The sequence below is a fragment of the Gadus macrocephalus genome, chromosome 11 (assembly GCF_031168955.1).
Source record: "Gadus macrocephalus chromosome 11, ASM3116895v1".
NCBI classification, from domain to species: Eukaryota; Metazoa; Chordata; class Actinopteri; order Gadiformes; family Gadidae; genus Gadus; species Gadus macrocephalus.
The window spans coordinates 20,817,697-20,942,779 of record NC_082392.1 but is presented as its reverse complement, the minus strand read 5'-3'; the positions used below and the strand labels follow the sequence as shown (position 1 = coordinate 20,942,779).

At 43.8% G+C, this 125,083-nt stretch overlaps 10 protein-coding genes, 1 long non-coding RNA gene and 3 other non-coding genes across 25 annotated transcripts in view; 8 read left to right on the top strand and 6 right to left on the bottom strand.

The window, feature by feature from the left end:
- Positions 1 to 451, bottom strand: part of LOC132467985 (L-rhamnose-binding lectin ELEL-1-like) — a 5,482-nt gene extending 5,031 nt beyond the window's left edge. The window contains exon 1 of the mRNA XM_060065598.1: positions 305 to 451. Coding sequence (XP_059921581.1) covers positions 305 to 338 — 34 coding nt within the window. The 5' untranslated portion in view covers positions 339 to 451. The remainder of the gene's footprint in view (positions 1 to 304) is intronic.
- A 3,577-nt stretch (positions 452 to 4,028) lies between these two features.
- LOC132467988 (uncharacterized) lies at positions 4,029 to 5,701 on the top strand. The gene is made up of 2 exons (XR_009528141.1): positions 4,029 to 4,137; positions 4,293 to 5,701. It is a non-coding gene; the product is annotated as an uncharacterized LOC132467988 (long non-coding RNA).
- Positions 5,702 to 6,149: 448 nt separating this feature from the next.
- Positions 6,150 to 28,018, bottom strand: LOC132467979 (phosphatidylinositol 3-kinase regulatory subunit alpha-like). 3 transcript variants are annotated; one of them, XM_060065589.1, is made up of 17 exons: positions 27,762 to 28,018; positions 26,913 to 27,395; positions 25,923 to 26,052; positions 25,403 to 25,498; positions 24,710 to 24,781; positions 23,813 to 23,929; positions 23,478 to 23,685; positions 17,850 to 17,929; positions 16,535 to 16,637; positions 13,810 to 13,908; positions 13,473 to 13,653; positions 9,306 to 9,431; positions 8,853 to 8,995; positions 8,166 to 8,342; positions 7,945 to 8,019; positions 7,423 to 7,593; positions 6,150 to 6,907 (listed from the first exon to the last, which is right to left on the bottom strand). In XM_060065589.1, the coding sequence occupies exons 2-17, from the start codon at positions 27,102 to 27,104 to the stop codon at positions 6,718 to 6,720; spliced, it is 2,160 nt and encodes a 719-aa protein (XP_059921572.1). In that variant the 5' UTR covers positions 27,105 to 27,395; positions 27,762 to 28,018; the 3' UTR covers positions 6,150 to 6,717. The 3 variants fall into 3 exon arrangements, with proteins under 3 accessions (XP_059921572.1, XP_059921573.1, XP_059921574.1); XM_060065590.1 differs by lacking the exons at positions 17,850 to 17,929; positions 23,478 to 23,685; positions 23,813 to 23,929; ... (3 more) ...; positions 26,913 to 27,395; positions 27,762 to 28,018 and adding an exon at positions 16,975 to 17,600; XM_060065591.1 differs by lacking the exons at positions 16,535 to 16,637; positions 17,850 to 17,929; positions 23,478 to 23,685; ... (4 more) ...; positions 26,913 to 27,395; positions 27,762 to 28,018 and adding an exon at positions 15,608 to 15,639.
- A 478-nt stretch (positions 28,019 to 28,496) lies between these two features.
- Positions 28,497 to 31,481, bottom strand: zgc:101664 (uncharacterized protein LOC450064 homolog). 2 transcript variants are annotated; one of them, XM_060065593.1, is made up of 4 exons: positions 31,322 to 31,481; positions 30,676 to 30,918; positions 29,890 to 30,557; positions 28,497 to 29,442 (listed from the first exon to the last, which is right to left on the bottom strand). In XM_060065593.1, the coding sequence occupies exons 2-4, from the start codon at positions 30,860 to 30,862 to the stop codon at positions 29,239 to 29,241; spliced, it is 1,059 nt and encodes a 352-aa protein (XP_059921576.1). In that variant the 5' UTR covers positions 30,863 to 30,918; positions 31,322 to 31,481; the 3' UTR covers positions 28,497 to 29,238. The 2 variants fall into 2 exon arrangements, with proteins under 2 accessions (XP_059921576.1, XP_059921577.1); XM_060065594.1 differs by having other exon boundaries at positions 31,231 to 31,386.
- A 3,571-nt stretch (positions 31,482 to 35,052) lies between these two features.
- Positions 35,053 to 41,509, bottom strand: LOC132467983 (serine/threonine-protein phosphatase 2A catalytic subunit beta isoform). The gene is made up of 8 exons (XM_060065595.1): positions 41,100 to 41,509; positions 39,791 to 39,829; positions 38,906 to 39,076; positions 37,900 to 38,073; positions 37,624 to 37,713; positions 36,708 to 36,869; positions 36,112 to 36,230; positions 35,053 to 35,698 (listed from the first exon to the last, which is right to left on the bottom strand). Exons 1-8 carry the CDS (start codon positions 41,199 to 41,201, stop codon positions 35,626 to 35,628), a joined length of 930 nt encoding a protein of 309 aa, XP_059921578.1. The 5' UTR covers positions 41,202 to 41,509; the 3' UTR covers positions 35,053 to 35,625.
- A 1,228-nt stretch (positions 41,510 to 42,737) lies between these two features.
- srp19 (signal recognition particle 19) lies at positions 42,738 to 45,885 on the top strand. 2 transcript variants are annotated; one of them, XM_060065596.1, is made up of 5 exons: positions 42,738 to 42,893; positions 43,547 to 43,622; positions 43,745 to 43,816; positions 44,224 to 44,332; positions 45,481 to 45,885. In XM_060065596.1, exons 1-5 carry the CDS (start codon positions 42,856 to 42,858, stop codon positions 45,609 to 45,611), a joined length of 426 nt encoding a protein of 141 aa, XP_059921579.1. In that variant the 5' UTR covers positions 42,738 to 42,855; the 3' UTR covers positions 45,612 to 45,885. The 2 variants fall into 2 exon arrangements, with proteins under 2 accessions (XP_059921579.1, XP_059921580.1); XM_060065597.1 differs by having other exon boundaries at positions 44,224 to 44,365; positions 45,412 to 45,545.
- Positions 45,886 to 47,356: 1,471 nt separating this feature from the next.
- On the bottom strand, positions 47,357 to 53,083 carry LOC132467987 (protein FAM240C). Its single transcript, XM_060065599.1, has 3 exons — positions 52,938 to 53,083; positions 51,815 to 51,936; positions 47,357 to 47,850 (listed from the first exon to the last, which is right to left on the bottom strand). Exons 2-3 carry the CDS (start codon positions 51,934 to 51,936, stop codon positions 47,727 to 47,729), a joined length of 246 nt encoding a protein of 81 aa, XP_059921582.1. The 5' UTR covers positions 52,938 to 53,083; the 3' UTR covers positions 47,357 to 47,726.
- Positions 53,084 to 57,912: 4,829 nt separating this feature from the next.
- lrrc2 (leucine rich repeat containing 2) lies at positions 57,913 to 67,173 on the top strand. Its single transcript, XM_060065570.1, has 10 exons — positions 57,913 to 58,069; positions 60,063 to 60,201; positions 62,180 to 62,304; positions 62,588 to 62,643; positions 63,049 to 63,205; positions 63,677 to 63,810; positions 64,270 to 64,415; positions 64,914 to 65,066; positions 66,079 to 66,239; positions 66,740 to 67,173. Exons 2-10 carry the CDS (start codon positions 60,068 to 60,070, stop codon positions 66,787 to 66,789), a joined length of 1,116 nt encoding a protein of 371 aa, XP_059921553.1. The 5' UTR covers positions 57,913 to 58,069; positions 60,063 to 60,067; the 3' UTR covers positions 66,790 to 67,173.
- Positions 67,174 to 67,416: 243 nt separating this feature from the next.
- mfsd14bb (major facilitator superfamily domain containing 14Bb) lies at positions 67,417 to 86,202 on the bottom strand. Its single transcript, XM_060065569.1, has 11 exons — positions 85,919 to 86,202; positions 84,970 to 85,062; positions 84,247 to 84,309; positions 83,304 to 83,431; positions 82,148 to 82,262; positions 81,630 to 81,848; positions 81,058 to 81,171; positions 79,137 to 79,208; positions 78,835 to 78,947; positions 78,328 to 78,425; positions 67,417 to 70,469 (listed from the first exon to the last, which is right to left on the bottom strand). The coding sequence occupies exons 1-11, from the start codon at positions 86,186 to 86,188 to the stop codon at positions 70,198 to 70,200; spliced, it is 1,557 nt and encodes a 518-aa protein (XP_059921552.1). The 5' UTR covers positions 86,189 to 86,202; the 3' UTR covers positions 67,417 to 70,197.
- A 128-nt stretch (positions 86,203 to 86,330) lies between these two features.
- On the top strand, positions 86,331 to 100,184 carry spinb (spindlin b). 7 transcript variants are annotated; one of them, XM_060065576.1, is made up of 7 exons: positions 86,331 to 86,482; positions 88,844 to 89,048; positions 89,736 to 89,784; positions 90,085 to 90,182; positions 90,769 to 90,924; positions 91,413 to 91,646; positions 97,395 to 100,184. In XM_060065576.1, exons 2-7 carry the CDS (start codon positions 88,997 to 88,999, stop codon positions 97,592 to 97,594), a joined length of 789 nt encoding a protein of 262 aa, XP_059921559.1. In that variant the 5' UTR covers positions 86,331 to 86,482; positions 88,844 to 88,996; the 3' UTR covers positions 97,595 to 100,184. The 7 variants fall into 7 exon arrangements, with proteins under 7 accessions (XP_059921559.1, XP_059921557.1, XP_059921555.1 ...); XM_060065574.1 differs by having other exon boundaries at positions 86,477 to 86,613; XM_060065571.1 differs by lacking the exon at positions 86,331 to 86,482 and adding an exon at positions 86,567 to 86,690 and having other exon boundaries at positions 90,089 to 90,182.
- Positions 100,185 to 100,845: 661 nt separating this feature from the next.
- LOC132468433 (small nucleolar RNA U13) lies at positions 100,846 to 100,944 on the top strand. The gene has a single exon (XR_009528227.1). It is a non-coding gene; the product is annotated as a small nucleolar RNA U13 (small nucleolar RNA).
- Positions 100,945 to 109,079: 8,135 nt separating this feature from the next.
- Positions 109,080 to 109,178, top strand: LOC132468435 (small nucleolar RNA U13). Its single transcript, XR_009528228.1, has one exon. It is a non-coding gene; the product is annotated as a small nucleolar RNA U13 (small nucleolar RNA).
- A 5,225-nt stretch (positions 109,179 to 114,403) lies between these two features.
- Positions 114,404 to 114,502, top strand: LOC132468436 (small nucleolar RNA U13). The gene has a single exon (XR_009528229.1). It is a non-coding gene; the product is annotated as a small nucleolar RNA U13 (small nucleolar RNA).
- A 9,277-nt stretch (positions 114,503 to 123,779) lies between these two features.
- Positions 123,780 to 125,083, top strand: part of mak16 (MAK16 homolog (S. cerevisiae)) — a 9,128-nt gene continuing 7,824 nt past the window's right edge. Inside the window, exons 1-2 of one of the 2 annotated variants that reach the window (XM_060065567.1) lie at positions 123,780 to 123,999; positions 124,481 to 124,530. In XM_060065567.1, coding sequence (XP_059921550.1) covers positions 123,985 to 123,999; positions 124,481 to 124,530 — 65 coding nt within the window. In that variant the 5' untranslated portion in view covers positions 123,780 to 123,984. The remainder of the gene's footprint in view (positions 124,000 to 124,480; positions 124,531 to 125,083) is intronic. The other variant, XM_060065566.1, reaches the window with a different exon arrangement.

Sequence of the window (125,083 nt, the reverse complement as noted above, 5' to 3'; positions counted from 1 at the left end):
ATTTACATTTACAACTAGAATCAGGGCATTCAGTAGACGCTCTTATCCAAAGCGACTCACAGCAAGTCAATTTGTCATAATAAGTTGAAAAAATATCTTGCTGTCGTTGCAGTAAGGTTGGATGTTCATAGAACCAAGTGCCAAGCACTAATAATTGTTAGGTTAACCCATTCTCTGTATACAACTAAGATAGGATAAGTTGCTACACAACTAAGTACTTTTATTAAAAAATATATATATCAACACAAACACACACATGAACTATAAGGTGGGTCTGAAAAGGTGTGAGCACTTGGGTACTCACAGCAGAAGGCCAGCAGTCTCATAGCAGGAACCATGGTCGCGGGGATGCTCCTCTCAAAGACCAGAGCGCTCTTCCTCAACAGCTTTGAGAGGTGAGGGGACGGTGGCCCTGCTATTTATGGGCTCCTCACACCGAGCACTGGGCATGTAGGCACCTGAACACGAGGCCCCGAGCACTCTGCCCCCCCACCCCAAACAACATCAACCACAGTATGGAGCATAGTTGGATTATATAAAGGCTTCCTTAACCTGTATAAGTTAAAATATGGTGGTGACAAGCATATACGTTGTACATTTACATGTGTATGTACATATATACGTACATATACATGTACATATACATTTACATATACGTATACATGTACATATACATTGAGGCATACATATATGAATACATGTACGACAGCACATTAGAATATTGTAACATATCATATATGAGAACATACCCAGTTTTACCCACAAATTACTCTAATTTTATATTTTAACAGCTCTGTAGACGGTAACAAAATGCCTTTAATTGACATGAATTAATGAAACACTTTCTGATTTTTACAACCGTTTTACCACCATTTAGTACACCATTTGAGTACAGTGTAAGGTATTTATAACCTTACACTGTACTCAAATAGCACTTTGGTATTTAGATGCTTCTTTTGCACTTCTGGTTAGACGTCAACTGCATTTCATTGGTTCTATATCTCTACTCTGCCAGTGACAATAAAGTTTAATCTAATCTAATCTATTTTTAACACAGTTGTATCACAGTTTTACCATAATTTTACAGCAGTTTTAGCACCATTTTACCACAGTTGTATCACACTTTTACCACCGTTTACCACAGTTGTACTACAGTTGTATTACAATTTTACCACAGTTGTACCACTGTTTTACCACAGTTGTACAGTAGTTTTGCCACAGTTTTACCACAGTTTTACCACAGTTGTACCACAGTATAACCAGAGTTGTACCACAGTTTTACCAGAGTTGTACCAATTTTACCACAGTTGTACCACAGTATTACCAGAGTTGTACTACAGTTGTACCACCGTTGTATCACAGTTTTACCACAGTTGTACAACAGTTGTACCCCAGTAGTACCAATTTTTTACCACAGTTGTACCATAGTTTTACCACAGTTGTACCACAGTTGTACCATAGTTTTACCACAGTTGTACCACAGTTGTACCATAGTTTAACCACAGTCGTACCACAGTTTTACCACAGTTTTACCACATTTGTACCAGCTTTACCACAGTTGTACCACAGTATTACCAGAGTTGTGCAACCGTTGTACCACAGTTGCATCACAGTTTTACCACGGTTGTACTACAATTTGATCAGAGTTGTACCACAGTTGTACCACAGTTGTACCACAGTTGTACCACAGTTTTACCACAGTTGTATCACAGTATTACTCAATTTTTACCACAGCTGTACCACAGTTTTACCACAGTTGTACCACAGTTGTACCACAGCCCTCACTGACTTTAATAAACAATGTTTAGGGGAAAGCAGAGGACGGAGACAGAGAAAGAGTGGAAGGTGTTGATCCCCAGTCCAACGATGCGTAGTAAAGAGGTTATGGTATGAATCGTAGGGGCTGAACGAGATGCCAGAGAAATGAGCAGGTTGGGGGTCGTCAATTATCCGATCACCGGAGCACGTTAAGGTTGCCAAGAGAGACGTGTCTCTTGTAGAAGCTCAAGGTGGAATGTAACTTGGGGGGGCTTCACACTCTCTCTTTCTGCGGCACCGCCCTCCTCCCCACCCATCCAGGTGCAGAAGGTGAGCTGGAATGAGGGCAACATGTTGGGAGACATTCATATATATGAGCACCGACCATACATACTATTTATGCATCATCTGTTCTTTTGCTTTCTCCACGCATTTCCCCTCATGGACCTTCCTCTCCACAACGTGTTGACTGCTGACATTGTCCAGGTGCAGTCCTCAGGGCCCTGGGACAAATACCACAGCCCCCCCCCCATCCTCCCCCACGCCATCACTCATACAGCAGACAGGCACCATTTAACAAGAGCTGATGTCTGTATGCCTGGATAACATACGGAGAGAAACAGCGAAGAGGACATCAAATACACAATCTGCTCTTAAAACACGCCAAAAGTCATGTCTGAACTGGATGATGTGGAGTTTTTGAATGTTGCTGTATATTGTTAATGCTTATAAGGTTTACAAAGAGCATTCCTGTATGCTCTTAGATTTCTGAAATGGAGGTGGTCATTGCCATATGACGTTTCCCCAAGTCTGCTAGGTATTAATGCAACAGAAATATATGTTTATTGTCAGGTAAAGAAATCCATGTTACGTAGATACCATTATACCCTTTTCTCTTTCCATTGTGGGTAGTGTTCCATGCAATTTATAACAATATTCAGTCAAACGTTGTCTAATCTAGGCGAAGCCTTTTGATTGTGTATAAACTATCAACACATAGGAAGGCAGTGACAGCAGCCCCAGCACTTTATTGACTGGAGAACGACGAAAACGTATCCATTCAACTGCAAATGTTACATGCATTTTAAGTACAACAATATACTGTATGTTTAATATAAGACGTGCACAATGCTTGCCATGAACATCGAAAAAAGGCATTATAAGCTAAAAAATAAGAGACGTATGTGATCTCCGACCGCTACAAGTTCAGCCAACTTCCCTCATTAGTTAAGGGGAGCAGACTTAGGTTCTAGCACTTGACAACTGAACACAAAGGTTTTCAGTCGGCAATCGATTTAAAAGCATTGGGGAGCCATACTTATTACAAAGTAACTATTATATTGAATAAATGATTACAGGGAATGCTCAGCATCGCATTTCTGTGCTCACATGTTCAGCAATTATCAAGGGTTCAAAGGTCAAACACTTTTATTATTGACTTGACCCTAACTAATAAGTGAGGGTCAATGGTGCAAAAATGCTTTTTGTTCTTGCATTGAATGCTCTGTCAGTACGATTTGAGAGTTGTGGAGGGACAGACAGCAGCAAAGAGCAAAGAACAGCTCCTCTCACTGCTCCCACCCAATATTTAAGCGATTCAAGAGTGACTGACTGGATTGTCATGTTGATGTGGGATTAAGGATGGCAAATAATAACCCTGGAGATGATTCTGGAGAATCAACAGCCCCACCCTTTCACTCTCCGTGTTCCCGCCTGTAATTCAGAATGAGTCCTGTGCAGTACCAACAAAAACAAGGATTTGAGATGTTCAGATGTTCAGAATTCCTTCCTTCTCTGAACTTTTTCCTGATTCTAGTAATGTAGACCTTTATGTCATGTGTCTGTGAGACTTTGTTTCCACGCGTCCTATTGCCTTTTTGGCAAACTGAGCTTAAGCCCCAACAGAATACTACAACGTTAAAAGTCTGTCGTATTTGTAACGCGACACAAACAAGAAATAGAATCACACACACACACACCCACCCACCCACCCACCCACCCACCCACACCCACACACACACACACACACACACACACACACACACACACACACACACACACACACACACACACACACACACACACAAGCATGTGGAGGCATGCAAGCACACACACGACACATAAACTGTGTTGGTTGAATAGTGCATCCTCCCAAGCATAAAAAAATAAAGATCATGAATTCATGAATTCATTCCAGGTCTTTATGGATTGAGCAGCCAGCATCTGCTCACAGGCCGTTACATCAGTGATGGGGCCAATCCACCAGAGGAGGGGAGGGCCCCCTCACTGACAGTCTCTGAAACATGTCAGAGACAACAAGCAGGACTCTCTTCACTTAGTCCTTCAGGACGGCGTGCCTGCTCTTCTAGCAGAGAGCAGGTGATGTATATCATATATATATATATATATATATATATATATATATATATATATATATATATATATATATATATATGTTGAGCAGTGACGGTAAGAATTTCCTAGGATTAATTAAGTGATGTGAAACTGACTTTTGCTCTGTGTTATTTGTATAGCCAGCAGTAGAGCGCCACCAGTGTTACGGGCCCTCAAGTATTGTGGGCCCCTCCGAGGCCAGAGCAATGGATCGTCCTGGAGAACCTTGCCATCAACAGCTACATCGCCAGGTGGAGGGTCATGACTCCTCCGATATGATCCTCCACCTGAGGGACTACACCCACCTGACCCACTACCTGAGGGACCACACCCACCTGACCCTGAGGGACCACACCCACCTGACCCACTACATGAGACCACACCCACCTGACCCTGAGGGACCACACCCACCTGACCCTGAGGGACCACACCCACCTGACCCTGAGGGACCACACCCACCTGACCCTGAGGGACCACACCCACCTGACCCTGAGGGACCTGGTAATCCCAAGGATATTTCTTGTTCTCCCTTCAGGGAAGGTTAACTTGGTTACACAACTCAAAGGAAGTAGTGCAATTGAAAGTGTTGCGGTAGACGAGGAAAACCCTACAATTCATGACCCTCTCTCAGACAGACCACAGGATTTGACCATACTAATATGTCAAGTAACTCAAAATCCCTGTTTAAAAACTAACTCAAACTTACATTAGATGTTCAATTATCAATTAATGTTTTGTATATTCATTCACGCATATTTATGCAAGTCTGAGTAGGTCCCAGATGCGCAGGGTTAAGTGTACTTTTGAGTTTGAGAAGAATTTTGAGAAGGGCTGTTGTGGGTTTATACAAGGGGGAATGTACAAGTTTATAGCTTTAACCATTTGGTCACCTCTATGACATGTTTCAGTAAATGTATTCATCATTAGTTACTATTCCAACACTATACATGATTTATTTTAGTTGTACAAGGAAGACAACTAGAAAATCTACCTGCAGGGGTCCATACATATGTTGGAGAAAGATGCAATACTTCATTAAAAAAGGTGTGGACACACAGCCTTTACTTTGACTCTTTATTTAGATCTATGGTTTGAATGTGGCTGGACAGAACAGTAGTAACAAATACAAACTAAGACTGGTGTTTCATTGTTCTGTGACATCACATACCTAAAACTAGTTTCAACCAGAAGAAAAAAAAAAGCGACATCAGCTAACAGAATTTCTGATACAGAAAATACAATTTACGGAATGAAAACAAAAAAAATAAACACTGAGCATTGGAGCGGGCTCTCTAGCGCCTCGCTGTCCTTTGAATAATCAGGCCTCATTACATCAGAAATGAAACATTATGTAAAGACAAATCAAAGTTTATACTGGAAACCATGAGAAACATGCTGCAAAGGGAATGTCTCCCCAACGCTGACGTTGAGGTTTTACTTAACAATGGTTAAATCGCATCGATGCATTACTGAAATAAGGGATTAAAGTCTGCACTGTAAGAACAATGTCATTTTTTTTGCTTAAAACTTACAACCCAACGGTTTGACAGAGTTATTGATGAAAATCTCCTAAAGTAAAACATACAAAAAAACTAACATCTGAGAAGCCAATCCCATGGCAGTGGCAGCCAGGCCCCGCTGACCACAGAACGCCGGGACCGCACAGTCAGGGGGCCAGGGAATGGTACAAATGCATCTCGTCTCCTCTCCTTTCAGATTGCACGTGTTTTAACTTCACTACCAAACAGAAAATATTAAATCACAGCAAAGCAAAATGTGACAGTCAAGCACGGCAGCGATTTGACCTTATTCATCAGACGAAGCAGACTCGGCCCCAGCACCTCTGTGATGGTATGCCTCCTTTCTCCGAATGCTGCTGCCCGTTTATAGTACCAGTCCTCGTCTGCATTTCAATTCACCTAAATCCTACGTCTTCGGTCTCTAGGGTAAAGTCCTGTGTGTACACACAGTCTAGCTCACAACCCCAGGGGTTCGAGGGGAAGAGTGGACCTGATCAAGGCGTCCTGCTGACGGACCCAGACAGTGACAGCTAACCAACAAGCCATTCGTTGCGCTAACTAAATCCACATCTGAAAACTGAGGGTACAAAGACCTCACTACCGACCGCCTGCTCTCCTCTGTATAGACCAGGGAGGTTGGCATGCCAACCGGGCATCTCTTGGTGCTTATGGAAAGCAGCAGCAGCAGATATCTGCCTTACTACAAGAGAACTCCAAACGGTACTTAAAGGCTCGGTATCCTCACTATGAATGGGCGGGTTCCACCGCCGTTGGACAGCCAATGGGAACACACCGCCATTCCGATTCTGTTTGACATCTACTGGGGCGTTAAGGGATATCAGAAAGGATGAGGGACCTTCAGAATCACAGTGGTTAAGTCTCTCTCTTTCTCTCTCTCTCTGACACACATACGCAATTGTCCATCAGCCACCTTTCTCCATACAGTCCCAACACACACACAAACACACACACACACACACACAGAGCTGTGCTGTAGGGGGAAGGCTGTGGTCGGTGGGTTTTCCTTTCTCCTGACGGCGGCGTCCTAGCGCCTCTGCGGCCCGTACACGGGGTAGGACAGCGTGACGTTGAGCGAGTCGTTGTGCTGGACCAGGGAGGCGTGCTGGTAGTGGAGGACCAGCTCCTTGAGGGAGGCGTAGAGGTTGTAGGGCTCGGCGAAGCCGTAGCCTGTATGGGTCTTGTTGATCACACAGTGTTTCACCTCTCCCTCCACCCTGCAGGGAGACGGAGAAGCGAGCCAGATGAGAGAGGGAGGAGAAACATGTTCATGCTTGGCCTCAAAACAACACATCAATAATACAGAGGAGGGATAGGACTGACCCGGAGCTCAGGCAGCAGCACAGATATAAATAAATACCCTCTTGAGCCCTTTGAGACTGTAATTGTGATGAAGGGCTACAAAAAATACAATTTAATTGAATAGACATAGGGCAGGATAGGGGAGAGACGTTGACAAGGCACACTGATAGCCAGGGGACTGCACAGAGCCAGGGGACTGCATAGTCTAGTAGTGATGAGGGTGTTGGACTCTCAATCGAAAGGTTCTAGGTTAGATCCCCAATGTCTGCAGCCCAGCCCAGTGACACTTTCCTAACTCCAATAGGATCCTTAATCACATGTGTCTGACTTCACAGTCAGTCGCTTTGAATAAAGGCGTCAGCTAAATGACCAAACGGTTGTAGCGCTGGAGACAGCCATACTGACAGACAGACGAGAGGGGGGTCCTTACACCACAGAGCAGGCGTAGCAGCCCGGCTTGCTGCTGTCACGGACCAGGAAGGTCCCGTCCCTCTTGCCGCGCAGCAGAGTCTCCGCCTGGATGCGGTTGATGTTGCCCAGGCGCCACAGACACTCATCATGGTGAGGCAGGTCATCCTCGTCCTCCAGCATGCTGTACTCACTGGAGACACGCGCACAGACACACACTTAGAAATGACCCTTTGTTCACTGTTGATGAGCCACTGAGGTGTTCGCTGTTACTACCAACCTACTGTTAGGACAACCTTACAAAGTAAGTAACAATAATACAGTTTATAAGATGACATTATCCCTAAACATGTTGCGTTTTCTTTCACAGATAGAACCTGATTCTGCTCAAAACACACTAGTGTTGTAATTCTTGTCATCTGCAGCCTTCAGAAAAAGGTTAATTTCCATCCAATTGCAGGATTTGGAATCCACATAATTCAAATATTACCATCCCTTCATTATGGTTCTTATTATTATGGTGGCTCTTCGGCAGTGTACTCACTCCTCCGTTGTGTCGTTCTTCAGGCCAAGCCATTCGTTTAACTTCCTCTGTCTCACACCCTTCTGAGTCAGCCACCTGCCACACAGAATAAAGAGCATTACATCATGCAAATGTGCAGATAAGTCTGATTTTGATAAATGTACCGTTTCGACATTCAAAAGCAGGGTGTGACTGGATGTGCGTGTGTTTGACTGTAGTTTAGGTCAATGTGCATGTCTTACATCAGGTACTGATCTCTCGTTTTGCGGAGCTGGATCAGATCCGGCTTGATGCTGTTCATCTTCTTGTCGATCTCCCTGTAGTCGGCCGCCTGCTTCTTCAGCTCCACCTCCAGGTGGCGCTTGCTGTCCACAATCTCACTTATCCGGGACTTCAACTTGTCATAGTTCCCCATGATCCTGTGGGGGAGACGGCAAAGGGTCATTACGTTGTCAAGCAGTGGTTTTCAACCGTTGATGTAGCGGGTCACCGATTGGTGAACGGACAAGTAGGGTTGTGGGCAAAACCTGGCAACCGCAGACCACAGCTAACCAAATGTTATTTCTCAGACATTAAGGAATATTGTTACTGCTGTACTTTGGAAGCTTTCAATATAATACAAAAATGTGGGCATTAAATATTCATTGTATAAAAAAAAAAGGCATGACTTTGAGAACATTGGTCCATTGATGCATCGCCATCTAGTGTACATTTAGTGTATGACACCCTGTAGCTCGGACCGCAAACGATCCGGACTAATCACGCACATACAGCCCCGCTTCAGGGGAAGCATCAACAACGGGTCATAATAATAATGTACGTTTTTAAAGTCAACATGGGATACATCTACATTACCCATCAATGAGACCTCATACAGATAACATACTATATTATAAAGCAGCAGGCAGGTGTGTTGGCCGCCAGCCTACCTCTGGATCTCCTTGTCGTTGCCCTCACGCCGGAACCTCTCGATGTACTCCTTGCTGAAGCGCTCCTGCGTCTGACACTGCTCCTCAAAGATCTTGATGGTCTCGTTGAAGGCTTCGATGGCCGTTCTCTTCATCTGGATCTCCTGAGAGAGGAAGAGATCGCATGTGAAGGCCGGGCTAAGTGTGGAACGCATACATGTGCATGTGTGGTGCACTGGTACCGTGTGGTGCACTTACTGGGACCACGTGTAATGTATTCATGAGGACCGTGTGTGAGATACTCATGAGGACCGTGTGTGAGATACTCATGAGGACCGTGTGTAATGTACTTGTGAGGACTGAGTGTGATGCATTTGGACCATGTGTGTGGGGTCGTAGGAATGTGTTCAATGTACCTACGAGGACGAGGGTATGTGTGTGCAGTCCTTGTACAGAGGGTGCAATGTGGCGTACCTGTGAGGTGCGGGTGTACTCCTCGTACAGCCGGTCGTACTCTCGGTTCTTCTCCTGGTACTGCAGGTGGTACTCGTGCAGCTTCTTGCCCACGGCCTCGATGCTGTCCTCCTTCACCACCTGGTCCTGTGGGCCACATCATCATCATGGTACAGGGATTAAAACGAATGACGATGAAATATCTTCCTGCGCGTCTGCATCCATGCGATTCTAGTCCTCAGTCCCAACGTAACGGTCGACTCTCCTCGCTATGGAATCGCAACAAAGTTGCAACCTAGGGAGGGCGCGTCGCTAACGTGTACGCTTGTATTACAGTCAACGAAGATAATGTCTATCAAAATACTAATTTTAATGAAGTCACAATGGAATATGTAATTGAGTAAAGAGTAGAATTCTAAATCAAATATATACTTGAGTAAGAGTAAAATTACAGACTTAAAAAAGGAACGTGAAACGTACTCGTTAACCGAAAAATTTACTTTTTTTTACTCATTTGCGTTACTTTTAACGCGTTACTACCCACCACTGGTTGTTCAGTGAGACGCAGAGACTGCTTGTAACAACTGCTTTTTACACTGCCAAGCCGGTTCGGTCGAGGCTTGGCACGCCCGGCGATTTCACCGTCTTATCTCAAGTTTCCTGTGTAAAACCGAGTTGGTAAAATCCCCCGTTCGTCAAGGCGCGGGCTTCCATGGTTAACTGGAAAAGGCGGGGCTGCGCTAGTCTAGACCTCTTCAGAATAATTTGCATACTCCTGAATGTTTTTATTTTTTTATGAATGAAGACCGCATGCAAGAATGAGTTCACATTTGATTGTAGGCTACAAACGCGATTGACGCCAACAAATTCTTTATTATGCTGACCACTTGTTTTTTATCCTCACAAAAGCCTCGTAAGGACAGTTCCTCTGCGTCTCTCTCATAGATCGCACCATCTTTCAATGTCTGTGTTTAATGCGACTGCATCACCTTCTCTTAAATGATCAGCAGCTTGCGGATTTCACTTTCTTTCCAGTTACAACTGCTCATGATGATATCGCTGCATCTACCCAAGCACCCCCCACCCCCGGAATCACGGAGCCGTCGCATTTACATCAGAATGAAACCCAATAAATCGCCAATGTGTGTCGGGTCCACACCACAGTTCTGTGACTTAGGGCATTGGTAATCATCTTGAAACTAAACAAATCTAGTCTGGAAATAAATATATTTTATCAACATAATGTATTGTGTTTTTACTATATTATCAGTAAGCAAAAACTCTAAATGTAAAAAAGATTTTTGTGAAAATTCGGGACGATTCGGGACGGTTCAAAATGATTTTCTGGACGGTGGTGAAAAAAGTTAGGTTTAACCCCTGTCATGGTATGATCTCACACAGCTCTCTCCAGGCATACACTGAGCCAGCAGTTTCCACCACCCAGTAATAATATGGGTGGCGTGGTAGGGCAGGTCACCCTATGTAGTCAGCAGATTTGCCCTCACTAGGAACCTCTGTGCTGGTCCAATTACCAAATACAAATGGCTATGAATACATTGATTATAAACATTAAATGTCCAACTAAATGCTGATCACTAAGTGCGCTATTAAAGGTTGGGTATGGAATTCTCTTTTTTGGCCATTTTTGCAAAATTACTTGAAATCCTTATCATAACCCACTTACAGCCACTGAGTTAGAAGTACTGACATGAAAATTAAACAAGTCAATCATCTGTGGAACAGGCAGGGCTCGAAAAACTCCAGCCAATGATTTCCAGACTCACCGAGTGGTATTGGACAGTAAGTACGTCAATCAAACTGTCGTACTGCACTCCCCCTCCCCCCGTGCGACCCCTTCGTGCACGTACTCAAAGCTCGTGACCCAGAGAAAGCTTCTGTTTGTTGTTATCCTGCGGTAGCTACTGGAGCTAGCTAACTAGCTAATGGCTCGCTCTCGCGCATCTGTTCGCTTATGCATGATTGCGCGTCCATGTACTTGGAATGTGTGGAGTCAGAGTTAGCGTTGAAGGAGAGGTGGTAGGACCATTTGAGTTGTGTATTTTCAAAATTTGCTGGCGTTTCGCAAATCCCATACCCAACCTTTAATGTCCAAATGATATGACATATATAGTTTCCTAACTTCAATACCATGATATAAACCAACAATTATTCGTGCGTGCGTGCGTGCGTACACCTTAAGTGTTGTCATTACTACGCATTACGTAGTAATTACATATTACATTAGTGACGCATGCATTTAGTACTTAGTAAGTATATCGTGCTCTTTTTCAAAGGTAACTCATCGCAGGGTTATTGATAGCTAGCTTGGTTTTTTGACCAGTTCAAATGTCAGCGCGAAGCTCGACCCTAGGGGGCAGGGGCCTATAGAGACTCTGGTGGCCTCTTAACAGACTCTGGGGGCCTCAATAGTAGGGATGTTAACCGATGACCGTTTGACCGATGGTTGACCGTATCAATGTAAACCGATCAAAATTGTCGCTTGTCGGTTAAAAATAAAAATAAAAAAAGTGACTTATTGGAAGTTGGACGGACACTGCGTCTCTAGCCCACTGTTTAATTTCTCCTCAAGTCTTAATTACTCCCGCATGCGAGCTGCGGAGAATAAGATCTCTAAATTATTATTGACAGTAGACTAAACGCTATAAGACTTCAGTTAGCCATCTCATTCCAAGATCTTTTTGTGTGAAGTGAAAAAAATTATCCCTCACCCTCAATTTTTCCGTCTCCTCCAAACTAAACAAGCAGCGTCTCTTCGGAGCTGTCATTATCTTAAATGAGCAGCGGCAATGTTGCAAATGAGCTCCTAACGCTGCCCTCTACCGCTTGGCCCCTGGTGAATCCCGCGCAGGGTCTCAAACAGGTCCGCGCCATCTCAGATCATTGTGGGCGTTCGAGCCCGCTCTCTACACACGGTCAACTTGCCTCGTGTTTCAATTCAAACACAGGTCGTACCGCGGTTAGAGCCACTCTCACTCGGAGAGTGTGTGTGTGTGTGTGTGAGTTGGGCGGCAGAACGGGAGAGTGATAAGCAGAGTTACGAAATAGTAGCCGGCCGGCGCGGCTCAAAATGGCTGTTATTTCAAATAGCACATTTTAATTCACACCGGTGTACTTTCTACATCGTTTATACCGTACACCCCTACTCTTGGGGCCTCAACAGACTGTGGGGGCCTCAATAGAGACTGTGGGGGGCCTCAATAGAGACTGTGGGGGCCTCAATAGAGACTGTGGGGGGCCTCTAAAGAGACTGTGGGGGGCCTCAATAGAGACTGTGGGGGGCCTCAATAGAGACTGTGGGGGGCCTCAATAGAGACTGTGGGGGCCTCAATAGAGACTGTGGGGGCCTCAATAGAGACTGTGGGGGGCCTCTAAAGAGACTGTGGGGGGCCTCAATAGAGACTGTGGGGGCCTCAATAGAGACTGTGGGGGGCCTCAATAGAGACTGTGGGGGCCTCAATAGAGACTGTGGGGGGCCTCTAAAGAGACTGTGGGGGGCCTCAATAGAGACTGTGGGGGGCCTCTAAAGAGACTGTGGGGGCCTCAATAGAGACTGTGGGGGCCTCAATAGAGACTGTGGGGGGCCTCAATAGAGACTGTGGGGGGCCTCTAAAGAGACTGTGGGGGCCTCAATAGAGACTGTGGGGGCCTCAATAGAGACTGTGGGGGGCCTCTAAAGAGACTGTGGGGGCCTCAATAGAGACTGTGGGGGGCCTCTAAAGAGACTGTGGGGGGCCTCAATAGAGACTGTGGGGGCCTCAATAGAGACTGTGGGGGGCCTCAATAGAGACTGTGGGGGGCCTCAATAGAGACTGTGGGGGGCCTCTAAAGAGACTGTGGGGGGCCTCAATAGAGACTGTGGGGGCCTCAATAGAGACTGTGGGGGGCCTCTAAAGAGACTGTGGGGGGCCTCTAAAGAGACTGTGGGGGGCCTCAATAGAGACTGTGGGGGCCTCAATAGAGACTGTGGGGGGCCTCAATAGAGACTGTGGGGGGCCTCTAAAGAGACTGTGGGGGCCTCAATAGAGACTGTGGGGGCCTCAATAGAGACTGTGGGGGGCCTCTAAAGAGACTGTGGGGGCCTCAATAGAGACTGTGGGGGGCCTCTAAAGAGACTGTGGGGGGCCTCTAAAGAGACTGTGGGCCTCTGCTGTGTAGCGCGGTGCGGACCTGCTGGTGCTTGGAGACGGGGTACAGCAGCTTGACGTCCAGCTTGGGGTTGTACTGGGCCAGGGACTCGTGGCGGTAGTGGTTGATCAGCTCCACCACCGAGCTGAAGGTCAGCGGGTCTGAGAAGCCGTACTTTCCGTCCCGATGGAAGATTTTGATCAGCTTGTTATTGCCTCCTTTCCTGTGAAAATAATTTAAACCGGTTACAATGGATAGGATGTATACTCGATATACTACACAACCTGAGGTACATTTAAACAGGGTAAGCTCTTGTTGCAGCCTGTTTGTACTGGTGTAGCCTTTTCTGTGCACACACTTCTGTGAGGTCCACCCTTACCTGAGGGTTAGGGTGTAGTCTCCATGCATCTTGGTGGAGGCGTCACGGACCAGAAACGTCCCGTCAGCCGTGTCCCTCAGCTTCTCATTGACCTCCTCCCTGGGAAAGTAAATACTCATGAAGTACATCCCCTGGCATGGTGCTCCTGTATGTGCTGTGTTCTAGGCTCTCATTAAATAATATGACCCCTCGGTTTAATGCTAATGAAAGAGCTATTTACCCAAGCTACCCAGCCATCTGGTCAACCGGTAAAACATTAAGACAATACCGGTCTGGGAGTTTAGACCAACGTAGCTTGGCTCTGTCTCCGGACTACAATAAATAATCTTTTACAAATATCATCAGTTCCAATTCAGTCTCTGAGCAATTTGCACTAAACCCCCTGCCACAAAACGAAATATCTGACTTTGGTTATTGTGATAAAAGTTGCGACGGCCAGATGGCCTAGTGTGAATGCAGGCCAGAGAACAATGGGGCCAGTTGAGCACGGTTAGGTGTGAAAACGGCCAACGGCCACGGCCAGATGGCCTAATGTGAGTGCACCCTTACACTCATTGGCCAGCTAAAGATTCCGGATTCATTGACGCGCCCCTTCCACGTTTAACGTGTAAAAAAAGGTTGCACACACTCAAATTTTGGTCGCAGTCTGGAGCCCTGAACCCGACGGTCTGTTTCTCTGACGGTGGAATGTATTAATAACAGTGGTGGGCATAGATATATTTTTTTAATCTAGATTAATTCCTAGATTAATCTAGATTAAAATGGCAAACAGCAAAAAATCTGTTTGTTTACCTTGACAGCGGTCAATTATACTGGGCAATGGTGATTTATCAAATATAATTCACCGCCTCACGTTTACCTCAGTCTAAATTCTAGCTTCTGATTGGTTAGTTCAGTCAAGTGATGGGTCCGAACAAGGAAGTGTTTGAAAATAGATTAACGGCGATATTTTCTTTATCGCGCGATAAAAGTTTCGCGTTAAGCAGCCTTTAACGCCCCACCACTAATTAATAATATATTTATTATTAAAGAACGTCTAAATGCATGTATTGTACGTCATTATTTCACACTTTAGTATGGTTAAACATGACTATAGATCATTATAACAACGTTTATGGGTCATAAAAGTCGAAAAAGCATAATAGGTGCTCTTTAATATATAATAAGATTCAAAATATTCCGGAGGCGCACACAGCTTTTGGTCGTGATATTATATATTATAATGTTCTCAAATACGAGGCAGAGGCAGTGGCTAGTCCACGGTTTATTCAACCATCAAACTGTATTCAATTCCGAACGGTAGGAATACTAACGGTAAATCCAAACGGTAGGTAGGTAGGCTGTAGTAATAACGGTAACTCCACGGTAACTCCACGGTAACTCCCCCCCCCCCCCCCCCCCCCCCCACATCAGCAAGGCAGGTTAACGAGCACAGCGACGCAGGCAGGCTGGAAATGAGAGCACAGCGGCGCCACCGATGTAGAATGATGAGTTGGAGCGTGGCAACGGCAACTATGTTATTGTGTCAATCAACAAATATTTATATTTATCTTATATCGATATTCTGCTTGGAGATATGACTTTTGGTCCATATCGCCCAGCCCTAGACCAATGTTTTCTTTTTTCACATTCATTTTTTTTTTTATGCTGCCAATTAAACAGCAAATAGGGAGAGGTGATCAAAAGATGACTAGATAGTAGCTAGGCCTTAGCTGTAGCATTGTCTGAGGTTACATGAATAAAGCGAGACTGATACTGTATGCCTGCCAATCTACATTGCCGTGTTTGCATGCGCTACCTGGAGATGTCCCCCCAGAACTAGGGATGTCCCGATCCGATATTTGGATCGGATCGGCCGCCGATATTAGCAAAAAATGCATATCAATATCGGATCGGCCTGCACGGGAAAATCCCGATCCGGACTCCCGATCCAGTTTGTTTTCAAAACTCCGCTCCGGTCCGGTTTTCGAGCGCACCAATGTAGGTAATCCATTCCAGTTTTTTTTCAGCTTTTCCCCCCAAATCCGGTCCGCGTTGTTCAGCACACCTAGCACACACCAAGTGACCTGTCCAGCATCCCACTTGTCTGTGCATGTCCCACTAAGGATTTAAAGTTATCGATAAAAATGCCAATTCAGTGTGTGTGTGGTAATTTGACTATTTTCTACTTTTTGTGTGTGTTGCTTTTATATATAATGTTATATTGTTTACAATATTGTTTACACTCTTGTTGTTCAAGAACAGAGCACTGATGCCAATTCAGTGTGTGTGTGGTAATTTGACTATTTATTATTTTGTCTATTTTGTGTTTATTTAACCCTGAATAAACAGGTCAGCTTCTCATTACCAACTATTGTGGATTATTCAAACTAACCTAATTAAGTTGTTCTTAAGAGTAAAACCCTTTTCAACATGAGTAGTACAACAAAATAAGTAAATATCTTTAATCTTTAATACATGCTTGGATCGGCCGGTATCGGTATCGGCCGATGCTAAAAGCTACAATATCGGTATCGGATCGGAAGTGCAAAAAGCTGGATCGGGACATCCCTACCCAGAACCACTCAAGAGAATTTGTGTGTGTGTTGATGTTTGTGGACATGCGTGTGGGTGCGGATGTGCGTATTGATGTTTCTGGACATGCGTGCGGATGTGCGTGTATGTAAGCCTGCCGATATGGGTGGGCGAGTGGATGTGTGGACATTGAGGTGTGTGCGTGCGCTACCTGGAGATGTCCCCCCAGTACCACTCTGAGTCCTGGAGGGCCGTGCTGTTGTTGAAGATGCTGGGGACTGGGGTCAGCGGCTTTGCTGGTTTGGGCGGCAGGGCTGAGGGGGAGAGACGGCCAGCATGTCAGCCAATATGGTTTATGACACGACGGACGCTCTGCAGTGTAACATATGGGCATTACCGGTCTCCCTATATTCACCACCACATTGAAAATAAGACCCATCTTTTCTCAAAACTGTAATGCCAACGCTTATATTAAATAAAAAAGCAATACCACCCTTATACCACTTTCACATAAATTAAATCGTAGATTGAAAGAAAGACAACAAACAAACGTGAATAATTTTCAGCTCTTCTCAGCCACATCACAGACAATATTCATCACAATGTTGGCCATCTTGTCAGATAGGTAGTTGGGAAGCAGAGCCATCCTACCTGAGCGCTGCATGTTTAAACAGCACAGAGTCGTGCCTCTTCCTCCACACGCCTCTGTCCTCACGACCATAACCCCTTCCTCCTCCTCCTCTGCCCTGGGCTCCATAGCGTCACATCACTCTGCCAGCTCTGTCTTTATCCATCATCTGCCTCTTCAGCCCCATATCATTCATACAGATCGCCATGGTAATGTCGGAAGACATAGTAGGCTACAGTTTTGGCCGTTTCTGTCCCTCTTTGCTTCCCTTCCGTGTTACTGCGGTCTTGCATGGAGCTACAACCCATATGATTTACAATCTGTTGAAATATTTAAAAATACCAAGAATCACCTAGAAATACCATGCTGCTCTAATCTACTGGCTCCAGAGGATATCCCCACACCACCACACTAGCCTCCTCCTATACCTAGCCTCGCTTCCTCTGCTCTCCTGCTGGAAGAAATCCATCTCATTGCCCAGCCGCCCGGAGATGTGTGACATCAGCGCTATCCCAGCCAATACCACACAGGCGATGATGTCACCGAGACAGCACACCCACCACTAGCGTTGCACCTCTCAGGCTCCATGACAGTGATGTCATGGTGCCGGTGGCTTCGTGCCCCTGAGTGACAGCGGTCATAGCGCTCCTCCAATATATATATTTTTTTTTCTTCCATGATATTTAGTTAGCGTTAGAGTTAAGAGTTTTTCCTCACCCTAGGCCTAGGCCCTTTGATACTATGCAATTGTTATTAGGTACTATGCAAATTCAATTGACCTAACACGTCTTATTATTTTACTTCGATTTCATTTTCTTTTGTGCAAGTGAAGGGAGGAAAGACAATACATGGAAAGGTAGAAACACACGAAGACAGCCGTATAGGAAGAGAAGGCTACCTGGAGCTGCTTGGTTCATGTTGAGTTCGCTGGTGATCAGGACCTCAAGAGCCTGGACCAGCGCGTCCGGAGCCTCTGAGCTGAGGACAGTCAATTTATACCACAATCAAAGTGTGTGTGGCCAGACAGTGGAGGTCACGGCAATTTACACCAACAATCCATTAATAGGTTTCGAGAGAACTGCCCGTGCGTGAGGATGTGCGTGTGCGTGCGTGCATGTGTGCTTGCGTGCATGCATGCGTGCGGATGTGTGTGAGCGTGTGTATCAGTGTTTCCGCTAGAGAGCCCGACCGATATAGGATTTTTAAGGCCGATACCGATACGAATATTTTGTGATTTAAAAATCCGATATGCCGATATATCGGCAAAAAAAAAAATCCAGAAACGCGCAACAAAACAAACAGATTTCCCTAACATTGGTTATTTGTAGTTATCCTTTAAATCCTTTTCACTCTCAGCTAACATGTAACAACAGCAAAACTGGACATGGTAGTCATGAATTAAGTCATGCTTATCGACTTTAGAGAATTGATGGGGATGTTCTTTTAATTGTTATTCAAGCAATGTATGTCTCGTGACAGTTGCCAACTTACCATGAACACACTTGCACACATGAGCTGTGTTCGAAATCATTCCCTATTCACTCCCTCACTATTCCCTATATAGTGTTTATGATATAGTGCACTATATAGGGAACGAACAAACGAGAATTCGGACACTACGCTGAACATTTCTAAGCGTCATTTGCGTCAGTAAATGCGCCGGGTATTTGTGTGACGCAGACAGATGCTCCCACATCATGTAAACAAACCGGGCACTCCCGAGGAAAGCTGGAGCTTGTATTGATGTTGAATGCTACATTTCCTTGATCAAGTTTTTTTAATTAATTTTGAATGTTACATTTTCTATGTTAACTCCCAATTAAATTGGGAGTTAACTCCATCATTAAATCATTAAATGTATTAGTTTTCGCGGTTATTCAGCTTCTTCTTCTCCTCCGGAAGAACACTACCGCATTGCATTGTGGTATACGGAGTAACATGTAGGGAACATCGTATGTACACTCAAATTTTAGGGAATTTAAGTGCACTATATAGTGCATGAAATTAACCACTGAGAATTCGAACACCACTACAAAATGGCGAGCACCCTATATAGTGCACTATATCCGCGATAGGGAATTATTTCGAACACAGCTATGAACAACATAGCTGTGTCTCCGTCGATCTCCGTCATTCACTCTGCCTGAATCAGCGGGTTTGGGACGTTAAACTTTTTTTTATTTTTTTTTAAATATTCATTTATCGGCCATTATAAATGCCGATACCGAATAGTTTGAAAAATCCCTAATATCGGCCGATAATATCGGCCTGCCGATATATCGGTCGGGCTCTTTGGTGCCGGTCATGTGACCGGGAAGGTTTCATTTTACAGGTCAAATTGGAAAAAAATCTGTCGGATATTGTCTGTGTTTATTGCACTTAAAAAATTGATAGGCAGGCTATAAAGAATAATATCATCAAGGAATGTCGATCTAAAGCCTGGTGTTTTTAATTAAAAGGTTGGCAGGTGGAGGTCAGAACAATTAAACATTGCATTTTAAAGTGCAGACAAACAAAAATTATTTAGGTCTATAATGCAAGGCAAGGCATAAATAATAATAGCCTAAAACAACACAAAGTAGGCTACCTACAGTAAAACAAACTGGCGCGTAACATTATAAAATGCAGACTAATGAAAATAATTAAATTAAAATCATTAAACTACAGTGTAACAAAAAACAGCAGTATTTTAAAGTGGATAAGGCTACAACAGTGAATTGCCGGCCGCGACTTCAACTAGGCCTACAGCATAAAATAAATAAAAACGATTTTTTACTTCTTTCGATATTTGGCAGCTGCTGAATTAAAGTCAAATGTATCGAGAGTGTCTCTGCTGCTTGCAATGCGCATAAGCCTTGTGACTCTTCCTTCCCCAAGGCGGCTTCGCTGAGCAGTCTTTATGCGGTTCTGCAGGGAGAAGCCTCTCTCCACTGGCACAATGGAGATGGGGATAACACAGGCTATCTTTGCCAGTTTGACCAACTCTGGGAAGATTTCCGCGTAATCTCTTATGAGCATCTCGCAGGCCGTTGAAAAATGCAAGCCCCCGTAACTGCGGAGGGCTGTCATCATTGGGATGGCATCTCGCTGCGCGCTTGCGGCATCGATGAATGTGGTGGCTGTTGCCGACTCGTCCTCGCTGGCAATTTCTTGGCCAAAATGACCCAGCATGGTTTGGATGGCTGGTTCTGCATGCTCCCGAAGTGCTGAGAGAACCTAGGGACAATCAGTCTGTGTTTATTTATTTTTAAAGAAAAGCAAATAAACAACTTTAAACTAAATTTAAACTAATTATTCCTTGGTTATTCCTCTGTGTCTCTAACGTTCATGTAACACTGTACAAATCAGTTTTGTTAGGCCTACATTAGCCTACTGTCTCTCTTTTCCTTATTGTCTGTCAGCAGCCTATTATGGCAACACGGACGATTTTTACATTTGCGTATCAGACTAGAATTTAGCGGAGGTAGGCCTATAGCTCTCGAGTGCCCTTATAGTTTGCATTATGGCTCTTATTATTAGGCCTGTTTAGTAGTAGGCCTATGCCTATTAAATTCTATTGGTCCTATTATTATTATTGACCAGAATATGCGAGCATTGGTTATTTAAATATAATATTCTATTTAACATAGGCTATATGTTTTACATCATACGTAATCAAATAGGCTAGCCTACTTACCAGCTGTCTGTGGGTATCGGGAGGGATTACGAAGGACGTTGAAGCAGTAAAGCAGATCCAGGGAATCTGCTTTACTGCTGTTGAATGTAGCTTGTTTGGGCATTTTTGAGGGCTTGAACGGACCGGTCGCCTGCATGGGTCACTTGAATGCCTTTGTACATGCCTTCTTGGGAGTCTGTTTGGTACCTCTGTTCTTCTGGACCGGGTGCATCTCGTAGCTGTGTGAGGGCCGAGACGGATGCTTGAACCATTGGTCGGATTGTGGCCAGATTCACATCATCTATCTGGAAAACCAAATTCAGTTTGGTCATCACAGGGAGAACATCAGCCAGTGTGTGCGTCAAGGCGATATTTGGCTGGATTTGTCCCAGGATGCCTTGGGGTTGGGCATTTCCTCCCACAGCTTCTTCATTTAGCTCCATCACCAAAGCAGGCCAGTTCTTTTTAATACCTTCCACTGCCCTATGCAATGACAGCCAGCGGACAGCGCATGGCTGCTTCAGACTCGTCATGTCCTCTTCGCTCAGAGTTGCTGTTAGTTGACGATTGAGGCGATTGGTCCTGCTAGCTGAGTGTTTGTAGAAGGAGTACACAGCGGAAATTGTGCGCTTGTAGGCTCCTACCCGGTCCACAGCTTTAGCGGCGTCTATCGCGGCCAGTGCAGTACGATGGGCAACACAGTGCACCTGGATGGAAAACACTCTTTTTTTCAGGACAGCACCAACTCCAGCATGCCTCCCCATCATTACGCTGGCTCCATCCGAGCCCAGTCCGATTACGTGGGACAGCTCCACATTCCTGCCGCGGAGAATCTCTGCTACTTTATCGAAAATACACTGTGCCGTCCCGGAGTGTACGTCGTAGTTTCCCACAAAGCACGTCTCCACTCTTCCACTCCAATTTGACATACAGGATCAACTTTTTGTCAACCGTTATCTTGATTGTCTCGTCAATTATGATCCCGATGAAATCACTGGCTCGTATTTTTTGTTTTAGGTTTGCAGCCGAAATGTGATCATTGCACTGACTGTGCTCTGTTAAACTTGAGAATCGCATATTTGTGGACCCCCGAGTGAAGCCATTCTTCCTCCCTGTTTTTACACAGAGCGCAAAACAGCCTCTCCTCATCCTCTACAATATCGCACCTCACCCAGGGGAACTTCTCTTTCCAGTCCGGCCTGAAGGCCTGCGTTTTTCTCCTCCTCTTCTCCTCTTTTCTGCTGGAGCCACGGGCACAGCATCAGCCGCCTCTTCTGACACAGATGGAGGTGTGTGTGTGTGACGTCAGACCTGCTGCTGCTGCTACTTGGTTTGAAGTAGTGTGTGATCATATTTTGATTCGCCATGGTTGTTAATACCGGTACTCCGCAAAGCTTGCCGCCGGCTTTCGCTTGCTTGCCGCCGTTTAGTTCATAAACCTACGGTAGTCTATAGCGATCAATTTGAGCGCGTGCACGAAATGTAACGACTTATTTATTTTATCACACAGGCTACGCTACAAACAAAACCCTCATTGTTTTACATGAATTGCCTAAACAAATGACCACTGTAGCATATTTAAACACAATTCAAATGAACACATTCAAAAGTATTTCTGCTCAATTTAAAAGGTTGAATTTCCTCGTGACTGAATGTTTGCATACAGCGCGCATGCTGTATGCGCGCAGGGTTGATGCACTCCACTTTTTTTCTGTGGAGAACCAGCGCCTTGAATATTCCGCATAAAACGAAACCGGATCGTTTTCGCCCGTTTCGGTTCCATGTGGACGGGGCCTTATTTCCAATCGGTCATTCTGACAGAAGACATTTAGAATTTTCGGTCCTCCTCATTTTTTTCCGGTCAAAGACCCGTTATTACCGGGAACTCTGGTGTGTATATGTGTTAGGGCTGTCACTTTTTCCAAAAATGAAATTCGAACGAATTTCGAATGTCCATAATTAATTTGAATACATTCGAATACATTCGACCCCCCATAGAACTATTAAAAAAAAAAAAAAAAAAAAAAAAAAAAAAAAAAAAAAAAACACGACAACAACTGTTTGTCGTGTTTCTTTTTATTTCTTGTGGAAATCACGTATACCTACTGAATTCATAACAGCACAGGATAAAAACACATCTTTGATAACACATTTGTAAACACAACAAGAGGAAGCTCCGACACACAAGTGCGGCTGTCTTTTACGCATTAACAATAACTGCTCGGAGCGCGATATGCGGAGCGCATGTCGTCCATGGCACACACAGCCTATATAAACGAACAATCTGTGAGGCCGACCTCCAACACGGCATGCTGCTCTTTTGTACTTGTAAAGAAAATTACAAGTAGTCTCGCAGCTCTCCGTTACCGCTGCAGCTGCAGCCGCTACAGGCTGCCCATCGCGCCCAGCGCAGCAGCGGACTTTTCTCCCTGTCGTGTGCGATCAGTGTCGGTCTCCGTTTCAATGAGCTCGTGTGAGAGGCTTTCAGTCACGAGATGTTTCTGTGCAGGGGAAAGGTGGACTAACCGGGAGAAGCGGGGATCCAGGAGGGCCGCTTTATTGAGGAAAAGCCACTCGCCGCTCTCTTCTTTATAGCGCATTTTTACAGTTCGAATGGAGAATTACACTTCGAATTCGAACTTTTCACCCCACCTTCGAACGAATATTCGAACTTCGAATAAAAAGTGACAGCCCTAATATGTGTGTGCGAGCAGATGTGTTTGCGTGCATGTGAGTGCATGCGGATGGGTGCTTGTGGATATGTGTGTGTGTGCGCGGATGTGCGTATCGATGTGTATGGATGGATGGGTGTGTGTGTATGTGCGGATGTGTGCGCATGTGTGTGAATGCGTGCCTGAGTGTGTGACTGACCAAGTAGCGGCGGAGGAGGTCCTGAACAGCAGGGGGCTGAAGCCCTCCGCCAGGCTTCTGGGGCTGAGCTGGTTCCTGGCGCTCTGGAGACACAGCCTGGCAAGGTGACGCACCAGGCTGAGGAGGGTGAGTCCGTGCTGGGCGGGACAGGCCGGGGAGCTGGTCACCCCTCGCAGCACCTGGGCACAGTCCTCCAACTCCTTCACCTCTACAAAACGGAGGGGTGCAGGGTCAAAACCAACAGCAGCACACATTTTGTAACACTCCAAACTAAATGATTCAATCTGCTAAATGTATTTCCGAGGCGTTTCTCAACGGCCTTGACCGGTGCTGACCTTTCACAGCGTTGACCATCTCCATCTGCAAGGCCGGGGGGACCACAGGCCCCGGGAGCTCCTGAAAGAACCGCACCACCCCGTCACAGAGAGATGCCACCTCCAATTGCTCAGGGTCTGAAAACAAACTCACCCTTAGATTTCCGTTGCTCGAAAAACAAGCCGGTCCATAATTTACCATTTGGTCATAAAGAGGCACGTGTTCTGAAACCATAGCCAATTGTCGCTAGGTGATTAAATGCGTAATTGAAATGGTGTAGGTGGACCATAATGCAATCGTATGCAGAAATGCATAATATGAAGATATTTACAGAGTAACATGCATTTTTCCCCCTGTAATGGGCAACATCAATTACTGATCGATACATTATTTAATGTATTGACATAAACACATGTTCCCTCCTTGAAAACAATTCATAGAGGGATGGGCGACCAGCTTAAAAAGAGACTTCAATATCATTTTAGCATTTCCCTGCGTGTCATAGAGGCTTAGTGTAGCAGCTCTCATTGATTCCAGAGTGAGAGAGAGCGTTCTCTCAGTTTAAAAGAAGGCTACGCGGCATGGCGCTTTCAGGCCCAGAAGGGTTAGAAAGAGTAACAGAAAGGCCATTTGGAGGACTATTTGTAAGGCCATTGGAGCTACAGGTGAGACAGGTGTCAATCAGATTGGCCTTTTAAATGACTAAACATGTACTGTCTGCACAATCCACTTGTTTGTTGACACAACAATGACGCAGACTCCTAGTCGCTCTTGACGCCTGATTGCGACGCGTCAAGTGGAGCAGGTCCAAAAGAAATGGAAGACCACGCCCTCATGCTCAGTGTAGCTCCCAAGTTAGCCTGGTATCTAGTTAGGATCTGCAGTCGTTTTCATCCTGTTCTAAGCGCCAGCCTCACCTGTTTCAGCCAGCTGCTTGGTGTCCAGACTGCCTCCGGTGAAGCTCTGGTACAGACCGGGGCTCTCCACACCTGCAACAAGCACCCAGGAGATAATGAAGAGGGTCTCTTTATGGTTTCCTCAAGCGAAATACGCATGGCAGAGTATGGTTGTTGGGTGATCAGGCCCCAGATCCTTATAATGCTTATGATAGGGATGCATCGATACCGATATCAGTACACGGACCCTGATACTGATACAGATACGAACACCCAATACCACTTTACTCAACGTGACGTTTTTCACATGGTAATTTGTGATAGTCAACATAGTAATCTATATCATTTTAACAAAGTTACTAAAATAAATGTAGAGAAAAAAGCTATTGCAAAGTACTCATAACGGTACTCCGTATCGGCAAGTACTCAAATGAAAGTATTTGTGGTCTGAGAAAGTTTGAGTCGGTGCATCCCTAGTTTATGAGATGCATTCAATAATAGGCTTATGAATGTTCTGTTTTGTCTCAATGCAAGTCATAAAGAAATGCCCGGCATTGTTTATCACCTCCACCATGGCAGACCGCTAAGTAACAAACTTAACAGACTCAAAACAAAGCATCACACAGCGTTGACATGGGAAGACACTGCTCCCTGTACAGGGCCTAGTGAACTGGGCAGCTGTAGGCCCTGGTGGTGCAGAGGGCCAAGTGGTACCTTTACTCTCAAGGGCGTCCATGAGTTTGCTGAGGAGCAGAGGGGCCGTTTCTGGAGGACTGAACTGGTCTGGCAGGTCTGGTAACACACAGCCCACTTCACACAAACACACAAGATGCAGAAACACACACAAATCCAGTTACCATCTTGATAATATCAATATCTTTGCTTACCTGGTTTAAATGCAAATCTGACAATCTAACTTCCCTCCTATTTTCTCAGAGCTGGGGTTCTTAGTGAGCACAACATCACCAGCTGGGAAATTCTGTGGAGTGTGTGTGCGTGTGCGTGATGCGTGTGTGGCAATGAGGAAACAGCTTTCGGGAACTGATTCATACAAGCTGCACAGACTAACGTCAAGCAAACAATCATCTGGAGGTTCTGTTTCACTTCGGTCAAACATGAGTTAAGTCGGTGTACTCTATAGCTACCTACATTCCAGGCTATCGTAGGAGTAAAATTCTCTGGTATCTCTAAAGAACTCGAGATGGTTAGTGAGAAGGACAGGTGGGCTCCTCACCCTCACATTCCGAGTCCCCCCTGGACGAAGCAGCAGAGGGCGGTCTGGGTGGGCGGGGCTTGGGAGTGGGTGGGGACATTCTCTTCCTGCCTACAAAGGCCACATAGGTTCCCGGGAAATCTCCCTTCTCCTATTGGTCAACAGATACATTTGAGAAAAAAAATAATCACCCAACAATGTGGAATTTATTATAATATTGCTGTATTATTGTTTAATTGATACAACACAAATCAATCGACAGTTGTTCATTGGTAATAAAATGTACAAGACCCATATCAGGATACCAATACCAATATATGACAATGTCAATTTATAGCTTAACATTATCAGGAAAAGTGTACGCATGTATGGCACTAGTCTGGGGAAATGACACACGAGTTACACAAGGGCTATACAAAGCCATGAGTTCATGATTCAAGCAGTATATAGAGAACAAAAATAAGAGGATCCTGTTTTGAAAAACTGAACTACAAACAGTAATTCGTTGTCCTGTACTCTGTTTAAGGCTTTTTAATTTAAACTTGGGACAAAATGTACTATGATTTTGCTGTGCCATCTATACTATAGTAAATGCAGACTACAGACTTAAGGCCATGCTAGACTATTAAGCAGAGCCTTTTTATTTTTTAACATGCGACTGACAGGGACGTTTAGAAAGGCATCATCAATGAGCCGGTAGAGGTTATGCACCTTGTCCACAGCCTCCCTGTAGACTGTTGAAAATTGTGTTCAAACTCACAAACATTGACTCAGAGTCAAACAACCCAACTCATACTATAGGCCTTCTAAAAACGAACATTTAGCCATGTTAGCATAATTTCAATTTCAATATGTCCCAGGCTTCATCTTAAAGTATGAGCCCAAAAGTTTACTCAGAGGAGAAAAATGATAATGTCTAACTTGGAAGATCAGGGGATGTCTCGTTTCACAAATCCAAAATACACTTGGCACTCAAAAGACCACTAAAGTGTACCATTGATCTGGGCCTACCTGTGTCGTCTCGTTGAACCCTGGCAGCCAACCGATCTCAGAGGGCCTCTCTTCAGTGCCAACGGGGCACCCCAGGGCCAGGAGGGCCCCCTTACTGACCACCAGCATGTCCCCAACGCGGAGCTCAATGTCCTCCTCACGCTCCTTCTTATAGTCGTAAAGTGCTCGGTACTGAAAGCCTTCAGAACTCATCCTGCCGTTTGTGTAAGTAGCTTATCGCGGGGTACACTATACAATACAAAAACACGTTTGTTTTATTCAAAATATAGGTTTCTCTTTTGCCTGAGGTGTGTAGAAGAAGTTTGGAGTTTCTAAACTAACTGATCATGGCTTTTAAAGGGCTCCGTCTCTCCTGTCTCCATTTCGGATCTCACCGTCATCCCTCTAAACCAGGAGGCAGCCTGTCAATCAAACCACTCCGAGCTTTCATATACAATAGTCTCATTAGAGATAAGGGCCACATCTGCGTGATGTCAGATACACCTGCAAAAAAGAACACAAAATAGTACAATATCAGCATGTTGAATTCGATCATTGCACAATTGCAACACCAAAGATTACTATTGCTCCTATGATTTTACTATACAATGCTTTCATCTGTGCGTTTACAGAACAAAACAAACATGTTAACCGCCTCAAAATAGTGATATGCATGTCGTCCTGAAACGCTATGCAGAGATGCACATACATACTCACTAGCACGTACACGCATACATACTCACTAGCACGTACACACACACACGCACGCGCATACACAAACGCACACACAGCAAATGGCCCCAGGAAACGGGAAACGACAATGCATACCGATGCTAGCCATGTAGCTCATCCGAAACGCTATAATCTCACCTTATTAGTAGAGAGTTCAGATCTTCAGCCTAGCGACAAACTAACGCCATGACGACGACGAACAGTAATTAAATCAGAAACATTCGCCTTCCTCGATTTATTCCCTTTAACGAATCGAATATCTTCAACGCGTAGAGACTCGTGGCTTAGCCGTCTGGTCTAATAAATTACAACGGGGCAGGCACTGCAGCCAGTGTTGCCAGATTGGGACAGATTTCCCCCCCAACCTGGCAATACTGGCTGTAGCGCACTGACGTGACGTTCAGGAGCCCAGACGTTCTTGCTTTTCGGCAGGATGATTTTTTTGCAGTTTCGATTTCAGAGATGAATTTCCTCAACAATGCACTTGCCTGGAGGCTCACATTTAACATATTTTAACACTGGCTGGAGTGTTGCCAGATTGTCCGGGAAATCTAAACCAATCTGGTAACACGGCAGGCCGCCTCGATCGCGACGTCACATCCGGTAACCTAGTTTTTTTTTCTCTCCCCTAATGCCCTATAAATCTATGGAGCTGTCAGAGGGGGAGTGCAGAGGCCTGTGCCTCACAGAAACAAAAGAGTGGGGGTACACGCACTGACACGCCATTGTACTGTATTCATTCATCCTCGCCCTCTCATTCAAGGGCCGCTTTGAAAAAGGCCTGTTGTTACAGTCTTGGTGTGTGGGGGGGGCTCCCGGGTTCCTCCGACATCATGTGATTTTCAGATTACTGACAGACAAACAAACCAGCCATTGCAAAAAAAAATCTTTGTTTAATAAATGTGATGTTCCCCTGTAGGCAAATTATTTATAAATGCTTCACATTCTTTCTTAACATAGGATAACTGGGAATGTTTATTGATTCAGTCTCTGCTGCATCCCACCACATCTGTGACTCCTTGTTCACACTACATGCGTACGTCGACGGATGGGGGCTTGTTGACGTATCCATGTGTTCTTCCGGGTTGTATTACAAAGGCGATTTTATTGGACAGTGTCCTTGCGTATATTTGCAGAACGCAGTCTGATTGGCCAACGGATCCGTTGCTGCCTGAAAAGTTGAACATTTCTAAACTTTTTGATTCACGCCTTTTTCACACTACATGTGTCCGTCAACGGATGACTGAGGGCGTGTCTGACGTATAGGGGACTAGTCTCTGCAGATGCATATTGCAGCCAATCAAATCATTCCCCGCTACAAAGCCGATGTGTGGATATAAATACAAAAGATGACACCAACAACAGGTGACTAAGAACAATCCTATCATTCCACATTTCTTTAAAAAATGTAACGGAACATTTCTCAACTTTTTGACACAGGCTGGCCACAGAGCCGAATGGACGGACGGAGCCACAATGCATTTCACGAGCACCCCATGCAAAGTCAATGAGATCCGTCAACGGACGGAGGTAGTGTGAACAAGGCGTAAGAAGGTTTCTGTCCAGACATAAGGGTCTGCATTGGTTACAGGTTGAAAGTCCATAGTGCAGAGAACTATAAGGTGAGGATGTTGCCCAGTTTGGGCACAGAGAGGGTGATCTGTCCAGAGAGAGCCAGCTCCTCTTTCAGGTGTTTCCCGACGTGCTCAGAGTAGAGAACATCACAGAAGACCCAGATCTGCCTCTGCTCCCTCTGGATGTTGGCGTTACATGTTGGCAGACTGGACCTCTTGATGGAGCGGTTTAGCTGCCGCCACACCTTTCAACCACAGAACAGGAAGTATTGATTAGAGGGGTTTCTGGGTTGCTAGCAGCTTAACATCATCTGATTACGCTCTATTGAGAAATTAAAATAATTCCTTTCATACACATCCAAAGAACCAAAATAAACTAAATAATATAAATATTTTTGAAGAATTGCATTATATTGTATACACACACTTGTGTTAGAATCTTATCTCTTATACCAACATTAATGTTTGAAAACCACCAGTTGTAAAAAAGATGAGGCTATATTATAGCCTCATCTTTTTTACAACTGGTAGTGGTAACTTGTTGAGTTAGGTGAAGTCTATGTCTCAGAATAGCCGCTATATTCGGAGACATAGACTTCACCTAATCCAACAAGTCACCACCACTCACTCACACATTCCCCTATCATCATCAGCTGGTATCTTCCTCCTAGAAGCCTGTAATAGTGGCTGACCTGCTCCATGTCGCCAGCGGACCCCAAGTTGTGTTGTCCGAGGACCCAGCGGGCCCTCTGCTGCAGGTGCAGCCCATGCCGGATCACCGTCTTGAGGAAGGGTTTGGACAGGGGTGGGGTACTCCGCAGTGGAAGCCTGTGATGTGCCACAACGCTCCAGGACCTTTTGACGGCCCCGTCTCGGATGTGTGGTCCACTCACGGGTTTCTGTGTCCTCTTTTCTGGTGGCGGCCTAGCCCTGTCTGGTGAAGTGTGGTTGGGTGGGCTCGGCTGGCTGACAGTTGCAAGGGGAGGAAGAGGAGAGTGGGGGGGTTTTGGAATGTACGAGACATTATTGGATTTCTCTAGTTTCCCTTGAGACGGTCTAGTGCTTCGGGTTATGTTGCTGCAGGAGAAAACTGTTTGATTTTCAGGCCCGGCGTCACTGATGACAACCGCAAATGTGGGCTTCTGTTGTTGGTCGGTCTCATGCAGTCTGTTTACTGGTATCTGTGATTGAATGTCTTGTTTGTTATTGTATACTGGATGATCAGTCGTATACACCCTTTTATCTGACTTTAATCTGTCTGGCAGAGAGCTTGAGGTAGAGTCACCAGAACATACTCTGCTTGTCAGGTTTTTTGAGTTCTGGTGGGTTTGGTTGTCTTCTTGGGTCTTCCTGGTGATGGCTAGAATCAAAACAGAGTTAAACATTTAAAGCAAGGGCTGAGAAGAAAAATGGCAGTAAAAGTCTCCCTAACAAAGATGTACAAGTACTACAATGATGTGTAGATCAAACACACTAACCATGGGCTGTTGGAGCTGGTTTTGAGGGTCGGATGGGTAACAGCCGGTCACTAGTGGATGGAAACCAGGGTGTAAAGGTTGGCAAGACCCGGCAGAGAAATGGCTCCAGCGCAGTCTCTGTCCGCCATATCAGGCTGCTCAGTTGACCTGCGTCGGCAGGCTTGTAATGTAAAACCACATCCTCCATTATGGAACACTTTGTGTCAGGATGACACAGAGAATCCTTGTATTTTCTTCATGATGCTACAAAAAACCGATGTCACAACGTGAGAGGTAATAATTTCCTTTGACTTGAGCATTGCCGCTATGTGCAGTGCTGTTTTAGAAGGAATTATCCTTACAATAAAGAATAGTTTGAAAACGCTGCCTTCTTTCCCCTTCTCGTGCCCGGCGGTCTTAAAGCAAAAATACACAGCTCCCTGGTCACCATCTCAGGATTTATATTATCACTTATGTCTGACAAATGTGCTCATTGTAAGTCCTTTAGGATAAAAACGTCGGCTAAACGCCCTAAATGTGAATTTACCGTTCGCCACAATGTAGTAGGGAAAATACCTTCGTAGGCGAGTTGGACTCAAACGTTTTATCAACAGAGGTGGTTCACTGGTTCAGTTATTCGGGCCTGTATTGTATAATAGGTACTTACATGCTAGTAGGCTAGTAGTTGTTTATAATGATGATTCCATGGTAGGCCAACATCCATGGAGGTTTGCCATAATCACATCACGTGGGGGCCAACAACATGGGCGCTGTTCGGCGCGATTACCACCAAATCTCGCGATGTGCCGGTTTTAAATTACGGACTACAAAATTACTGGCTTCAACAAAAGCCCGTTGACTTTATAATACTTAACTATATGCTGAATGCGGCCTTCATCCACGTTCAAATACCCATACGTTATGTGCAGTACGGATCCACAAATAATCAATACTGTGCCCCAGGTACAGCTACAATCAAAACTACAGCGAATTCGATTTTTTTCCACTGGATACTCAATCGATTACTCAATATGGAGTCATTTCAACACAAGGTTAAAATGAAATTATACAATATATATAAATAAAAAAGCTGCTTCTTTGCCTTATTCTTCCACTGTATATAACCAGCCCCTATTTAGCCTCCCGCTCTCCGTATTGGGTTCCTCTGTGTGTTCTTCAATTATAGGTCCCAGGGCCGGCCCTGTACACCTGGGGGCCCTAATGCCCCGTTTACACCATCCCGCTAATGGCCGCTAATGGCCGATGGACCACCGATGTGGAAGTCGGGGTGATTCGGGTGACATCGGGCTAAAAATGTATGATCGGGTCAATTTATCGGGGTAGCATTTACACATACCCGATGTTATAACGATGACATAACGATGTATGCCAGGGAAGACACCCGAAGTGCGTTTGGCGTCATTTGACGTCATTTCGGGAGAAGGCAAAGGGGAGACTGGTTTAGACTGATATTTATTTATATATTTATTTATATTACAATAGCGATTTTATAATAATAGAACGCCGGTTCTAAATGGGCGAAGTACCCTGTAATTATAAAAGTAGGACATCCATCCATCACCCCCTATTTATACCCAAGTGGCAGATTGAGGGTCTTCCTTAACACAATCTGGTCACTCACAATCGTTATTTGTCTAGGGTTCTCGAGGGTCTTTCGTGTGTTGAGGTTGCCGATATAAAGACGATAAAACACGATAGCTGCTGATTTAGCCATCGGGCACCATCGGGGCCCACTATCGGGTAGGTGTAAACAGGGCATAAGCAGGATCATAGTGGCAAAGTCACGCCCCTTCCGGTAGATCCCATGGGACCTATGAGATCGACATGAATGCGTTTCAATGGAGAGAAAATCATTATCTTCTGGTCCCAGTCTCTATATTTTCCCCCGATTACACAAATGTTGTTTGTGGATTTAAATGATCATTTTTCATGCAAAGAAAACTAAAAAATTCCATGAAGAAGTTTGATAATGTTAGGTTTTGTGTGAGGCCGCTTTGTCCCAGCTCTTCGACTGGGACCAGAAAATAATTACTTTCTCTCCATTAACCGATTCATATTTTTCGATCTCATAGGTCCCAAGGGATCTACCGGAAGGAGCGTGACTTTGCCACACTATTTTGGGGCCCTGCTTTGCGGTTGATGGAGTAGTTTTGCCACAGAGAACAAGCAACTGTATGCATTCATAACCCTTACGGTTTTTATCCGTACCTCTTTGAACATGATTTATTGCAATTATTTTACTACTTATTAAGTATACTCACTGAAACAGTCAAAGTAAAGCTTGCACACGTACCACATTTCTACTTTTACTTTACTCTCTGAATGCCTTGTACATTTTAAAACAGCACTAACTGTTTTGTCCACTAGGCGGCTTACAACTTTTAGTATTAAATCCTCCTCAATAAAGTTGTTGGAGTCTTAACCCTTTGAACTGCTTTTTCCATTCACATTTAAAAGAGGTTAAAGTTGAAATTTGTATTTTTTATTTGTGTTTGTATTTGTATTTATTATTTAGAAGTCAACAAGATAATAATATATTCCACAACAAAAACACTGCACCACAATTATAACTTTCAGTTAAATTAGCCAAAAGTGCAAAAGCAAGTTTCAAGAGTAAAATATATGCATAAAACGAATTTGTAATAATTGAAAGAAAGATACAGTAATGATTGTCTCATTCTCTACAACATCATCTATCTTATTGTCTCCTCTACTTCCTTCACTTCAATTTCTAGATCAAGCCTGAATTATTCTGACTTTCAAATCCCAAGAAATCAACAAAACAATTAACAAGGAAGAAAATGCTATGAATAATAAATAAATGAATAATATATAAGCAAATAGATAAAAAACAAAACAAAAAAACAGTCTTAAAGCCTAAAAAATCTGCTTTCATTTCGGGCCATATCCCCTTTCAATCCAAAACCAGTGCCTGTGCTGAATCAAACATCATTTTCCTTGCTTGTTGCCCTCTCAGCAACACCGACCAATACATTAACATGTGTAGGGTTGCCAGGTCAGTCAGAATCAGGTCATTTTAGGTTATCATGATCAGACCTCTATACGGTCTATGGGACAGACAGACACCAGTCAAAATTCTTAATTCAACCATTGTTTTCTTATGCTAATATGAGCTGTATGTTTATGTTTCCTTTCTTGTTAAGTAAATTGCTTTGTGTCATTAAAAAAAAGAAAAAAATATATATACATAAAGAAATTACAGCGCTCTTGGGGGCCGGCTCTGAGGTCCCATGGCATGCTACTTTATGGATGCTTTTATATAGGTGTTAGTGGGCCCCTAATACAGTACTTGAAGACGTTCCAGAAATTCAGCCTTGGTGCAGAATTACAGCCACTACGAGCCAGACCCACAATGAGCTTTCCACAAACGTGCCGTTTGTGGAGGCGGGTCAAGGTGGAGTGTGGGGTTGTGGCCCTGAGCAGCTTGAGGCCATAGATCTATGCGCTTGTGTTTACAGTGGATGTATGTAATGGCGAGGCGCACACAGCTTTTGGCCGTGTTCTGTAAATATTCTAGAATACTCCGGGTGCTCCGGCGGGAGTCCTGGAGCTCTATATCTAAATAATATATTATATACATAGATATCAATATATATATTATCACGGTCAAAACCTGTGTGCGCCTCCAGACGATATTTTGAATCTCAAACGACTGCGTCGGGTTTTCCGACGTCTCTGGTTCTTCCACATCAATCTGAAGTGGACTGAACCGCGACATGGAGGAGAAAAGGATTGTTGCCCGCGATTGTCTCCCGCCAGAGCCCCGGTGCCCACTGCCGAGGCACCACCGCCTGAGCACCGGGCGGTGGTGCCTTGGCAGCGGGGCTCCGGTGGGAGACAATCCCTTTCTCCTCCATGTCGTGGTTCATGTACTTCAGGGAGTCAAAGCTAAAGTTCCTTTCCCCCCGAATTCCTTCCCAACCATGGCTGGGATATCCCCCACTACGAGTCTCGTTGTGGAAATACCAGAGACAACCCGACATGTTATGCGCCATAACAGCAGAACGGTTATCCAAATAACAAAGTGCACAACACTTGTGTTAGTGTGTATTCACACACACGTGGCGCTCGCACGGTCGTAGCTCATCGTCTCATTAGAGGGTCAAATTCTCTGGGCGGGCAAGGCAGAGAAAGGGGAGTTAACATGGCCCCTTATGACGTCAAATTTGAAATCGGAGGGTCTGAGCTTTCATTTTGTCAAAAGGCGGAGCAGTGCTCGTTTTACACCTGACGCTATTTCTATCTACTTGAAGAACATAGGCAGACTAGGAGAACTCATGTTAGAAAACCTCAAAGTGAAATTTCATTTTCAAATTTCATGCCATGGGACCTTTAAAACCAACACAAACAGCTGAGTCGTTTGTCAACAGGAAGTTTTTATTCATACGTCCGTCGTGTTTATTCAAATTACAGTAATATACCAGCGCTGGCCAGACAGCTGAACTACTCGAAGCAATCAGGTTTCAAAAGGATATTTTTTTTGTCTTTGTTTTTTTTATCATCTTGCAACAGAAAAAAGCACATATGCCATGAGAGGATGTGATGTAGAGTGAATAGGGGAGGTAGGGTTATAAGTCTGGTCTAAACAAAACAAAAGAAAATAAACTTTAAACGGTGTACATGTTGTAAAAGGAGTCGAATATGGCACATTTGGTCCACGTTGATAGTTGTATCATCTCATCATTTTCTAACATGTATTAAACTAAATAAAAACAACATAGCTCAACAGATCGTAAGTGTGTTTTGTCTTTTTTTCTGAAGCACAGCGTCATGACAGATTCAGAACACAAGGGGGCCCTGGCTCTTTAAGATACTTTTACGTCATCCGTTTCTCAGCCAATCATTCGTTTCTATTCTCCCTGGTACTGACTCCATGTTTCTGTACGGGGTGGAGCTCGATGGGTGATTGAAAGGGATGATTTTGGACATTCACAGGAAGTAGTCTGGAGTGCGTCTGGTCACATGGGGCTCTCCACGGCGAGGAGCAGGGTCGAACTGCAGGCTGAAAGTCGAGAAGGAGCGCCATTAGATTGAGATGTCATGTCTCCTTCCCTCAGATTGGTTGGTTGAAAAGACTAGTTTTAAATTAGTTACACTTCCTCCACTAGACTATGGCTTGCTTGTTCCACATTAATACTGTTTCTGCATTAACATAGCACCAGTCAGCCTACATTCTCAGAGTCGTGTATGCAACAGTTTAGTATATAAAGTGTATTTTAATGAGACTTCGGCTAAAGTAAATCCTAGTACTTCCATCCTTTGTATCAAGATACAAAAGAAAAGACAGTAATGACTCAAATTAACAGCAGGGTTAGTGACTGCAAAACCCTGTAACCAAAGATCTCATCTGAACTGTGTTCGGCCACGTCAGTGAAACGCTACTCTTGGCGTCCCTCTAACAAGTTTACTACTTACAAAGAGTATTTGAGAGTGTCATCCAGTTCCATGATGGCTGCCTGGTTTCCACAGCGGTAGCAGTAGTTTGGAGCACTGAAGATGGTCACCACGTTCTTATCATGGCCCCAGTTGTAACCCTGGAAGAGAGAAACAGGCCAATATTCAACAGGAGCCACCATCTCAAAGTACTATCAACAAGAAATGTAATTGCACCATCCATCTACTCAATCCGGAAAAACCAAAAAAGACTGAAAATGCCCCTTTCGTTAGATGTCAAGCCATTTCACATTGGGCTTCCCTCAAATCCCAGCCCTTAACTGCGGGTAGCATTTTGCTAGAAGCCATGGGAGTTTGCAAATGCCTTGTGTGTCTTCTTTTGTTGCTTTTGCCTTGATATACAAGTTAGACAGCTTTTCATTATCGTTTTAACTTCTCACTGAAAGAAGATGTAAAACCATGATGACCCATCATCATCATGATCCCACAAGAGGTAAACTACTGGAATCTGCAGCCCTATCCTCCCATTTAAATTAGAAGCCCTGCAACCGTTTACAAGCACATTTCTGGGATGCTGATAAGGACGCGAGGCACCGGCGACTGGGGTCGTGGCTTACCTCCATGACCAGCTGATGGGCGCGGGACACCAGCGTGAGCCCGTTGGCATGGTTGAATGTCTCAGAGATGTCCTGGCCAAAGGTGTAGCCGGCGCCTCGGGGAGAGATACCCCAACCGCCGCGGTCATCAGGATCTGACCACAACAGGTCACACATGGGACCCTGCCGGACAAACACACACAATTTTTTTTATCAAAAGAAGGACATAGAATGCATATGAGAAATAAAAATAAATACGTGGGTAACATTTATGGAATCTATCCACAGAAATCTAACTGGACACAAAACAGATTCAACTAGCTCATGCTGAATGAACTGAACAACCAAGGGTTTGCATGCTCACTGTCTTTTGAGTCAAACAGTGTCTGCTGCTTTGGCTTGTGGTCTCTCTGACGCTCTGAGCTAAAGGACTAAAATATCTCCTGCTCTGCTTGGGAACTGAGGCTAAACTCACAAGAAGCAGCTCTGAGGTCAGTAGATGTTTCCTCAGGCTACTGGGAATAGTTGCAGCTGGGGGGTTAGGGTTACAACAAAGCCCAACGATGCACAAGAGCCTTGATGGGACGAAAACAGATCGGCACCCGCCCACACCCCAGGACACACGTCATGCTTAAACACCCCTCCCCACGCCAAATAACTTGATGCAAATCCATCGAAGATTGTACACGTCTCCAACACACCCGAGTGGTTGTTGCCATAGCACATTAGGATTTGATCATATGAAGGACAACTAGTCGGTCTGGGTCCCGGATGCACGCTCACGTAGGCACTTACTGACTATCCCGGTTTGACTACTTTGAAACTTGAACGTGCTTTCAGAGTCAAGAACAGCGTTTTCAGTTGAGCATCCCCTGAGACGATCCAACCTCAGTCCTGGAACATTCTTGGGGTCAATATGATGAAGAATTGTGCTAACCTCATGTGGGACCTCTTGCAGGCGGTCCAGGGCTCGTATATGATCCAGAGTGTCTATAGAAGGTGAAAGACCCCCGTGGAGACAAAAGATCTGGGATGGAGACAAAAGCAAAAAGGGGTTGTTCATTTTAGAGAACAGTATCATTATTATTGTACATTATTTAGTCTGCAACTAGAATTAAAATGTTTTTTTTAAATTAATCTACATAACAGAATTAAATTCATTAGATGGCAACATTGGTTAAGCAAATATATTAGCAGTCTGCAAGTGTCTCACCTGTCCATCTACCAGGGCTGTGAGAGGCAGGTAGTCAAAGAGATCTGTGAAGTACTTCCAGACATTGGCGTTGCCATACTTCCGGAGACATTCGTCGTAGAAGCCATACACCTGTGTGATCTGTCGCGACTCATGGTTCCCACGCAGGATGGTGATTCGCTCCTGAAAACGCACCTGGTAGGGTAGGGGAAAACAGATAGTTCAGTACTGGAGAAATGGCTACTTGGATCCTAGCTCGAGGTAGGTAATCCTCTAGCCTAGGGTTAGTTATTCAAGACGAGATTGAGGAAAAGTAGGGATGGTTGCATCATTCCAAAGGCCGTGTCGAAGACCTTTATAGGGCCACCTCAAGTCTGCTATGGCAACAGGCCCTGACCCCTAGTATTCTTTACAAACAAACAGAGCAGTCAATGTAATAGAAGACTTAATTACATTACAACTTCCCCTTTCCTCACTTTGGTTGATGAAACCGTTTCAAGTGGATTAGTCCATTAGTAGGCTCAGAGTAATTAGAGTACCTCCACTTGATTACGGCTCACTAGGCCACTACTGCAAGAACCCTAAATGTTAAACACAGTAACATGGAAGATCAACATAAAATCTCAACAAGGTACGTTGAACAGATACAGGAAAATTATCATGCCTCATGATTTACTTCAGTTGATCATTTCCTGCATCAACCATGGGCAATAATTTGACCCACCGTCTATTTCATTAGCTGCGCTTTCTTCTGTACACCATCAAAAATAGTGATGCATCATCATGACTATCTATTCCTGCACCATCATCAAAATACTTGGCTCACCGTTATGTCAGATAATAATGTTTCATGAACCACACAGTAGAAATGGGTGCAAGTGATGAGCCATTACGAGCCCGCCATGATCAGACAAGTTCAGGCTCAACCTCTATCAGACATGAGTGAGCAGCAAACGTCGCCCACGTTCGCATTCCCTTTGTATTCGTTCTAAATCACCATGCCACACAAATACCACCCGCAAGTTACCTTTAAAGTGACGAGCAGTGTGACCGTCTCCACGGAGTAGTAGCCTCTGTCAACGTAGTCGCCCATGAACAAGTAGTTGGTGTCGGGAGACTTCCCTCCGATCTTGAACAGCTCCATGAGGTCGTGGAACTGCCCGTGCACATCCCCACACACTGTGACGGGGCATCTCACCTGGAGAACAGCAAAACAACACACGCAACCAGTGTCAGCAGCCCTGATCGCGCCATCTCATTGACAAGACAAAAGGTGGAAACCTAAAATCCTGTGGATACCTGGCTAGTCCAAGACCAGACCAGACCATCGCCTACCCTTTCTTCCCTAATAGAAAGAAACTGATCTGCTGACTCATCACATATCTCCAACCGCAAGGGCAAGTCAGAGGCTTGGGGCTAATCTGCCGTCATCAAGCTGTGTTATTTATCGGGCAAGTGCGTTGTGAATCATAATGGAATGCAACTGATCGAACTGGTATTAAAGTGTAAGTGCCGTTTCAGCCTGATTAGAACAGGTGATTTCAAACGTGTGTTTTGGTCAGAGAGGTCAAGAAAGGAGGAGGGGTGTGTTATCCTTATTGTTAGAACTCACATCAACTTTGTGCTACCTTTTCACAGTGCATCTTCAACAAACTGGTTTGCAGAGACTTCAAAACATAGGATTTTGCTCCCGTTTTATCTAAATGACTTGTTCTGGGGACCTTGACCAAATTGCATTGATTACTTCATTGCCAGTCATATAAGACATATATAATCACGTCTTAAACAGATCGATATATTCAGATCTTTGCTACAGCCACGCCCTTATTTGCATGCACACTGAAACAGTCAGTTATAAATCCTTTGTCGAAATGACCATAAAACATGGTAGAAGGTTTGTTATCAGTCTCACCTCCTGGACGTTTGACTCCTTGGTCAGAATCTCCTTGGCCTAGGAAAGAAAAACAAGGCAGTTCAACGTACCTCATTCTTATTTTAAATCCAGCTATACATTATTATGCATTATATTTTACCCGTTCTAATGAGCCAAATGTATACACTACAACCCGAATTTGAAACTTGCATTATACAAACGGTTTAAAATACTTTGTAGCAACTTTAAAGTAAAAGCTGGTTTATAATGTCAACAATTAGGAGCAAACTGAATAGAAAAGAGTTAGGCAAGTAGGCGGTAATGCATTCAAATTTACATCACCTTTGCCTTAGAATTATTATATGGAGAACACTATAAACATGCATTACGCATCAGAACTGGTGTTTCAAACGCCAGAATGAAACCTTATAAATCTTAACTATGTTTTTTTTAATGGGTTCAACAACTACAAGATTGCAACTCTAAATTACATAGATTTTGAAAGCCATAATTTCTTTTCAGCAGCTGAAGTAAGTATTATGATTCAAATAGTGTGAGAATATTTGCCTAAAATCCACTAGTTGCTATAGCATGTTGACACTGCGTTTTATAACCCCGAGATGTTCTATCTAGATAAAGGTTAGGTCGATGGCAAAAAGGGATATAAAATACACACACACAAAACAATAAGTGTTCTGTGACTCCCTCGTCAATTGTGATCCTATTTATCCATGAAATGTATTATTATAACTACAAGTACCACGAACGTCGCTGAGGGTGGTTTGCTTCTTGGATTTCAATTGCATGCCAAGCAGGTATTAGCAATAATGCATTTTCATATTCTGATCAGGCATAGAGCCACTAAAGAAGTTTTTTTATATGCAATCAGGGGAAGCTTTTATTTTAAAAGCTACTACAGTAGGAAGTGTAAACGTGTAATAACACATTCAGTGCCGAGCATCTGGGACGAAATGTACACACGACTTTGATGATCGGTCGAATTAAAACATACACATCTTAATAAGTAGGCCGAAATGTGGACCCGTCTAATTGATAGAACATATCGATTCAATTGCAACCAAGGGCCGAAAAAGGATGGGTGGGCAAAGTGTGATTCAGACAATGCATATATTTGTATATAAACCTACGACACCACTAAATATTAAAGCGTGGATGAGTTTTGAAACCTGTTCATCGAGCAGGTTATCAAACCTGACTTACACCGAATGGACCCGTAGCCGCCTTGATGAGGCTTCCAGGAATTAGTCGGATCCGGTTTCGCAATACAGGCCATATTTCTATACCGGGAATTTCTGAACAGAAAATAAATCGGTTCATTCGCACATACCTTTTCGCAGAGTGTTCTCACTTGGTTTTCCGATAACTGTTTACAGTCATTTAGCTGTTCGATCCATTGGTCTAATTCTTTCGTAAATGATTTGTCTTCCATGACAGCCGCGGTAGGTTGCTAAGCTAGCAGAGTTAGCTTCCTTCTATTCACTTAGCCTTAGCTCCCCGTACTGTTAGCCCGATCTAGTCCCGCCAAACCGGTCACAAAACGCACAACAAGATCAAACTATGAAGACCCAATCATTTAACCTATATCATTATAAATGCATCCACGATCGTTGCTACTGTACAGAAATAAGCAATAAGCACACGGGGATCGAGTGTATCGAGGTTCCCCGATGCGGCAGAGCGTCGTCCGGGAGAGAGTAGCGGCGTCACACGGCTAGCCGACGTGCTAAAAGAGCTAGCTGTGATAACATACGGGGATTTTAGCGTTTATTGTGCCGGAGCGCCGCCCTGCAGTGTTGCCAGATTGGGCGGGAAATCAGGCCCAATCTGGCAACACTAGCGCCCTGTCGAAGGGAGGGGATTTGTTGATGCCAATGACTGAGCCTGTTCTCAAATGGGGCTGTGAGGTCAAAGCGACAGTTTCCGATATAATACATTAATTGTCTCAGAAATAGCCCCCAACTTTGTTGATAGAACAAAGTCTATCAACAATGTTCTGCATCTACCTCATGTATATTTCAAATTTTCAATTCCAATATTGTTGTTATTAATATATTGCCATTGCACTGAACTGCCTTGCACTGTATTTATATTTATATTGAAATCTTAAATCTCTGACAGTATATTGACTGCACTGATATTGCACAATTTTTTCCCTTTATATTGTTTCTTCCTCTTATATTGTTATTGTATATCCTTTTTTGCAAATTAGTATATTATATTATTGTTATACTGTATATTTAACAGTATATTTATATTTCGTACGTTCTTTCAGTTTTTTCGTTTTCTTTCTTTATATATTAACAATAGGTTAAGTGTTGAGTGTTGTACTTTGAGAGCAGAGGGTTAACCGAAGTCAAATTCCTGGTTTGTTACGCAAACCTGGCCAATCAAGCTGAATCTGAATCTGAATTGTATACTACCTAATCGTCGCCATAGTTCGTTCTAAAATTCTATCACGACGCAGTCACTATAGATTTGCAACACAGCTCGATAAGCAGTACCTTGGTTGCCAAATATCCTTAATCACGTATTATGGTGAGTTATGGAGTAATTGTAGTTGTAAAATATATATATATATATATATATATATATATATATATATATATATATATATATATATATTATTGGTGTATGCTTCTGACTTCCAAAGTAAGTCGCGTTGGATAAAAGCGTCTGCTAAATGCCCTAAATGTAAATGTAAAAGTTCCAAAATTTGGAATTTGCAGGAAACACAAATCACCTTCGATGGTAGGCGGTATCTACTATTATTAACAACTTTTGAGCAAAATACTCACCGTGCCATTAAGCAAAACAATACAGTTACAGTGGGGTATGTTTTGACGTATCATTAACTTATCTTCTACAACTACATGCATTCCTTTACTGCAGGCCCCGCACCACTTGGACGCACCCATTCGGGGTATGCCGTGATTTAAATCGAGCGCTCTCGTTGTCGTCCTCCATCCGAGCGGATCTCGCGAGAAGTCATATGTCTGCGTGGTTTACAGCAGCCAGGGAAACTGCTACCACAATATATCTGGATAATCGTATATATGTGGTCATAAAGACTCCGTCGATAAAATATGGCGTATCTAACTACAAATCCCGCGGATAAGGAGAGGTGGGCAAAAATCTAATCGTTGGCCTATTCACGTAGCTATAGTAATGTGATCGTTACATTAAAATCGGTGGTTCGAGCAGGCTAGGTATGTAGCCTCAACCCAGTAAGGATACGTGTGACTAAACTTGCTGTTTGACAAACAGCTGTTTGAACCTCACAAATGTGTATGATATAATTTAAGGAAACTTGATCATTATCGTCTGTCGATTAGATATGATTGCCGTAGGACAACTTATGGCCAGTTGTAGATGTGGTGTTGGTGGTGGTGGTGGTTGCACCATGATTTAAATGCAAATTACATTTGACTAACGTTGGCCTTTATGCCATTGCCATTTTTAAAAGCGATGAACTCGTTTCTAAGTCAAAACAAATAATGAACAATAGTACAGTAGACATTTGAAAGAACAATAGGTATTAAATGGGAAGTGATTGAAGCACAGCTATTCAGAGCCTGTTCTGATGTGGTCTACGGTTATGATCGCCTTATCCATTCTAACCAATAACTTTGCACACCAATCAAAGGACCAAGCTATTGAGTCTCCCCGCATACAACGTGTTGAGATCTATGGTTTACTAATTGTAGTCAGTTGTGCGTTTTTTCTAATACATTTTGCAGGGTTAACCGTGCGATGCTCATTTTCTTGTGAGTGCAGGTTTATTTGTGTGTATCCAGTCTACCTGAACAGTAAGAAGACGCTCGCAGAGGGGCGACGAATCGCGGCAGAGAAGGTAAGGTCACCCTCACAAGGCTGAACTTGATTGTAATGGAACTGTTTTGTCTGCATTTAGGCTACAATTAATTGCAATAAATAGAACTGTTGCTATTTTATTTAATATTTTTGTAATTACAGGCAGTAGAAAATCCTTCCTGTTCTGAGATCAAAGATGTACTGAGTGCAGCTGGGCTCAATGTTCTTTTGGAGGTAAGGCAATTATATGTAAAATATACTGCCATACAATATTCAGCAAATTCACATGGGCTAGTACACCATCCCTATTTTTATAGTTACTGTATGGTGCAATGGGCTGCTTTCCCATTAGCACTGCCACCCATGTCCTCTGGTTTTCCATACAAACTGATGTCTGGGGTTGACCCGAATGGACCGCAGATCCCCTGGCCAACTCCCCAGCCTCATTTGAGCTGTAGTTACATCACGGTTACCTGATTGGCTTTAACAACGGCGTCATAAATAGTGCACTATAAATTGTGTCGTCAGTGGTTACTGCACTTCAGAACCATGCTCTTTATTTTAAATTCCACTTACATACCACAAGAACTAGACATGCCTTTTGCTGCTGTTTGATATGAAGTGTGTATGTTTGCATACAGAACCACATGCACCCCAGGGAATGGAACAGAGACGCACAGTTCAGAGGTCGGGTCAGAGTGCAACTCAAACAGGAAGACGGCAGCCTCTGTCAAGACAAGTTCACCTCGCGTAAGTCTGAGTGCCTAATGTGTCTGTCTCTAGGTACTAGGGATGGGCATTTGAAGACATTTTCTTGATCGAGCATCGCTAGAGTTATCGATCAATTATCGATTAATCATTAACTTTTTTCTATGTTTTTTTTCTAATGTTTTTATCAATGAAATCTTTATTCCAACAATAATGTATGGGCCAAAATTAATACAATACAGTTAACTTGAAGACCTACAACTGTTTAACAGTTTTAAAATAATAAATACAGGCATTATAGGTTATAGGCCTATGTGGCGCTCGTAAAGTCCGAACAATGCGCCTACAGGCGCTCTTAAAGGTTTGGAAACGATTCAACAAGACTAAATCTGTAGCCTATTCCAATTACAATAAGTAGCGAATTTATCGGACAACAATAATCAAACAAAGGCAGTAGGCTAAAAGTGGGCATTAAACTGTATAACTGTTATGAAAAAAAAAAGGGGGGGGGGAGGCCGACATATAATGCCTGCAGCCGGCGCGCGGAAAAGGCTCGCAACAAAAAGATGAGCCACCCATTTACAAACAATTGCATGAACTAGTCTATCTAAAAGCAATACCTTATTGAACATATATAAGGCTGGACTTGTTGCTAAAATATCACAGTTTTGGCAAAATGTAACGACTCCAAGAGGCACCAAGCGGAGCGAGAGTCAACACATTAAGAAAGAAAAGAGCGACTCACATACGGTGGTGACTGTCGTCCATAGCATACAGTAACTCCAGCCTACATATTTTTGTTCAGGAATATAAGCATGTTAACATGCTCGGGGGTCAGACGCGAACGCAGCCTTGTAACTGTCAGTCCAGCAGCAGAAAACACCCGCTCTGACGGGACCGAAGTTGCGGGGATGCAGAGGTATTGTCGCGCTAACTTTGACAGCCTGGGGAACCTTCTTCCATTCACTTTCCACCAGTCGGCAGGGTTATATTAAATTAAATGCTTCAAGACTCACAGTATGCAACACAACGTCCTTTTAATCGATAACAATATAAATTGATCGACGCATTTCTTAACGATCAATTATTGAGCATCGATTAATTATGCCCATCCCTACTAGGTACACATGGGCTGTGACTCTTGAGGTGTAACTGAGCTTATATGTTCTATGTTATATGTGTCTCTCCAGGTAAAGATGTCATGTTTTACGTAGCAGAGATGATTCCCAAGTTGAAGACCCGCACCCAGAAGAGTGGAGGAGGAGACTCTAACTCCCAGCAGGCTGACGGAGGCAAGAAGAACAAGAAGAAGAAGAAGTAGTAGTGGTCGTGGTCGTGGTAGTAATTTTAAAGGAAATATGGTTTTATTCAAACATCATTTGTCAGCAGCATTAACTGACTTCATAGGAGCGGTGGAAGTTGTTTTTGTTTATTTGTTTTTGTTTAAAGAGGATATTTTGGTTCTATATTTCCTGAATGAGTGTTGGAGGTACAAATCAGTGTTTGTACCTCCTAATACCGGGCGGCAAGTATTTTTTTTTTCATTTCATTCCTGGGAAAGTGGAAAGTTTGAATAAAAAGGTTTTTCAATATTGGCTGTTGTTGGTTTCTTCCATGTTTTCTGTTAAGTGCTAATGGATGAAAAGCTGATTGTACCCCAACTTCCACTAGCAGTTGTGGTTCAAATGTAAACACTGCGTCTGGATCACAACATTTAGTTGTTGTTAATCCTGCTGGAACCAGTTAATACATAGATCAATAGATCTCCTTATACAGGGCATAGCTGACCTCTTGTATGATCACAATCTCTTCTTTAGAAACATTTTCCCTGAAAAAAAAATAGCCCTTTCTCACTTGGCCTTTAATCATGTTTTAATTTCTAACCGGCTATATTGAATTTGGTAAAAGCATTATTGGACCACTATGTTTACTATAAAGAAATGCATTTGGGTGCGCTAACATTAACTTCTCTCTTTTCTTCAATTATTCATTTTATATAACAGGACTGGGCCACTGCGGTGGCTGAGACTGCTTCCACATCTAGATATCCCTGTTTTGTTTTCACGACAACCTGTGCCAGCTCTGTGTTGTGTAGTCCTAGTAAACCAACAAATTATACAGGGAAGGTAAGAGTATCCACACATCTCATTATACCTCCCAATCTCGGAGTATGAGGTATGCCCTCTTTTCAGCCAATGTGTACGGACAAAAAGTCTTCATAACCATCTCATTGCAGTGTAATCCTATAGCTTTTCTTGTTTGAATAGCATCAACCTAATTCTACCTTATCTACTGTAATATTCTGTCAATGTTAAGCGCCACCTCGTGGCGATGTACAGCATGTCTGCATATTATCAATCTTCTTTTCGCTCAATACCCTAAACCAACATATGCAGTAAACTCATTGGCCATAACGACCTAATGACAATGTTTTCTCTCGAAGACTTGACCAATAACTAGATAACACTAGATAACACAGCACACCTCATCTGCAGCGGCTCGCTTCTGAGCAGAACAGCGATGTTTAGTGGCAGCATGGAGCCATTACAAGAAGGAATGCCTTGTAATGGCTGTTTAACTGGCTCCGTGATGAGAGGTGTGGGCCGAGTGCTGCATTTTGGGAAAGTCTTACTCATAACTACCGAAGAATGTCTGGTGCTCTTGCCATGGCAAACATAGCCAACACATTACTTCTTACTTTGTCCATTGTATGTCGTGGATCTGTCTGGCTATCATGAGATGCAGAGTAAAAAAATTGGCATGCTGAAGACAAACAAGTCTCTACTGCTGCTGTTTAGGTCGGGTGTTGACAGAAGGCTGGAGGGACCGACTCCTTGACAGGAGCGACAGGTTAGGTCAGAATGGAATGCATTCCCGAGTTCTGATCTGATCTTCAGAGTCTGCAGACCTTTTACTAGAAGAGTCGTGTGCGTCAAAGGCAAGGGCTACCGCTCTTCCAAAAGTTTAGTGACTGAAAGCCTATGCTTTTAGTAAACTGATTATGAAACACAAGTTAACCAAGCTGGGTTAAATTGTTTCCACGCATATTAACAGTTAAAATATAAATGACGGGAAAAAATAGGGCATTTATTCTTCAAACAGACATATAGGACCAGAATCTGCTTCAGCTTTGAAGATACATTCACAGGTTATCTAACTTCACACAAAGAACAGTGTTACTGATTTAATGACCAGTGATTAGCCCTATTCCCAATGATCAAACAAACTCTATAATCCCTCAGTATGCAGCCATTCAACTACACAGAAAATACAAGCCTAACCTTCTATCCCCCTTTTGCATGCATGGGAACCTCCAAACATCTCAGTGCCCCACTCTACATATAAACTACAACAAGGGAAATGCTGGAGATGGTGGTCGAATAGTGATATTGTTGGAGCCATCAGTGTAGTCTGAAGGAGGCGGTAGAATGGTTCCCTACGTCTGCTCCTCCTGCTCCTTCTCCGGCGCGGCCATCTTGGCTTTGCGGCTGTACTCGTCGTTGAGGCTCTTCAGATGTTTGTTTCTGTTCTCCAGACGCACCAGCCACTCGCCCCGCAGTCTGACAACACAGAGCAGGAGCGACCACAGTGACTGTCATGGATAATAACACTGTGACTACATGTAAGGTTTTTTGTCTTTGTCTTTGCAATGTCTTAAACAATGCGTGTACAGACAAGTAACAAGACACTAACAGACGGACTGCAGACAGACAAGCACAAAGACAGTCAGACAAATAAAAACACGGAGTGAGACAGATGGGCATGCAGGCGGACAGACAGGTAGAGCCACAGACTAGCCGACAGACAGAATGATAGTAGATTGATATTCACGCAGAATGACAGACCAACAGCCAGGCGGGCAAGTAAGAAGTCAAACTGACAGACAGATGATATGCTGCCTGTGTGAGCCAGCAGATCACTTTCACATCCCAGGGACAGCTGCTGGCTTATCACTGTGATATCCCCATTTTACCACCTTTTATTTCCCTCACCCTATCTGTTACACATTCACACGCACGGCCACACAGGCACACATGGCCACACATATACACACACAGGCACAAACACACAGAGTGCGATAGATATAGATATGAAGTTGTTTGTTGGTGAAACAAAAGAACAATAGCATGCATCAAAGTCTCTTTACAGATATGTTGTTAATTTGTGTGGAACTGCATCAACATACAAAAGTTATGTGTCTGTGTGGCCATTTGAGTGTGGCCGTGTTTCTAGGGCTTCCAAGACTAGATGTTGAGAATTCCAGGGCTTGTTTTAGCTTTGTTCTGTGTACGTGATGCAGGAGCTACAGACAGGGACACAACCCTTCCACATATTATTATTAATCTGGTATTCTGTTCTCCGATCAAATAATAACTCTGATAATCTTACTGACCTACCAGAGGGTCTGACTCTCACACACACACACACACTCACCCGCGAGCACAAGCACACACTCACACATTCCTGCACATGCATGCACGCACGCACGCACGCACGCACACACACACACACACACACACACACACACACACACACACACACACACACACACACACACACACACACACACACACACACACACACACACACACACACACACACACACACAAACACACACACACGCAGCCTGATGCACACTTTCAAGGATTTACAATAATCTAGAAAGAGGGAGAAGGACAGATGGGCATAAAAAAGAAAGCAAGAAGCAAATACGAAGTTGGAGGTGCTTATAAATTAAGCCTTATCCTAATGCTGCATTAACTTCACTTCCACCCCCACCTCCAACTCCTCATTTCCTCTCCTTGCTCTGCTCACTGTAAGACCTCCCCTGCTTTCTTCTCCACCTTTAACACCCCCTCCTCTCCTCATCCAGCTATAAAGGCTAACTATTCATATTATTCAGACTTTCTCTCGACCTTGCACCAATAAGGAGTTCATTGGGGAATATGTCAGAGTGGAAACTTGAAATCCGAAACCTTCCACTTGCCAAGTTCTTGACCAAATTAGATTAGGACCAGTAGGGATGTATACAGGATTTATGTTAATAATTCTTCTCAACCAAGCACTTCCTGGTATGTAATGATCGAGACCACTAGTGACGGTGCTTTGCAGGGCAACTCCAACATTAACTCTATCTCATCCCCCTCTACCACCTTCTTCTCCTCCACCTCGAACACCATCTCCATTCTCCTCTAACACCCACTCCGCCTCCTCCACCTCAACTTCTATCTTCTCCTCCTCCTCCTCCACCTCTCACACCATCTCTTCCTCCTCTACCATCTCCTCCTCCTCCACCTCTTACACCATCTCCTCCTCCACCTCTCACACCATCTCTTCCTCCTCCTCTACCATCTCCTCCTCCTCCACCTCTTACACCATCGCCTCCTCCTACACCTCTAACACCATCTCCTCCTCTACTATCTTCGCCTCCTACACCTCTAACCCCAACTTCTCCTCCTCCACCATATCCTCCTCCTCAATCTCTAACACCATCTCCTCCTCCTCTACCATCTCCTCCTTGCAGGTCACCTTTCTGTGATCTGAACCCCACTGTGCGATGGCAGGAATGCTAACTGTTGAGCATCCCAGCTTGTTGAATGACACACGCAGACACACACACACACACACACACACACACACACACACACACACACACACACACTAAAACACGGTTCTCTCTAATTGTTCTGTCCGTTCTCTGGAATATATATGAATACTTCTGATCACTCAAATGCATTAGAGTTTTGTTTTGCCAAACACATTTTGAATGTGGAATTGTACGTGGAAAATGTTTTTTTTTTTTTTTTCTTCAGATAACAAACCATATTATGCACATGTTTTTGTTTGTGAATTTAGTTCTCACTTTGTGTGTCTACATGTGTATTTGGCAATGTGAGTGTCTGTGTGTCTGGGTTGTGTATATTATATGTTGGGGTGTGATGTTTATATAGTATGTGCATGTGGTGTGTGTCTCTGTTCTGATCCCTGAGGTCTTGTAATGAGCGCTTCTGTTTTTAGAACCTGACTATTTACTGGAGGGTCACATGTATCCAGTTTGTCCATGTTTAATTTTTAATGGCGAAGTGGATTAGCAAGTCAGGCAAACATTGTGTCCCGCTCTGAACTCTCTGGTCTTACACTCCCGTTACTGTCATTACGATCGCCACTGACTTAATGTGGCCAAGAAAGGCAATAAAGACAATCTGTTCTCGACAGTTGACATCAGGTGCGGGCCGCCAAATGGGCAGGTGGGGCAGTGAATTACTTGCAAAAGCATGCTCCCAAAAAAATAGTTCCTCAGTAAATCATTGCTCAAAGTTTATTTTTAATAATGTGGTCACATTAACTATCTATAGGTTCTGTAGGCTTTCAAACAAATTTTGGTCTGTTGACATCAAATTGTGGATGATCTTGGCAATTCTAGTTGAGTTTAACGTGTCATGCATTGTTGGGGCAGAGCAGCTCAGCGGCCGCGTTCCTCCGTATGTTTATCGCATATCCCTGCAGGCTCCAATAAGAATTGCAATCCAAGCTAAAAGACGCCTATATGGTGGTAAAGTAGTCTGCCACATGGATGGTTATATTCTCGAACTTTTGTTGTTTAACCCGAATTATTCCGCCAGTATCTTTCGTCGTTTCTATATCAGTTTCTGATATGTAGGGTCACCACACGCTACTGGTTGACATTACAGTTTCTCGCTAAAATGGGTCTGGCCTTGCACCCAATGAAACAGACTTTCCAATCCCAAATGTTTCCGGAACAGTCAGCGCTTGGGAGAGAGACTTTTCGTTCATATGAAGTGGGCTTGGCTGAGAAAAGGTTATGCATTTTACAGCTTATTTCCTATTCATTGAGAGCGGAGGTTAACAGATTCTTATTTAATAATTAATTTAATTTGATTTGCTGGAGTTTTATCGAACAGGGCAAGGCCGTGCCGCCCATACGGGTAAATAATTGTTTTAGGTGTGTATCATGATTGGTCTACATTGAAAATGTTTTTGAAGAAGCAGGCTTTATATTATAAGCGGCCAGCCAAGAGGACATGATGATATGACGTTAAAAGTTGGTCATTGTAGTTACAATAAATATCCCTGATGAAGATCGAGCAGGTTGTGATGATGTTAACAGGTGAAGGGAGGTGATGATGTTAACAGGGGAAGGGAGGTGATGATGTTGACAGGTGAGGAGAGGTGAGGATGTTAACAGATGGGAGAGGTGATGATTTTAACAGGTGAGGGGAAATGATGTTAACAGGTGAGTGGAGGAGAGGTGATGATGTTAACAGGTGAGTGGAGGAGAGGTGATGATGTTAACAGGTGAGTGGAGGAGAGGTGATGATGTTAACAGGTGAGTGGAGGAGAGGTGAGGATGTTAACAGGTGAGTGGAGGAGAGGTGATGATGTTAACAGGTGAGTGGAGGAGAGGTGAGGATTTTTCCAGCTCTGCTTCGGAGATGTGACGGTGTCACAGGTGAGAAGAGGTCATGTCTTAGGTTTGTTGCAGCATACACAACAGGTACTGACTTTCTCAACGCACTCTTCGACTTCCTCATCTCCTCGGTCTCGCAGTGCTCCCCAACAGCCACTATCTTCTTCTCCCAGAAGTTCTTGATGTGGTCCTTGTCGTGGATCAGAGCCAGGCTCATCTGCAGCACATGACAGATTCAGGCTCAACCACTCAAGACAATCCACTGAACCCAGAACACAGTATGCCTGGTGTCTAAGATGACAAATGTGACATATCTTGATCACTTCCAAAGTGATAGTGTGCTTATCTCACAATACCATAACACACAAATACTGTACTTTTATATCAATGTTATTATTATTTGTTTATTAGTAGTTCTGTTCTGATGTACACAATAAAATCAATGTGATTCTTTCCCTACAACTTTTATTGAGGTAGAGAGGTACAATCTGACTGTAAAATGCCTAATAACAACAACGATAATAACAATAGCACAATAATAATCCTTCATCAATAAGCAGGAGCTAAACTTATGCACAGGATTCAGAATGCAGGAGAGCGCCTCAGCACACATGCCAAGCCTATCTCCCTCTTTGTCTCGAACAACCGTCCGCATCAAGTTCAAATCCTTGGTAGTGTCATTCAGGGTATAGTGCCCGGATCTGCACCCTCCCAACCATATCGGTCATTCGTCCCTGAGGACCCCCTGAGGTCCGGTAACGAACAGCGTCTGGCACTGCCTCGACCGCGTGGAAACCTTCCTAAAGGCTCCTCGACGGTGGAATGAACTGATGTAAAGGATTCTTCCCCAATCTTCAAGGAACATGCCACAATGAAACATTCCTAATTCCTTATTTTATTTTGCCAGTATCTATTTACTATTAATTTATTATAGCATTGTTTTTAAAAAGTCAAAACACTATTGACTGATGATGAAATGATATTATACTTTGTTGTTTAAATCAAGGTTGCTGGTTATTGGCTGTCTTGACTTATTGTCTTGTTTGTGTACCCAAGGCAAAGATTTGGGCAGTATTGAACCAGAACAGGTTCCAGTAAAGCTCAAACATAAAATGTACATGTTGAATTTATTCTGGACATCAAAGTGTGAAAAGAATAGACAAAAGCCATGGGTAAAGCCTGTAATGATTGTTAAAGCAAGAGAAAGCTGATACAGACCGTGTGAAGATTTGCTTTGGGACTCTCTGTGTCTGTAGGACCGCTCCTGTTCTCACACAACTCTCAAGACACTGACCAGCTTCACACTGTTCTGGTGCGTTTGTGTGCCTATATATGTGTCTGTGTATATGTGTGTGTGTGTGACAGAAAACGCATCAGCGTGAGTGTGCTTGTGAGTCTGAGCACAAGCGTGTGTGTGTGTGTGTGTGTGTGTGCGTGACAGCAAGCGCATGGTATGTTGGAGTCTGTGTGTGTGTGTGTATGAGCACATGCGCATGTGTGTTTGCGTGTGTGAGTGTTTTTTTTGTGTGTCCATGTGTGTGTATCTTGTGAATGTACTACTAGTAATTTATTATATGTCCCTGTCACTGCACGTTAAGATCGTAGCCATGCTGGAGATTTGCAACATGAAAATTTACTTTGAACCAGCCCGCAGAAAGAACAGAGGTGGAGGTGAGGACAAGATCCTGCAATCGGGTCTTGCTTCATGTATTCCTGTTGTACTCAAGTTACTCCCTCATATTGAAGAATATGAGAGAGGATGAGAGGAGAATAAAGGGAGACAGAGAGAGCGATTGAGAGAGAGAGAAAAAAGAATGATCCATGCTTTGTAAAAATAAAAGTTAGTACATCCTCCTTTTCCTTTTTGGTATCCCCTTACTCAATACACACACACATACACACACACACACACACACACACACACACACACACACATACACACAAACACGCACCGATTACACTTTCAGACACACGCACACACACAAACACACACACAGTGTGAATTGAAAATGACATCATTGGTAAGTAGGTGGTGGGTGCGAGTTGCTTGGGTCAAATTGCCTGTGTTAATACGCACACATATTCTGCGAGGCAGGGATTTTTGTGCGTGCATGTGTGTTTCTAACTTGGTTGGATATCATACTTTCACGTCCTCTGAGAATTAAAATGTCAAAATATCATATCCCCCATCTCGAACCCAGCCATGACATCACTCATCATTCAGGCCAATCATAACTCAGAGCAATGGATACCCCATACCATAAGCCACATACACTACTACTACACACACACACACACACACACACACACACACACACACACACACACACACACACACACACACACACACACACACACACACACACACACACACACACACACGCACACAGTGAAGCCAACATCCATTCATAGCACCCTAGGGGCATGCAGGGTGAGGAGACGATATAAGACAGACTATATTGTCCCAAAGGACATTTTTTCCAGGACAGTCGTGTCTGCCGCATGGAAAAGTATATAAAAAACATACCAGTAATAATACACAAGTGATTAAAACGAATTTGAAGTGCCCATGTTCTTACTGTACAGTTTTTGCCCATTGCTTGAACACGTTTTGCAAAACTTGGCTCATTGTGTCAGAACTCAACACACAAGCAAATATGACACAACACTGAGAAATATACCATTCACATCTATGTCAAATTGTATCACATGAATACACTTTCAGATCAGCAGCAGCACACTAGTCTACTTTATGTAAAAACGTTGCAGTCTTCCATAGTCACTGTTTTTATTCAGTTCCTCCGAAGGCGCATTTTTACAACAACCAAAAAATCAAATAATCAATACTGTACATTGCAGTACTGTTCTTTACAGTGCAGTAAATTCAGTTTAAGCAAAAATAAACCAAAAATACATGACTGTAAACTGTACTGTACTGTACTGTAAACACAGGAAAACAAGGCAATTGTGGGTGGGTGGGCTTATGGATCCTCGCCTTGTGTGCCAAATCCATCCATGGATTGACCTTACCTCAATGTCTCTGCATGTTCCATTGCCTGCAGAAGAGGTATGCGGGCATGTGGTTGGCGGTCATAAGCACGCCATCTTTGAGCCAAAAAAAAACCTTCAATAGGTTTTAGAAACGGCGAGTTTACGACTTCAAATTGTTTATGGTTCGTGTACCAGTTCCGGACCAAAACAGCCCGATGGAAACGAACATTATCCAAGACAACAACAAACCTGGGCTGCTCTGATACTGTTCAGCAGCATCATGATACGCTATGTTAATACAGAAAAACAAAGCAATTGTGGGTGGGTGGGCTTATGGATCCTCGCCTTGTCTCCCAAATCCATCCATGGATTGACCTTACCTCAATGTCTCCGCAGGCCTGTTCCACTGCCTGCAGAAGAGGCATGCGAGCATGTGGTTGGCGGTCATTTGCGCGCCGTTTCCAAGCCGAAAAAAAATCTTCTATAGGGTATAGAAATGGCGAGTAAGGGGGCAAGTATACGACTTCAAATTGTTTATGGTTTGTGAACCAGTTCCGGACCAAAACAGCCTGATAGAACAAACATTATCCCAGACAACAACAAACCTGGGCTGCTCTGAACTGTCCTGTTCAGCAGCATCATGAAGTGCATCTAGAAATGTGATGATTTGTTAGGTATTGTAGGGACCTATTTTTGCATGATGTCGCAGTAAACCTCAAAGGCTTATGGCGGCACACAATGATATATTTCCCCTGCGCTGCCCCAGGACATGCACAATTGCCCTTTGGCCTTTTTGTAGCTGGCTAATTGGTGTTCAGTTTTGTAAGTAAGTGATTTCAGGAGTGTATCTATTAGTATTTTCAATTACCCAATGTGTTTTATTTTGAATAGATGTGTTTTCCCAATGGTATGCTAAGATTTCATTGTTGAACTAAGTGTCTTATGTATGAAATAGTGTGTAGTGTGCAGGAGCAAGTGTGTTGCAGAAAGGACCAAGTGTGTTGCACAATTGCAACTAAAGTGCAAAGCAGCGCTTTTGTTTAAGATATGGTTACATGTGTTTAAGGTATAGTAACAAAAACTTCAAGTTGTGTTACTTTGGTCTAAGCATGTGTCTATAGTGTTCAAGCAATTGGCAAAAACTGTAATACATACATAATACAGAACAATATTAACAGTGACCACAGTATAAGAAGCTGCTTGTCGCCACACTTCTGTCAGCATGTACAGTATGAGAAGATCCGCATCCCTGTGTGTTATAGTGACCAGTACGCATTATAGTGAACAGTAGTGAACACATTATAGTGACCTGTGGCAACCCGGATCCGGCCAAGAGCCCCTGGAAGCAGTCTACCCTCAGATGGCACTATTCAGGGCATTGGAGCCGGGGCCAATTAACTAGATGCAGAGCACCTGAGGAGCAGGTGGAGAAGCAGGGCTTAAATAGCCTGCTCCACTCCTTCGGGGCTCTCCCAGGCATGCGGCAAGGGTGCGGAGAGACCGGTCCTCCCGGCTGACGGGACTCGACTCGACTCGACCTGGAGGGATTGGACTGTCGATTCCTCCCAGATTTTTGGTTATTTCGTGAAGGACTTTATGTTTGGGTAGAATAAAAATGCCTTTTTTAGTGCAGAGTTCTTCAAGGGAAGTGATCGAATCCAAAGGAATAGCTTTAAAGAGACTTTATTTGTATAAAGTATTTTCGGTATGGTAAACTGATACTCTGAAGCAAAGAGAGATTGAAGATGTATTCTAAACACGTGCTGAGCGACTCCTAGCTGATCAATAGACCTAACCCCTGTCCAAGAGCTACCGGGAGTTTCTGACGATAATGTTCGATCTGTAGGCTTTTATGGTCTGAACAGCGCGGTCCGGAAGTAGTGGGGGGAGCCGATGTGAGATATGGCTCGGCTTTCTCGCCTGGTCTGTGGTGCTGCCTTCTGTGGCTAAAGTATTTATTACAGCCTTCAGTAAGGTCTTGCTCCCCTTGTGGCTATGTATGGTATTTACGGCTTATATGTTTGGTCCTACTTCATTGGGCCTATGTGTGGGTAGCTTAGATTCTTAAAATACGTAACATTAGGTTTTCCAAGCTATTTCGTGTCCTGTTTGGGGAGGAGGCGGTTCACTCAAGAAGAGGGGTTGCCACAGACCAGACAGTTCCATACACGTATTATAGTGACCACCAGTAGTAGACACATTATAGTGACCACCACCAGTAAAAGACCAACTTGACCTCTCTACGGCGTTTGCATCAACAAAACACTGACTGGTCGAGCAGGCTGTCAATCTTCTGATCGACAGCCTGCCAGTAGGCCTACAACAATAAAACGAATGCCCCCGTCTAAATCTAAACACTGTAGTTATACATTTTGAATGGCGCACACTCCTCAGGATAGTGTTTCTGGATTTTATCACTGATTCATGATGCCTAGCATTGGAGTCAGAAACGCTATACTGCCCCCGTCTGGACACGTTAACTTGATGTGGTGGGAGAGAGCGTGCAGCTGTGCGAAGATCCGCGGTTTCGCAGAGCTGCCGGCAGGAGTTGATCTGCACTGCTTCCATGTGGACAACATGTTTCACTACAATCGATGAGCTGTATTAACAATGGGTCTATCATTTATAATTGTTTGCTTCTTTAACGGCACGACAATCCAAACCCCAAGTGGAATCTAGATGGAAAAAGTGTGAAGCTCAAAACGTGAGCAGCTTTTACGTCTTCGCCACCTACAGAGTTTGTTATGTACGATCATTCAAAAAACCCATGTTATTTCCCATAGACATTTGACCGATGGAACCAGGAGCCTCGAAGGCGGGACTTATTCGTCAGAGGTCTATGTATAGTCATCACTCAGCGGTGATGACTCTACCCACCATCCACTGGAACTGTTATATTGGTTTCTATTTTTAGTTTTTTAAATAAATTGGACAATTATCAACTACGGTTTCTAGCAGTAGTGGACAGTTGTCGTACTCAGAGGCAACCACAAGTAAACATCACATCTAACATAACGGTTGATGCGAGGGTGTGTGTGTGTGTGTGTGTGTGTGTGTGTGTGTGTGTGTGTGTGTGTGTGTGTGTGTGTGTGTGTGTGTGTGTGTGTGTGTGTGTGTGTGTGTGTGGGGAGGATCATCTTTATAGTCCCCAGGGTATATTGCTACTGTCTCACATGCACACACAACAGAGACACCCCAAGGGGTCACATGTCATCTGGGTAAAAATAGCACGGTAGGTCACTGAAATACCCCAACACACTCCGACGCAGGACTCATAACTCCACGTTTCCAATAAACAAGTTAGTGAACGCTGACTGAAAGCACTAGAACGACCTCCTCAGTTGATTTTGGATTTGCAGGTAAGATCTAGCTGACTGACTAACCCAAGTAGGACTAAACCCTCTCAATGCAACAGATTCTATCTGGAATCTGAAGGTTTTCTGCCACTGGTGTGAGTTGAATGAGTTCAATCTTTTTTGTTACGTTATTTTAGTAGTTTTCCAGTTGTTCTTGTTACGTATCGAATAAATATTACCAGTGCATATACAAACGGCTCGTACTACTACTACTAGAACCTATTTCAGTGGCCTCTAATCGGGGCCTAGAAATGGAGAGGATGTTGTCAACTGGGGGCCCCAGAAAGAGGAGCTGATGCCCTCGGGGTGCTAATGCCCAGGAGGTGTGGGGTATGAAGAGGTATTGGTGCCCTGGAGGTTAATGGGAATGGGGTATGAGGAGGTGCTGAGGACCGCGGTGGGGGTGGGAAGTGGTGTATGAAGAGGAGGACCGGTGGGGGGGAGGGGGGGGGTGTATGAGGAGGTGCTAAGGACCAGGGGGGGGTGGTAGTGGGGTATGAAGAGGAGGACCGGTGGGGGGGAGGGGGGGGGGGTGTATGAGGAGGTGCTAAGGACCAGGGGGGGGTGGTAGTGGGGTATGAAGAGGACCACATAGACAGAGAGTTTGGCTTTTCTGAAAAGATGTCCACACTTTCAAGATGCATTAATGTGTTTCCATTACTGAAATAGACAATTACAATGGTTTCTATTCTGAAATGGGATGATATCGATGAACCAAAAGTGAGTTATTCAGATTATTTGTTCACAGAGGAAGTTTGTTTTCACAGTCGATACATACCTATAAACTAAGGCATCACAAGGAAACAACAAAGAAACCAACCAGGAATTGTAAACCACATGCGATAATATGAAGCTTTCAAGTTCAAATAGATTTTGAAAGCTGCAAGCTATACAATGGACAAATTGTCTTATTTATTTACAGTATTCTTAACTTCTCATGGTTTCCAACTATCTCTGTCTAGACGCGTAGATTGGATTCATAAATAAAAATAAGAAAATAGTTTAATATTTAGTTTAAGTAGTTTAATTTCGGTATATTCCCTTCATTTTTCAGTCAGCTGTTTAAAAGGTATTGATATCTATACTGTATTTTACCAATATAATTCAAAGGGCCATCCGGCACGGTTTGGAGACATTCCGCCTGTTGAAACATTTCTTAGAATAGAATCAATGAAAACCTTTTATTGCAGAATCCTCGGATTGAGAGATAGCTGCTGAATTATTATAGGATTATGGAGTGATTTCCCAATTCTGATTTAATTACTTTATAGAAACATCGCATATTGGTCCTTCAAAGTAGAAATCCTGCTTTGAACATGTTACTATTATTAAAGGGGACATATTATACCACCAGGTTTGAGTGTGATTAGCCTTACAAGCCGTTTCGAAAATCGGCCCCATATGATATCACTAGTGGGAGTGTCCACCTAGATCTGTGCTGGATAGATCAGTCTACCAGCCTACCCAGTTGGCTGAAGTATACGTTGCTCCTCTATCCAGCACAGATCTAGGTGGACACGCCCACTAGTGATGTCATATGGGGCAGATTTTCGAAACGGCTAGTAAGGCTAATCATGCTCACACCTTTTGGTATAATATGTCCCCTTTAAAGAACTTAACACAAAGTATCAAAAGGAACAGCATTTACAACAGAACATATAACAACATCTTACTATAATTAGAGAAGTTCTGTATGAATGTTTTTGGATATATGTGCTTTAATTACCTAAAAAACCTTTCATCCGATCCACTTCATACTTAGCAAGGGGTATTTCTGAAGACCAAAGGAAGTACAGCCTCGAGTATGAAGTTATTCCAAACTGTGCTGTGATTGTCCGGTGATTCTCATGTATTTGCTTGGCGGAAGGTCTTTGCTATCGATCTGAATGCATGATAACCATGAGACCATGAACCATCTAAACAAAGTCCTACTATTAAAACAGGCTGATAGCGGTGTTAAAGGATGTGGCTACGGCTCAATATTTCTCCACTGCAGTAAGGATGCGTTTGGAGAGGCTTGGGGTGCCCGTCTACGACCTGGGCTCTCTCCGCAGTCTCTGGGAGGTACGAACCCGGAAGTACAAACAGAGACAGAAGAAGGAGAAGGAGAGAGTGGAGAAGAGTGCTCTGGTCAAGTAGGTCTACAGATACATAGGCCCCAACATGTCTGCCTTAACTCGGACCCCAACATGTCTGCCATACACAGGCCCTAACTTGTCTGCCTAGGTCACTGAACTTGAGCATACACAGTACTCGTGGATTTATCTTCAGATGTCCTGGTCACCAAAGTCGAGCCATGTGTATCAGCCTCCAGGGCAGGACCATGAGGATGCTGCAGATTGAGCGCCAGTGTAGGGTTCTAATCCTCCTGAGCCAGAGGGCATGGATCGCTTTGCTTTAAACAAATACCTAATAGATAGGCTGATCAGATACGCCTGGCTGCTTTGACTAACTGTGCCACTTGTTTGTTTACTAATGCTATAAAGAGCATTCAGGAGCTGGAACTGGAGTCTGATTTGATACTACTGTCCTTCTGGCAGGGAAGTTATGTTTTTGAATATCTGAATATCTCAAAAGGGGAGCACGGATTTGCACCAAATTAGTGGCTAGGTTGGTTACGGTTACGGGTGATGTAAGAAGGGATTAACCTGTCATCAACCAAAAAGTTGTAGGGTATTACACAAGTTGCATTGCTTCCCATAGATTGTGTGACACCACCGAACAATTATCCTAAGGGGTTTGTCAAAGGTTGATGATGATTGGTTGGTTGACCTTTCCCAGCCCCACCCACTTCTTGTTTAGCTGAAGCTCTTTGGAAGGGACCTTGTGGGGTGTCATCAGACTCACCGCAGAGCCACAAATTGACCCCCATCCAAGAGAGGCCCACTTCTCTCAAGCTGATTCCTTAGCGGAGCCCTGTGCCCCACTGAGCCTATTTTGAAGATAGAAAAGCCATAGCCATTGGTCGGCTATCGGTGAGGAGAAGGTTCTGACTCCGCACCTTCCTCTGTATGAGCTCATTTGGGATAATATAGCTCCTGGCTCCTTTCTGAACAACCTCTTCCCTGATTGGTTCAGTTAGCCTACTTCATCTGGCCGGTGAATTAAAGGTGCGTGAACAATGCAATGCAATTAAATTGCAGAGCAATGTAGGGAGGGAGGGGGCAGAGAGGGGGATTTTTTTATTCACTTTATATTTATCCCGAAGGAAATGGAGGACTCTGCATTTAACCCATCACCTACAGCACAAGGAGCTGCACCAACTACCCTAGGACCTACTCCCACCCCACAGTACAGAAACCCATGTGAACACAGGGGAACATACAAATTCCAAATAGAAAAGTCCCCTCCCCCCGGCATTGTAACCAACAACCTTCTTGCTGCGAGGTAACCGTGCAAACCAGCCCAAAAGGGTCACCCTAACAACTGTTCAACCCTAGTTTTTGTGTTGTTGTTTTTTTTAAGATTATGTCAATGACTTCTGACATTTCTTTCTGAACTGATATGAACACACACCGAGCTATTAATACGGTAGCCTGAGGGCTGCTGGGAGATGTCTGGGTCATGCTGTGACTGCTAATAGCGTGTCGTACACTTGGACCGGAGCAGGACATTCCTCTGACACCCACACATCCGTAATGACCTATAAACACATGCAGGGACACATCATAGGGGAATGTGTCTGTTGTGTTGGATGGCAATAACTGTTTGCGTGTGCGTGTGTGTGTGTGTGTGTGTGTGTGTGTGTGTGTGTGTGTGTGTGTGTGTGTGTGTGTGTGTGTGCGCGCTCACTCACATGTTTGTGTGTGTGTTGTGTGCGTGAGCTTGTTTGTTTGTGTGTGTGTGTGTGTGTGTGCTTGTGTGCTCACACTGGTGTGTGCTATAGGTTGTGCCCGCTCACTCACATGTTTGTGTGTGTGTGAATGCGCTGGTGTGTGTGTGTGTTTACGCGGATCTGTGTGTGTGTGTGTGTGTGTGTGTGTGTGTGTGTGTGTGTGTGTGTGTGCGTGCATACACTAATGTATGTACGTATGTGTTTGCTTCTGTGTGTGTGTGTTTGTGTGCGTGTGTGTGTGTGTGTGTGTGTGTGTTTCTGTGTGTGTGTGTGTGTAGGATCAACCAGCAGTGGCAGTACCGCGTGCACTGTAAGAGTCTGCGGGGCGGAGAGGTGGATGTTCTGCATCGTTACCTCGACAGAGACGTGCTCCTGGACGACAGCACAGACCCACAGCTCGCTGGTACACTACACACTGTCTGTCCGTGTCTTTACCTGTCTGTGTCTTTACCTGTCTGACGGTCTCTTTACCCGTCTGTCAGTCTCTTTATCTGTCTGTCTGTCATTCACTTGTTTGTCTTCTCTTCCTCGTTCTGTCTGTCATGCACCTGTCTGTCTATCTGTCCGTCTCTTCACCTGTTTGTCTGTCATTCACCTGTCTGTCAGTCTTTCTCTTCCCCTTTCTATCTGTCATCCACCTGTCTGTCTGTCTGTCTGTTTGTCTATGTCTCCCTTCCTGTATCCAGGCGCCGAGGGTGAACAGGACAGACTGGTTCTCAGGCTGGAAGGAGAACAGTGGAAGGTACCATCGGACCCATCACTCGAGTGTGTCCAATTGACACCATGATGGTTCAGGTCCAAACATCTTTCTGAGCTTTTCTTTACCCAGAGCTTAAAGTGGTCCTACAAGTCTGTGACCTTATGTACTGTAATGTACTGTAATGTACTGCAATATAATGTATTAATCATTACAGATGCAGCAATACGACGATGTATGGTTATTCACTGGACAAAAAATGTTTCAAATCAGATTTTGAGTATGGATCATTATCATTCATAGATTATGGTCATCAATCAATTGTAAGTCTCCACAGTATTCTAGAGGTTAACCATGTACGACTGCCTCGACGTCAGATCGGTGTCCCTCCGCCTGTCTGTCCACTGACCTTCCTCAGTCTGTCTGCCTGTCTATGTGTCCGTCCGTCAGGAGTTCCCAAGCGAGCTGCAGTGGATGTCCTACCTGAAGGAGTGGCATGTGCGCTCTACCAGGATCAGCCGCCTGCCAGACTTCCTGTTCGTATTCAGCCAGCTCACCAACCTGCAGCTGCCCAAGAACGCCCTCAGCGAGCTGCCCCCAGAGATAGGTCTGTCTGTCGACCTTCATGCGCGTCACTAATTAGATGACGAGGCGTTTGGTATCCTTAAGAGAGTAATAGTTACTCCCGCCGTTTGCCCGCGCTTCATTGAATTTCCTCACTTTGACACTCAGAGCACTGGGCAGTGATCACATTGCGTCAACACCCGCTGGGGCCCTCGCGATGCTCTGTCTTTGGGGTTTCCTGCTTCCCCCTCACTAACAGGCTGCTTTTCAGTGCTGGCAGAGGGTCATCTTAAATAAGTTGTTTTAGGGACTGTCTTGAAGCTTATTGGGGACTTATTTTATTTATATTCTCTCTCCTTGCTATTATTGTTCTGTCATGAGCATTAATATGCTCATGAACAATAATGTCATCAGCAGAGAGCAGAGACTACAAGTCACTTCGGTCCCCCTGATCTCTGATCTTGTTTGCGAGGTCTGCTTGCTGGCCCACTGCCTCTTTCATGTCTCTCCCTAGGGAAGCTGCCCATGCTAAAGGAGCTAAATGCTAACTATAACCGCCTAACCAAAATCCCTCCGGAACTGGGGGGCTGTGAAAACCTGGAGAGACTGGAGCTCACTGGAAACTACCTGGCCCAGCTGCCCTTTGTGGTGAGAGAGAGAGAGAGAGAGAGAGAGAGAGAGAGAGAGAGAGAGAGAGAGAGAGAGAGAGAGAGAGAGAGAGAGAGAGAGAGAGAGAGAGAGAGAGAGAGAGAGAGAGAATACCACTGTTCTGATTATCTAAAGGTACTGTATATATATACTGAGATTTAAGATATTATTTGTCATTTGTAAGACTTGAAATAGCTAACCATTAGCTACTGAAATGCACTGTGGGATTATCGGCTGTGGTTGACTTCATCTGCTTCTGTATGTGACGATTACGGAAAAAAATGCATGACCAATCATTCCATCCCTTTCCTTATTGCCAGCTCCCCATTGAAAGTCAATATATGTGCAATATATATATTAAAGGGCCATATAGGACGGATCTGTACTCAGCTTAGACATGTACTGAATGACTATGGAATGATCATCCTGCAGTTTTGAGACAGTCTATTTCCTGTCCAGCTGAGCAGTCTGAAGAAGCTGGTTCACCTGGACCTTGCGGAGAACAAGTTCCCCACGGTGCCCATCTGCGTGCTCAGGATGAGCGGCCTGCAGGCCCTCGACATGAGTAACAACCTGCTGACAGACCTCCCTGAGGACACAGACAGGTGCAGTACACACACACACACACACACACACACACACACACACACACACACACACACACACACACACACACACACACACACACACACACACACACACACACACACACACACACACACACATACCCCAACCTCCACAATTAAAATGGACGAAATACGATCCATTTCACACTGTCTTTGTATGATAACCATCCAATACTAACCCCTAGGAGGAATATATGGCATGTGTAATCATGATGAACAACAGAATAATCAGTTTATCAAATAACAAAATAATGCATAGCCAGATTAGAAGATCTGATCTTTTACCTGTGTGTGTGTGTGTGTGTGTGTGTGTGTGTGTGTGTGTGTGTGTGTGTGTGTGTGTGTGTGTGTGTGTGTGTGTGTGTGTGTGTGTGTGTGTGTGTGTGTGTGTGTATGTATGTGTGTATGTTGGCCATTGTGTGCCCATGTGTGTGTTTGTGTATGGGTGTGTGTGTGCCCGTGCGTCCGTGTGTGTAGGTTGGAGCAGCTTCGCTCGCTGTTCATCCACAAGAACCGCCTGTCATACCTCCCTCACTGCCTCTCCAACATCTCCAGCCTCAACGTCATCGTCGTCAGCGGCGACGAACTCAACTGCATCCCCACTCACCTCTGCTCGAACCCGGACATCAAGTAGGTGATGGGGATGGGGATGGTGATGATGGTGGTGGTGGTGATGGTGATGGTGATGGTGGTGTTGGTGATGGTGATGGTGGTGTTGGGGATGGGGATGGTGATGGTGATGGTGGTGATGGTGATGGGGATGATGGTGGTGGTGGTGGTGGTGATGGTGATGGTGATGGTGGTGATGGTGATGGTGATGGTGGTGTTGGTGATGGTGATGGTGATGGTGATGGTGATGGTGATGGTGATGGTGATGGTGATGGTGATGGTGGTGTTGGGGATGGGGATGGTGATGGTGATGGTGATGGTGATGGTGGTGATGGTGATGGGGATGATGGTGGTGGTGATGGTGATGGTGGTGTTGGTGATGGTGATGGTGGTGTTGGGGATGGGGATGGTGATGGTGATGGTGGTGATGGTGATGGGGATGATGGTGGTGGTGGTGGTGGTGATGGTGATGGTGATGGTGGTGATGGTGATGGTGATGGTGATGGTGATGGTGATGGTGATGGTGATGGTGATGGTGGTGATGGTGATGGTGATGGTGATGGTGATGGTGGTGATGGTGATGGTGATGGTGATGGTGGTGTTGGGGATGGTGATGGTGATGGTGATGGTGATGGTGGTGTTGGGGATGGGGATGGTGATGGTGATGGTGGTGATGGTGATGGTGATGGTGGTGTTGGGGATGGGGATGGTGATGGTGATGGTGGTGATGGTGATGGGGATGATGGTGGTGGTGGTGGTGGTGATGGTGATGGTGGTGTTGGTGATGGTGGTGATGGGGATAGTGATGGTGGTGATGGTGGTGATGGTGATGGTCATGATCGTCATGGTGGTGGTGGTGGTGATGGTGATGGTGATGATGGTGATGGTGATGATGGTGATGTTGGTGATGGTGATGGTGATGTTGGTGATGGTGATGATGATGATGATGCTGGTGGTGATGGTGATGATTATGTAATTATAATAAATAAAACACTAAACGGATGATGAAGATGTTGTTTACACCCCCCCCTAGGTTTGTCCGTCTGTATGACAATCCAGGGACTGAGGCGAGGAAGAAGAAAGAGGAAGAGGAGAGGAAGAAGGGGAAGAGGAGGAGCTGGGAGGAGGGGACGAGGAAAGATGGTTCAGAGAAAGAGTTTCTGCAGGCCTACATGGAGTCACTGAAGGATAGAGGTAAACGCGCACACACACACACGCACGCACGCACCACGCACGCACCACGCACGCGCGCGCACACTGGCATTCGCCCACACACACACACACACACACACACACACACACACACACACACACACACACACACACACACACACACACACACACACACACGACAACAACACAATTCGATCCCCTCCAGAAACTCAAGTCACTCACAGCGTTATCATAGCTCCCCCACTGGGACGTGAACGCAACCCTTCTCACTTGCGGGGAGACACAGGGAGGGAGCAGAGCGGTTAGGGGGGCGGTTTTGGGCTCTATTCGTCAGTCTTTTCAAATATCAAATTGCCGTTGGTGCTTGGCATGCTGTGGCGCTATCTATTGATAGAGGATAGCTATCTATCTAGTGACAGACAGGATAGCTATCTATCTATTGATTTCCCCTTTTATATAAGGGGGGAAAACCTTTATATATGGGCGTTGTTTCATCAGTTTAACATTTGACCTCTCCTCAGAAACCGTGCCCTATTCCACCACAAAGGTGTCCATCTCCTGCCTGCTGTGAGCAAGTGATACGTTCGTCTCCATGGCACCCTCCTGCCAGTTCATTCATTATGAACGGGCATATAATATGATACAACAAATGAAAAAGTAGAGTAATGATCCAGTATGGTTTGTTTAGTCGCATCATACTTTATTCATTCAAATTCATATATTAAGCTGAATGTAAAATAGGGCTGAATGTAGTTATGTATTTTATCTTTTTTTTTTTACAAATGAACAAAAATGTCTGAAGTTGTAGACTGTCGTTTTCACTGATGTTTGTGTGATTTGACCACACCTGCTCTGTATTTTATTCCCGATATGAAACATTTCCTTTTTTAATGTTACACAATTGTTCCTAAGCTTTGCATTGATATACATGTATACATTAAACTGCTATACAAAATACTGTGAATCTTTCTCCACCTGCCCGACCTGGTTATGTTTAGGTGGCACCACTGGCTGTCCAATGGTCACATGACACCTCAGGATTATTGGCAACTAAAGGTAAATGGGTAAAGCTTGCTGGAAAAGACTCACTGCTTAAGTGTTTGAGTTCAGGGAAGATTCTTTAAACTGACAGCATCTAAACTATTTAGCAATCCTGAAATGTGCAAAACAAGACCAATAAATCCATAGCACAGTCAAATCCAGATCAATAATTTTTATTAATTCATTGCAAGCGATTCAAAATGATAGTTTTAATAAGCTCAAATTATGCAAATACAAATGCAAAACATATACATACTTATTCATTAAAAAAAGTTCTCATTTCCAGAGGCACACGTTTTGCTGAAATGAAAAGCAATCTCACCGCATCATAAACGCAACATGGATCATTTGGAAATCAGCATTGTTTTCACTGCATAAATGTTTAACTCCTTGTTTAGATTAATGAAGGCTACATTAAACTAGCCATATCAAACACCTTATATATATGCTTCTATCTATCTCTCTCTATATATATATACACACACACATTAATATTGATCAAGGAAAAAAAGTGCTGCTTTATAAAAGGAAGGATCTAAAAAGTCTGAGCTCCTAGAAATGAGCCAAGTGGTACACCAGGCATCTCTTCAGACATGGTTGATCCGTTAAAGCTGCTCCCCTTCACCATGTTGGCTCCACACTCTTGTGCCATGCAGACCGTTGCTCGGAAATCATGATCAAGTTGCCATCATCACATTATGACGACGGACATTTGCAGTGGGTTCATTAACCAATCATTTACAGAGCTGAAAAGATGGTGACGTCTGTGTTAAAATACTGGCGACTTCCACAGGGATTACTGCTTTAGGGCGAGCTCCCCTCACCGTGGAGTTCTGAGGTCGTTATTGGCAACGCTTGCAGGCTGAGCTGACCGGTTTACTGCAATAGCAAGTGGATCCTGACTATGTGAGAACAAGTCCTGATAAGATGGATATTTGTACAGTATGTATTGAAAGGATGTCTGTACACATTCCCCTGATCACAACTCGCCCCGACACGCCCACTTTATGACGGTCCCGCTAACACAAACAGGAGGGAAGCTACACTATACACATGCAGCCGGGATGTCAAGAGGATCTAGAGATGCACAGCCTAGAAGGGTTACCCACAGCCAATTAGAATATAACCAATATCAAGTTAATATATTAATAATATAGGACTATGTATACTACCAATATCCAATTAGTGGGAGGGAAGCAGTTGAAAAGTCTAGGACCGGAGGGGAATGAGTAGCAGTACTATTTATGTTGACCATGTTTAAAGAAGGAAACGTTTGATATGACTGACATTTCTTCAAGTTTCAGAGGAAATCAGGCTTATAAATAATATATCTTTTCACTTTTGATGGACTAGAAGTACATAAGTAAAATTGCTTAGCCATGGCGAGGATAGTGGCTAAACCGGGCTAGGCTTTAAGCTAAACCCAGACAAGGCCAGACTAGACTATACCAGGGCTAAGTACTGAGACTAGACTAGACTATACCAGGGCTAAGCACTGAGACCAGGCCAGACTATACCAGGGCTAAGTACTGAGACTAGCTAGGCTATACCAGGGCCAAGTACTGAGACTAGCTAGGCTATACCAGGGCTAAGTACTGAGACTAGTCTAGATTAGAGTAGGGCTTAGCACCGAGTGGCCAGCAGTCACATGCCCGGGGGGCGTGGGTGAATCTGGAATGTCTTTTCCAGGTTTGTTGGCATTTTAAAAGATCCTCATCCCGAGATGGCACAGTAATTGTACTCCCTAGTCGCCTGGTTGACAGACACACCTTGGCAAAAACAATGTCAGTAACTTTCATTCACTTTCAAATTACAAGGGCTTCATTTACCCTACCCAATATGGCAGGTAACACGAAGAAGCAATTTTACATTTACTCTGTATGCGTCGGGAAAAACATGCTTGAAGCATAAAAACAAAAGGAATTTGTGGGAAATTACTTTTTAAAAAGTATGCCTCACGGTGGCTTGCTGGACTGACGAGATTCATCTCTCACACTCACACGCACCCTCACACTCACCCCTGTGGCGGTTGCCAAAGTAACGGACGATTCCAGAATAGCTGATAACGTACATAACGTGGAGGTCATCTCCATGGCGATATAATGAAAGACATGGTTCCAGATTACCACACACACATGGGAAGGACATTGGTGAGAGCTGTGGTCCCTGAGGAAAGAGTTCCCGTCGGCCATGCCTGCTCTGCCCCCTTCCCCAGAGGCATAGCCGGGGTACAACCTCTAGAAACACCTGGGTGAAGTCCGGGAAAAGCCTCACAGTCCAAAGGATTCTAAAAAATAATACCGGGAGGCAAAGTGTCTCTGTCCTCTTCTCGGCGTCGGTCAGACCAAAGCAATTAAAAAAAACGTCCCGGCTCCCCCTCTAACGGGGCCTTCCTGCGATCACTGTGGGTGTGTGTGTGCATGCGTACATCCATGCATGTATGCTCTTGTGTCGGAAAAGTCACTCACAACTGCTTTGCACGCGAAAGAAAAATAAGTCTTTAGAAAGTTCTGGATAACATATGTTTACTGAGGCAGGGTTACTTGAAAGGGGGGGGGGGGTTCAATGGAGAGAGACGGGGAGAAGAGAAGGCAGGGCAAAGCGCACGGCCGTGACAGGTGGTGTGATCGGAGAGGCTACGTGACACCGTTCACATGCTGCTGTCCTGCAGGAGGGGCTCATGGTCCTCCGTGTCGCTGGTGGGAATGGCCAGGGGGTTGGCGCTCTGGGAGTGGGTGGTAGAGATGCTGCTGGCCTTATCCTCGGGCGATCGGTGGTGATCGGGGATGAAGATGGCCACGCCCAGGGCCAGAATCACGGCACACGCTCCAAACAGGAAGGGGGGGCCGGGGATCACGGACTGCCAAAATAAGAGTTTGGAAAAGACATCGAGTGTTGATACTTTACAACCGAGCGTTGAAAGTCTGAACCACCTGGGCTATCTAAAATACAATTCAGTGTGTGTGTGTGTGTGTGTGTGTGTGTGTGTGTGTGTGTGTGTGTGTGTGTGTGTGTGTGTGTGTGTGTGTGTGTGTGTGTGTGTGTGTGTGTGTGTGTGTGTGTGTGTGTGTGTGTGTACCTGAGAGTGGCTCGTGACCGGCGTGATTTCATCAAGTTCTACGTTGAACATGAAGAAGATGACGCCGTAGAGAGCGGGACCCAGGCCGTTACACAGGCCTCTGATCCCTGTCACCATGCCCTGGACCACTCCTATACACATTACACGTTACACATTAGGGGTGGGAATAACGGGGTAACTCACGATACCATACATGGCCCGCAATACCCATAATATCGCAATACAGTGATTCTGCAATGAATAAATATATTGTGAGAGAATCCTATAAGGATACATCACGGTATATGTCTAACGATGAACACAAAATGACTATGAAAAAGTGCTTGAATTCGATCTTTGTTCACGGTCCAAACTGAGTTTTTCAGTTACTCGTCTTTGGTTAATTAACTGCAGTTCAAGTTTCCTTCATTCATGTGTTGAGCGCAACCTTGAGGAGAAATCTGTTTAGAGTGCCTTACTTCATTAATTAAACTATCAACATTTGGGGAGATATTTCCTGCATAACTCTTTTATACTCTTTGTATAAATATATATAAAGTCCCCTCCAAAAGTACTGGAACGGCAAGGCCAATTTCTTTGTTTTTGTTGTTCACTAAAGACATTTGGGTTTAAGCTCAAAAGATCAGTATGAGACAAGAGTTCAGAATTTCAGCTTTTATTTGCTGGCATTTACCTTCAAATGTATTAAACAACTTAGGATATATCACCGTTTGTATTAGACCACAGCATTTTTAGGTTAGCAAAAGTAAAGAAACATGTGACCAACAGGTGTTACTTGTTTCCAAGGTGTTGTCTTTTAGGTTGATTCATCAAACATTAAAGAGCTCTGCATGAATTGTCTAAGTTTTTAGCCTTTGTTTAAACCTGTAAGGAGTCCCTTTCTTGTTAAAGAGTGTAAACCAACAAGACCAGAGAGCTGTCTATTGGAGAAAATGAAGCCATTTTAAAGCTGAGAAAAGAATAAAAATCAATCAGAGCCATTTGACAAGCATTAGGCATTGCACCCACAACAATTTGTAATGTCCTGAAAAAGAAAGAAACTACTGGTGTACTGATCAACAGACATCGAACAGGTCGGACAAGGAAAACAGTAGTTGATGACAGAAAAATTGTGAGGGCTGTCAAGAAAACACCAAAAACATCAAGTGACATGTTACGATCTGAGCTACCGCGCTCGCTATTAACCTGGGTAGACAGCCCGTAACCTAAGTCTGTCCTTAGGTGGTGTGTTTAACTTGAGTATTGTTCCTAATCTATCCCTGGGTGAGTGCGATCTAACCTGTCTAGGGGGTTAGGTGCGAGGTACTCACCACAGGTTCACAGTCACTGAAGGTGAACAGCCCCGCGGCCCGCCGCACCGGCACCTAGTCTGCAGGGGCCGGTTGCACCAACTGGTCTTAACTAAGCCTGGTCGTAACTGCTAAGTAGGTCTTAGTTAAGACCTGGCGTTAGAATGGAAGTAAAGCCGGTTGCACCAACGGGACATACGCCCGGTCTTAACTACGCCCGGTCTTAACTACGCCCGGTCTTAGCCATGTGAATGTTCCATGGAATGCGCATATCACCGCGTTGCTAGGATACCTCGTTACTATTTTACTTGACATGCTGTTGGACACCGAAATAAATAATTCATTTGTTCATTCATTGTCATTCATCAATTGTGTTAATGCCTAACAATAAAACACTGCAAACAAATGTAATTAAAATATGTATTTGTAATGTCTGGTTTACAACGAGCAGGCATTTAGACGGGAATGGTACTTTTTGACAGAAGCAATGCATTGAACATCATCAAATGACAAGGAGCTCAATTTAGTTGTTTTGAGACTGTAGGAGAGATCTGTTTAATATGTCGGCCTATATAAAACATAAAAACATAATTAAAACAACATTCACAAGTGATTATAAGTTGAGAACGGACTAATGGGCCAGCGATATCTTCCCGACAGGCGGTCGATCTGTGAACACTAGGGACGGGCAAAATGATTCTTTTCCGGGAACTAGTTCTTTCAGTTCAGTTCACTATAACGATTTGTTTATTTGATTCGTTCGTTTTGATTCTTTAGTTACGTCAGATTACGTAATTTGGTGTCTGCCCCCCCCCCCTCCCCGCGAGACGGCCGTGAGCATAATTTAAACCACTTCTAGGCTCTAAACCCTGTGAAAATCGAGAAGATATACTATATAGTTTAACCAAACGTCCCACCAATATTTATACCACTTGCTTACTCTCTATATTTCATTCATGGTTTTACATTTATAAATAAAAAATACGAACTGCAGTTTAATTTCTTTGTTTGTTCTTTAATTGACGTAGAATGGAGCAAAGACTCCTGGGATTGGGAAATGCGTTTATCCAATAAACAGATGGAGGCCAAGTCTATTTTCGAAAAAATGTAGGGGGATATATGAGTGGCCCCACGTCGAATGGTATGACCCAAGATACGTCAGACAGAGAAAGCACGCATATTCGACGGTACCGCCTTGCAGTGGCGATTTTGGTTTGGAAACTCTGGTGGGGCCCATGCAGGAAAATATTATAACGCAATCCAGAAATACCACATATTACTACCATCACAAAAAAAACAGTAGCAAGTGACAGAGGGGACCAAAATTGCAGCTGAATAATGCCATCACTCAAACGCGAATCTGACAACATATATTAGGCTATTATAGCAATAGCACCACCAAATGGCAGCGTTCAAGATCTCACAATATCAAAACTCAAGAAAACAACAACGTGGCAACAATAAAAACACAACGGCGCACACCCTTTACACAGCAATCAATATACAAAGCCACCACTCACAATATACCAAAAAAAGAAGAAGTATGGTTTAAGTTGCATTAAGTTTGCAGGCCACCATACTGTACAATTAACAATGAATCTAGCCTGATAGAGTGGTTGCCTATTCAGACCTGGATAATCCTGGTTGAAAATTTAAGTAAGTTTGGGCTAAGATGGTAATTACCTGTGCTTTAAGGACAGTGCTGTCTGGTCTCCTTTGTGTGGCTGAGGTGAAACACAAGCATTTTTTTCCGCTTGAACAACTCCTGGTTGAACGATCTATTCTTGTATAATGATTAAATCCGTCGGGCGATGTGGTCCCAAACGTTTTATCTCCAACTTCTGTTCAAGTGCTAAATCTCACATGAGACAGATACTCAACACGATTCATCATTTAATGAATGAAACGTCCATTTGTTGTTATTTACTGTAACAGTAACTACGTTAGCCAGCTAGCAAGATCTGATCGGCTCCCGCCGTAAACCCCGCCCTTTCTACAAATCAGCCAATGAGAAGAGCTTTGGGGCACTAAACTTCTGGCCCCACCGCCGAAACAGAAGCGGGCGCTGCGCACGCGCTTGCTCGCGCAACAGCACCAGTTTTCTACACTGCAGCAGATGGGGCCATCTCGGCTGTGCCCCACCGAGCGGAAATGACGAGACGGAGCAACGAACTATTTCACACACAACTACTACACTACAACAATTGCGTTCATCAAATTAAAACTGCGGACATGTAATTAATTATTAACAATTAATGTATTATTAACTTATGCTCAATGACATTTTTGAAAAAAAAATGAAAAGTATAATCGTGCCCTGCACGGCAGCGTTCTCTGGTGGGGCCGTGCCCCACTGGCCCCTAATGCAAAGACGCCACTTGTCATTTGTTTACCCAGGTGCCATTGCAACACCATTGCTACCTCTCATTGGCTGAATCTTTGAGAACGTTGTAGACTCAATCAATATAAGTTGCAGGGAGACGAAGCTCTGTTTGTTTGTATATTTTATTTACGTGACCATATTTTTGGTTTATGCTAAAAAAAAAAGAATCAAAGAACCAGTTCTTCTTGTTTTGGGGAACCAGTTCTTGTCGTTCACGTTCGGGATTCGTTCGTTGTAACGAATCGGTCGCGACGGACTCATCCCTAGTGAACACTGATCATATCGCCGGCTGTGTTTTGAAATGCCCCGTTTGCATAGAAGCGAAGCGCAATGAGCAGTTGCAAGGATGGTGGTAGCGCTGCATTGTATTGGATGTAATTGCTATAGAAACAGCCTGGAATTTCAACTCTACGCCTGCCCCTGACCAGGCGTAGGATTTACGCCAGGTCTTAGTGAAAAGAACGCTAAGCCCAGTTGGTGCAACCGGCGTAACGGTTAGGTTCGACTCAGAACGCCAAGTTACGACCAGGCGTAGTTAAGACCAGGCTTACGCCCGGGTTGGTGCAACCCAGCCCAGGCGACCAGCCGCCCACTCAGCTGTTGCTATTTACCTGTGATGAACACCTCAACACCGCCCCCTCTGTGTGACATCAGTACTGACCCCAACTCTAAGCACTAGGGCTGTAACGATACACCAACTCACGATTCGGTTTGTATCGCGATTTTTTACCCACGGTTCGATACATCCCACGATTTTTTTTTATTTAAAATGCATTTTATTTAAACACTAATATAACAATTAACTTAATGTAACATTTAATAACAAATTATTTGGAACACTGAACAGATTTGAACAGAAAGAATACTAATAAAGTATAGCTAAATTAATAAATAAATAACCAAAGATTGCAGTGGGAGGATGCTTGCAGGTAGGCAAAAACCCTCAACTAGTTTGGTTGGTTTAGTCAAATATCCTCCATAACCCAATATTAGCGCTTCTTATTAGGCTATGTAGCTTAAATAATGACATAATCAGGCCGTATAGAATGCATCATGTTTAATAGCCTAACTTTCAGTAGATGGGAAAAAACATGAACGTCGCAATTACGAGGCATAGTGTTACGAGTAGCGTAGGCCTATGTGTGTGCGCGAGAATGGCAGTGTGCGTATGTGTGTGTGTGAGTGACGTCAGCGAGTGAGTGGACGAGCGAGGAGAGCGAGCGGTAGCGTGTGTGTCTAGTGAAGAAGCGAACGAGTCCGGTAGAATAAAGTACCCATCCTGTCAATAATCGGTGGCCGCTTCATTCCGACCTATAAGCAGACAAACTGCCGGTCAAATCACACAAAAAAATAGAGACAGGGATCACACAGGCAATTTTTTTCACGCTTGGCCCACTCTGGATAAACGTCGTTCATATCGCATATGAGGACTTCGACGGCTGTGGAGAAATGCAATCCTCCGTAGCCACGGAGAGCTGTCATCACAGAGAGGCAGGGCTCCAGACTAACTTTTTCCTTGGGTGCACTGGTGCGCCTAAATTTTTAATTTGGGTGCACCAGCACGTAATTATGGTGCACCCAAGTTTTGAGTTGTTGAGGGGGAGGGGGGGGGGGGCAACCCGGGCAGCTGCACCGGTTGCACCGTCGATATTTACGCCATTGATTAATAATATCTTGACCATTAAATAAATGCCTTAAATAAATGCCAAATCTGTATCTCTCATAAAGAATATCGTCAGACAATGCCAAGGGATCGGTTCTGTCCCGAAAAACCCTGTCTCCGGAGAGACGCCTGTACGATAAGTGCGCCGAGGTCCATGGGAACACCCACAAATGGTGACGCCATTATCGGAGGAGGGGCTAGGAAGCTGCGCACGCCGATATAAGTAGCCGATCTCCGGGGAGACTCGCTGAAAAGCTGCTCCCGACCAGGTTTGGTTGCGAGCGTAAGTCACCATGGTGATACAGCGCTTAAAGAGATCGATTTTCATGGTACAGCTAACCCAGGCTTTCAGTTCAACATACCTCGCTAACCCTCTGATCGAGCTTCGTAGTACAGGCCCCTGGATTGGGCTTCGCGGGTTTGTTTACCGGCGTTTCTATTGTTACCGGTCTTGCGTGTTCCAACGGTTTATTAGGTGTCTAATAAATCACTGTCTAATCAATACTTCATTCACTGCCTCTTCCGTGGTTATTACAATATTATGAATAGACTGCTCTGTAAAAAAATAAATAATAATTATACCAGATACATTTTCGCACCGGTGCGCCCAAATAACATATTTGGTCGCACTACCCCGAATTCTAGGCGCATGTGCGCCCAAATTAGGCGCACTCTGGAGCCCTGAGAGGGCATCTCTTCGCATACTTACGGCATCGATAAGATGGGGCGGTGTCAGCAGACTATTATTTAGACAAATTATTAGCAAAGTCAATCGGACAATTTGACCGGAGAGTTAGAAAGGGCGTATTATGGCGACACATTAGTGCCATAAAGCACTCATGTGATAAAACATGCATTCGGGCGTATTATATTATATCACACGTGTAGATATTAATTGCGAGCGCGCTAATTATCTGCGCGCGTGCACACTCAGAGCGCTGCTCCCCGAGCGAGGAAAATAGCTCCTCGAGAGCATTACCTCGTTGCAAGCGAGAGCGGGAAATAACTTCGGTCGCACAAAACAGCCTCAGCCTCTCGCGAATGATGTTCTGCTCTCGTGCGCGAATTTAGTTTTGGCACTATGGGGAGGGAACCAAGGCAGGGCGGGCTTTCCTATGATTGGCCGTTTCTGAAGCGCGATATTTGATTGACAGCCCTCCTCAGCCCTCCTCTCATTCAATTCTGAATTGTACAGTAAATGGCTGAAACGATAGTTACGTATTGTAACTCTAGATTCTATGAGTATAGGCGCAGCCTTTTAAGTGTCGGCCTCATTGTCCTTTAAATAGCTGAAGAAAAGCTGTTTATTGGGAACAGAACGTCCGCCGGCGCCCGCCTATATCTGCGAAATGCGGACGTCGTTGAGGCACGCCGCACGCGGACGTAATTGAGGCCCACGCTGTTGGCGGGCGGGGATTACAATTTTTTCAGTGCTACGGCTCACGCCTAGGGATAACCCAATAGCGATAGCCTTAAAAGGCTGTGCCTATACTCATAGAATCTAGAGTTACAATACGTAATTATCGTTTCAGCCATTTACTGTACAATTCAGAATTATTTATTACAGTTTATTCTTTTTTGAAGAGCAATCGTGTTTACATCCTTTTTTATCTAGTGTTTGGTTTTTATTCAAGAGCATTTTTTGTTAATAATATTGTCTTTGGTTGTTTTGTTAATTTATTCTGGATATTTTAAATGTCTTCCAGACGTCCAGTTCCAGTGTTCTTTAAAAATAAAAAAGTTTATTGATCTTCGAAAGGGTGTACTTTATCATTATATTAGTTGAAAAACGGCAATATTATCGCTTATCGCAATAATTTCTGGGGCAATTAATCGCCCAGAAAAATGTGTTATCGTGACAGGCCTAGTGAGGCGTGGAGGAGGAAATTTCATGGCTTGGGCGTGCATGGCTGCTTCTGGAACAGGCTCATTCATATTTATTGACGATGTAACTGATGATTAGCCTGGCTCATCTCAATCTACATTGAGATGAGGTCTGGGAACTACACATACATTTTCTCGTATTTGAGGCGTGGTTTACGACTGCCCGGAGCCGTTTATTGGGCGCTACGAACGTCAATCATATGAGTCTGTACGTAGCTCATAGCCAATCGTATCAATTATACCAGAAGACGTATTTAGAGCGACAGAAATTCAGGTTTATCATGCAACCGGACAATGAGCCAAAGCACACGGCCAGCAAGAAGAATGCAATCGTTTGGTGATGTCTATGGGTCGCAATTTTGAGGCAGTTATTGCAAGCAAGGGTTATGCCACCAAATATTAATGTTATTTATTTAAGACTTTTTGTTCCTTTACTTTTACTCACCTAAAAATGCTGTGGTCTAATACAAACGGTGATATATCTTAAGTTGTTCAATACATCTAAATATAAATACAAGCAAATAAAAGCTGAAAAACTCTTGTCTCATACTCATCTTTCGATCTTAAACCCACGTGTCCTTAGTGAACAACAAAAACCAAGAAATTGGCCTTGCCGTTCCAATACTTTCAGAGGGGACTGTATATTTGGCGCCCGTGTATCGATTCTCATATCGCAGTATATATCGCCGTATCGATATTTTCTCCCACCCCTAATAGAGTATATACAGTATGCCCATACAGAGGGGCAGGCAGACAGGAGTGTAGCTCACCTTGCTGGTCCGGCAAGGCACTATGTGAGACCAGAGCAGAGACTGCCGGGAAGGTGATGGAGGACAGCGCTGCTATGGTGCCGGCCGCCCACATCATCCTGAACAACACAAGAGTAACACACATCAGGAGCAATTCACCTTTTCATTGTACTGTTTGGGGGGTTTCACATGATGTAATTCCGAAGCGGCCATCCTGGTGCTATTTCACCATAATACTAAGAATAATCAGAGGGTTTACTCGACCCGTGTCAACACAGGTTTATACTGGAACAGGGACCAGGGCCAATGATTTCTTGAGTTAGCCTGAAAGGTTGGTGCTAACTCTGTCCTCGAGCATGGCCCGCGAGCACCAGAGTAAAGTCCTAGTGTGAACACTTTCCTGAGTAAGGAGTTAGCCCAGGGCGGCCAACTATAGCGTGAAAGCCCCTTAGGTATTCCACAGCTAAAATGTGTAATTGGGATGATATTCTGAGATGTGTGGACCTGTGTAACACACACAGGACTCACCAGGGCTCAGATCCGAAGGCGTACCACAGCAGCTGCAGCACTTGGAAGCTCAGACCCAGTAGAACCGTCTTCTTATACCCTACCGTTCTCATGAGGACACTGAGCAGCACCGTCTACACACACACACACACACACACACACACACACACACACACACACACACACACACACACACACACACACACACACACACACACACACACACACACACACACACACATTGTAGGAAATCAATCAGACTGTTAGCAATATCTTAGGGATATCATGTGCCCACAACAGTGAGCTTTAGATGGATTTGTTACCTGGGCGATGATGGACAGAATCCCCACCATGGCGATGTAAGCAGCAATGGCTGCTGGGGAGAACTTGATCACCTAGAACAAACAAGCATTTATGATAAATGATAAACGTCTGCCCAGGCTTATGAATAACCAAAAGATAAAATTTCTTAATCCGATTTTTCGGCGGGCCGATATTAGGCATTTATCTATCTATCGGTATCGGCATTTATAATGGCCGATTAATGAATATTTAATCTTTTTTTTTGGGGGGGGGGGGGGGGGGGGTGTATTGTGTTTTTGTTCAAAGGACTTTGAGTTTCATATCATAAGTTTGTATTTTTATACATTTTATTTATCAGAACTGTGTGAGTGTGAGTGACGTCAGCGAGTGAGTGGACGAGTGAGGAGAGCGAGCGGTAGTGTGCGTGTCAGTTTAGTGAAGTAAATAACGAGTCCGGTTGTGATAATAGAAGAATAAAATACCCAGCCCGCCAAGAATCGGTGGCCGCTACATTCCAACCATATTCGGACCTATATACAGACTTACTGCCGGTCAAAGTGAAGGGTGTTGCCCCCCTGGAGGGAACATCTCCCCTGTGCTCCTTGACTACGGTCTGGGAGTAGACAGCAGGAAAGGTGTAACGCAAACCAGCTCATAGTTGGAGGCGGAGCGCAAGAGGGTATACGTGGACCAATTGCGAGTTAAAAATAAAGCACATCAATTTGAATGATTTTAGCTTGTGTGTGATTTATCGCGGGCGCGGGTCGGGTAACGGGCCAAATATTATAGGGTCCGGATTTCATTTTGATATTATCACGGGTGACGGGGCGGATCTGGTACTGAACTTTGCCGGTTTGGGCGCAGGCGGGTCTCAAACAATGGACCCGTGCAGGACTCTGGCCTAGGCTATTGGAAATAAACAAAATATCGGAAAGCAGAGTAGGTTGGGCCGCGTTAGTTGGTTGCCCACGAGAAAGTATCTCTAAAGGAATTGTAGCCCAAACAGTTGCATGGTAGATCCATAGATCTGGTAGGTCAGATTCCAAGTCAGCTGAGCTACAATGCTGTTCATGATGCTGACATGGCTAATGCGGCCCAACCAACTCTGCTTTCACACACACACACACACACACACACACACACACACACACACACACACACACACACACACACACACACACACACACACACACACACACACACACACACACACACACACACACACACACACACACGTACGAGATAGGCCTACTCTCTCGTATTTATGAGGACTCATAAATAACTACAAATAACCAATGTTATGGAAAACTGTTTATGTTTTGTTAGGGGTTTCTGGAATTTCTTTTTTAAATATATAGCGGCCGATATATCGGATTTTTAAATCACCAAATATTTGTAGCGGTATCGGCCTTAAAAATCCTTTATCGGTCGGGCTCTTATTTAAATATTATTGCTGTCAGTTAAACGCGTTATTAACGGCGTTAACGCAAACCAATTTTAACGGCGTTAATTTTTTTTTTTTCTTTGCCTCAAAACAAAGAAGCAGTAGCCTGACTGCTTTGTTCAAGGCAGTATGTTTGTATGTTCATCTTTTAATTGCACTATAGGCTTTTTTTTGTATCGTCCTGCATTTTGCATTCATTTAAATGTTGACTGTGGGCAGGGACTAATTCAAACAGGGTTTACTTTCGGTCGGTGCGTTTCTAGTGATTGAACGATTCAGCACTCCCCGTCCTTCAACTTTGAATGGCTAACCTTTATTGATGTGCCTGGTGAGTGCGTAGGCCTTGTTACCTGTTTTAAGTTGTATTGATTTGCCTGGTGAGTGCATGGGCCTTGTTACCGGTTTTAAGTTGTATTGATGTGCCTGGTGAGGATCTGGGCCTTGTTACCTGTTTTAAGTTGTGCTGCTGTGCCTGGTGAGTCCGTGGGCCTTGTTACCTGTTTTAAGTAGAGGAAGAAGCTGGAGTATTGTCCCGCTTCAGGGAGGTAGGAAAGGAAGACCGTCACGCAGATCAGCAGCACTGTGCTATCCTTTCCAACACGGCGCAGAGACTGGGGACACAAACACACACAGTACAAGTCAGATGTGAGTAATGTTTGAGTGTGTGTGTGTGTGGGGGATGTAGGAGTAAGTACCTCTGACCCTAGTGTTTGCCCTACGACCCAGGGGTCATGAGAGCTCACCTCTTGGGGTTAATGTGTGACTAACTTTCTTTGGCCTGAGATCTCTCCAGGTAGTTCAGTCTGTTGACTTGGATAGCCTTCAAATTCGATTTGACTCTGTTCTATATCGCATCATGTAGGCTTTCCTTATGCAGATCATTGTTCAACTGGCTTTTTTTTTTTTCACTGATTTTCATTTAGATTGCACATTTCATACTGCCTGCTCAAATAAAACAAACATTACCAGCAATTTTTTCTAACAAAAATAAACACATTGTGCACAGGTTTAAAAGTTTAAACTAATTATTAAAGCCCGAGCTAGGAGCAACCACGACCAGCAGACTCACAGCAAAGGGGTCCGCCTGCTCCCAGGAGATGGGGAAGCCCCAGGAGCTCAGCCTCATCTTGTCTGGCAGCGACTCCGGAACCACAAAGAACACAAAGGCAATGTCCGCCACCGCAATCACAGTGGCGACCAGCACCACCAGACTGTCTCCGTACTGGGCGGACAGGTACTCCCCAATAGCCGGGCTGATGACCAGACTGGCCGCAAAGGTAGCGGACACCTACCGAGAGATTGAACACAGTGGACGGTGAACTTAGAACATGGCACACTAAGATACATCACAATATCATCAAGATGAGGATCAGAACTAAGCAAGGGATAATGTACAGCCGGCTGGTCATTTATCGCTAAATAAGCCCCTACTGCATTAATGTTCTTGCTCCAGTGTCCCCAATATAGCTTTCATTGATTTAAAATGATTATATTGCTTCCGATTAAACAAAAAGTCTGTAGGCATGCACAGTGGCCATAACAAGCATATGCAACTGAACAGATTGCAAATAGTGCATCCATCGTTACCAGTCCGTAGGCAGTGCTGCGTTCCTGCTCATCGGTGATGTCAGCCACGTAGGCAAATATGACAGAGAAGGTCACCGCGAAAACACCCGACACAGAGATCAGTGCAAAGTACCACCTGTAAGGGGAGACAAACACATTCAGCGCTCCCCAGAGATCAACAGAATCTGGGTGAATGATATGTGGTTCTCTTTAATAAAGTTATCCAGTGGTTAGTGCAGATACCGCAACAACACCTACTAGATAGGAGTCAGGATTAAGAACCTTAATTGGTTTCTTTTCAGTCTCCTCTGACGGCGAGTGCTTTGAGTCACGAGAAGTGTCTCTGGGGAGAGGCTCGGTTCAGCAAGCGGAGGCAGTATGAGCTGCTGTTCATTAGTGGACCTCCGCTTGCAACAGATTATCAGTTATGATGCAAAGCCAGGTTCAAATTCATGGATCAATCCATCGTGGTTAGTTCACTTTCGCCATAATGTACTTACTCCTGTGGTCACCGTATGTGAACCATCAAACATAATGGGACCTGTATCATGATAAATATCCCACTTTTGACGCTTTATTCATTTGCTCTCACTCTCCTCCTCCAGCCCCCCCAGTCACATGGGCATCATGTGAGGGCCCACACACTCTAACCCAGCGGCTCGCTCCCTTCCTTAGGAGTTTGTGTAGTCTGATGGCCGCGTACATGAATGTACTTGGTATGCTAGACCAAACTCCAACCTCGGGAAGATACGGTGGGTCTTCATCATGTTCTCAGTACTCAGAAGATCACACCGGAGTTGGTGATACACAACTGAATAATTTGTTAACAAAACAAAATATCAGCTCTCTCAAAGTTCACCATGACTTATTTCTAAAGGTAGACAACATATTGGTAATTGTGAGCCAGCTGTAGCAGATTGTCAACCAAACTAATGCCAATGACACGTCTATAACAGCACCATGCTTATGAGGAAGGCTTAAAATAACTGAACTAAAGTTCAGTTCTTCATAAAATAAAGCTTTGGTTCAGTTATTATATGATCTAGTTTGCACAAAATATGATCTAGTTGATGCACAGCCTAACAGATGCTATGTGGAAAACAAGAAGTGCACACACACACACACACACACACACACACACACACACACACACACACACACACACACACACACACACCAAGGGCTGATCCTCATCAGGGGAATGGGTGCACACGTGAAGAAGACTGTCAAGAGGAGGAAGGACTTCCTTCCCCACACGTCTGACATGGCACCAATCAGAGGGGCGGACAGGAACGACAGGAGACCCTGAGGCAACAATGACAGAAGACAAGTTAGTGCTAATACATCGCTTATGTGTCCAAGTGTCTTTTCTGAGGCACTCTGATGTTTGGAATTAAAGGAATTATCTTTAAATCTGTTTAGGATATCTGTTTAATATACGTCAACAATTGTGGTCAGCACAGGTTTGGCTATAAGTGAAAGTTAGGCCTGTTTATCTGTGGAGCTCAGTCTGAGCAGAGGTTTGTGTTGATGGCTGAATCTGAGAGTTAAGCTTCTTTGACACTATGACGTTCAAGACACTCTTGTAAACTTTAAGTGTCAAAGAAGCCAAGGTGTGTGGGGTATTTCATTAACAACATCGCTCATTATAACGCTCATTAAAGGCACTAGTTTTAGTGCCTTTAAAAATCCGATACTAGTTCATCCAAAAGTGTCTATGGGTCGTCAGCATGTTGATAAATCGCCCCCCCTCCTTCCTAGAACTCTCAGCCCAAAACTCAATGTTTTTAATCTCATAGGGTTCGACTTTGAGCTGAAACCAGTGTTCACTTACACTTCTGAGTGAGTTACTGAATAGGTAAGAGGCAAGATGCATCCTTGCTTCATTCGTTCTTACTAAGAACAGGCCTCTGTATACTTCATTACAGGTAAGCACCCCAAAGTAGACCTTGATGCAAGCCAACATTTTTTGAATTGTACTGCTACCAATTTTGGAGAAGTTGTTGGGGGAAGTGAGTGTTGAAATGGTGATGAATGATACAGCGTAGAGGAGACAGGAAGACTGCGATGAAGTGTGTGGCAAATGTTCAGACGGCCAAGAGGGTCTGGGAAGACATTACCTTCACTCCCTGGATCATACCGTTCATAAGGAACGTGTGCTGAGGGAAAGTTTCATGGAGCACCTGAGGGAGAAGACATGAGATGCTTAAACCGCAGGCAGGCTATGGATTTATGTAACCTAGTAGCATTGGTTGATAATATAAGTGCACCATAACGATTTCCTTTTGATTCTTACCCAACATGCATCAAACTAATTTTCTCTGTTGAGCATCCCTTTTTAACAGAGGAAGAATCAAGTCTATTCGGTGCTTAGTTGACATTTGTTTGATTTTTTCCACATGAAAGCCCAATTCATAGTCCAGCCATAACATACACAAATATAACACAGCTGGGGGACTCTGGGTGCCTACATAAAGGATTCAAAACATGCAGTATCAGAGTACACTGGATGTTTGCCTTTGCTGGTCCGCACGGAGGCCAGTTTTTGTGACTGCGCATACCTGCCGATTGCATACTTGTTTGTCAGACACAGCATGGATAGGCTTGAGACTTTCTCATCTAGATCATTTTTGTGAAAATGTAGCTCCATCCTGTATGGATATCCTGTGCATATGTGTCAATAGTTAGCATGAAGAGGTGAACCAAAAACGTTTAAGTTACTGGAAACTCGTAAAGTGGAAACGACGCACACGATTATGTAAGATGAACAGCTGGACTATGAAGGGCAAAAGTCTGCAAAGTGTCCCCCCCACACGGTGTACTTAACTGAAGACTTTACTCACCTTCAGCATAGGTGTCGTGAGCAGGCCCCAGGCAAAGAACTCTAGAAAGATGACCACCACAGCATGGCTGACTCTAGCACGCCCTCTGCTATTCTGTAAGGAGCCTCAGTGTCATGATTCCAGCAGAGATAAACATAACATTAAAAATGAAGCTAATACAACGATTTTGATTATGATAACATCTTTCAAGGCGCTGTGTGTGTGTGTGTGTGTGTGTGTGTGTGTGTGTGAGTAAAGGCAGGGTATCACTTCATCCACTCATATTAACACCCTTCAAAAGTAACAGCTTTTGTTGTGGTAGGATAGGAGATGAGCATAACATGAAGTGGCATCATAGATACAATAAAGTCATCCATTCTCCAAAAGAGCCCATTCAGCTGATCGATCAACGCAAGCATTTTATACATCTAACCCAGCCATTAGTTGCTTGGAATGTAGGTCCACAAATTGCAGTACAGTCAGTACAGGTTTGTCTATATGCAAGGGCCTACGACTCATGTATGAATGTTTACACGCGACATCAGTCTAGGCAATAATTACCACAGCAATAACACGTCAAATATGTCATAAAGGTTTATAGTGCATCTCAAAATAAACTCAACGCGTCATTCTGAATCGATACAACGTTTTTTTATCGAAGATTAATCGTAGTTTTGTAGTTTCAAATTGAGTACTTGTGAGTTATGTTCACTGTCATTCAGCCACCGGCATCTGGGTGTTGATGTTGGCTAACACGCTAGCTGTTTACACCCCCCCCCCCCCCCCCCCCCAACTACATGTATATCTCTCCAAACCGAGAACAAACGTGATACAATGTGGCGGCAATACAATTGCACATCCGACAACAGATGTCAGATGTCAATGATCGATGTCATTTCACTCATAGCTGCTCACGTACAGTATTAGCATTAGCCCACGGCGCTAAAACACGTCCCAGTAGCAGACTTACAGAGCCGCGGACCAACATAGCGTCGCTGGCCTCCGTCGCTGCTTTCTCCTGGTTCATCTCACATCTTGCCGAAACGATGCTCACATGAAGTCCATGAGGTCCAGCTGACTGGGTTGGCTGCGTTTCTTCCAGGGTGTATGCTGTAAGGACGTCTTTGCAAACTATCCCGAACTCTAAATAAGAGTAATTATAACGCGGTACTCCGTGTATCTCAGAGTCATGAGGAGGCTTGGCCTTCGATACTCTGAATTCCTCAGCTCCGATTTGCATGTTCAGAAAAAGGCGCTGGTGTTTATGTTATGGGTCAACTCGCATGGGCGGTGCCTTTTATTGAAAGGTTAAAGGTATGACATATCAAAACACCGCCCCTCTTAGCCACCTATACTAAATAAAACGAACTAACTTTTGACTTCTTCCCGGTGTGAGCACCGCCCCTTCCTGAACGTAAAGCACCATCAACTGTTTTCTGATCAGTTTTGGGGACACGGTTCGTTTATTTTTTTCCGCTAACTGCCATTAGGATAGACCCATCGTCCAACTAATTCTGATCTGATCCTGGACCAGGTAATGTCAATTGCGCTTACGGATTCTGTTGCCATCCAAAAGAACTCGCCGCCTACTGTGCCACGGTTTATATTGCAATGCAGTGGGTTTTTTCCATCAACGGATACTTGTAAAGCAAATATCTATTGGAGGTATATGCTAACAACACTATTCTTGTGTGCCTGCAAATTGTTTTTAACAGCTCAGCGCTCAAACGGCAAGAAAACGGGTCAGAAGAAAATCTCATTATTTCGCAGGAACATATAGCAGCATACCGCGCCTCCCAGCTCCTCTGGGTCACTATTTGGCATGAATAGATAGGCGGGACTCGGCGGTGGAAGAATTTGGGTTGTATACAAGGGGAGGCATAGGGAATCAATTTACAGCTACGTTCGACCAGATATGCGGCCATACTGATTGTTCTGTAGGTAAGATATTTAGGCCTTAGGACTCATCTCCCTTTGATATGATGCAACCTTATCTGCATGTACCAGTGCCATATATGTGTGCTGTTAACTGTGCGCATTGGCTCTCGTGAAGCCGAACCATACCTCTGCTCTTCCTTTGTTCGCTTGAGCCTTTTTGGCACCGATGCGGTTTTTATCAATACTAGCGCAATATGGCTGACTTTGATGTCACATACCGTTGCTGTAGGCACTTGTATACACTGTTAACAGTTCAATTATCATGAATCCATAGTGATGCCCATGTGCGTATGCGACAGTAAACAAATAGTTCCACCCCTCACCTATGCGTTGTAAACAGTACGTCTTTCTTTTCTGTGTTGCTGCTGACCTGAATTATGTGGTTGCTAGGGGAGATTTCCAATCAGGCAAAGGACACAGTAAGTCCACTGATTGAAGGGATTGGGCTCCTCAAACTGTCCATCATTGATGAGGTCATACGTCCTTTTGTATGCATTTTATTCTCAATCATACCTGTATGCTATAGAATAAGAATAACCCTTGACACCTTGATGTAGACGTCAAACTGTGATGGAAATTACCAATATGTTTTGACCTGTTAGTCAGCATTGTGAGCCTTGCAAGACACAGAGTGCCAATATTGCACTCAATGTGGAACAGCTTGACTGACTTCAACGTCCACCTTGATCAATGGAGCTGCAGACTATCTGGGGAAGGCTATCTTGCCATAGATATTGGGAACCTCAAAGGGGAATTGAGGTTCAGTGGCCAATGACGCCTAGAAGCACTGAATCTGAGACAGTTAAGCTTCATTGACACTAGTCTCTCCCTCAGTCTCTCTTTTATTATGGCACTAAAGGATCATGTCTATTCTGGTGTATTGTTTTAGTAATACCGTACTATCTATCTCTCGCTAGCCTACCTGCATGTCAGAGTAGGACGGTGTAGCCCTGAAACCTCATCTGAGATGTGGTGGTTACAGGTTGTAGGGGGGACATTACATCATATGAGAATTTGGTTGACCTAATCTACCTTTTGGGTTTGCCTTATTCAGTGGTGGTCAGACCTGGCTTTGAAAACCACCTTTGGATCACTTGAACCTTTTGTTTTGGAAGGTAAATCCAACCGCTAAGCTAAAATATGGCCCGGCCTTTCAGAATTGGCCATAGTCACTTTCTCCTCCACTAAACTGGCTTTGGGTTGAGAAGTAGTCTTGTAGTGTTATTCACCATTTTTCCAAGGGCCGCTTGCTGCCCTGTCGCCAGGGGTGCACAGCAGTGCTAAATGGCAGCAGACACACGCCTGGCTCATTGCGTGACCTTGTCAGCTTGCCTGTATTTAGATCAGCACCAAGGTTTGGCCTGCAGTTGCTGTTTATTGGGACCTGATGGAAAATAAAGACAGGAGATCGTTCCCGAAGGATTGTTTTGGTTCCTTTCAGTTAGTCTCACATTGCCCATGGCCATATGCTCATGTGACCAACCCCTGAATTATTTGCAGAATACATGCATGTAAAGTGTGTCACCATGATGTGGATGCAGTAGATTTTGGCGATTGGTTGTGCTTTAATGTAATATTGTAAACATTGATACTACTAATGGAAAAAACAAGATTTCCAGCACTGTTGTCAACTGCATGGATTTATTGTGTAATGCATGAAATAAAAATAGACCGTTGACAAAATATATAATCAACCACTTCTTGACAAGATGCAGGTGACGCATTTGTTCAAGGGATGGGACAAGGACAATCTGTGAACCTCACTTTGCGTCGCTTCCCAGCCTTTTACACATAAACAAGGCCACATTCTTCAAAAACAATCAATCTCCTTTTTAATTATTATCAATAAACCAGGTGAGGAAACAAACATTGCCAACACAAGGGGTTGAGAACATGCAAGATTGTGGTACTGACATTCCTGGCCCTTTTTCTCTTTATCATTCCTGTCATGATGTAGTTGGACTCCAGGTGATAGCCTGTACCCAATCTGCAGTCTGGCCTGGGCCGGGTGTAATTCCTGGAGCGCCTCCTGGGGGGTCTGTGAACGGAGTGGTAGAACCTAGCGTAGGTCCCGGACTGGCAGCCTGGCTGCCCCCCACCAGGTGGATGAATGAAGACCCCCTTCAAGACTCCAGCGGCGCCGAGACCCAGACCGGAGGGCGGTGAGTGGCGAGGGTGCTTGTCAGTGGAAGAGCCAAGATCCAACTCTATTTAACTACTCTGAGGCATTCTAGGTGGCTAGCCACGTTCCGCTGCACAGTTGCTAACACTCCCAAGCTCAAGTCACCAAGCCTCAAAGGGGGGCTGTCATGCTTGCTATTTTCTAATATTATAGAGTATGTATCATAGATAATGTGAGTATGTATAATATGGAGTACTGCTACATAATCATGTTTGCATAATCAGCTATGGTTCAGCTAAAACGATCGATTCAACGAAAACGAACACACAAGTCGGATAATTAATCAAGTCATTGATCCGTATTAAATGTCTCCATCTATGTGATTTTTCCAAATCACATCAATGGTCCGACTTCTCTGCAAATATTTGGCCAAAATGGACGCTTCACTTATGAAGCAGTATTTTCTTTTATTAGATGTTTTCCAAGCGTAACGGTTGAAGTTAAAAAGGCTGTTCTTCCATTAAGTGACTGTTTACGCTTTTTCACACTGACATTAATAACATTAAGGCAGAATTCTGTCCTATGGCATATTGTAGTGACATGAATATTAAGTTTTAATTAGTGTCATGCTGTATACATTCCTGGTCTATTAGATAGTGGTTATAATTACCTGGACACTTAAGGGATAAAGACTCTTCTAAATGTCTCTATTCTATTTGTGTTTCAGGGCATTCCAGTGTATCTGCAAATATGATGAAGAAAAAGAATTCACACAAGTGAGTTTAACCCCCTTCCGTGATCTGAACCTTTTTTTTATCTTCTTTGTCGAGTTGGTGGTTTTGTAGTGATTCAAGTTCAGAACAGGGTTATCGGTTAACAAAAAAAATGGCTTGTTATCCTCTCTCATCGGTAACCCCTCGTCCCATATACCTTTTTTTTTGTTGTCTCTTTTCTCTTACTTTCTTCCTTCGCCCCTCTTTGTCCCTCATGTCTGCTTGTAAACCGTGGCTCGGTCTAATTTGCACGCTTTGTATTTCTTGCCGTGTGTCTCATCTGCCCGGTGTCTGTGGCTGCAGGAAGCAGAGGACCAGTGTGGAGCCCGGCAAGCCCTTAGGCGGTCCGCCCAGGAGGAACATCGTGGGCTGTAGGATCCAGCACATCTGGAAGGAAGGCAGTATGTTCTCAACACAACAACAACCACCAAAACTATCAGCCATCACAACTACAACTATCTGATCAATGATCATTTTAACATGGGTCCTTCTCAAAAAGTGTTTCTGTTTATGCATTATGTGTTTGACTGATCTGATGACTGAGCTGTCTATGGTAGAGGGAAACGTTCTTTCATATTTGACCTGGGGAGAGGGTGGAGTCCAACTTTTGAAATGCATCTTTCAACAGTGTTGAAATGTGCACCATATTCTCACAGACTATTGGAGATAAGATCATATTGCTAGAGACCTGAGGTAGGGGACTATATTGTCATGACTGACATATTTATCAATTTGCTGGTCACAGTAAACAGATAAAAACAACATAACGCAATGCTTACATGACGAAAAACATGTAAAATTGATAATTGACATAAATTATTATGTAATTGATGTCTGTATACTACTACGATCAATTGACTTAGCTGTTGCAGCACCAGTTCCTCCTCACAGCTATTCCAGGTTAGTCGTCAGTGCTCTGGCCTAACAACGATCACCAGGTGCATCTGGGCTCTTAAAACATGCCCCACTGTTCTGGTGTCCCGCCAGGTAAATCCTCCCAGTGGAAGGGGACAGTGTTGGACCAGGTTCCCGTCAACCCCTCTCTTTATCTGATCAAATATGACGGCTTCGACTGCATATACGGCCTGGAGCTGTACAGCGACGAGAGGGTGGTTGGCCTGGAGGTGCTGCCTGACAGAATCGGTAATGTGTGTGTGTGTGTGTGTGTGTGTGTGTGTGTGTGTAATTAATTACAGGCTTGTCTTTGGTATTGTATTTATCGTTTGCCTTTGAGCATGCAATACGAGCTGGCTGAGGAGAGTGAAAGTTACTGATTCAGTGACTGAGTCCCCATTGTTAAAAGTTGCGTGTGAGCAAGTTATCTGCTAGGTAGTTAATTGGTGTAAACGCAATTGTGCAGCGTTTAATTCCTTACACTATTATAGAGGTTTGACATCAAAGCCAGTTGTGTTGGATGATGAACACGCTGTACTTCTACACACGTCATGTGCGGTTTCAATAAAAAATAACACAAATATCCGTGCAGCATGCAACAGGCCTCATGGGAGCGAAGCTGTTTTTGACTGGCTGTGTCTTACTTAAAGGGGATGGAAGGTGTTTAATTGTACGGTCCATCGGTCGAACCAAGATAAATGTTGACCTAACCTAATGTTGACCCCCCCCTCCCCCAGCTCGGGCCCGCGTTACTGACACAATGCTGGCGGAGACGATGATCGGGAAGGCGGTGGAGCACATGTTTGAGACGGAGGAGGGCCCCAAGGAGGAGTGGAGGGGCATGGTGCTGGCCCGCGCCCCCATCATGACCACGTGGTTCTACATCACCTACGAGAAGGACCCCGTGCTCTACATGTACCAGCTGCTGGACGACTACAAGGAGGGGGATCTGCGGATCATGCCCGACTCCAGTGGGTCTCACACACACACACACACACACACACACACACACACACACACACACACACACACACTAGGGGTGTACCGTTTGGACAGTGTTGGGAAAGTTCACTTTCTACGTGAACTAGTTCGAAGTTCAGCTCACAAATTTTAAAATGAACTAGTTCAGTTAAACGTTCATAATTCAAAAATTTGAACTAAGTTCACAGTTCCAAAAAATTAACTTCATAGTTATTTTTTTCAATATGTTGCTGTGAGATATTATTTTTTTCCGGTATTTTGAACATTGAGCCCCCTTTTGTGGTTTGTCTAGGATGAAATAGAGTGGTTGAATCAAGTATTGTAGCGAAATACAGTTTCTATCGTGTTTTATTGCACATTTGGCACATTTTGTAAATCCCATTGATTTCTGTTGGAAGACTCATTGATCGTTGTCTGGAAATGGAAAGGGGGGTGTTTACGTTTGGTTGTAGTCTTTTCGCTCGGTTCTAGCCCTACTGTTGAGACGGAGAACCGAGCAAAAAGACTACAACCAAACATACACAGCCTCCCTTTCCGTTTCCGGCCAACAAGCAATGATTCTAGGAGGTATTCTAGTCCGTTGAGCTATGAGCCAGAGAGCTAACGTTATGGATTGTGCATATTTATTATTCGAAATTCGTCTCAGCCTTTATATCACAGATACTCTAGAGCAGGGCTATTAAATTAGTTTTGAACGGGGGCCGGTAGTTGGAAATGATCCAGAATGAGGGGCCAGACAAAAATGCCTAAAATTGATGAGCATCACATCAATAGCTACAGATACTGTAAAACACTACAACGACATATGAGTGCATATATTTTCTTCATTTTATCAAATAGAGACCAACAGCTAAGCAAAATCAATCCCTATTTGATTAACGTCATAGACTGCCTGTTAGTGTTTAACAATCTCATCAGTTCAGGAAAAGACAATAGGGTTAGGGTTCGGTGTCTCTGTTCATAGCATCAAGTTAGCCCCAAAATCTTCTGGCGGCGAGCATCAGAGCCCAGTGGGAAAGTGGTGTCGAAGTTAGCATGATTTATCTTAAAATGCCTTCTCAGTTCTTTACACACCAATATACACTCACTGCAGAGTAAACACACAGGCTTCCCAGTGGCAAATCCAAACAAATACTTCTGTGTCCATTCGCTATTGAATTGTCGGTTTTCTGAGTATAGTTTTCGCTTTTCCCGAGTAGAAAGCGAAATTGTGTTGATTCAACCAGGCAGAACGATCATCAAAACAACATTAGGCGCGAACTTCGAAGCGGAGCGCGCCAAGCAGTGGAGAGGAGCAATGCAAAAGCTCACGAAGAAGAGCATAGTGGGAGCGTGCGGGGAGGATTGTTGTGGCCGCGCGCCTTGCGGAGCAAGTCTACGCTGTGCTGCGCAGAGATGAGAGAGGGCAGCTCATATCAGCCCCTATAAGGCCAGCAGTTAAAAAAAATGTCTTTATTTTTTTTTGCAGTTAAAAAAAAACACCTTTCTTTTTTCACTAAAAGGGCCAGTAAATATTGCTCCGCGGGCCGCCAATTGAATAGCCCTGCTCTAGAGTCTATAGCATATAACCGCGTTGTCTGATTACTGTCCGTCCACACCAGAAGCGAATTGAGCGACCAAATCGCCGGAAGTCATTCACTTTCTATGGGCAAGAGCGACCAAAGCGACCAAAGCGACCAACGCTACCAGCGGCCAAAGTTGAGCGACCAGAGCGTCAAAAAGAAGTTGAAAACTTTTTAACTTTATGCAAATGACTATTATTCGCTTCAGCGACCAAACACTGACAGCCAATCGGAATGTAGACGCTCTTCGCTTGCGTGGATCCCAGGGAACATCGGCAGGCACTTTGGTTCCTACCTACCTTTATTCACTCACTGAACAAAATGTCGGCTGAAGTATTAATCGCGGCTGTAACTGGGCACCCGGTGTTGTACGAACCCACCCTTTTTCAGTTCAGAGATCGAAACGCCATAGTGGTTTGGATATCAAGTGATGATAAGCGGGAGAATTTATAGGCTACATCTAGAACGTTCGTATTTAAGCGGGAATCATTATAATTTGCTCTACATGCCACCAATCTAACCAACCAATCGCGTGTAGCATGCTTTAAACAAAACCGTCACATAAACAAACTAATCGACAAGACGAGGGATAAATGACAAGGGATATATCTCTTGTCTTTTATCCCTCTATTCCCCACTATTCACGGAGCCTGAGGTGAATAATTTTTAATTAAATAGTCTAGATAGATAGATAGTCAAGTCTTTATTAATACCAAACGACACAAATCGTCGGGAATCCATTTAGGTGGTTCGTTCCACACAGGACAGTAGCCTACAAGACCACACAGAACAAGTCTGACTGGACATACACACAATACATCACATTAAAACTAGACACGCGTTGATAGATAGATAGACAGAAAGACCTAGATAGATAGATATGTTCCATTATTTGCCTTGCGGAGCCAACCAGTCCTGTGCACGTATGCAAATTAGCCATGTGCGCTAACGTCTATTTGTTTTGAATGCGACGAATGAGTGCAGATCATGATTTGCAGATCCAGATCAGTGAAACATATTTCAACTACTACAGCACGCAGGGTTTTTTGTTCTCGGTTGTAATTAGCCTACATTTTAGGATTTTTATATTGGGGGGAATCACTGTCCTACTTGTTGTCGAAGCACTTTATCGAACAAGCAAAACCGTCTCGGCAATATGGCCAAGGTGTATGGGAGAGTTCAATATTTGATATGGCTGTCTGTAGGGCCTACTAAACGCATACGGCTCCTTTAAATGCGTCTGCATAATTGAATTGTACGTCATGAGCGACTTGAGCGACCAAAGCGAACAGAAAAATTCGCAGCGACCAAAGCGTCTTTTTTGACGCTTTGGTCGCTCCTGGTGTGGACGTAGGCCTACAGTTACAGTTTAATTCATTTTTCACAATTTAACAGCTCTCGTTTTGAAGAATAATCACTGTGCCATTCCTTTCAATGGGAATCGCGACGGTCTATACCAGGGGTCGGCAACCCTAGGCACGCGTGCCACCACTGGCATGGGCAGCATAATCATTAGCACACTTTAAAAACTTTTTTTTTTGCGGCAGCATAATCATTACTACCGATTTTTTTGCGCTTTATTCTGTTTTGAGCATTTCCTCCCAGTGCAAATATGTTTAAATTAGTTACGGAAAGAAAATATTGTTGCAAGTGGCCTGTGGGCATCGCCTTCACATGGTTTCACATGGCTTAAACATTCTCATATATTCTCGTTATTTACATTTCTCAGAGTGCAAATAATGTTTTTGAATGAGTTTCTGAAAATGGTGTTTTAAGATGGGAGAAAGTTATAATTTGTAAACCCATGTTGCAAATATAACAACCAATAAAACATTTAAAATGTTGATGCATGATTGTGGACTATATGGAAATAGTACAATTCCAGGTCTTCTTGAAATGTTTTTGGTCGCTGTGTCATAATTCAGCTTAATTTTTAATATATTATTGCTTAAGGCACACTCATTAACGAGAAAATGTGAAGCTGGCACTGCAGGTTGAAAAGGTTGCTGACACCTGGCAAATACTTTCAAAATTAAGTGTACTTACTGATAATTTGAAATTTGTCCCAGCCTTTATACGACAGATACTATAGGGTCTATAGCATATAACCGCGTTTTCTGATTACAGTTTAATGTAACAGTAAGCTGAGAACACCGCAACTGCAAATTAACCACTCGAAGATAACCATGGCAACCGGTCAAACAACACGGCGTTCTGCGTGCGCATCCGCCGTGTTGATAAACAAATAACCCCCATATTGAACGAAGTTAAACCGAGTGAGCGTGCCGTTCACAGACACCAGAATGAACGAGTTACAGTAACGTTCATCAGGCAGTAATACAGTACGTTCAGTTCACGTTCGGCCAAAATATGAACGAGTTCATGAACGCGTTCAGGCAGAACACTGGATTTTCTCGTCACCGGTAGACAGTGTTGTGTGTAACGCGTTACAAAGTAAGTCACATGTTAATACAGTAACCTTGCTACTTTTTCATGTAAAAAGTAAAGTTGCGCCCAACTACTGAAAATATGGTAACGAAACATAGTTCCTTTTTCAATTCGGCGCAACGTTACTTTTCCCAGGGAAAGATTTGACAGCGGTACTGCCTTCTCAGGCAGTATGCCATTCTGCAAGCACGCAGGCGCGCTTGCTGCGCGCCTGCGTGCTATAGTCTCTTCATGAGCTCTCATTCCACACCGTACGAGACAGACGCTGGTAGCGTGAAGCTGTTTCTGCATATCATACATTGCTTCCGCAGACATTTTCCAAAGCCAGTCCTTGCGACAAAATGCCAGCGGTGGAACGAGCTAACAAACGCCGTCACTGTTTACCTGTGTAAGGACATGGTTCCCTTTCAAAATTTCGATAGAAAGGGCTTTAAAGAGATTGTCAAAATACTCGATCACAGGTACGCGATACCTGCCCGCACACACTTCAGCCAAATTGAGATGCCATAACTATACGGCAAGCCCGCGAGCAAGTGGAGAAAGAAATCCATACTATTAAACATAAGTGTTTTTCAGAGATGGAAGTAACTTGAGAAAAGATTTTGCATATTTTCTATGCAGTTTTGCAGTGTAACCAGTATTTTACCCCTTCAGAACCATTAATTTAGAAATGATAAGAAGAAATTAACATACCGCGATATAATAAAGTTACAGTCTATGCTAGAAATCATACCGTGATATACATTTTAGACCATACCGTACAGTCCTAACACGCATGCACGCACGCACGCAGAATGCCAACCCCCATCTAGATCTGACAGAAAATACAGTTTGATTGGGCGACAGCAACCTCTAGCTTGGTATGTTCACAGAAGGATGGTTACAATAATTTGGTATTCGCAGTATACCTGTGGATATCTATTGTTTTAGTATGGTTTGGGTGTTTAATTTGGATTGGTACCACTTATAGCTCAGCTTCTGATTGTACAAAAGTCTCGCGATAAGCAGGTCTCCAAGAGTTTGTTGCTGAAATTCCTGTAGGGGGCGCTATAATTCGCAGTCAAGGTCAAATCGCACCATAGCCGCACAGATGGATTTGAATTCAGAAACTTGGTGAACTGCCCTTATTTCACATGCTGAACATTTCTACCTCTTGAACCCACAATGTTCGTCTGCGGGTTTCTTTCTGTATAGGGACATTTTCGGAAAACGTAAAAATGTTTTTCAGAATTTTGCCGTACACCTGATCTACGGACTCCTTCGTCTGATCTTACCAACGATTTTTGCTCACATAAAAAATAACAGTTGTGGCAAATTCCACATATGCAAATTAGTGAACATTAGTGAAACCTGCAATAGCACCTCCCTTAACCTGTGTAAAAGTTTGGTCTCAATATCTCATTCCATTATGTTAGTGAGTAATTCCTCGTAAGCGCAATGCACCAATTCCTCTATAGGGGGCCCAGTGTAAACGCGCGGACCACGCCGGGAAAAGGCGTGCATAAGACGGTAATATTTGGCAGTGCAAAATGTATCTCGGAGTAACGACTACACCTGTGATTTGCTTGGAAAGGGTGGCTCGTGGTCGGCTATGCGTGGGGTGTCAACACCTTGTGTGACTGCTTGCAGTCCTAGTTATTCATTCTTACATTCCTTCTTTCCATCTCTTTTTATCTTTCGCTTTGTCTTCTCATGTCTTTGTCTTTTGATCCCCCCCCCCCCCCCCAGATGACACTGTGCCGGCGGAGCGGGAGCCAGGCGAGGTGGTGGACAGCCTGGTGGGGAAGCAGGTGGAGTACGCCAAGGAGGACGGGGGCAAGCGCTCGGGGATGGTTATCCACCAGGTGGAGGCCAAGCCCTCGGTGTACTTCATCAAGTTCGATGACGACTTCCACATCTACGTCTACGACCTGGTCAAGACCTCTTAAGAACCGGGCCCCTGATGAGACACTGCGGTGTGGGGGGGGGGGGGGGGAATGACCTCAGCAACAGCTCAAAACACTTGCAGATCACCATCCTCCGTGAGATGCTGTCTGTGGTGACCCCTGCCTCGGGTTAATCCTCTACAGTCCCAGTGACCCCTCCAGCACCAGCCAGGACCTCCTCTGCACCGACCCCCCAATTCACTGTTTTCAGATTGGGGGGGTTGGGGCAGAGGAGGCCCCAGAACCTATTCAAGCTACAAAGACTAGAAGGAAACATTTCCCGGCTGGACTATATTGCGGCCAACATCAACTGCACACCGGATATGATCAGCCCATCCAATAAAATATTGTTTTCGTTACAAAACTGCCCCTCCCTTCATTGGATGAGGGTTGATGAATGGGAATTAAGACAAATCCCCAGAACCTGTAATGTTTAGCAACATGATGCACAGGTCGAGTCGTGTCCTCGGCGTGTTCAGAGACTTGAAAAGTTGATCCATTGCCTTGTTTCCGAAGCACCTGCAATAGACATCTCCACTACGAATCTACCTAGGAGCGGTCCACCGACGACGACTCATTCGTGGAGTTTTTCTCCGACCACATGTCCCAAAAAAATACCCCTTTTTACTGGCCATGTTTACAATGGCAACCATTCTGAGTGATATGCCGCCGGTGACGGTACAAAGTCTGCGGTGGAAGCAACATGTGTGATCTCCTGGTGTTCACCAGCAACGGAGGGGGTCGGAAGCTATGGCGTTTAACACTTTAACACTTATTTTCTGTCTGTGTTTGTGTATACTCTGAAAAAGGATTATTTGTTCTGATTGTTTGTCCCCCCACACCCTCCATCGCTCCAAACTGCTTTTAATAGTAATGCATCAGAATATGTTATATGTTTTTACTTTTAAAACTACTTACATTTATATTTAGGACATTCAAGCCTTTTCCTTTTTTCAACAATGCATTTTTTTGGGCAGGTAATGCAATCATTTCCCCGTTTTCATTAACATTGAGTAAAGAGCCACACAAGCAGGTCATAGCTTTAGTGGAGAATTGAATATGCCTGCCAAGCAGGGACTTCCACTGGGTTAGCGGTGTGCTTTCCGTAAACACCTTCCTTTATCTGCCAACCGAAGAAACAGGATTTGGAGCCCTTCTTATCCATCTCAATCCCTTCATTGCACCGAGAACATGATTTTAATCTGTTTTGGTTCATCTTGGTTCCAAACTTTCACTGAGTGGGGAAACTGAATTTCTTGATTCTGCATTCATTCGCCCCAACCGGCTAGTTGTTGGGGTGGAACCAAGATGGCCGCTAGGTGACCAAGGCCCATTGAATACATCCTTGGCTATGGAATCTTAAATTCAACAAAACCAGCAGAGTTTATTTCTCTCTTCCTTCTTTCATGGGTGTCGTTTTTCGGATTTTGTATTTTTTAAAGCTTGTCCATTTATTCATCTTCACTGTTGGTCACATGGAATCTGTTGGTGGCCATCCATCCCTCTAACAGGCCGTCAACTCCTCATCAGAGTAGCAAGCAAGAAGTTTAAGTTTGTGTTCTATCTAATCCTAAAAAGTTAGCCCCACACTATGATATTGAACTGATTGTTGTGTTTTTAAGTTGATTTTATTTGTTGCTTTAAAAGAAGAAGGAGCTTTTCTGTCCAGAGCTCCGGCGGCACCAGGCGTCACCTCTGCGGAGGCTTCAGAACACGGTTCTCCTGGGGGTCAACTGTTTTTCTGAAGAGTCAAACTGCGACACCAAGCGGATTGCTGCTGTTGGTTCACCTGCTACGATCGCCTCACACCAATCGCAACCGCCACCGGCTGGCTCCCCGTCTCTCCTCCCGCGGTGTCAAACGCCTTGTACGACTCAACGGTGGGTCTCTGAGAGAAGGCCCCATGCGGCTGATGATTCCTCATCAGTCGCCGTCCTCCTGGACGACACACTCTATATTCCTCTAAGGTGGACTGAGCTGCTGAGTTGGGCTGGACCAGAACGTCAAAAAGCATACAGAACCTTTTGAATCCTATCTCAACGGCAACACATGTCAGTAGATGGACATCCAATGTTCCTGCAGTAGCCTACGTGATGCTCCAATTTCGCAGAATACTGTTGTGTTGTATTATTGTGTGTTTGGACGAGTGTGTGTTAACCTATTGTTTGTGTGTCTTTTGTCAATTGGACCCTGTTGAAACAGTGTTGTTTTTGCATGCCTATATATCAGAGTGTAAAGCGATGTGAGTTGCATGTTAACGTAGTTCCTTTCAGTTCTGCCGAGTGTCCGTTGTGGCGTTGGGTGCCATTTTCTTTTTGTACTGTGTAACCAAGGAGATACTTTGGGTTATTGGAGTAAACAAATCCGCTCTTAAACAGAACCGAGTTCAGTTTCTGTGAATTTAGATTTATGTAGCCGATGTTCGATTGCCGCTCTGCTCTGCAAACCTTCACGCAGGAGCAAAAAATGGATTTGAATCCTGTTTTAAGATGGATTGTCCCTTTAAAGAGTGCCAACCACAGATGCCAGTGTTGTACAGATGTGAAGAGCTCACACTATTTACATGAATAAACTTTCTCTGTTTTTTTTCAAATTTAGTGTGTTGTCTGATTGTGAGCAAAACAGATGTTTTGAGCTGAGGTTTGGACTGGTGAGCGTATGAATACTGTTTCCACAGGTGTGAACATCTGGCACTCGAGGCCAGTTTATCTATAGACCTTCATTTTGTCATCAGGAAAGACCTAATATAAATTGACAAATTAGCTAATAATTGGCTAAACAAGGTAGAAGGAAAAAAACAAGCCAAGAATTAGATTGTATGATAATGAGACAGAAACGTTGATTCGGTGCATCATTCGTTTGGTGCATTATCCAATGAAGTCTGGTTTAAGTCTAATTAGTAATCCTTCTATCTTTAGAGTAGTTAATGAAGATAAATATGCCCACACGATTTTCTATTTTTTATTTTGCGACATGTGACCTCCGGGCCTTTAGGGGGTGCTCCTTTACTGTCCCAGCTCTACACAGCTACCAACGCACTTATCCCATAATGCACCTCTCCTGAGGTTTATTTAACATAGAAAAGGTTTATCGATTTATCAAAAACGACATCTCAATGTCTTGATCGGTGATGTGTTAATGAAGAAAAGTGCAGTTGAAACGTGCAACTCGCCAAAAGAAAGGTATTGATGAGACCGTTACTCACACAGTGAGTCAAATCATATAAATTGTCACCTCGCTTGCTCATTTCTATGATCTTTCCAAGTTTCATGCAAATGATGAAAGGTTTGTTCACGGCTTTCCGTGAAAGGCGCAGCCAACTTGTTACGACTGGTGCCTCAGACTTTCTGATCCTGACTTGAGATCTTCTCCCCCAAATGTTGGCAAATTGTGTTAGTCCTGCTTATTCTTTTCTGTTATATAATAACATGTGACAAGTTCAAACGCATCCCTCTGACGGACATACATGTTAATTTGCATAGGCCTACCTGCCTCTAGATTTTCATTACTAAAAATAAATGATTTCTTAAATCAATGATTTGATGTTAATCAAATGGCTTCTATGCTACATTTTTTGCAACATAACACAAAGCTAAAATAAAATGTGCAGTGTTTTATATTTATAATACTGATTCTTCTGATTTGTAACTTCATTATTCCAGATGAAACATTTGAGAAACATTTCTATACCATATTTGCAACATTTTATTCATTATTCATAAATAAAATCGCATGTGTTTCCTGAGCCCTGGTCTTAACCAAACCCTGATCACCTAAATGAAGTCACTATAATAAATTAATACTGGTAGCAAGCTCTCAACAAACACATTGATCTTTCCTAAGCTTCATGAAGACGCTGAAAGATTTGTTCACATACGTTTGCGCTGTCTCTACGATGAGTTGCCTTGAATCTTCTGATCATGACTGGTTGCAGTTTTTCCGAAACATAGGCTAACACTGTGTTGTTGCAGTGCATTTCCTTGCACACATTTATAACATATTGGTGTTAAGAAAGCTATATGGGCTATCTTTAATGAGAAAAAGTCATCTGAAATTTTCGGAATAATTAATGGATCTATGTTCAGGCTCAATGGAAATTCGGAATAGAGATTAGTTGAAACGTAGGAAGAAACATATAGGCCTATCCAATGCATTATTAAGAATGGGAAAATAACTTTTTTTATTTCAAGTATTGCTGAATTTTGTCCCATAGTGCATCTCTCCTGAAGCATAGCCTACATTTTTTTTATTATTATTCCGAAGGAAATCCTTAATGAATTTTTTGCTGTGACCATTATGTACAGTGTCAGTAATTCATACAAAGTGTCACCTCACTCAGTTGAAGGTCATGAACTTTCCATGTTTCATGCAAATAATAAAAGGTTAATTCACAGGAAGTCTGTGACAGGCACAGCCATCTTGTTACGATGTGTGCCTCAAACCTTCTGATCCGGACTTGAAACGTCCTAACATACGTGATGTGACAAAGTAATAATCAAGGATGCTAAATCAATGCGGGTCCTAAAAAATTCTGCTGTTGAAGGAATATGTATCTAGATTTTCACTACTTGAAGGAAGTTTTTATAAAAAAAATATTTGGGGTCAAACATCAGAATGTCTAACCTTAAGGGTGGCTGTGATAACTTTTCATCCAAATATTTTGCACCAGATCACAAAGCTTAAACATAAATACAAGTTATATAATGTTTTTGGAATATTATTTTATTCTTTTAATGTGTAACTTCATTATTAAAAAAAAAAGTAAGAAACATCGCCATAATATAATTGTAACATTTTGAAAATTCATATTCACAAAATGTGTTTCCTGAGCCCTGGTCTTGTCCTCCTCAATTAACGTGGAACCCTATTCACCAAATGAATGTCTGTACAGTCATACTGGTAGCTCTCAACAAATTAATCAGTCTCCTAAGTTGCTACGATGTGTTGCATCATCTGACCATTGGTGGTTGCAGTTTTTTTTTATCAAAAACAACATCTCAATGTCTTGATCGGTGGTGTGTTAATGAAGAAAAGTGCAGCTGAAACGTGCAACTCGCCAAAAGAAAGGTATTGATGAGACCGTTACTCACACAGTGAGTCAAATCATATAGATTGTTAACGCGCCCTGCTCGGTCCTATGATCTTTCCAAGTTTCATGCAAATGATGAAGGGTTTGTTCACGGCTTTCCATGAAAGGCGCAGCCAACTTGTTATGACTGGTGCCTCAGACTTTCTGATCCTGACTTGAGATCTTCTCTGCCAAATGTTGGCAAATTGTGTTAGTCCTGCTTATTCTTTTCTGTTATATAATAACATGTGACAAGTTCTAACGCATCCCTCTGACGGACATACATGTTAATTTGCATAGGCCTACCTGCTTCTAGATTTTCATTACTAAAAAGAAATTATTTCTTAAATCAATGATTTGATGTTAATCAAATGGCTTCTATGCTACATTTTTTGCAACATAACAAAGCTAAAATAAAATGTGCAGTGTTTTATATTTATAATACTGAATTCTTCTGATTTGTAACTTCATTATTCCAGATGAAACATTTGAGAAACATTTCTATACCATATTTGCAACATTTTATTCATGTGTTTCCTGAGCCCTGGTCTTAACCAAACCCTGATCACCTAAATGAAGTCACTATAATAAATTAATACTGGTAGCAAGCTCTCAACAAACACATTGATCTTTCCTAAGCTTCATGAAGACGCTGAAAGATTTGTTCACATACGTTTGCGCTGTCTCTACGATGAGTTGCCTTGAATCTTCTGATCATGACTGGTTGCAGTTTTTCCAAAACATAGGCTAACACTGTATTGTTGCAGTGCATTTCCTTGCACACATTTATAACATATTGGTGTTAAGAAAGCTATATGGGCTATCTTTAATGAGGAAATGTCATCTGAAATTTTTGGAATAATTAATGGATCTATGTTCAGGCAGAATGGAAATTTGAAACGTAGGAAGAAACATACAGGCCTATCCAATGCATTATTAAGAATGGGAAAATAACTTTTTTTATTTCAAGTATTGCTGAATTTTGTCCCATAGTGCATCTCTCCTGAAGCATACTTTTTTTTATTATTATTCCGAAGGAAATCCTAAATTAATTTTTTTTGCTGTGACCATTATGTACAGTGTCAGTAACTCATACAAACTGTCACCTCACTCAGTTGCAGTTTGTGATTTTTCCATGTTTCATGCATATGATGAATGGTTCATTCACAGGACTGTGTCTGTGACATGCGTAGCCATCTTGTTACGATGCAGGGGTGCACTGGCCATCTGGCATACCGGGCATCGTCCCGGTTGGCCATTGACCAAATATGGGCCGTTCCGGTCCGCTATGCATTTTTTTTTATTTAAAAAAATAAAAATAAAACGTGGGCGGGACCTCCGGCCCATGCGATGAGGTCCCGCCCTCCCTGGGCGGACGCTGGGACCTGTCATGGCATGGGCCGGAGTCGTGGGACGGAGCTGAAAATGGAAAACCGTAAGAAACGCCCGGGAGGCGCTGAAAAAATGCGACTTAAGAAGCTGAAGTCTCTGGAGGTGGAAGCTGCTAAATGTTCTAAATTGACAGACCTATTTGGTGCCGGGGTCACCACCCCAGCATGTGCTGCTGGAAGACGAGCGAGTGGAGGCATATATGGTAAGTAACGTTATCCAAAACTAAATAGAAAACGTTTTTACATTGAATGTGATGATGTGACCTAATTAACTGCATACTTGTGACAACATATTAGCCCAGAGTTGCAGGGCTGTGAGTGACTGTTGTGGTGGTTGATTTTGTTTAAATATGCCGAATTGGGATAATATGGGTTATTATTAGGGCTGTCAAATTAATGAACAATACTCTTAACTAACAATACTCCCTGAAGCTAGCGCCAGCTTCAGGGACCCAAATCCAGCGATCTGATTGGTTCCCAACTGTTGTATAATGAGCGTATACACAACTGCTATGACGCCCGATCATTTTGTGAAAGTTTGCATATCACTCCGCGCCTGGAAGTAGAAACAGTTACAAAGTAAAACATATGTTGGATGATGGAGAGGGTGTAAATGTTGTTACTCCGGGAGTGAGCAAGGCGATGGAGAGACTAACGAAAGCTTAGGCACACGGCGAGTGAACTGCTCCATAGGATAAATTGCCGGCGAACCGCTCTATCGGAGCCTTCTCTCGTATGGAGTCAGTTTCCTGCCATAATTCAAACCTGAAAAAAAAAGTTTCAAAGGCTTGTAAGTCTGGGTTTGAAAACTCAACACCTTGTAAAAAAGGTTTTGCAACACTGAAAAAAGAGATTATAACCTGAAAAAAAATATAAATAAAATTCAAACATCTGTAAACATGATTTTGTGTTCTATTTTATCTTCTTCATCATTTTCACCAACACATTTTCAAAGTTCAAACAATTTCACCAGCGCATTTGCAGAGTTTCAAATCTGGCACTGTTCTAACGGTGTATTTCATTGTTGCCCGGTTTTGAAACCTTGTAAATGGGATTCTGCAAACAGGTGTTCATACATTGAGAAATACGTTTTGAAAGGTTGAATATTTAGTTTTAAAAACTTGTAAAGGTGTATGTTTACGACATTGCAACGTATTTTTTCAGAACTGACTTTTCAGCACTGACTGTTCAGAGATTTGAGCGCAAGCTTTGAGTCACGTGAATATTGGCAGTGTTCTGACGCCACTCGTTTTGAAACTCCTGACAGTCGAATCTGAAAACGTTCCTGGGGGCGGGACCATTTAGCTCTAAACCTATTGGTTGCTCTCGGCTGACGTACATTCCAATCACATGTGCCGTTCACCGGGCTGTTCGTGATTGACAGTGCTCTGCCGATGACACGAATAACAACGGGTTGATTTCGCGGTTGATTTTGATTTCCATTTTCTGGAACCAGAGTCTCATATCCATAGGACGCGACTAGCAAGGACGCGTCCTAGTAAGGCTGCAGCCTTCACTTTGGGAAACAGCCATGGTTCCAGAAAATGGAAATCAAAATCAACCGTGAAAGTCGCTTGTTATTTGTGTCATCGGCAGAGCACTGTCAATCACGCACAGCCCAGTGAACGGCACATGTGATGGAAATGTACGTCAGCCGAGAGCAACCAATAGGTTTAGAGCTAAATGGTCCCGCCCCCAGGAACGTTTTCAGATTCGACTGTCAGGAGTTTCAAAACGAGTGGCGTCAGAACACTGCCAATATTCACGTGACTCAAAGCTTGCGCCTGTGTGGTCAAATCTCTGAAAAGTCAGTGCTGAAAAGTCAGTTCTGAAAAAATACGTTGTAATGTCGTAAACGTACACCTTTACAAGTTTTTAAAACTAAATATTCAACCTTTCAAAACGTATTTCTCAATGTATGAACACCTGTTTGCAGAATCCCATTTACAAGGTTTCAAAACCGGGCAACAATGAAATACACTGTTAGAACAGTGCCAGATTTGAAACTCTGCAAATGCGCTGGTGAAATTGTTTGAACTTTGAAAATGTGTTGGTGAAAATGATGAAGAAGATAAAATAGAACACAAAATCATGTTTCCAGATGTTTGAATTTTAGTTATATTTTTTTTCAGGTTATAATCTCTTTTTTCAGTGTTGCAAAACCTTTATTACAAGGTGTTGAGTTTTCAAACCCAGACTTACAAGCCTTTGAAACTTTTTTTTTCAGGTTTGAATTATGGCAGGAAACTGACTCCATACTCTCGGAGGGACGCTAAAGTGTGTTGCATAGCGACCGTCATGCATTTTGAAGGCAGCCAGGAGGGACTACTTTTTGGTAGTCTTTAATAAAACGGCTACTTTGACTTTCTTGGTTTATTTTTAAATGTAGTGTGTCTATGACTTTCGTTTCGCCATAACAGTAACCGTTGTATAAAAGCAATAGATCACTTCAGTCAGTGGCATGTGCTCATTATACCACTGTGAAGGGGGTCGCCGGCCCTCCGCTGCGCGTCAGGGCCGGACAACGCCCCTTAACAGTGGTATAATGAGCACATACCACAGCCTGGCGTGATCTATTGCTTAATTATACAACGGGGGGCCTGAATCCAGCGATCTGATTGGTTCCTACCTGTTGTATAATGAGCGTATACATAACTGCCATGACGCCCAATCATTTTGTGAAAGTATCACTCCGCGCCTTGAAGTGGAAAGTGTCAAAGAATACAACCGTATTTTTACTAGTGTGTGTGTGTGAAGTCATTTTGCCATAATTTTAACAGTTGTATAAAAGCAATAGCACAGTTCACTGAAGTCTAAAATCGGCGAGTGAACTGCTCCATAGGATAAATTGCCGGCGAACCGCTCTATCGGAGCCTTCTCTCGGAGGGACGCTAAAGTGTGTTGCATAGCAACCGTCGATGCATAGCGGCAGCCAGGAGGGACTACTTTTTGGTAGTCTTTAATAAAACGGCTACTTTGACTTTCTTGGTTTCTTTTTAAATGTAGTGTGTCTATGACTTTCGTTTCGCCATAACAGTAACCGTTGTATAAAAGCAATAGATCACTTCAGTCAGTGACATGTGCTCATTATACCACTGTGAAGGGGGTCGCCGGCCCTCCGCTGCGCGTCGGGGCCGGACAACGCCCCTTAACAGTGGTATAATGAGCACATACCACAGCCTGGCGTGATCTATTGCTTAAATATAGACTGAAGTATTGAATAAACCGTTGCGAGACCGGTAACCATAGCAACGCCGGTAAAGAAACCCCTTGAAACCCTACGAGAGCTCCACTGATAAGGCGAGAAATATTTAATATTATTGTTATTATCACACATCACACATTATGGATGTAGTAATTAATTATTTGTCATCTTAATGATGCTTTTAGAAGTTTTATTGTGCTTATGTGTTGATCCTTAATGGCGTGATCATGTACACTAAATTATCAATTATTCTCCATTACAGGTTGTTCTGATATATTTGAGGAGTCGTTCTCCCTCTGTTCTATATGTTGACTTGTCCTCTCATTTGAGACCACTGTTAGAATTTGGTAAGTTTATCATGTATTTTTGAATGTTAGATAAATTCATACTTCATAATTATAATATTTAAAAAAAAAAGTATTAAAAGAAACGCACATCCAAAACGTTTCCAACTCTAGGTGCAGGACAGAGGAAAACATTTTCTTTACTTTTCAGAATTAATAATGTATCCATGTCCCTCTCAGGTTGACCACTTGACATGTGAGAGCCTGAGGAGTTGTTCCCCCTCCGTCCATGTTCGAGGACTTGCTCTCTCTCTGACTCCACTCTCTGCATTCACTGCACCAAAGTTTTTGCTGTTGAGTCTCCTCTAGTCTGGTGAGTTTATCATTTTTTATGTTTTATGAAATCATACTTAATTTGTGATGATTAGAGACTTAATAATGTATCCATTTCCCTCTCAGGTTGACCACTTGACATGTGAGAGCCTGAGGAGTTGTTCCCCCTCCGTCCATGTTCGAGGACTTGCTCTCTCTCTGCCTCCACTTTCTGCCGCCACTCTCTGACATGACATAACTTCTGTTGTGATTTGACACTATAATTAATAAAGAATGATTGATTGATTGATTGCTATAGCTGTCAATTTTAGTCCTTGAGTTCATAGTTTTATGTGTGCTTTATTTGTTAACTGCTATCAAGGAATATGACTCTCCTTTGTAGTATACATGAGAGGAGATGCGGCGAGATTTGTGGACTTATATGTAGTGTCTGCTGATAATGTAGTGGGCTGGTCTGGACAGAAAATGCCAGGGCTGAATTTTGGTCCCAGTCCACCCCTGTTACGATGTGTGCCTCAAACTTTCTGATCCGGACTTGATACGTCCTAACATACGTAATGTGACAAAGTAATAATCACGGATGCTAAATCAATGCGGGTCCTAAAAAATTCTGCTGATGAAGGAATATGTATCTAGATTTTCATTACTTGAAGGAAGTTTTCATAAAGAAAATATTTTGTGTCAAACATCAGAATGTCTAACCTTATTTAAGGGTGGTTGTGATAACTTTTCATCGAAATATTTTGCACCAGATCACAAAGCTTAAACATAAATACAAGTTATATAATGTTTTTGGAATATTACTTTATTCTTTTAATGTGTAACTTCATTATTAAAAATAATATAATATAATTGTAACAATTTGAAAATTCATATTCACAAAATGTGTTTCCTGAGCCCTGGTCTTGTCCTCCTCAATTAACGTGGAACCCTATTCACCAAATGAATGTCTGTACAGTCATACTGGTAGCTCTCAACAAATTAATCAGTCTCCTAAGTTGCTACGATGTGTTGCATCATCTGACCTTTGGTGGTTGGAGTTTTTTTTAATCAAAAACAACATCTCAATGTCTTGATCGGTGGTGTGTTAATGAAGAAAAGTGCAGCTGAAACGTGCAACTCGCCAAAAGAAAGGTATTGATGAGACCGTTACTCACACAGTGAGTCAAATCATATAGATTGTCAACGCGCCCTGCTCGGTCCTATGATCTTTCCAAGTTTCATGCAAATGATGAAAGGTTTGTTCACGGCTTTCCGTGACAGGCGCAGCCAACTTGTTACGACTGGTGCCTCAGACTTTCTGATCCTGTCATGAGATCTTCTCTGCCAGATGTTGGCAAATTATGTTAGTCCTGCTTATTCTTTTATATTATATAATAACATGTGACAAGTTCTAACACATCCCTTTGACGGCCATACATGTTAATTTGCATAGGCCTACCTGCTTCTAGATTTTCATCAATAAAAAGAAATTATTTCTTAAATCAATGATTTGATGTTGATCAAATGGCTTCTATGCTACATTTTTTGCAACACATCACAAAGCTAAAATAAAATGTGCAGTGTTTTATATTTATAATACTGAATTCTTCTGATATGTAACTTCATTATTCCAGATGAAACATTTGAGAAACATTTCTATACCATAATTGCAACATTTTATTCATTATTCATATATGAAATCGCATTTGTTTCCTGAGCCCTGGTCTTAACCAAACCCTGATCACCTAAATGAAGTCACTATACTAAATTAATACTGGTAGCATGCTCTCAACAAATACATTGATCTTTCCTAAGCTTCATGAAGACGCTGAAAGATTTGTTCACATACGTTTGCGCTGTCGCTACGATGAGTTGCCTTGAATCTTCTGATCATGACTGGTTGCAGTTTTTCCGAAACAAAGGCTAACACTGTATTGTTGCAGTGCATTTCCTGGCACACGTTTATAACATATTGGTGTAAAGAAAGCTATAATGGGCTATCTTTAATGATGAAAAGTCATCTGAAATTTCAGGAATAATTAATGGATCTATGTTCAGGCTCAATGGAAATTCGGAATAGAGATTAGTTGAAACGTAGGAAGAAACATACAGGCCTATCCAATGCATTATTAAGAATGGGAAAATCCGTTTTTTTTATTTCAAGTTTTGCTGAATTTTGTCCCATAGTGCATCTCTCCTGAAGCATAGCCGACATTTTTTTTATTATTATTCCGAAGGAAATCCTTAATGAATTTTTTGCTGTGACCATTATGTACAGTGTCAGTAATTCATACAAACTGTCACCTCACTCAGTTGAAGGTCTTGAACTTAGTGATGGGCAAATTAAGCTTTTATGAAGCATCGAACCAGTTGAGCCAAATGTTTCGAAAATGGGTTCATTACTCGAAGCTTCAGTGACAGTGACCTCTGCTGGCGAAGTTCGAGGCTGCAGTGGATTCAACGTATCCCTGCTTTGAAAACGATTTGACGCACAAACACACAAACCCCAATAGCCTACTTAATAGCATGATCTTTTCACGAATAAAGATTGATCTAAATACAGATGTCTGAATTGTTCTTAAAGGGATATGCCTAGCCTTCTGTCCAGATAGGCTAACTGATGTAGGCTAGGTTATAATTGAAACAGCATATAAAAACTATCCCCCGAATGGGATTCGAACCCGGGACCAGCACTCCACAGTCAGTGTGTTATCCCCTAGTCTACTCTAATCGATACCTTACGTTGATCTATTACATACATATCGTACTATGCACAACTCCCGTAAACGATTGTAGCATCGATTGTGTTTTCTTTTTTCATTAAATAATTAGGCGGTGACCAGCTGGCTTCGGACAAGGTTGGTTGGGTGTGCTTGAGTAACTCTAGGGGGTGATTATGTGAGATGGGGTTAGACACTGAAAGATTTGTATTGAGGTAGGCTGCCTTATGGATTGAGTCGGTTTCTTTTTTTTTGCTCAAAGCTTCTCCACCGAGCCGCGGACCAGTCAAGTGATTCATTCAGGCAACGAACCAGTTGCTGCTTCGGACGTCACATGTCACGTGTTTTTTTTTGCTCTGAAGCAAGCTTCGAAGCAGTGCTTCTTGGGAGTTGGTTTGAAGCACGTATCGAAGCTTCAGTGTCACACTGCCATCACTACTTGAACTTTCCATGTTTCATGCAAATGATAAAAGGTTCATTCACAGGAAGTCTGTGACAGGCGCAGCCATCTTGTTACGATGTGTGCCTCAAACCTTCTGATCCGGACTTGAAACGTCCTAACATACGTAATGTGACAAAGTAATAATCAAGGATGCTAAATCAATGCGGGTCCTAAAAAATTCTGCTGGTGAAGGAATATGTATCTAGATTTTCACTACTTGAAGGAAGTTTTTCTAAAAAAAAATATTTGGGGTCAAACATCAGAATGTCTAACCTTGGTATGCGATTTGCGAAACGCCAGCAGATTTTGAAAATACACAACTCAAATGGTCCTACCCCCTCTCCTTCAACGCTGACTCTGACTCCACCCATTCCAAGTACCTGGACGCGCAATCATGCACGAGCGCGAACAGAGATGCGCGAGAGCGAGCCAGGCTAGCGTAGGTTTTCGTTTAACAACATGGCACTACATTCAGCTGTAAATTGCACCCAGTACCGCGGGAAGTAGGGGTGCTGGGGGTGCTGCAACACCCCCTGTCCGAGGCCCTGTCTTATCACAGAAAACGATAATTTCTAAAAACTCCGGCCAAAGTGGAGATTTCTGAAAACGCCGGTTATGTGGTGTCGTGTCAACGGGGAGAAACGGGATTTTAGGTTCTGAAGCGTCACATTATGCACCAGGAAATGCTTAACGTCATGTGAGCGCCCGCTGTACCGTATTGGTCCGAATATAAACACAAACCCCATTGTAAGACGACCTATATTTGGAAAAAAGATTTGAAGACCAGATCTTGTTTTTATGAATAAATAAATTGTATTCATTGAAATAATATACGAAAATAAAAAGGCATAGAATAAAACACTGCATTGCCACTAAACGGTAGTGCAAATAGGCCGTACTGATGTGTAGGCCTACACCAAAGACTATTCCTGACACTCCTCTGCCCCGCTGTGTTCGCTCTGGCTGTGGTCGCTCCGAACTGTTTCGGCCCGTGGCAAAGCGAGTCATCCTCGCTGCTGTCCAAGGCATTTTGAGACGCAGCATTTATTTAATGCTCATATGACCTAGTGCTGAAAAAAGGTTATATGAAAAAGTGTGAGGGTAGCGGTGATGCGCTAAACTTGTTCTGTGAGCAGCTGGAAGTGAACCATGGTGTGAAGAAAGTGAACACAACGATCGATTTTCAACTGTGCGCGCATGCACTGGTGTAATTGAGCTGCGCTGCTATATATCTTTTTTTATCAATGTAACGAGTTGCGAGTCTAGTGCAGGCTGAGTTTTTTTTTTCCAGCACCCCCTGCTGAGAATACGTTCTCGCGGCTATGGTTGCACCCAGTGACGAAACTTTGATTTCAGAGGTGGGGGGGACACAAATATTTTTTATAAACCTCTTCAGTTCACTGTGTTTTCTAGTAGTTCTTCTAGTTTTCTGTTGCTACTTTTAAGTTTACTGTTCCCTTTTTTGGTTTGTCTGGTTGTAAAGCATGTAGCACAACATTATCACCCAATTCTGTGTTTCACCTTGTTAGTCAACTTCACTCCATCTCAGCAGCACCAATTTTACACTTATTTTTGGAATATATGGTAAACAGACCTCATTTACATAGCACTACCCAGTGGTGGGCAGGTCAAACTGGCAGGAATATCACAGGTGGGGAGAAATTGAATAAAATGTCCATAATTCAGTGTAAGTAGTCAAGTGATCAAATTTATTTAAAATGAATGTAACACAGAACCACTGTCATTTTAGGCAGTTATAGTAGTTTCTCGTCTTGTTAAGCCTTACAGGATGATCGTGGCAATTAAGGTGTGAAAGGGTGTATATTTGTAATTACACGGTTTGTCTGATAACACTGTATTTGTTATCTCTTTGTTTCTTTCACACAGTGGCGAGGTTAACAGATCCACCAGCCTCAGTTAGTATATTTGCGGCTTCTCAGCTACATGAAGCTTCCAGCAGGTCTAAACGAAAGCAAACTGGCTTCAGCTCGAGCGGCCGTTTCCGCTTGGTCCTAGTGCCTGACGAGTCTCTGTTTACCATAGCGTAACATGGTTTCCGGACGGTAAAAACTGCAGGGGACCAGAACGGCCTTTTGAAAAAGCGCAGGGGACATGTCCCCTGTGTCCCCCCCCCCAAATTACGTCCGTGGTTGCACCAGATGTTATAAACATTAAACGGTCACATAAATCATTACTATTTTTAGAAAATGTATGTTTGTTTCATATAATTGTATTGGAAGTCCTGGTTTTCACTAGGGTTGCTGCGGTGTGGACATTTTCACAACGAGTAATACACTCGTCTCAACACCGGTATTACCGAGTATAAACGGTATAAACTTTGAAACTATGTCAACCGCCACACAAGCATCGGTTTTTAGACCCTTCTCGTCCTTCAGTTGCCGCCAACGTTCGAAAGCAGCGCCTAGGATTATTCTTGATTTCAGTTTTTCTCTTTCAGCGTTTTTATTATCAATTACTCTCTGAAAAAGAGTTTTCCTTCTCTTTGCTGGTGGTGGTGGTGGTGGTGGGGATGGTGGCGTCTTGTCTGCCATGGAAATTGTCTTCTACTGCTAGGTCCAAATGTGGATTAACTAGTTCCAGTAGCTACCGCAGGATAACAACAAACAGGAGCTTGCTCTGGGTCACGAGCTCTGGGTCACGAGTACTGCACGAAGGGGTCGCGCGCGGGGCGCGGGGGAGGGGGAGTGCAGTACGACCGTTTGATTGACGTACTTACTGTCCAATGCAACGAGGTGGCAATCCAAATGATTGGCTGGAGTTTTTCGAGCCCTGCCCGTTCCACAGATGATTGACTTGTTTAATTTTCATGTCAGTACTTCTAACTCAGTGGCTGTAAGCGGGTTATGATAAGGATTTCAAGTAATTTTGCAAAAATGGCCAAAAAAGCAAATTCCGTACCCAACCTTTAAGCATAAATACAAGTTATATAATGTTTTTGGAATATTACTTTATTCTTTTAAAGTGTACCTTCATTATTAAAAAAAAAGTAAGAAACATCGCTATAATATAATTGTAACATTTTGAAAATTCATATTCACAAAATGTGTTTCCTGAGCCCTGGTCTTGTCCTCCTCAATTAACGTGGAACCCTATTCACCAAATGAATGTCTGTACAGTCATACTGGTAGCTCTCAACAAATTAATCAGTCTCCTAAGTTGCTACGATGTGTTGCATCATCTGACCATTGGTGGTTGCAGTTTTTTTTTAATTAAAAACAACATCTCAATGTCTTGATCGGTGGTGTGTTAATGAAGAAAAGTGCAGCTGAAACGTGCAACTCGCCAAAAGAAAGGTATTGATGAGACCATTACTCACACAGTGAGTCAAATCATATAGATTGTCAACGCGCCCTGCTCGGTCCTATGATCTTTCCAAGTTTCATGCAATTGATGAAAGGTTTGTTCACGGCTTTCCGTGAAAGGCGCAGCCAACTTGTTACGACTGGTGCCTCAGACTTTCTGATCCTGACTTGAGATCTTCTCCGCCAGATGTTGGCAAGTTGTGTTAGTCCTGCTTATTCTTTTCTGTTATATAATAACATGTGACAAGTTCTAACACATCCCTCTGACGGACATACATGTTAATTTGCATAGGCCTACCTGCTTCTAGATTTTCATTACTAAAAAGAAATTATTTCTTAAATCAATGATTTGATGTTAATCAAATGGCTTCTATGCTACATTTTTTGCAACATAAAAAAGTGCAGTGTTTTATATTTATAATATTGATTCTTCTGATTTGTAACTTCATTATTCCAGATGAAACATTTGAGAAACATTTCTATACCATATTTGCAACATTTTATTCATTATTCATAAATGAAATCGCATGTGTTTCCTGAGCCCTGGTCTTAACCAAACCCTGATCACCTAAATGAAGTCACTATGATAAATAAATACTGGTAGCAAGCTCTCATCAAACACATTGATCTTTCCTAAGCTTCATGAAGACGCTGAAAGATTTGTTCACATACGTTTGCGCTGTCTCTAGCTGGTGCTGTCTCTAATAATTAATGGATCTATGTTCAGGCTCAATGGAAATTCGGAATAGAGATTAGTTGAAACGTAGGAAGTAACATACAGGCCTATCCAATGCATTATTAAGAATGGGAAAATCCGTTTTTTTTATTTCAAGTTTTGCTGAATTTTGTCCCATAGTGCATCTCTCCTGAAGCATAGGCTACTTTTTTTTTTAATTATTATTCCGAAGGTGGTATGTACAGTGTCAGTAATTCATACAAACTGTCACCTCACTCAGTTGAAGGTCTTGAACTTTCCATGTTTCATGCAAATGATAAATGGTTCATTCACAGGAAGTCTGTGACAGGCGCAGCCATCTTGTTACGATGTGTGCCTCAAACCTTTTGATCCGGACTTGAAACGTCCTAACATACGTAATGTGACAAAGTAATAATCAAGGATGCTAAATCAATGCGGGTCCTAAAAAATTCTGCTGATGAAGGAATATGTATCTAGATTTTCACTACTTGAAGGAAGTTTTTATAAAAAAAATATTTGGGGTCAAACATCAGAATGTCTAACCTTAAGGGTGGCTGTGATAACTTTTCATCCAAATATTTTGCACCAGATCACAAAGCTTAAACATAAATACAAGTTATATAATGTTTTTGGAATATTACTTCATTCTTCTAATGTGTAACTACATTATTATTAAAAAAAAGTAAGAAACATCACCATTATATAGGCTTAATTGTACAATTTTGAAAATTCATATTCACAAAATGTGTTTCCTGAGCCCTGGTCTTGACCTCCTCAATTAACTTGAAACCCTCATCACCAAATGAATGTCAGTAGGCCTACATGCAGTCTCCTAACGATGTATTGCATCTTCTGATCATTAGTTTTTGCACACACTGTGTATTATTTAATGTAACTAATCCAATGATTTACAGAGCACTTTTCACTTTCTCTGCTCTCAAATAGCAGATGAAGTTTATTTGGAAGGAAATCCTCTAAATGTATTATTCCATGGTGAGTTAATGAAATCAGTGCTGTTTAAACATTAAAGTCGCTATAAAACGTATTGCTGTGACCATTATTCATACTGTCAATAAAATCACACATAATGTCACCACCCAGTGGTTGTTTTATGATTGTTTCAAATGTCATGCATTTGATGAGAGGTTTGTTCACAGGTTGTTTGTGACAGGCGCAGCCATCTTGTTACGAAGTGTGCCTCAAACCTTCTGATCCACACTTGAAATTGCCTGAATTATTGCAATAGGGTCTGACTGCGTCCTGCGTCCTCCTGCCAAGACACGCCCCGTGTACAAAGACACGCCCCTCGTGTGAAATACACGCCTATACTACGACTGACCAATCTCAGCATGATGACGTAATACGTAGGATTGTGACTGACCAATCTCAGCGTGATGACGTAATACGTAGGATTGTGATTTCCTACTGAAATCGGGGAGTAATTTTCCAACGTAGCACAGAGACGGGTAAAAAATAGCGAAATATTTTTCCTTGTATTGTCGAGTACGGTGTCACAATGACAATGGGATTTCCACTGAAGTTTCCCCCGTCCTTCCTTACTCTGATGTTGGAGTTTATTTGTAAGCAACTTTATTGGAGCTCCAGCAGTTGTCTTGTTGAGCAACAACATCGTTAACTCTTCTGTTACGAAGCTGTTCCGTTTTTGTCAAAACCTACAAAACGTAGTTATCTTTGCCATACAGCTACACAGCCTGCCACACCATAGGTACACAAAACGCCTCCTCAAAATACACGCCCCCGTCTTGCAGGACGCAGTCGGACCCTACTCGAATTACGGAGTAGGGCCCGTCTGCGTCCTGCAAGACGGGGGCGTGTATTTTGAGGAGGCGTGTCTTGTAAGGAGGGCGTGTATTTAGTCGGCCCTGATTGGTCTGATTCACGACGGCGTCTGGCGTCACACATAGCCTTCCCTATCGTGTGCATAAGGATTGTCTGTAAACAATACAAGTGGAATAGGGGCGAAAATGTACAATTCTAAGGCTTGTATCCTTTAAGTAACTTTACTTTGTACCTCTGTAAAGCCAAGTATATGCATTTGACATCACAGTTATCAGTAAATGCAAATTCTCTCTCGGTCGTCCTCAGACGAGCTTCCATCGGAGTCTCCAATCCTCTCGGTTCTCCATACACCCGGCCAGCTCCGAAGAACTTTCAGCTCCCGCATCTTTCTTAAGCACGTCCACGTACGTTAGCGCGAACGTCCTCGCGATCGATGCCCGCGCGTTGGTTCCCACAGGACCAGCCTGCTGGCCGGGAGCTCCCGATGTCTGTGGCAGTGGCCGGCCAGCTTCATCCTCCTGGATGCTACCTTCTGGTTGAGCCTCGGCAGCCGCCCGTACAGATCCTTGTTGGTAATGTGGGCATTCTGGTCTACATTCAGCACTGCTCGTAGCATCCTGGTGTAGCACCCATCCAAGGACTTCTGCAGGGTGGGCGTCAGGGTCCAGCTTTCGCAGCCATACAGGAGGACGGACTCCACAGTGGCATGAAATAGGCTCAGCTTTATGCGACGGGGGAGATTTGAGCGCCACACGCTTGACATAACATTCAGGGCCCTCCACGCCATTGCCTTCCTGATCTTAAGGTCTTGTTCTGTGGAGTTTACCCAGGAACCCAGGTATTTGAAGTCATTGACCTCTTGCAAAGAGCTGCCTTCTGATGTTGTAATCGGCAGATGGTCTGTGCAGATGTTATAGGTGATTACCTTAGTCTTCTTTATGTTCAGTCTGAGGCCAACCTTAGCACATTCCACCTCTACTCTGTTCAGGAGTTCCTGTGCCTGCTCCACGCGGTCAGACACCAGGCAGATGTCATCTGCGTAGTCTAGGTCTGCCAGGGCTACAGCAGGGCTTCTTCTAGACTTCCTTGGTGTGATTGTGAAGCCCAGCTCCTGCTCCCGCCCATTGATGGCTTTCCTGAGCGCGTAGTCAAGGGCTATGATAAGGAGGAAGGGGGCAAGAGTGTCCCCCTGCTGCACCCCTGCCAGGATGTCGAACTCCTCGCTGATGCCATCTGGGGTTACCACCTTGGCTCTTGTGCCCTTGTACATGGCCTCTGTGGCCCGGAGTAGATTCGGGGGGACCCCGTAAGCTTTAAGGATTTTCAGCATCATGCTTCTGTTTATTGAGTCAAATGCTTTTTTGAAGTCAATGAAACATAGCACCGCTGTCAAGTTGTTCCTCTTCACTTCCTCAATGATTCTCCTTAAGGCCAGGATCTGGCCTACGGTGGTCCTTCCCTTTCTGAAGCCATTTTGGTTGTCCCTCAGGTGTGGGTCAATGGCGTCCCTAATCCGGTTTAGTATCATGCGGTTGTACATCTTCGCTATGACACAGGTCAGGCTAATGCCACGATAATTGTCCGGCTTAGCCAGATCTCCAGACTTGGGCACCGGGATGATATTAGAGAGGGACCATATATCGGGTTTGATGTTTTCTATCAGAGCCTGGTTGCAGATCTCCAGTATGATGTTATCGAGATCGCAGTGTTTAGGGACCTCTGGGGGGATACCGTCTGGCCCAGCACTTTTTCCTTGCTTCAGGGTGGACTTCACTGTGGCAAACTCCGTAGCTGTAAAGGGGCCATCGTCAATGTTGAGGTTTGTGAGGACTGCAGGTATCTCTTCCTCAGCTCCGTCCACTGTTGGGTGGGTGCCTAGGAGATCCCGGAAGTGGGTGAACCAGGAGGTCACTCTCTCCTCTGGGCTGCAGCCTGCTAGCTGTCCCTCTCTCGTCTTCTTGCGCCCACTCATCTCGTTTATGACCTTCCATGACTCCTTGTATCTCTGTTTGCCATGTTCTGCCTCCACCTTCTTCACCTTCTCCATCAATTCTTCCCCTTTGATCCTGTCGTAGGTGCTGAACAGCTGCTGTTTGGCGCTGTTCAGCTCCTCCCGACTCTCTGCGGTCCCCTCTCTCTCAAAGCTTCTGCGTGCCTCTTCCACCAGTGTCCGCGCTCGCACAACCTCCGGGTGTTTGGACCTAGGAGAGGCTCTATGTCTCCCCTTTGTTGGCACCCATTTCCTGGTTGCCTCTTCGTTGGCGGATAGGAACCGCTCGTAGGCCGTTGGCTCCCCTTCCTCGGCCAGATGTAGGCGGGCTCTCACCTCCGCTGTGTATTTGGCCTGGAGTTCAGGGCTTCCCGCGAAGGCCTCCCAGTCGGGCCGGGCTCTCGGGCGCTCTTGGGGACCCTTAGGCTCAGGCGCAGCCTCGTGGCGACCACACGGTGATCGGAGCCTACAGAATCGAACGTGCTGTAGGACTCTGCATTTAGGATGGACTTCCTCCACTTCCTCCTTACCAGTATGTAGTCCAGCTGACGTCGCATACTGCTGGCTCGGTCCTGGAATGTCCATCTCTTGCCCATTCTCTTACGGAACAAGGTGTTGGCGGCCAGTAGTTCATGTTCCGTAAGAAGGGCAGCTAGATGTTCTCCATTGCGGTTGGTATTGGTGTGGTACGTGAACGGTGCGTCTTCCGGTCCGAGTCTCGCGTTGAAGTCCCCCAGGGTTATGAGGAAGTTGTGAGCCGGCACATGGTGGATCGCTGTTCTTAGGTCATCGTAGAACTTTTCCACTTCCTCGATCGGTGCTACGTTGGTGGGAGAGTATACACTCATGACCGTTGTTACTGGGTTCCCCTCGAAATCGGCACTAAGGATCCTGTTGGTGTGCGAGTGCACCCTACGGAGGGCCTTTCGTGCTCGGGGGCTCACCATGAGTCCCACGCCACCCGTTGCTGCCTGGGCATCATTACGCCATGCAGATGAGGTGATGAACGTGCGTCCCCCCACTCTGCGATAGTTAATTGTCTGGTCTGTGTGTACTCTCCTATGCTCCTGGACTGCCAGGATCTCCACTCCCCTATCCTCGGCACAGTGCGCTAGTTCTTCCAACCTCGCCTCTTCCCTCACTGTGTTTGCGTTGTAGGTTGCCATAATAAGTGGCCTTCTACAGCGCAAGAGTGCATTGGACATTGGGCTGTGGTCAGACTGAACCCTCCCTCCCCGTTGGAGAGGGTTTGGGGTCCAGTCGTCATAGTGTCCCCCCGGAGGAGGACCAGCACCACCGTCCGCTGCGTGGCTCCTGCGGACTCCCGCCGCTGGAAGTATAGGATTATCGATGTCTTGTGTCTCCATGGAAGCTATACATTGCGCATTATTAAAGACTGTGGGGCGCAGCTCCTCACAGCCCTACTCTGGCCGTTTCAGGCTTAATGCCTTCGTCCGCCCTTGCTGCACACCTTCAGGTGGTATACGGTGCGGAGCCAGGCGCGAGCAACGCCTGTGGTTTTTGTTCGGAGTGACCTTCTCCTAGATGGGTGGCCTACCATGGCAGAGCCCCATCTGCTCACTATTTACCCATAGCTGGGACAGTGGTTGACAGGTGCCAGGGCGTGTCCACATGCTGGCGGGCCTGCAGACCGTGTCACTGGGGCCCACTGCTGCTCCGAGATCTCCACCAGTTTAGCCTGGAACCGCAAGGTACCAGTTACCGTGTGTGGCCACGAGGAGGCACTGTAGGAGTCTTGGTGGTAGAGAGGCTGTGTATCAGCAGGAGGAGACTTACGCACTCGGCTCCTCTTTTCACCCCCTACAAAGAGGGCTAGCCGACGGCAGTAGCTGAAAGCAGAGAGTAGCAAGCAGGGGCAGCATACAGCATGCACTAACTACAAGCACTACTACTCCAGTACTACTGCACTGACGCATCATACACGCCCTGTGCAAGCACTCACACACTAATGAAGAGAAATTCGGTTTCTCTTCATTACTCTTTGGTCAGCCTGACATTTTCAGAGTAAATTCCAATCAATATATTTTGTGAATAACTTTTTAACTCCACTGTTACAGTAAATTGACTCCCTCCCGTAGCCTACAAACACCAGGCAATATCTGGACTTACAGAAGTTAACTGAAATATTGAAACCCCATTTTGTGTACCTATGGTGTGGCAGGCTGTGTCGCTGTATGGCAAAGATAACTACGTTTTGTAGGTTTTGACAAAAACGGAACAGCTTCGTAACAGAAGAGTTAACGATGTTGTTGCTCAACAAGACAACTGCTGGAGCTCCAATAAAGTTGCTTACAAATAAACTCCAACATCAGAGTAAGGAAGGACGGGGGAAACTTCAGTGGAAATCCCATTGTCATTGTGACACCGTACTCGACAGCACAAGGAAAAATATTTCGCTATTTTTTACCCGTCTCTGTGCTACGTTGGAAAATTACTCCCCGATTTCAGTAGGAAATCACAATCCTACGTATTACGTCATCACGCTGAGATTGGTCAGTCACAATCCTACGTATTACGTCATCACGCTGAGATTGGTCAGTCGTAGTATAGGCGTGTATTTCACACGAGGGGCGTGTCTTTCTACACGGGGCGTGTCTTGGCAGGAGGACGCAGGACGCAGTCGGACCCTATAGAGTGGCGAAGTCACGCCCCTTCCGGTAGGGCTCATGGGACCTATGAGATCGAAAAATATGAATGGGTGTCAATGGAGAGAAAATAATTATTTTCTGGTCCCAGTCTTTATATGCCCTGGATTACACATATGTTGTTTGTGGATTTAAATGATAATTTTTCATGCAAAGAAAACTAAAAATGTTCGTGAAGAAGTTTGATAATTTTAGGTTTTATGTGAGGCCGCTTTGTGAACTACAGCTCTTCGCTGCTCTCGACGCATATGATATACGTCGCCACACCCGCCCTTGGAACTCGGCACAGAGATGGCGATCTCTCTGCCCCACTCAGGGGCGGAGTGGGGCACTAATAGCCACCGGGAGAATCCTCCCCGGTCCGGCCCTGGTGACACGGCCCCCGTTTTTTAGGGGTCCAAGCCAACAGGTTGGATCCCTATTGTTTTTGTAGCGATTTTTCTTATTATTTTCGTTTGTTTTTCAGTAATAAAAAAAAAAATCGGTAAAAATGAATGATATCATTATAATTAAGAAAATAAAAATGTGTAAAATAGGCCACAGTTCTGCTCTGTGCGGAAGAGAATTGACGCTCCGAGAATTGGCGCACTTCCTTACAAGACCGGTAACCATAGCAACGCCGGTAAACAAAAGCACTCCGCACTTCGGAATAAATCCGTTATTTTTGAGCACTTGCAGATGCATCCCCCTCCATCTTCTTCTTTTTTTCTGGCCTTTTCAGCCCCTCCTTTCTCTTTTCTCTTCTTGCCTTCCATGAGTGCCACAACAAGCAAAAGCAAGCAACCACGAATTTGCTCGCCTTCTCTGTCTAACGTGTCTTTAGGGTCATGCATTAGACGTGGGGCCGCTCATATATCCCCCTACATTTCCGAAAATGGACTTGACCTGCAAGCTGTTTATTGGATAAACGCATTTCCCAATCCCAGGAGTCTTTGCTCCATTCTACGTCAATTCAAGAACAAACAAATTAAAGTAAACTGTAGTTCGTATTATTTATTTATGGCTATAAAAGTTCTGTAACACCTGAATAATGAAGAATTAAATGAAGTAAAAAAAAACAATATAAAAAAAAACCCATTAATGAGACATAGAGAGTAAGCATGTGGTATAAATATTGGTTGGATGCTTCTGAGTCATATATTATTTATTACGGGGATTTTCACGGCGTCTTGAAGGCTATAAATCATGCTCAGGGCCGGTTTGCAGACGCCTCGCGGCCGGTCACAACTGTGGGCCGGTCCAACTGACTTCGCAGGCCGCTGCACAATTGCGGGCCGGTCCGCCTGACTTCGCTGGCCGGCCGACCGTGAAATCTCCCGATCGTCCCGACGGCCCCTCCGCCTCTGGCCCCACTTCACCGCTTTTTCCAAGGGGAGGATAAAAGCATCGAAAGAGGTGAAAACCATTATAAATCGGGGTACGTGCAGAGTTTCAGTTATGCCGATGGGAAGATTGTCGGTCTTCTCCACGCCAGTCGCAGGGAGCGTGACGTCACATACGAGCCGTGTAGTCTTTCTCGTTGTGTTTTCTCTACAGCCTTTATCTGAACAATTGCACAATAAACGGTCGAACTCTTTGCATGAAAAATTATCCTTTAAATCCACCAACAACATATGTGTAATCCAGGGCATATAAAGACCGGGACCAGAAAATAATTATTTTCTCTCCATTGACACCCATTCATATTTTTCGATCTCATAGGTCCCATGAGCCCTACCGGAAGGGGCGTGACTTCGCGGGTCAGAGTTTGCTTACGCAACGGTTGTACGCAACGGTTATAAATGAGTCCCCAGGGCAGTGAACACGCCGGGTGCCAGGTAGAGGAGACAGTGGAACATGTTTTAATGAACTGTAGTGGTTATGGGATGGAGAGGGAAAGTATGAAAAATCTATTGAGAGAATTGGGTATGCAGGAGTATACTTTGGAAAATATTTTAAGATTAATGAAGAGGAATTGTATAAAAGTATTGTTTGGCTTTTTGAGAGAAACAGGGTTATATGATAGGATATAGAGTAGAAAGAAGGTGTGAATGAGTGAGTGTTTGGATATTTTTGTTTTGGTTCATTAACTGGATCAGAGGAGGGCGGTAATGCACCAAGTTGTGGATGCCAACCGCCGTAAAACCCCAAGAAGAAGAAGAAGAAGAAGAAGAAGAAGAAGAAGAAGAAGAAGAAGAAGAAGAAGAAGAAGAAGAAGAAGAAGAAGAAGAAGAAGAAGAAGAAGAAGAAGAAGAAGAAGAAGAAGAAGAAGAAGAAGAAGAAGAAGAAGAGTGAACACGCCTCTAAATCCCAGATGGTCACGTGGACGTGTGTCACTCTGTAGAACTCGCGATACCTTAGTACGGGATTCACACTCGACGACGCAAACAAGAATGTCGTCTTCCTGAACGTCCATGTGGCCCCCAGGTTTCAGAGGAATTCAAACTATATGATCTTTTATAAATTATAAGTTTAAGTAATTCGGCTAGAAAAGCTGTCAATAGGAGTCCAACATGCAGCACGACGATGTGAGTATGACGTGAGGTAGAATGACGCAATAAAGCTGTAATGTTAGGTGTTGAGACCGTATGTCCAAGATAGAGATCATTCGTATAATATTGGGTTTCAGAACCTCTTCTGATTTTATGCCGTTGGTTTAATAAACAGGTGTGTCATTATCGTATTCTAATGTGTCTTTCCCTTTCTAATACATGGGGGTTATGTGTTTATAGTAGCAGGTCAGCGCCAATGTGTTGAGCGACCGCATTGGCTCACCAATTAAAGGATTCTGTAATGCTTTTTAACACGTTATCTATATACCTGAGCTATCACTTATGAAACGTTGTCATGTTTTCAGAGATCGTTTAATTTGTGTCTGATTAACAAGTCAGCACACGCGCGCGCGTGTGTGAGAGAAAACATGGCAACGTTTCAGGAGTGATGGTTCAGGTAATGGTTGATTAAATTATTGTTGTTTTGTACCTAACAGTTTTTGTCTCTGGTCTACAGGTGATTTGGGACATCATCGGCAACAACTCATTCTGCTCCTTTAAAGTCAAGTAAGTGATAACGCAGCTAAATAATGACAATTTAAGGCCGATATATGCTCTGTTTTAGACGTAACGCGTAAGCACGTAAGATACATAACCCCCCCCCCTTGCGCGGTAAAATATCCCCCCTTACGTGCTTAAGTGCGTCGCCCAAAATTCCTGACTAGGCGACTAAAACACTACGGCCCTACGCAGCTCGCAAAGACTGTGATTGGCCAGCTAACCACATCCTTTCAGGAGTCTCACATTTCACAGCTATTTCCACTTCCACGCCCACAGATTCGTTCGTTGCTCCCCCTACTGTTCTGGCGGAGAATCCCCTTGCAACACGCGCAATCCTTAAAGGGACACTGTGTAAAAGTTACTCCCATCTAGTGGTACAATTTTATATTGCATTCAAACTAATAGTGCTCGCTTGTCCAAAAACTACGGTGGGCAGTATGTGCCAAGAAGCTGTGACATGACACCTACTAGGCTACCTCATCGAGTCATTCGAGTGATGATGAGGTTCGTGGACAACTGGACAAATCAAATCAAATTTATTGTCATTTTGTTGATTGAA

Coding starts and splice junctions, on each gene's coding strand:
- LOC132467979 (XM_060065589.1), bottom strand. CDS start 27,104: ATGAGTTCTGAAGGCTTTCAGTACCGAGCACTTTACGACTATAAGAAG. Junction 17,930..23,477: donor ACCTCCTCCGCCGCTACTTG/GTCAGTCACACA, acceptor GACTGTCCTCAG/CTCAGAGGCTCCGGACGCGC. Junction 6,908..7,422: donor TGCTACGCCTGCTCTGTGGT/GTAAGGACCCCC, acceptor GTCTCCCTGCAG/GGTGGAGGGAGAGGTGAAAC.
- zgc:101664 (XM_060065593.1), bottom strand. CDS start 30,862: ATGGAGGATGTGGTTTTACATTACAAGCCTGCCGACGCAGGTCAACTG. Junction 30,558..30,675: donor ACCAGCTCCAACAGCCCATG/GTTAGTGTGTTT, acceptor TTTTGATTCTAG/CCATCACCAGGAAGACCCAA. Junction 29,443..29,889: donor CCGCTGGCGACATGGAGCAG/GTCAGCCACTAT, acceptor TGTGGTTGAAAG/GTGTGGCGGCAGCTAAACCG.
- LOC132467983 (XM_060065595.1), bottom strand. CDS start 41,201: ATGGAAGACAAATCATTTACGAAAGAATTAGACCAATGGATCGAACAG. Junction 39,077..39,790: donor AGGAGTCAAACGTCCAGGAG/GTGAGACTGATA, acceptor GCTGTTCTCCAG/GTGAGATGCCCCGTCACAGT. Junction 38,074..38,905: donor CACTGCTCGTCACTTTAAAG/GTAACTTGCGGG, acceptor CTACCCTACCAG/GTGCGTTTTCAGGAGCGAAT.
- srp19 (XM_060065596.1), top strand. CDS start 42,856: ATGGCGTATCTAACTACAAATCCCGCGGATAAGGAGAG. Junction 42,894..43,546: donor AATCCCGCGGATAAGGAGAG/GTGGGCAAAAAT, acceptor TTGTGAGTGCAG/GTTTATTTGTGTGTATCCAG. Junction 43,817..44,223: donor GGCTCAATGTTCTTTTGGAG/GTAAGGCAATTA, acceptor GTTTGCATACAG/AACCACATGCACCCCAGGGA.
- LOC132467987 (XM_060065599.1), bottom strand. CDS start 51,936: ATGAGCCTGGCTCTGATCCACGACAAGGACCACATCAAGAACTTCTGG. Junction 47,851..51,814: donor TCGAAGAGTGCGTTGAGAAA/GTCAGTACCTGT, acceptor CTGTGTTGTCAG/ACTGCGGGGCGAGTGGCTGG.
- lrrc2 (XM_060065570.1), top strand. CDS start 60,068: ATGCGTTTGGAGAGGCTTGGGGTGCCCGTCTACGACCTGGGCTCTCTC. Junction 60,202..62,179: donor GAGAAGAGTGCTCTGGTCAA/GTAGGTCTACAG, acceptor GTGTGTGTGTAG/GATCAACCAGCAGTGGCAGT. Junction 62,305..62,587: donor CACAGACCCACAGCTCGCTG/GTACACTACACA, acceptor TCCTGTATCCAG/GCGCCGAGGGTGAACAGGAC.
- mfsd14bb (XM_060065569.1), bottom strand. CDS start 86,188: ATGCAAATCGGAGCTGAGGAATTCAGAGTATCGAAGGCCAAGCCTCCT. Junction 79,209..81,057: donor TCTTCCTCTACTTAAAACAG/GTAACAAGGCCC, acceptor TGTTTGTTCTAG/GTGATCAAGTTCTCCCCAGC. Junction 78,426..78,834: donor GCCTTCGGATCTGAGCCCTG/GTGAGTCCTGTG, acceptor TGTGTTGTTCAG/GATGATGTGGGCGGCCGGCA.
- spinb (XM_060065571.1), top strand. CDS start 86,618: ATGCTAACAACACTATTCTTGTGTGCCTGCAAATTGTTTTTAACAGCT. Junction 89,049..89,735: donor GAGACCCAGACCGGAGGGCG/GTGAGTGGCGAG, acceptor TTTGTGTTTCAG/GGCATTCCAGTGTATCTGCA. Junction 91,647..97,394: donor GCGGATCATGCCCGACTCCA/GTGGGTCTCACA, acceptor CCCCCCCCCCAG/ATGACACTGTGCCGGCGGAG.